Below are 144,179 nucleotides of genomic sequence, written 5' to 3'. Positions count from 1 at the left end.
ATTGGTTCCACACTGCAAAGGGAATTTACCACTGAATATTTAATGGCTGTAATCAATCTATATGTGAAGATGTAACGGATAATTATAAAGAGTCAAGAAGAAGTACAAATATTTGCACAAAATTGCTGAAAATAACAAGCAAAATTATTTCTGGTATAATTTCTTATGAAATGTATTAACATTATTATCTTGCACAAAAAATTAGTATACACGGATTGTGTACTTTATTATAACATTAACATGTGTGGTGCTTACTTATCTTTATAATATGCTATTGGAGGCATTTACAGAACAGTTCCAAGTTATTATTGACAAGGAGTGACTTTTGTGGTTGTTTTCTGATTATGTAGAGAAGGGCATGGGCTTCATTATTATTTCTCTGCTTCCTTCCTCAATTAAAGCAATCCTAAAACAACAAATGGTTGAGGAACAATACAATATCTACAAAAGTCACAAGGAAAAATATGATTTCAAGAAAATGGTTCTCAGAGGTGGCTATTACCATGTTGCACTAATCACGAGAGGAGTTGAAGTCAGTGACCTGCACCAATCCTCTCCTCTCTAATTTCATAAATAATTAAATTATCTTTTGTATCCCCGCAGTGCGTGCAGTTGTAGAAAGGCTCAGTGCAATAATTCAGTTGGCCGTGCCCATTTTTTGTATGTGTAACAATGCCCTTTAAGTCTTGAGACAGGATCAATACAATGCACACACGGTACACACAATACAACACATTGTGCCCGGAAGTGCAGCTGTGATTTAATGACACCTTTGTAAACCTTGGAGCTCTGGAAACTGGTAGTGTTTAACCATAATCATCATGAGGAAGGACCTCCAGAAGGGTTATTTACAAAATCTTTAACTCCCTTGCTGGATTACTTATCCTGGCTTTTCATTCATCAGCTATAAGGATAGGAGCTGTGCAGAAGGATAATGAGGATGAATAGCAGGTGTGGAGATAGTCTAGATAATCCTTTCCACATAGGCTACTGCCAATGAAGTCTGGATGTGGCACTGTAAACCTGCCTTCAATCCCTGACCACCATATTTTCTTCTATTTGCCATTGACTGGACATTGTCAAATAGGAAAACTAAAACGCGCCACAAATGTAATATTCTTGCGGTATGTCATAGAGTGATACAGTGTGGAAATAGGCGTTTCAGCCCAACTTGCCCACACCAGCCAACATGCCCCATGTACACTAGTCCCACCTGCCAGTGTTTGGTCCATATCCCTCCAAACCTGTCCTATCCATATACCTGTTCAACTACTTCTTAAATGTTGGGATAATTCCTGCCTCAACTACCTCCTCTGGCAGCTTGTCCCATACATTCACCACCCTTTATGTGAAAAAGTTACCCCTCAGATTCCTATTAAATCTTTTTCTCAAAACCTTAAACCTATGTCCTCTGGCTAGACAAAAATGCTGGAGAAATTCAGCCGGTGCGGCAGCATCTATGGAGCGAAGGAAATAGGGGAAACATGAAGAAAGAAGAAAGAAGAAGAAGAAAGAAGAAAAAAGACTATGTCCTCTGGTCTTAGATTCGCCTACTCTGGACAAGGGACTCCGTGCATCTACCCGATCTATTCCTGATCAGTCTGAAGGGGGCGCTGCACTGGCAGCAGCCTGTCGGCAGCGTGTCCGTCTTTTTTCAACTTTTTAAATTTTTTTAATATGTTTAAAAGTCTGTTTTTAATGTTTCTTTGTGTGTTATGTGTGGGGGGTGGTGTGGGGGGGGGGTAAGGGGGAAACCGTTTCGGCCGCCTCTTCCATGGAGAGGCGACTTTTTCAGGCGACTTTTTCAGGTCGCCTCCCCCGTGGCCTAACAGCAGGATCGGCGCCGACTTTCCCGGAGATGCGCCCGGAGCTTCAGCGGCGGGCACAGCGTCGACTCTCGGCGCGGAGCGGGTGAGACCTCGCTGGATGGGAGCGCTCCGTTACGCTGGCCCGCGGCAGCCGGCAGCCGGCAGCCTGAAGCAGCGGTCTGCAGAACTCCAGCTGGTGCGGCGTCCACAGCCCGGGATCTCACGTTGGGGACCCGGGTGGAAGAAGAAGCTTCCACCGCCGGCCCGCGGCCATCTTCTACCGCGGGCGCGGTATAGACTTACAATCTCCCCTGGAGGGGAGCTTCGACTGCCGGCCCTGCAGACTGCGGTGCTTCCGGCTGCGGCATGGCAGGTACTTTAAAACTTTGACCGCCGGCCTGCGGCCTACACCAGCCTGAAGCCGCGGTCTCTGGTTGGGAAGAGCCGATCCTGGACTCACCTTGACTTTGACTTTGTCCCTTACCATCTGGACGCCCGCAGCAACGGCTGTGGAGGGTGGAGGTCCCGACCACGGGGGAAAATGGAGGAGGACTGGCCAAGCTCTGTGCCTTCCACCACAGTGATGAATGCTGTGGTGGATGTTTGTGTAAAATTTTTATTGTGGTTGTGTTCTTTATTACTGTACCGCTGCTGGCAACCCAAATACCACCGACCTTGGTTGTGTGGCAATTAAATTATATCAATTATTATCAATGATCTTATACACCTCTATAAGATCACCCCTCATCCTCTGCCTATAGCTCAGACCCTCTAGTCCTGGCAACATCCTCGTAAATCTTCTCTGTACTCTTTCCAGCTTGACACCATCTTTCCTGTAACACGGTGCCCAGAACCTAACACAATACTCTAAATGTGGTCTCACCAACATCTTATACAACTGTAACATGACCTCCTAACTTCATAAATAATTAAATTTGTCTGGCAGATGTAGACCAAATGTGCCAAAAGCCTTTTTGGCCAAGCGGTCTACCTGCGACTCTTCCTTCAAGAAGCTATGCATCTGCACTCCTAGATCCATCTGTTCCACAACATTACCCAGAGCTCTAACATTCATTGTGTAGGTCCTGCCCATGTTAGAATTCCCAAAATGCAACACTTCACATTTTTCTGCATTCAATTCCATCAACCATTCCTCAACCCACTCGGCCAACTGATCAAGATCCTGCCGCAATTTTTCACAACCATATTCACTATCTGCAAAACCACCCACTCTTGTATCATCTGCAAACATGTTAATCTTGCCATGTATGTTCTCATCCAAATCATTGATATAGGTGACAAACAGCAACAGCACTGAACCCTGAGGCACACCACTAGTCACAGGCCTCCAGTCAGAGAAGCAAACTTCCACCATCACCCTCTGCTTCCTTCCATGAAGCCAATTTTCTATCCATCAATTTTCTTTGTCATCAATAAGATTGGGGCACATTCCCAGGAAGATCCTCATTGAGACTGAATAGTTGTTAGTCAATAGCGTGGTCACTTGTGGGAGGAAACATGCTATATTTCATTAATTCAATTGCAGGGTGGCCATTTTTATTCTTCATCCATATTGGCCTTTGAGATAGCAGTGCAACAACGACGGTGTGCTCTGGCATTTGGATGTCAGGTGGGAGTTAACCCAGGGGGGCCTGTAGGTCCAAACTTGCACATAAATTAGTAAAGTGTATGATAAGAATTACAACAAACTACTTTGTGTTTGGTTAGAGTCATAGAGTCATACCGCCCTTCGGCCCAACTTGCCCACGCCGACCAACATGCCGCATCTACACTAGTCCCACCTGCCTTGCACTTGGCCCATATCCTTGTCAAAACCTGTCCTATCCATGTACATGTCCAAGTGCTTTTTAGTTCCTGATTCAACTATCTCCTCCGGCAGCTTGTTCCATACACCCATCACCCTTTGTGTAAAAAAGTTATCCCTCAGTTTCCTATTAAATCTATCACCCCCCCCTCCCCCTTACCTTAAACCTATATCTTCAGGTTTTCAAATCTGGGCAAAAGACTCTGTGCATTTACGCGATCTATTCCTCTCATGATTTTGTACACCACTATAAGATCATCCCTCATCCTCCTGCACTCCAAGGAATAAAGTCCGAGCCTGCTCAACCTCTCCATATGTTATGGCACCTGTCTGTAGGGTGAGTTCCCTCAATTCAGTTTTACTGGGACTCTTGGGTTCCACACCTGGTCAAATACAAACCCTCCCATCTCAACTTTATAAATCCTCTCTACCTTTCATGTCTGAATTAATACTGAAATTAAATTTTGAGTTGAGTGATCCTGGCAGAACCTAATCTGAGCTGCAGTGAGTAGGATATCATCAAGTATGGTTTGATTGCTCACTTGGCACCTTCAGTTGATTGGGCAGTGAATGGTTTATTTTGCTTTTTGTGAACAGGATGCAGTTGAGACATTTTTCGTATTGTCATGTAGATGTGAGTATTGCAAGTGTTCTGGAACAAGCTGTCAGTCCCTTCTTTTAGTGGAAGGTAATGCCAGTTTCTGGGCTGGTTGCTGCAAAAGCTAAGTTGAGTGCTGGTGTGTATACTTAATATACACAGAGGGTAGTCGAGGCCAGTTCATTGGCTATATTTAAGAAGGAGTTAGATGTGGCCCTTGTGGCTAAGGGGATCAGAGGGTATGGAGAGAAGGCAGGTACGGGACACTGAGTTGGATGATCAGCCATGATCATATTGAATGGCGGTGCAGGCTCGAAGGGCCGAATGGCCTACTCCTGCACCTAATTTCTATGTTTCTATATGGAAGACAGGCGCTCCTGGAGGAAATTTGTGCAGGAAGGAGCTGCATGTCTTGAAACAGAGCTACGTCATGTCAGAGATAAAGTGGCAGCACTGTAAGGAGAGAGAGAAGGGGCTCGACGACTACCAACCACCGCCAGTCTCCACTGCCCAAGTTGCACCAAGGTGTGTGGATCGCAGATCGGCCTCTACAGACATCTGCAGACCCACAAGTAGACGACCCTATGTAGAGGAGAGGACAGTCATTCTTGTTTCAAGTGACGACCGATGACGATACTTATGGCCCTGTCCCACAGTACGAGTTCATCCAAGAGCTCTCCTGAGTTTGCCCTGATTCGAACTCGGAGTTTTACGGTAAAGGCCGCTCGTCGGTACTCGGGGCTCTCATGGACATTTTTCCCCCAATCTTCACTAGTCTTCCTGAGCTTACCTGCCGTTAGTGTGTCTTCCCGAGTACCTGTCGTTAGCGTTACGAGCCGCTAAGAGACGTCCCTGAGCTCCGACATACCCGCTATGTTCATTCTTCATGCTTACCATGAGTTTGATTTTTTTTTTAACTCGGGAGAGCTCTTGGAATGAACTCGTACTGTGGGACAGGGCTAGTAGTCATTATCTTTATCTGTTCCTCATTGCATGCTGGGTGCCTGAAATGAAAGAGGAACAATGGTAAATCTTTGGTAAAAGAAATGGAGGGAATGCAAGTGACTCACAGATGCCTTATAGTTGCACATTATGAAACGATGGTGGATTGTAGATGGAGTGGGATCTGAGAAGGACAATTAAAATATGAGATAAATCTCATCTTTGATCATTTGTACAGTGCCATGGGCCATAATCTCAGAAACAGCTGTCCTAATAATAACGAAAGCCATGTACTCCTTGAGAGAGAATTGTATTGCGTCTTTCTGTTTGGTTTTTAAGAGCATCCGGTTATGCACACCTTATCTTCAGGAGAGAAGGAAATGAGTCTTTGACTGATGTGAAAACAAATAAAACTGCAGATGCTGAAGTAATAAACAAAGCACTGGAAGAACTCAAAGGGTTAGGTAGCATCTATGGACATAGAAACATAGAAAATAGATGCAGGAGGAGGCCATTCAGCCCTTCGAGCCAGCACCGCCATTCATTGCGATCATGGCTGATCGTCCCGTGCCTGCCTTCTCCCCATATCCCTTGACTCCACTAGCCCCTAGAGCTCTATCTAACTCTCTCTTAAATCCATCCAGTGATTTGGCCTCCACTGCCCTCTGTGGCAGGGAATTCCACAAATTCACAACTCTCTGGGTGAAAAAATTTCTTCTCACCTCAGTCTTAAATGGCCTCCCCTTTATTCTAAGTCAGGCTAACTGGTGTGTAATTCCCCGTTTTCTCTCTCGCTCCTTTCTTGAAAAGTGGGATAACATTAGCTATCCTCCAATCCACAGGAACTGATCCTGAATCTATTGAACATTGGAAAATGATCACCAATGCGTCCACTATTTCTAGAGCCACATCCCTGCAGACCATCAGGCCCCGGGGATTTATCATCCTTCAGTCCCATTAGCCATTTCAATGTCCTTTTCAAGATGACATTTCAAGTCGGGACCCTTCTTCAGACGAGTTATAATTGCATTTCTAACACCCGTAGTGGCAGTGTGATGGTCAATGGCAAAGAGAAGGAAACGCTGTGGTTAGGGATTGGAGGTTGAAGACACGGTGTCACATTCATTCCTTCTTTATATTCAACTTCAAAACTAGTCTTAAAACCCTTTTCTATTCCTTGGCTTTCGCCCCTGCATGAGACTTTGCTCTTGTTTTAGTGTTTCTATTATTGTTTTTTATTGTTTTTACTTCTTTTAATGTTTTTATTGTTTTGTTTTGTGTTTATGATTAGTCATGTACAGCACTTTGTTGCAACAGTGGTTGGTTTTAAAGTGCTCTATAAATAGAGCACTTTACCAAATAGAGCTACTTGACCAAAGCATTGCCTGTTCATTTTCCTCCGCATATGCTGCCTGATCTGCTGAATGCCTCCAGCACGTAGTTTTTTCCTCATGATTCCAGCATCTTCAGTCTCTTGTGCCTGCTTGCAGATGCTGAAATTTGGAACAAAAACAAACATGCAAAAAGAACTTAGCCCGTCAAGCAACATCTGTGGAAAAAATAAATCAGTTAACATTTGTAATTGTTGATCCTTCCTCAGAACTGGGAGGAGAATAGATTATGGTTTTTAAAGCAGAGTTGGGCAAAAGGCCAAATGGAATTAGGTTATAACAGAGCAGGTGATAAGGAATATGGGTTCACAAATTATTTTATAGAAATGGGGTGTCAAAAGGACAAACATGGCAACGGTAAATTAAGAGAGAACAGTTTATTCAATGTTGTAAAATTCAGTTTTCATTCCAGAAGATCGTAAACTCTCTCAGTTGCAGATAAGATATTGTTCATTTAAGTTATATTCAGCCAAATAATGGCAGTGAAGGGGGCCACAGACAGATGGGTCAGAAGAGGAGTGAGATTGAGAACTGTGAAGTGCATGCAATTGGAAACTCTGGATTATCTCTGTGGACTGAATGCAGGTAGCCTGCAAAATGATCACCGATTTGGGGTTTGCTGCTCTGTTGTAGAGAAGGCCACGTTATGAATACTGAATGCAGTAGAATAGCTTGAAGGGAGGGCAAGCGAATAGCTGCTTCACCAGGTTTGGCTCACTGGATGGTAGCAAGGGAAGAGATGGATGGGTAGATATTGCACCTCCTCTGGTTGCATGGAAGGGTACTTTTGTTCAGGGGCGGTGGGTGGATCACAAAGTGAGCCAATCATTATGAAATGGGGAGAGGATAGGGGAAGCTGTGGCTGGTGGTGGGATCTTGTTGGAGCTGGTGAGAATTGTGTTGCATAATATGTTGATTGTAAATGCTGGTGATGGTGTGGAAGATGAGTGCTAGGAACACTACCTTCGTCCTGTCACAAAGGAGAGGGGAGTGAGAGTGAGTGCAGGAACGCAAGGGAATATTGTTGAGAGCTCCATTCATTACGGTATAGGGAAAATTGCATTTCAGGAAAAAGGACATTTCATAGGCACCTCATGATTAGAACAAATGAACCAGAGAGAGTGTGTTGTGCAGTTTTGGTGAGAAGACTATCATGGTTGATACTGTGCAAGTTGTATCTGAGATGGTGAAGTGGTGAAGAGTGGAGACATGAGGACCTGCAGATGCTGGAATATTGAGCAACTTGCGTAACTCAGTGGGTCAGGCAGAATCGGTGCAGGGGATGGATAGGTGATGTTTCGGGTCAGGACCCTTCTTCAGGCTAAACCAAGAGTCGGACTCAAAGTAGTGAAGAATGTTGGGTACAAACTCAACTGATTCAGATTTGGGGGAATGGGGAAGGGATGGCAAATGGAACAATATGTGCTGTTCATGGTACAGTTGCTGGTATCACTGAGATTGACTGAGGGAGGTCGCTGAATTCCTTAAGGCATTTAATGTCTGGCCTAGACCTCCAGGTGACCTGTACTCAGTACTCCTGAACCTCCTGTGGATATAGAACTAATCTGATATACATTTAATATGGTCATAAGTGCAGGCTCTAAATATTTAGAGACCATTCTCTCCAGTTTTGTACAGGGTTTTGATGATTATTCATGTCCCACCACCAGCTGCTCAGCCACATTTTAAAGGTACAGGTTCAATCTGAGTAGCGCCTGCACCTTTAATTGATTTCTGTTTCACACAATATTGCCCCCCAACCATCTACGAATGAAATAACCAGTCAAGAGGGTGTGATTACTTAGAATGGATGCTGGAATAATTTAAATAAGCGAGCAGCAAAATGCAGTTATAGCAGTTCAGAGGTGGGGGGTTAATGACTCCACACCCACACTCATGTTCAAGACTTACTGGATGCCGTTTAGTGTTCCCTAGACAATCTCTGTAAAATACAAGCAGTCATCCCATTTGCAATCTAATGTGCTTTTTTTTATTTTGCCTTCCTTCAATTTTCTGCCACTTTCCCTTAAAAACATTGCCTTTCGAGCAGCACATTTATTTTGGTTCACTCAGCATTAATGGCAATAAAATAAGAAATACGTTTTACCTGAATTGCAAAACGTATGATAAAAGAGGCTGCTTCAAAAGGAATGGACAAGATTCACACCCAAAAGTCTCATCATTGCTCATTAACGAGCACATTTGTTGATTGTTGAAGCATTAACGGTAAACTCTCCTCTGAGGCCCTTCCTGTTCAGTTTGAAAGTAAATGGAGATGGAGATTTTCCAAAAGTCTTTGCCCACCCCCCCCCCCCTTGGTTTTAAATTCATAATGTCCTCTTGCATTTGGAGAATGTTGAAACAAGTCTGCTCGCAATTTCTAGGTGGCTAATGCTGTGCAATGTTATTGCCTGAACATAATCAAAACCACAACCTAGTTCCCCTTTCAACTTGCACTGATTTCAAGTAAATTATCTTTCTTTCAGACACTAATTGCAATAATTGCAAATATTAAGCTATTGATTAACAATAATTTCCAAGCAACTAACGTATAGACTAAAAGTTTACTTCAAGAATAAGCAGGACACAAGGTATTTTTCATCAGGTTTACTCCCCATACAAACATCCTTTGTGTCCAGCATTATATTTCGTGTCCCCAGAGGGGATCCCACATGTCTGGATGACGAATAACATTGTATGCTGAAACTCCTTCAGTTTTTTTTATTATAGAATTCTCATGGAACTGTCACAATTTGGAGTCATGGTTCAATTCACTCTGTAATAGAAAATACTCCTTAACTATAACAGGGGAGATTTTCTCAGCTCCCTGCTTCCTATAGCAATCACACAATGGGTGCAGCACAGGAGAAAAAATGCTGCTAATCCTTAATTTCAAAGGCAGCCCCAAATAATAATGCCCACAAATTCCCTTAGTGATTTTTGTCAGTAGCACCATCTGAAGAGCTCGCAGCATACACCTAAATGAATTCCAAAAGGTTTTGGGCTCAGATTTATTTCCAATGCCGGAAACTGCAGTTTCTCCTTCAGTTCCAAAGTTGGGTTTTTTGGTACCTGTGACACTGAAGTGACAGGCTACTGAACTGCACGAGGCCCTTACATACCAACAAATGCTTTTCAAGTCAAGTCAAGTCAAGTTTTATTCGTCACTTGCACATAAAGTGCAGTGAAATGAATTTACCAGCAGTGGTACAATAAAAAAAGAACACACAATACACAATAAAAAATGTAACACAAACATCCACCATAGCATTCATCACTGTGGTGGAAGGCACAAAGTTTGGCCAGTCCTCCTCCATTTTCCCCCGTGATCGGGACCTCAACCCTCCACAGTCGCCGCTGCGGGCGGCCAGATGTGCAGACAAGGTAAGTCCAAGTAAGTCCTGAATCGGTGCCTCCCCACCGGAGACCGCGGCTTCAAGATGGTGTAGGCCGCAAGCCGTCGGTCGAAGATCTAAAGTCCCCGCCGCGCCGCAGCCAGAAGCACCGCAGACCGCAGGGCCGGCAGTCGGAGCTCCTCTCCAGGGATCCCCGGCGAGGGACCCCGCTCCAGATGGTAAGTCCCCGCCGCGCCCATGGTAGACGTAGACCGCGGGCCGGCGGTTGGAGCTCTGCTCCTCCCGGGTCCACAAAGAGGGATTATGCAGGGGTCTTGGTGGGACCACACCTGGAGTATTGCGTACAGTTTTGGTCTCCTAATCTGAGGAAAGACATTCTTGCCATAGAGGGAGTACAGAGAAGGTTCACCAGACTGATTCCTGGGATGTCAAGACTTTCATATGAAGAAAGACTGGATAGACTCGGCTTGTACTCGCTAGAATTTAGAAGATTGAAGGGGGATCTTATAGAAACTTACAAAATTCTTAAGGGGTTGGACAGGCTAGATGCAGGAAGATTGTTCCCGATGTTGGGGAAGTCCAGAACAAGGGGTCACAGTTTAAGGATAAGGGGGAAGTCTTTTAGGACCGAGATGAGAAAAACATTTTTTCACACAGAGAGTGGTGAATCTGTGGAATTCTCTGTCACAGAAGGTAGTTGAGGCCAGTTCATTGGCTATATTTAAGAGGGAGTTAGATGTGGCCCTTGTGGCTAAAGGGATCAGTGGGTATGGAGAGAAGGCAGGTACAGGATACTGAGTTGGATGATCAGCCATGATCATATTGAATGTCGGTGCAGGCTCAAAGGGCCGAATGGCCTACTCCTGCACCTATTTTCTATGTTTCTATGATCCCAGGCTCCAGGCGCCGTGCCAGCTGGAGCTCCGCAGACTGTGGCCTCAGGCTGCCGCGGGCCAGCGAACGGAGCGCTCCCCTCCGGCGACCGACGTTTCCAATGTATCTTTCTGCATTTAAAAACTATGAGAATAACTGTGAGAATAAGAAACAGTTGGGGAAAGAATGTGTAAATCATGTTGAAAGATCAAGTTACTTGGTATTTACCTGGATGTGTCTAGGCATAAATTGAAGAATATTTTAAACGCTGATAAAGAAGGAATTATGCAGCAGCAGACAGAACTGTAAATAAATGTGAAGATTTCCTCCTTCAGAACTATTCCTCTTTTAAATCACACTTCTTTCTTTTTTTATCCTGTCTTGGTTTCATTCTCTTTATTTTGCATTCTCTACCTGATTAAATCTAGGTTTTCTTGGTACCTGGTTTACATTCTACATATGTGTCGAATGGAACTGCAGATAACCATATAATATATAACCATATAACAATTACAGCACGGAAACAGGCCATCTCAACCCTTCTAGTCCGTGCCGAACACATAATCTCCCCTAGTCCCATATACCTGCGCTCAGACCATAACCCTCCATTCCTTTCCCATCCATATAACTATCCAATTTATTTTTAAATGATAAAAACGAACCTGCCTCCACCACCTTCACTGGAAGCTCATTCCACACAGCTACCACTCTCTGAGTAAAGAAGTTCCCCCTCATGTTACCCCTAAACTTCAGTCCCTTAATTCTCAAGTCATGTCCCCTTGTTTGAAACTTCCCTACTCTCAGTGGGAAAAGCTTTTCCACGTCAACTCTGTCTATCCCTCTCATCATTTAAAAAACCTCTATCAAGTCCCCCCTTAACCTTCTGCGCTCCAAAGAATAAAGCCCTAACTTGTTCAACCTTTCTCTGTAACTTAGTTGCTGAAACCCAGGCAACATTCTAGTAAATCTCCTCTGTACTCTCTCTATTTTGTTGACATCCTTCCTATAATTAGGCGACCAAAATTGTACACCATACTCCAGAATTGGCCTCACCAATGCCTTGTACAATTTTAACATTACATCCCAACTTCTATACTCAATGCTCTGATTTATAAAGGCCAGCACACCAAAAGCTTTCTTTACCACCCTATCTACATGAGATTCCACTTTCAGGGAACTGTGCACAGTTATTCCCAGATCCCTCTGTTCACCTACATTCTTCAATTCCCTACCATTTACCATGTACGTCCTATAATACGCTATAATAGATGCTAGTCTATACCGAAGATAGACACAAAGTGCTGGAGAAAATATGACCAGGTCAGGCAGCATCTCTGGAGATGCTGAAGAAGGGTCACAAGCTGAAATGCCACCTATTTTTTTTTTACTCCAAAGATGCTGCCTGGCCCACTGAGTTGCTGCCTGGTCCAGCACTTTGTCAATCTTAGGTTCTGTGCAGTTGTAATGAGGCTTCATCTTTCCAACTGAGCAACATATTGTAGAAACGTGTTGCAGGTTTCTCTCCAAATTGCCTTTTGAGTTTAGAGATAGCGCTTGGAAACGGGCCCTTCGGCCCACTGAGTCCATCCCAACCATTGATCACCCATTCAAACCAGTTCTATGTTATCCCACTTTCTCATCCACTCCCTATACACTAGGGCCAATTTTGCAGAGGCCAATTGGCCCACAAACCCGCACATCTTTGGAATGTGAAGCCCACTCAATCATGGGAAGATTGTGCAAACTCCACACAGATAGCGCCCAGGGTCAGGATTGAACCAGGGTCTCTGGCACTGAGGCAATAGCTTTACGAGGTGTGCACTCTGCAAGTCCCCACTCTCAAATATCTGGGATAAAAGTGAAGGTTTTGCAATCATTTTGACTTTCTTTTTTCACACGAGTGTGGGGCAGCACAGTGGTGCAGCTGGTGGAGCTGCAGCATCCCACATCCCAAAGACATGCAGATTTGTAGGTTAATTGTAGGCAGCATTGTGGCGCAGTGGTAGAATTACTGCCTTACAGACACAGAGACCCGGGTTTGATCCTGACTACGGGTGCTGTCTGTATGGAGTTTGTACATTCTCCCTGTGACCTGCTTGGGTTTTCTCCGGGTGCTCCAGTTTCCTCCCAAGGTCCAAAGACAGACAAGTTTGTAGGCTAATTGGCTTGGTAAAATTGTAAATTGTCCTTAGTGTGTGTAGGATAGTGTGGGGATCGCTGGTCGGTGCAGACTCGGTGGGATATAGGGCCTGTTTCCTTGCTATATCTATAAACTAAACTAGTTGGGTTCTGTAAATTGCCCCAAGTCCATAGGAAGTTCAAGTTCAAGTTCAAGTGAGTTTATTGTCATGTGTCCCTGTATAGGACAATGAAATTCTTGCTTTGCTTAAGCACACAGAAAATAGTAGGCATTTACTACAAAACAGATAAATGTGTCCATATACCATGATATAAATATATACACACATGAATAAATAAACTGGTAAAGTGCAAATAACAGAAAGTGGTTATTAATAATCAGAGTTTTGTCCGAGCCAGGTTTAATAGCCTGATGGCTGTGGGGAAGTAGCTATTCCTGAACCTGGTTGTTGCAGTCTTCAGGCTCCTGTACCTTCTACCTGAAGGTAGCAGGGAGATGAGTGTGTGGCCAGGATGGTGTGGGTCTTTGATGATACTGCCAGCTTTTTTGAGGCAGCGACTGTGATAAATCCCCTCGATGGAAGGAAGGTCAGAGCCGATGATGGACTGGGCAGTGTTTACTACTTTTTGTAGTCTTTTCCTCTCCAGGGCGCTCAAATTGCCGAACCAAGCCACGATGCAACCGGTCAGCATGCTCTCGACTGTGCACCTGTAGAAGTTAGAGAGAGTCTTCCTTGACAAACCGACTCTCCGTAATCTTCTCAGGAAGTAGAGGCGCTGATGAGCTTTTTTGATAATTGCGTTAGTGTTCTCGGAAGTGGATGGAAAAGTGGGATAACATAGAACTAGTTTGAATGGCTAATCGATGGTCATCATGGATTCAGTGGGAGAATGTATCTTTCAGGCATGTTACCATACAGTATCTCTCAACGACTTTATTCAGAGAATAGTTAATCTATGGAACTTATTGCCACAGAGGGCTGCGGAGGCCAAGTTGGTGGATATTTTTAAAGCAGAGACATGAGCCTGTCCCACTTACGCGACTTTTTAGGCGAGTGCAGGAGACACTGCGTCCACCACATGGTCGCCACATGTTCGCTGGTGGTCTCTGGTGAGTCTCCTTCATGGTCGCGAGGAGTTCATGCATTCTGGTAACTATTGGCGGCCTCAGTATGGTTGCCGCAAATTTTTTAAAATGTTGAAAGTTTTTCTGCGACCAAAAATTGGTCACCATGGAGATAATCGATAATCCTGTAGTCGTAGGTGCAGTTGTAGTGGGGTCGCCATGTAGTTATGGGTAGTCGAGGTAGTTGTAGGTAGTTTTAGTTAATCGTCTTTGCTGACCGGGCATTTTCATTGGCTCATTGGGGAATAAAATCGTAAGCACGAGTTTTCAGAACCAAGGATAACCGACCGGTAATGTTAAATGTCCGCTGAACTTCACAGCTGTGTATCTCTAGCTTATTAAAAAGTTGTCTGGCTTCTTAAAAGTTGTCTCCACTCCTTCTCCCCTCCCCCCCCACACTTTTAAAGGACTTACCGTACACTGTGCTAGCCGTGTTCATTACAGCGCCAACCTTCCTGTACATCACGGTGTGTGTCTGTATCACCTTGGCTTTGCACCGTGTGAATTTCAGACAGCGCTCCCCCCCGCTTGCCCTGGCCCCCGCCTTTGCGATGTGTGTGTGTGTGTGTGTGTGTGTGTGTGTGTGTGTGTGTGTGTGTGTGTGTGTGTGTGTGTGTGTGTGTGTGTGTGTGTGTGTGTGTGTGTGTGTGTGTGTGTGTGTTCCACTCTGACGGTCACCGTTCCAGTTGCCGGTTTTTCAGGCGAATGCCGGCAATCCGCTGAAAATTCGCCTACGTGGGAGAGGCCCAATAGACAAATTCTTGTTTAGAACGGGTCAAGGGTTATGGGGAGAAGGCAGAGTGGCGGAGTGGACTCGATGGGCCGAATGACCTAATTTTACTCGTATAACTTGTGAACTGCAAAGTCCATCTGCGTAAATCATTAAAAGCCAGTGTATGGTCACAAAAAACAACCATAATATCAAAACAAATGTAGGCATTTAACTTCTGAAGAAGTGTTCCAAAATATTATCTGGGAGTCTGAGGAAAGGTCCCAACCCGAAACGTTGTCTGTCCATTCCCTCCACAGATGCTGCCGAACCCACCGAGTTCCTCCACTGCGGTTCTTTTCTCAAGATTCCAGCATCTGCAGTTTCTTGTGTCTCCTTTGTCCCTTATCTTCATGGGTTGGAATACAAACAGGAGGAAGATGAATTATAGCTTTGGTTGAATTCCATCTGGAGTATTGTGTTAGTTTCACACAAATAATTTGTTGTCCTTGAGTTTGTGCAGGGATTATCTGCAGAATGATAAGGAGCTTTAGGGGCTATATTATGAAGGCAGATTGCATTGACTGAATTTTACTGAATAGAGAAGTATGCTCAATAAACTTTATCTGTGACAAAATTCTCTGTGACTTTAAGAATAAGGAGTAAGCCATTTAGAAGGATGAGAGTCTCAAAGAATAAAATTTCATTATACGCTGATGATATCCTTTTATATATTACTAATACACAAACGAGTATACCCACCTTATTAACACTAATTGAGGAATTCGGCTCTTTTTCAGGATATAGAATAAATTGGAATAAAAGCGAAATTATGTCTTTAAAACCACAGGATTCGAGACACTTACTAAAATTCCCCTTCAAAATTGCAACAGAAAAATTCAAGTATCCGGGTATTCAAATTACGAGAAGACACAAATCATTATTTAGTGCCAATTTTATGCCACTATTAAATAAACTGAATGATATGATTAAATTTTGGAAAACACTTCCCGCTCTCATTGATAGGTAGAATTAACGCTATAAAAATGACTTTCTTACCACAATTAATATATTTGTTTCAAGCGAATCCCAATATATATTCCAAAATACTTTTTTCAAAAAACTAGATTCTACTATCACTAATTTTATATGGGATTACAGAGCACACAGAATTCAACGAAAGCATTTGTGTAAACCTAAAGAAGTTGGGGGTTTATCATTACCTAACTTTATGTATTACTACTGGGCAGTGCATATTAAGAACATAATGTACTGGCTGGATAGTTCCACTCAACAGTTGGAGTAGATAAGAATGGAGAAAGAGGAGTGCTATCCGCACGATATAGGAACGATCTTGCTCTCACCGATAAAATTGAATAGTATAATATATAAGAAGAACCCAATTATTCACAATACAATAAGAATTTGGAAACAAATAAAAGTATCCTTGAAATTAAATAATCTATCAGTACTAACCCCACTATTGAACAACCCCACATTCAAACCATCTCTCATCGACAAAACATATCAACAATGGGATAGACTGGGGATTAGGAAAGTAGGGGATATGTATGAATTGGGTAAACTGTTATCATTTCAACATTTAAAATTAAAATTTAAACTGAAGGATAATCAATATTTTAAATATATACAGGTAAGTGACTTTATGAAGAAATATACACATAGATTTCAAACTATATTTTTTGACCCTTTAGAAGAAGCAATGAATATTAAGGCTGATTCACAAAAACTAATATCATACTTTTATAATAATACTAGACCAAGTGCAGACCCGTTGGGTCTGTTTCCCCAACGGCGTTTTGCAGGGGGGGGGGGGGGAGGGGGGGCTGCGGCATCAAACTCATATTAACCAACCCCCAAACACACAGGTGGGGGGAGGGAGGGGGGATGTGAAGAGGGGAGGGAGGGGAGAGGAGGTGGAGGAAATGGGACAGATTTGGGAGGGAAAGGAGAGCGGGGTAGGGGGTGAGAGAGGGGGATGGGGAGATAGATGTGGTGGAGGGGGAGGATGGGGAGGTAGGGAAGGAGGGAGGGAGGGGGAGAGGGGTGGGGGAGAGAGGGGAAAGAGTGGAGAGGGAGGTGGAGAGGGGTAGGGGGAGTGATGGAAGAGGGACAGAGGGGTAGGAGGAAGGGGGTGGCGTAGAGAGGGAAGGGGGGTGGGGGAGAGAGGGATGGGTGGGAGAGGGGTTTCGGAGAGGGAAACATAGAACCATTGAAATTAAGTGCAGGAGTAGGCCATTCGGCCCTTCGAGCCTGCACCACCATTCAATATGATCGTGGCTGATCATCCAACTCAGTATCCTGTACCTGCCTTCTCTCCATACCCCCTGATCCCTTTAGCCACAAGGACCACATCTAACTCCCTCTTAAATACAGCCAATGAACAGGCCTCAACTACCTTCTGTGCCAGTGAATTCCAGAGATTCACCACTCTCTGTGTTAAAAATGTTTTTCTCATCTCGGTCCTAAAAGATTTACCCCTTATCCTTAAACTGTGACCCCTTGTTCTGGACTTCCCCAACATCTGGAACAATCTTCCTGCATCTAGCCTGTCCAACCCCTTAAGAATTTTGTAAGTTTCTATAAGATACCCCCTCAATCTTTTAAATTCTAGCATGTACAAGCCGAGTCTATCCAGTCTTTCGTCATATGAAAGTCCTGACATCCCAGGAATCAGTCTGGTGAACCTTCTCTGTACTCCCTCTATGGCAACGATGTATTTGAACATTGGGCATTGTGACATCACACGATGGAACGTTCACCAGGGGCTGGGGCTGGTGCTGCTTCTATGGGTGAGAAGCCAGTTTAGTTGTGAAATATTGGGGGGGGGGGGGTGGGTTAGGATTTGATTAAAAACGTGCACTTAAACACGACGACCAATGGCAAACCCGTTGGGTCTGATCCCCCAACGCAGCCGTTCCCTACCCGTAGCCCCCACTGGGGGGGGGGGGTGGGGGGCGGGCGCCTCACACACACTAACCACCCCCACACACAGAGTTGGAAAAGTGCATAAAGACCGTTCCCTACCTGTAGCCCCCAGGGGAGATTTGGTCGTCGAAGTCGGGTCCCTGCCGTCTTAAAATATCGTATCTTGAAGTCGTCGAAGTCGGGTCCGTCTCGGCAACGCGTGGGGGGGGTGGTGGGGGGGTTAGCGGTGCGGCATCACACACACGAAGCTTCGACACACACAGAGCCTTAAAAGTGTAAATGCCCGACCTCTTTTCCGTTTTTCTCTAATTTAATTAAGATGTGCAGGTGGTGTTCTTATCGAGGTTCAGGGGTGAATGACGTAAATATTTTCACACAATATGGGAACATCTCATGTTGTCTTGAAGGCTCCTCGGCCCACATCTGACTCTCTGTACTGTCACTATGGCAACGATGTCTATGAGCACTGGGCATTGTGACATCACACGATGGAACGTTCACCATTGGCTGGGGCTCCTGCATAGGCATATGTAAATGAATCCATTCCGATTGGACATATGTGAAGATTGGGCATTGTGACATCACACGATGGAACGCTCAGCAGGGGCTGGTGCTGGTGAAGGTTCTGTGGGTGTGAAGCCAGTTTAGTTTTGAAATATTGGGGGGGGGGGGGGGGTTAGGATTTGATTAAAAACGTACACTTAAACACGTCGAAATGTAATGAGGAACGGATACTTAGAAAGAAAAGAGAAATCTCTACCAAAATGGAAAAGATGTCGGCGATTCAGCGTTCCCCCTTATCCTTAAACTTTGACCCCTTGTTCTGGTCTTCCCCAACATCCGGAACAATCTTCCTGCATCTAGCCTGTCCAACCCCTTAAGAATTTTAAACGTCTCTATAAGATACCCCCTCAATCTTCTAAAATCTAGCGATTACAAGGCGAGTCTATCCAGTCTTTCTTCATATGAAAGTTCTGACATAACAGGAATCAGCCTGGTGAACCTTCTCTGTACTCCCTCTCTATGGCAACGATGTCTTTGAGCATTGGGCATTGTGACATCACACGATGGAACGTTCACCATTGGCTTGGGCTCCTGCATAGGCATATGTAAATGGATCCATTCCGATTGGACATATGTGAAGATTGGGCATTGTGACATCACACGATGGAACGTTCAGCAGGGGCTGGGGCTGGTGAAGGTTCTGTGGGTGTGAAGCCAGTTTAGTTTTGAAATATTGGGGGGGGGGGGGGAAGGATTTGATTAAAAACGTGTACTTAAACACGACGGAATGTAATGAGGAGCGGATACTTAGAAAGAAAAGTGAAATCTCTACCGAAATGGAAAAGATGTCGGCGATTCTGCGTCCAGTTTCGGAGTTGCAGGGAATCAATGGAAGAAATGTGACAGCCGGACGGAGTTCCGTTTCGGAATTTTGGGCGAGAGTTTTATATATTAACTAGACCAAGTGCAGACCCGTTGGGTCTGTTTCCCCAACGGCGTTTTGCAGGGGGGGGGGGGGGAGGGGGGGCTGCGGCATCAAACTCATATTAACCAACCCCCAAACACACAGGTGGGGGGAGGGAGGGGGGATGTGAAGAGGGGAGGGAGGGGAGAGGAGGTGGAGGAAATGGGACAGATTTGGGAGGGAAAGGAGAGCGGGGTAGGGGGTGAGAGAGGGGGATGGGGAGATAGATGTGGTGGAGGGGGAGGATGGGGAGGTAGGGAAGGAGGGAGGGAGGGGGAGAGGGGTGGGGGAGAGAGGGGAAAGAGTGGAGAGGGAGGTGGAGAGGGGTAGGGGGAGTGATGGAAGAGGGACAGAGGGGTAGGAGGAAGGGGGTGGCGTAGAGAGGGAAGGGGGGTGGGGGAGAGAGGGATGGGTGGGAGAGGGGTTTCGGAGAGGGAAACATAGAACCATTGAAATTAAGTGCAGGAGTAGGCCATTCGGCCCTTCGAGCCTGCACCACCATTCAATATGATCGTGGCTGATCATCCAACTCAGTATCCTGTACCTGCCTTCTCTCCATACCCCCTGATCCCTTTAGCCACAAGGACCACATCTAACTCCCTCTTAAATACAGCCAATGAACAGGCCTCAACTACCTTCTGTGCCAGTGAATTCCAGAGATTCACCACTCTCTGTGTTAAAAATGTTTTTCTCATCTCGGTCCTAAAAGATTTACCCCTTATCCTTAAACTGTGACCCCTTGTTCTGGACTTCCCCAACATCTGGAACAATCTTCCTGCATCTAGCCTGTCCAACCCCTTAAGAATTTTGTAAGTTTCTATAAGATACCCCCTCAATCTTTTAAATTCTAGCATGTACAAGCCGAGTCTATCCAGTCTTTCGTCATATGAAAGTCCTGACATCCCAGGAATCAGTCTGGTGAACCTTCTCTGTACTCCCTCTATGGCAACGATGTATTTGAACATTGGGCATTGTGACATCACACGATGGAACGTTCACCAGGGGCTGGGGCTGGTGCTGCTTCTATGGGTGAGAAGCCAGTTTAGTTGTGAAATATTGGGGGGGGGGGGGTGGGTTAGGATTTGATTAAAAACGTGCACTTAAACACGACGACCAATGGCAAACCCGTTGGGTCTGATCCCCCAACGCAGCCGTTCCCTACCCGTAGCCCCCACTGGGGGGGGGGGGTGGGGGGCGGGCGCCTCACACACACTAACCACCCCCACACACAGAGTTGGAAAAGTGCATAAAGACCGTTCCCTACCTGTAGCCCCCAGGGGAGATTTGGTCGTCGAAGTCGGGTCCCTGCCGTCTTAAAATATCGTATCTTGAAGTCGTCGAAGTCGGGTCCGTCTCGGCAACGCGTGGGGGGGGTGGTGGGGGGGTTAGCGGTGCGGCATCACACACACGAAGCTTCGACACACACAGAGCCTTAAAAGTGTAAATGCCCGACCTCTTTTCCGTTTTTCTCTAATTTAATTAAGATGTGCAGGTGGTGTTCTTATCGAGGTTCAGGGGTGAATGACGTAAATATTTTCACACAATATGGGAACATCTCATGTTGTCTTGAAGGCTCCTCGGCCCACATCTGACTCTCTGTACTGTCACTATGGCAACGATGTCTATGAGCACTGGGCATTGTGACATCACACGATGGAACGTTCACCATTGGCTGGGGCTCCTGCATAGGCATATGTAAATGAATCCATTCCGATTGGACATATGTGAAGATTGGGCATTGTGACATCACACGATGGAACGCTCAGCAGGGGCTGGTGCTGGTGAAGGTTCTGTGGGTGTGAAGCCAGTTTAGTTTTGAAATATTGGGGGGGGGGGGGGGTTAGGATTTGATTAAAAACGTACACTTAAACACGTCGAAATGTAATGAGGAACGGATACTTAGAAAGAAAAGAGAAATCTCTACCAAAATGGAAAAGATGTCGGCGATTCAGCGTTCCCCCTTATCCTTAAACTTTGACCCCTTGTTCTGGTCTTCCCCAACATCCGGAACAATCTTCCTGCATCTAGCCTGTCCAACCCCTTAAGAATTTTAAACGTCTCTATAAGATACCCCCTCAATCTTCTAAAATCTAGCGATTACAAGGCGAGTCTATCCAGTCTTTCTTCATATGAAAGTTCTGACATAACAGGAATCAGCCTGGTGAACCTTCTCTGTACTCCCTCTCTATGGCAACGATGTCTTTGAGCATTGGGCATTGTGACATCACACGATGGAACGTTCACCATTGGCTTGGGCTCCTGCATAGGCATATGTAAATGGATCCATTCCGATTGGACATATGTGAAGATTGGGCATTGTGACATCACACGATGGAACGTTCAGCAGGGGCTGGGGCTGGTGAAGGTTCTGTGGGTGTGAAGCCAGTTTAGTTTTGAAATATTGGGGGGGGGGGGGGAAGGATTTGATTAAAAACGTGTACTTAAACACGACGGAATGTAATGAGGAGCGGATACTTAGAAAGAAAAGTGAAATCTCTACCGAAATGGAAAAGATGTCGGCGATTCTGCGTCCAGTTTCGGAGTTGCAGGGAATCAATGGAAGAAATGTGACAGCCGGACGGAGTTCCGTTTCGGAATCTTGGGCGAGAGTTTTATATATTAACTAGACCAAGTGCAGACCCGTTGGGTCTGTTTCCCCAACGGCGTTTTGCAGGGGGGGGGAGGGGGGGCTGCGGCATCAAACTCATATTAACCAACCCCCAAACACACAGGTGGGGGGAGGGGGGGGGATGTGAAGAGGGGAGGGAGGGGAGAGGAGGTGGAGGAAATGGGACAGATTTGGGAGGGAAAGGAGAGCAGGGTAGGGGGTGAGAGAGGGGGATGGGAAGAGAGATGTGGGGGAGGGGGAGGATGGGGAGGTAGGGGAGGAGGGAGGGAGGGGGAGAGGGGTGGGGAGAGAGGGGACAGAGTGGGGAGGGAGAGTGGAGGGGGGAGGGGGAGAGGTGGAAGAGTGGGGAGGGAGGTGGAGCGGGGTAGGGGGAGTGATGGAAGAGGGACAGAGGGGTAGGAGGAAGGGGGTGGCGTAGGGAGGGAAGGGGGGTGGGGGAGAGAGGGATGGGTGGGAGAGGGGTGCGTAGAGGGAAACATAGAACCATTGAAATTAAGTGCAGGAGTAGGCCATTCGGCCCTTCGAGCCTGCACCACCATTCAATATGATCGTGGCTGATCATCCAACTCAGTATCCTGTACCTGCCTTCTCTCCATACCCCCTGATCCCTTTAGCCACAAGGACCACATCTAACTCCCTCTTAAATACAGCCAATGAACAGGCCTCAACTACCTTCTGTGCCAGTGAATTCCAGAGATTCGCCACTCTCTGTGTGAAAAATGTTTTTCTCATCTCGGACCTAAAAGATTTACCTCTTATCCTTAAACTGTGACCCCTTGTTGTGGACTTCCCCAACATCTGGAACAATCTTCCTGCATCTAGCCTGTCCAACCCCTTAAGAATTTTGTAAGTTTCTATAAGATACCCCCTCAATCTTCTAAATTCTAGCATGTACAAGCCGAGTCTATCCAGTCTTTCGTCATATGAAAGTCCTGACATCCCTGGAATCAGTCTGGTGAACCTTCTCTGTACTCCCTCTATGGCAACAATGTATTTGAACATTGGGCATTGTGACATCACACAATGGAACGTTCACCAAGTGCTTGTGCTCCTGCAAAGGCATATGTAAATGGATCCATTCCGATTGGACATCTGTGAGCATCGGGCATTGTGACATCACACGATGGAACGTTCACCAGGGGCTGGGGCTGGTGATGCTTCTATGGGTGAGAAGTCAGTTTATTTTTGAAATATTGGGGGGGGGGGGTTGAAGGATTTGATTAAAAATGTGTACTTAAACACGACGACCAATGGCAAACCCGTTGGGTCTGATCCCCCAACGCAGCCGTACCCTACCCGTAGCCCCCACTGGGGGGGGGGGGGGCGGCATCACACACACTAACCACCCCCACACACAGAGTTGGAAAAGTGTATAAAGACCGTTCCCTACCTGTAGCCCCCAGGGGAGACGTGGTCGTCGAAGTCGGGTTCCGGCCGTCTTAAAATAGCGTATCTTGAAGTCGTCGAAGTCGGGTCCGTCTCGGCAACGCGGGGGGGGGGGGGGGTGGCGGGGCGGTATCACACACAGAGCCTTAAAAGTGTAATGCCCCAATGCAGCCGTTGCCTACCCGCAGCCCCCACGGGAGACGTGGTCCTCGAAGTAGAGCCGTTCCCGAAAGGCCGTTTTTAAATGAGTGAGGGGGGGGGGGGGGGTGGAGGAGAAGGATTTAATGAAAAAAATGGACATAAACATAACGAAATGTAATGAGGAGTGGACAGCTGGAAGGGAAAGTGAAATGTCTACCGAAATGGCTGCTTGTATGGGTGAGAAGCCAGTTTTTATTTGAAAAACTGTGGGGGGGGGGGGGGGGGGGGGGAGGAGGCATTACACTTTTGCGTTGGGGCATTACACTTTTAAGTGGTGAAAGTTCTGACATAACAGGAATCAGCCTGGTGAACCTTCTCTGTACTCCCTCTCTATGGCAACGATGTCTTTGAGCATTGGGCATTGTGACATCACACGATGGAACCTTCACCATTGGCTTGGGCTCCTGCATAGGCATATGTAAATGGATCCATTCCGATTGGACATATGTGAAGATTGGGCATTGTGACATCACACGATGGAACGTTCAGCAGGGGCTGGGGCTGGTGAAGGTTCTGTGGGTGTGAAGCCAGTTTAGTTTTGAAATATTGGGGGGGGGGGGGGAAGGATTTGATTAAAAACGTGTACTTAAACACGACGGAATGTAATGAGGAGCGGATACTTAGAAAGAAAAGTGAAATCTCTACCGAAATGGAAAAGATGTCGGCGATTCTGCGTCCAGTTTCGGAGTTGCAGGGAATCAATGGAAGAAATGTGGCAGCCGGACGGAGTTCCGTTTCGGAATCTTGGGCGAGAGTTTTATATATTAACTAGACCAAGTGCAGACCCGTTGGGTCTGTTTCCCCAACGGCGTTTTGCAGGGGGGGGGGGGGGAGGGGGGGCTGCGGCATCAAACTCATATTAACCAACCCCCAAACACACAGGTGGGGGGAGGGAGGGGGGATGTGAAGAGGGGAGGGAGGGGAGAGGAGGTGGAGGAAATGGGACAGATTTGGGAGGGAAAGGAGAGCGGGGTAGGGGGTGAGAGAGGGGGATGGGGAGATAGATGTGGTGGAGGGGGAGGATGGGGAGGTAGGGAAGGAGGGAGGGAGGGGGAGAGGGGTGGGGGAGAGAGGGGAAAGAGTGGAGAGGGAGGTGGAGAGGGGTAGGGGGAGTGATGGAAGAGGGACAGAGGGGTAGGAGGAAGGGGGTGGCGTAGAGAGGGAAGGGGGGTGGGGGAGAGAGGGATGGGTGGGAGAGGGGTTTCGGAGAGGGAAACATAGAACCATTGAAATTAAGTGCAGGAGTAGGCCATTCGGCCCTTCGAGCCTGCACCACCATTCAATATGATCGTGGCTGATCATCCAACTCAGTATCCTGTACCTGCCTTCTCTCCATACCCCCTGATCCCTTTAGCCACAAGGACCACATCTAACTCCCTCTTAAATACAGCCAATGAACAGGCCTCAACTACCTTCTGTGCCAGTGAATTCCAGAGATTCACCACTCTCTGTGTTAAAAATGTTTTTCTCATCTCGGTCCTAAAAGATTTACCCCTTATCCTTAAACTGTGACCCCTTGTTCTGGACTTCCCCAACATCTGGAACAATCTTCCTGCATCTAGCCTGTCCAACCCCTTAAGAATTTTGTAAGTTTCTATAAGATACCCCCTCAATCTTTTAAATTCTAGCATGTACAAGCCGAGTCTATCCAGTCTTTCGTCATATGAAAGTCCTGACATCCCAGGAATCAGTCTGGTGAACCTTCTCTGTACTCCCTCTATGGCAACGATGTATTTGAACATTGGGCATTGTGACATCACACGATGGAACGTTCACCAGGGGCTGGGGCTGGTGCTGCTTCTATGGGTGAGAAGCCAGTTTAGTTGTGAAATATTGGGGGGGGGGGGGTGGGTTAGGATTTGATTAAAAACGTGCACTTAAACACGACGACCAATGGCAAACCCGTTGGGTCTGATCCCCCAACGCAGCCGTTCCCTACCCGTAGCCCCCACTGGGGGGGGGGGTGGGGGGCGGGCGCCTCACACACACTAACCACCCCCACACACAGAGTTGGAAAAGTGCATAAAGACCGTTCCCTACCTGTAGCCCCCAGGGGAGATTTGGTCGTCGAAGTCGGGTCCCTGCCGTCTTAAAATATCGTATCTTGAAGTCGTCGAAGTCGGGTCCGTCTCGGCAACGCGTGGGGGGGGTGGTGGGGGGGTTAGCGGTGCGGCATCACACACACGAAGCTTCGACACACACAGAGCCTTAAAAGTGTAAATGCCCGACCTCTTTTCCGTTTTTCTCTAATTTAATTAAGATGTGCAGGTGGTGTTCTTATCGAGGTTCAGGGGTGAATGACGTAAATATTTTCACACAATATGGGAACATCTCATGTTGTCTTGAAGGCTCCTCGGCCCACATCTGACTCTCTGTACTGTCACTATGGCAACGATGTCTATGAGCACTGGGCATTGTGACATCACACGATGGAACGTTCACCATTGGCTGGGGCTCCTGCATAGGCATATGTAAATGAATCCATTCCGATTGGACATATGTGAAGATTGGGCATTGTGACATCACACGATGGAACGCTCAGCAGGGGCTGGTGCTGGTGAAGGTTCTGTGGGTGTGAAGCCAGTTTAGTTTTGAAATATTGGGGGGGGGGGGGGGTTAGGATTTGATTAAAAACGTACACTTAAACACGTCGAAATGTAATGAGGAACGGATACTTAGAAAGAAAAGAGAAATCTCTACCAAAATGGAAAAGATGTCGGCGATTCAGCGTTCCCCCTTATCCTTAAACTTTGACCCCTTGTTCTGGTCTTCCCCAACATCCGGAACAATCTTCCTGCATCTAGCCTGTCCAACCCCTTAAGAATTTTAAACGTCTCTATAAGATACCCCCTCAATCTTCTAAAATCTAGCGATTACAAGGCGAGTCTATCCAGTCTTTCTTCATATGAAAGTTCTGACATAACAGGAATCAGCCTGGTGAACCTTCTCTGTACTCCCTCTCTATGGCAACGATGTCTTTGAGCATTGGGCATTGTGACATCACACGATGGAACGTTCACCATTGGCTTGGGCTCCTGCATAGGCATATGTAAATGGATCCATTCCGATTGGACATATGTGAAGATTGGGCATTGTGACATCACACGATGGAACGTTCAGCAGGGGCTGGGGCTGGTGAAGGTTCTGTGGGTGTGAAGCCAGTTTAGTTTTGAAATATTGGGGGGGGGGGGGGAAGGATTTGATTAAAAACGTGTACTTAAACACGACGGAATGTAATGAGGAGCGGATACTTAGAAAGAAAAGTGAAATCTCTACCGAAATGGAAAAGATGTCGGCGATTCTGCGTCCAGTTTCGGAGTTGCAGGGAATCAATGGAAGAAATGTGACAGCCGGACGGAGTTCCGTTTCGGAATTTTGGGCGAGAGTTTTATATATTAACTAGACCAAGTGCAGACCCGTTGGGTCTGTTTCCCCAACGGCGTTTTGCAGGGGGGGGGGGGGAGGGGGGGCTGCGGCATCAAACTCATATTAACCAACCCCCAAACACACAGGTGGGGGGAGGGAGGGGGGATGTGAAGAGGGGAGGGAGGGGAGAGGAGGTGGAGGAAATGGGACAGATTTGGGAGGGAAAGGAGAGCGGGGTAGGGGGTGAGAGAGGGGGATGGGGAGATAGATGTGGTGGAGGGGGAGGATGGGGAGGTAGGGAAGGAGGGAGGGAGGGGGAGAGGGGTGGGGGAGAGAGGGGAAAGAGTGGAGAGGGAGGTGGAGAGGGGTAGGGGGAGTGATGGAAGAGGGACAGAGGGGTAGGAGGAAGGGGGTGGCGTAGAGAGGGAAGGGGGGTGGGGGAGAGAGGGATGGGTGGGAGAGGGGTTTCGGAGAGGGAAACATAGAACCATTGAAATTAAGTGCAGGAGTAGGCCATTCGGCCCTTCGAGCCTGCACCACCATTCAATATGATCGTGGCTGATCATCCAACTCAGTATCCTGTACCTGCCTTCTCTCCATACCCCCTGATCCCTTTAGCCACAAGGACCACATCTAACTCCCTCTTAAATACAGCCAATGAACAGGCCTCAACTACCTTCTGTGCCAGTGAATTCCAGAGATTCACCACTCTCTGTGTTAAAAATGTTTTTCTCATCTCGGTCCTAAAAGATTTACCCCTTATCCTTAAACTGTGACCCCTTGTTCTGGACTTCCCCAACATCTGGAACAATCTTCCTGCATCTAGCCTGTCCAACCCCTTAAGAATTTTGTAAGTTTCTATAAGATACCCCCTCAATCTTTTAAATTCTAGCATGTACAAGCCGAGTCTATCCAGTCTTTCGTCATATGAAAGTCCTGACATCCCAGGAATCAGTCTGGTGAACCTTCTCTGTACTCCCTCTATGGCAACGATGTATTTGAACATTGGGCATTGTGACATCACACGATGGAACGTTCACCAGGGGCTGGGGCTGGTGCTGCTTCTATGGGTGAGAAGCCCGTTTAGTTGTGAAATATTGGGGGGGGGGGGGGGGGGTAGGATTTGATTAAAAACGTGCACTTAAACACGACGACCAATGGCAAACCCGTTGGGTGTGTTCCCCCAACGCAGCCGTTCCCTCCCCGTAGCCCCCACTGGGGGGGGGGGGTGGGGGGCGGGCGCCTCACACACACTAACCACCCCCACACACAGAGTTGGAAAAGTGCATAAAGACCGTTCCCTACCTGTAGCCCCCAGGGGAGATTTGGTCGTCGAAGTCGGGTCCCTGCCGTCTTAAAATATCGTATCTTGAAGTCGTCGAAGTCGGGTCCGTCTCGGCAACGCGTGGGGGGGGTGGTGGGGGGGTTAGCGGTGCGGCATCACACACACGAAGCTTCGACACACACAGAGCCTTAAAAGTGTAAATGCCCGACCTCTTTTCCGTTTTTCTCTAATTTAATTAAGATGTGCAGGTGGTGTTCTTATCGAGGTTCAGGGGTGAATGACGTAAATATTTTCACACAATATGGGAACATCTCATGTTGTCTTGAAGGCTCCTCGGCCCACATCTGACTCTCTGTACTGTCACTATGGCAACGATGTCTATGAGCACTTGGCATTGTGACATCACACGATGGAACGTTCACCATTGGCTGGGGCTCCTGCATAGGCATATGTAAATGGATCCATTCCGATTGGACATATGTGAAGATTGGGCATTGTGACATCACACGATGGAACGCTCAGCAGGGGCTGGTGCTGGTGAAGGTTCTGTGGGTGTGAAGCCAGTTTAGTTTTGAAATATTGGGGGGGGGGGGGGGTTAGGATTTGATTAAAAACGTACACTTAAACACGTCGAAATGTAATGAGGAACGGATACTTAGAAAGAAAAGAGAAATCTCTACCAAAATGGAAAAGATGTCGGCGATTCAGCGTTCCCCCTTATCCTTAAACTTTGACCCCTTGTTCTGGTCTTCCCCAACATCCGGAACAATCTTCCTGCATCTAGCCTGTCCAACCCCTTATGAATTTTAAACGTCTCTATAAGATACCCCCTCAATCTTCTAAAATCTAGCGATTACAAGGCGAGTCTATCCAGTCTTTCTTCATATGAAAGTTCTGACATAACAGGAATCAGCCTGGTGAACCTTCTCTGTACTGCCTCTCTATGGCAACGATGTCTTTGAGCATTGGGCATTGTGACATCACACGATGGAACGTTCACCATTGGCTTGGGCTCCTGCATAGGCATATGTAAATGGATCCATTCCGATTGGACATATGTGAAGATTGGGCATTGTGACATCACACGATGGAACGTTCAGCAGGGGCTGGGGCTGGTGAAGGTTCTGTGGGTGTGAAGCCAGTTTAGTTTTGAAATATTGGGGGGGGGGGGGGAAGGATTTGATTAAAAACGTGTACTTAAACACGACGGAATGTAATGAGGAGCGGATACTTAGAAAGAAAAGTGAAATCTCTACCGAAATGGAAAAGATGTCGGCGATTCTGCGTCCAGTTTCGGAGTTGCAGGGAATCAATGGAAGAAATGTGACAGCCGGACGGAGTTCCGTTTCGGAATTTTGGGCGAGAGTTTTATATATTAATAGATAGATAGATAGATAGATAGATAGATAGATATTAAATAGAGAATTACCCTCAACAGAAGCACTAAGGGAAGATTGGGAACATGAGCTAATGATAAAGATCTCGAAGGATAGATGGGAAAAGTATCTGATGAACACACATAATTGTTCTATTAATGCAAGACATAAATTAATTCAATTCAAATTATTACATAGACTATATTATTCAAAAACGAGGTTGAATAAATTTTATCCAAACGTCTCTCCCAGATGCGATAAATGTTTGTTTCAAAACGCTAATATAACACATTCATTTGTAGGATGTACAAAGTTGAATAAATTTTGGAGTGATATATTTGATATATTTACAAAGCTCTTCAAGTCAAGAATAGAACCTAAAACGGAATGGATTATATTTGGAATAATAGTAGAAGATACCAATTTAAATAAAGACCAAAACTTTTTTTTAATTATGGGTTAATAATTGGAAAGAAATTGATACTTAAATTTTGGAAAAATACAACCATACCAACTGTTAAAATGTGGATTAGGAATATGATGGACATAGCACGCCTTGAAGAAATGAGACTCCGACTAATAGATAAATATGACCAATTCTTAAGGAGTTGGTCTCCTTCATCGACTTTTTGGAATCATGTGATGCAGCGGTGCCGTAAAGATTGCTGATTTCAGTTCATGACGTGGATAGATCTACATCTCCGAATATAGATTTGAAAATCTCTCTTTTAAGGGGCCTTCTCTTCTATTTCTACTTTCCACCTTTTCTTTTTTTTACATACACACTTCACGTTTTTCTATTCTCTACCATCTATTTTTCCTCTTTTTCCCCTTTCTATTGTTTTCTTTTTCTTGTCTTGCTTACTTCCTTCTCAAAACATAAAATTAGAGGTTGTACATAGAATGGATTACGGTATGACATAGTTGGCACCTAAAATTAGGTTCCACTGTACTGTTTTGTACTGTATTAACTTCTAATAAAATAAACTAAACAAAAAGGGATGAGAGGCTATCTCATTGAAACATATAAGATTGTTAAGGGTTTGTACATGCTAGAGGCAGGAAACATGTTCCTGATGTTGGGGAGTCCAGAACCAGGGGCCACAGTTTAAGAATAAGGAGTAAGCCATTTAGAACGGAGACGAGGAAACACTTTTTCTCACAGAGAGTTGTGAGTCTGTGGAATTCTCTGCCTCAGAGGGCAGTGGAGACAGGTTCTCTGGATGCTTTCAAGAGAGAGCTAGATAGGGCTCTTAAAAATAGTGGAGTCAGGGGATATGGGGAGAAGGCAGGAACGGGGTACTGATTGGAGATGGTCAGCCATGATCACGTTGAATGGCGGTGCAGGCTCGAAGGGCCGAATGGCCTACTCCTGCACCTATTGGCTATTGTCTATTGTCTAAAATGTTAAAAAAAAAACAAAAAACTTTAGAGTAAACATCATCAAACATTTTTTCTTTCGAAGGGCTTCATTTCATTTATGAGAGGAAAAAGGAAGTGTATTTGGTACTCAGTGGATTTCTTCTGCAGGCATATCACTGACAAAACCAAGGGGCCACTTATCCTTTTCAGATGTCCTTGAGACCTATTTAATGATTATACAAAATTGCTGGCTCAGAAACATGTTTTGTCTGCTTCCACCCACTTTCCTTCATAAACTGATTTCTGTATCATTAACTGGTGGGGGTGAGTGGTGGGTGAGACCATGAGGGCTGCAAGGGGTGATTTGGGTTACACCATGAGGGTTGCAGGAAGGTTGTCGAAACCATGAGTCAAGGGCCAATGTGCTTGCTTGCACCATCAGTAGCAAAGAACAACTAATTGGAATCCTTACAGCTAGGAACATATCTCAAAGGGGTTTGCATCATTACAGATGGCAGATTATTTAGCAATAGACGCTTTTAAATGGTCATAATTATTTGACGGTTTACTCCAAGATTCCACAGTGAGGGTAATGCATAAATATCACCACTCAGAAGGGAGAATAACTTATTTTGTTAGTCATAGTTAGTCAGTAACATTCGTCTGAGGGAGGTATTTATGGCTGATATATCTGGCCAATATTTTAAGAAAGATTATCTGAAAAGTTAAAAATTAAATTTATTGGTCTATTCACCGGCAGAGATATGCATCATGGTGACCCTTTTACTTGCTAATGGCATCATTCTATCTCTTACCCAGATCAATGTGAATTTAAAAAAAACATCAGTCATTGCTATTGAAAGTTTCACAATTGTTTCTTGTCAGTAAAATTATATTTTTAAACAAACAAAAAACAGGTTAGACAGCATCTGTGGAGGTAAAGGGATGATCAACATTTTGGGATGAAACCGTGCATCAAGAAATCTTTTATCATTTCAACAATTACAATTAAAATACAACCTGAAGAGTAATCAATATTTTAAATACCTTCAAATCTGAGATTACTTGAAAAAATACACACAAAAATATCAAACCTTAACCTCAGATCTATTAGATGAAGGAATGAACAGAAAGGCGGAATCAATTAATTTAATATTATATTTGTATAACATCATTCTAAATATAGAAATACCATCATCAGAGGCAATTAGAATGGACTGGGAACAAGAATTATCTATAAAAATTTCGAAAGACAGATGGGAAAAATACTTGCTATATGGACATAAATGTTCGATTAATGTAAGACATAACATAATTCAATTTAAAATTTTACATAGATTATATTACTCGAAAACTAAACTGAATAAAATGTTTCCAAATGTTTCTTTCATCTGCGATAAATGCTTATCTCAAGATGCTACTATAGTACACTCTTTTGTCACTTGCATAAATCTTCATAAATTTTGGAATGAAATTTTTGGAATCTTCACAAAATTATTTAAAATAAAATTGAACCCCAATACAGAACTGATTATTTTCGAATCAGTGGAAGACTGCTGTAAGCTGACTTCGTTCCAAAAGTGTCTCCTTAATTATGGCTTAATAACGGCAAAAAAACATACTTAAATTCTGGAAAAATGCATCCACACCGACGCTCAAAATGTGGATCTCAAATATGTCTGAAATGTTACATCTTGCGATATGAGATTCGTCCTATCAGGCAAATCAGACCAATTCTTAAAGATTTGGTCTCCCTTAATCGACTTATTACAAGCATATGGTGCAACACAACCTTAGAAATTAACTGTTTCAGAACCGGGTGAGGGGTGTGTAAAGATACGAAGCTTTTAATTTTTCTTTTTTATCTCTTCTCTATCCTTTTTTTTCTCTTTTTTTTTTTCGTCTCTCCCTTTTGTTTTCTCCTCTCCCTTTTGTTTTCTCTCTCGGGCTTTATAGCTTTATGGGCTCTTTCTCTCTATCTTTTCATGACATCAATATCACTACATTATTTAATATTCTCTTCCTCTCTTTTTCTTGCTTTTGTTACTTTTTTTTACTACTAAATTTAAACCAAGAAGTTGTACATGAAATATATTATGCTATTTAATGTTTTATATTATTGTAAATTGCTTCTAATAAAAATATTAAAAATTTAAAAAAAGAAACCATGCATCAGGACTGAGCAGGTAGAGGGAAGGTGGCCAGTATAGAGAGTTGAGGGAGGGTGAGACAGGGTTATAGGTAAAAGCAGGTGAGGTGGAGAGGTTAAACAGGTGGGGGAAGGAAGAAGTAACTTTTGATACAAAGGTTGGTGGAACCAGAATAGGAACAATTGGGCAAATAAAGCCGTGGGCTGGTGGGGGCAGGGGGTAGTGGTGGGGAATGGGGGGTGTGGGGGAATAAAGGAAAGGTATAGACAGGCTGGAAGGTGAGAAATTGAACTAAATAAGGGGTGGGTGATGGCGGATGGAACCAGATAGGAAGGTTAGACAAAGATGGGCAAAGGGAGAAGAAACACAGATGGATAGGTGTGTGGGTGATGGACAGGTGGAAACACATGGAAGAAGTGAGAGAGTCTAGGTGGGGTGGGTAGTGGAAACGGTGAACAAAGAGGGAGAGAATGGTCTGGTAACAATGGATAGGAGCACAGGAGGTGTGAGTCACCTGAAATTGGACTCTACTATGTTCATACCATTAGGTTGCAGGCTACCCAAGTGGAATACAAGTTGTTCTTTTGGTTTTCATTTGGCCTCACCGTGGCAGTGGAGAAGACTGAGGTACAATCAGGGCCGGTGCTAGGAATTGCGGGGCCCAATTAGAAAACTGATGGCGGGGCCCCTACTCTAGAAAAGTAAAAATTTATGTATGTTTATATTTCATGTAGTTTCGGGAATTTTAAGGCAAGCTGGTTGGTGATTGGATGCACCCCCCTTATAGACAGCGTTTGATTGGCCGCCAAATAAATTTGTCAAATCTGTAACAAAAATCGCTGGTCGGTGCGAACTCAGTGGACTATCTGGTTGTATCTCCAAACTAATCTGGTTGTATCTCCAAACTAATCTGGTTGTATCAACCAGACTATCTGGTTGTATCTCCAAACTAAACAGTATAACATGCAGGTACATTCATTTAAAATTAAATTCAGTGATTATTTCACATGATTTCTCACTGTGTAAAGCTCAATATCTGACCAATTTCTGTTTAACACGTTTGGTCTGCCGTGAGCATTTTTCGTTGCATCTCCCCTTTTCCTAATCGGCGACAATTCAGATAATAGTCTACTTTCCTGTTTTTGCCACCAAAGTGGATAACCTCACATTTATCCACTTTATACTGCATCTCCCATGCATTTGCCCACTCACCCAGCCTATCCAAGTCACCTTGCAGCCTCCTAGTTTAGAGGGGTTTAAACGGTTTAGAGATGTTTAGAGGGCTTCAGATGGGTTCAGGTGTGTTTACAATTGTTTAGAGGGGAATAGAGGGAAATAGGGGGGCTAGAGGGGGTTTAGAGGTGTTCAGAGGGTCCCAGAGGGGTTTAGAGACGTTATAAGCCCCCCGTGAGAAATTGTATTTCTCTGAAATTGAAGATAGACATAAAGCTGGAGTAACTCCGCAGGACAGGCAGCGCAGCGACTCTGGAGAGAAGACCCTTCTTCAGACCGGACTGAACTCGCGTCGATGAGAGTACTTGCGATTGTCTGAAGAAGGGTCTCGACCAGAAACACAACCCTCTCCCCAGAGCCGCTGCCCGTCCCGCTGAGCCAACTTCAACTTCAGAGCCAAACAAAAAACACAGAGTGCTGGAGGAACTCAGCGGGCCAGGCGAATGCCTCACCAGCTGAGTTTCTCCAGCATTTTTGTCTACTGCAAAACGTCAATGATTCCGGGAATGCTGAGGGGACAGGGTGATAGAGAGGGAGTGGGAGAGCTAGAGAGAGACAATATGGGGAGCGGGAGAGAGAGCGCGAGAGAAAGAGGGAGGGAGGGAGGGAGTGAGCAAAAGACAGAGAGACACAACCAAAGATCCGCTATAAGATCTTTGGACACAACGTGGGTCGGTAGGTGAATGACTAACCTGCCCACCAGGAAGAAGCCCCTTCTCGTGGTCCGGGGCCCTCACTCATGATGGTGAGTTAAATGAAATTCTCAACGTGTCATCGATCTACATTCCTCAGTAAATGTAATTGTGTTTTAAACAAGTATTAATGACGCTGCGTGAATTTTATTCAAAGGAACACGGCGTCATTAATACTTGTTCAAAACACTATAACATTTACTGAGGAATGCGGATAGATGCAGATTCATGACATCGCATAACAAGGTGTTAAGTACTTACCGTTAAGATGTGCTAACAGCACTAGTTAACAAATCGTTTGTGTATGATGGCCGTGCAGCGGTTGTTATACATGTTCGTTTAAAAAAATCCGGATGGCGAATTTAAAAAAATCTTTATTTAACAAAGAGAATTCGTATTTCCGTACGAAATACTGAACATTAGTGCGGGGCCCCGCTTAGGCGCGGGGCCCAATTGGGAGCAATCGGTCAAATCGGCTTAACGCCGGCCCTGGGTACAATGTGTCAGTGTGGGAATGGGAAGGAGTTGAAATGAAATGCATCCCTGCGGTCAAGCTAGCCGTGAAAGATAGAGTGCGAGTGTTGCAGAAAAGGATCACCTGGTTAACGCTTGGTCTCGTCGATGTAGGAGAGAACAGATCTCTGGAAATCAGCTTGATGGAAATTAAATCTTGCATATTTGCATGGAAGTCTGCTCTTGCACGCAAACAGGGAGCTAAATGCGAGGGTTGAGTGGGTGGGGGGTGGGGTTGGTGAATATTCCTCATGGTGGTAATTTAATCTTTTGCTCCTGTCAGCCTTATTCTTTAGGTGCAATGTCTAGAAAGTTCTACAACATGGAATAAGCACCAAGAATACAAAAGGTCTCATGATTATGGGTGGTCCCAGTTGTTTAGCAGTAGTTTGTCTCAGGGAAAAGGAAAAACGGAATTAGATTTAAGGGCCTGTCCCACTGCGGTGACATAATTTGCGAGTTTGGAAGAGTTTGCCCTCGACTCATACGCGCAGCATGGTCGACACGCGGTCCTATGAGGTCTTTGTAACTCTCCTTCATGCTCGAGAGTGGTCCCCGCATACTCGAGGCCTCAGCTAGGTCGTGGCGGTTTTTTCAAAATGCTGAAAAATGCCCGCGAGTAAAAAAAGGTCGCCATAGAAAAAATCGATATTTTTTTACTCATAGGTTTCGTCGAGGTAGGTCGTAGTTGGTCGTAATGCTATTGTAGGTAGTCAAAGGCAGTCGAAGGTAGTCGAAGGTAAAGCTCGTTGAGAAAAAAAAGGTAAGTAAACTGACCGGTAATGTTAAATGTCTGCTAAACTTTATTAAAAGTGGTCTGGCTTCTTAAAAGTGTCTCCACTCCTTCTCCCCCCTTCTCTCACCACCCCCCCCCCCCCTCTCCGCGCTCTCTAAAGGACTTACCGTAACTGTGGCAGCCGCCATTTACCTTCCTGTTAATCGCGGGTGTGAATTTCAGACAACGCTCCCCCACTGTGTGTGTGTGTGTGTGTGTGTGTGTGTGTGTGTGTGTGTGTGTGTGTGTGTGTGTGTGTGTGTGTGTGTGTGTGTGTGTGTGTGTGTGTGTGTGTGTGTGTGTAGATGGTCGATCCGGCTCGCGGTTTCATCGCTGAAGGTCGACCCAGCTCGAGGTTTTTCAGACGAGTGCCTGAAAAACCTCGAGCTTAAAGGTCGAAGACACTCGCTGGAAAGTCGCGTAAGTGGGACAGGCCCTTTACATGTCCTGGCTCAGTACATCACATTCTACTTTTAAAATGTTTCAATTAATCAGCTTAATCCTTACTTTTAGCTGTAAACATTTCAGTGTTTTCTGCCAAAATAGATGAAAATGGAATAGAAGAAAGATGATTTAGAATGTTTTCCTCTGCATTAATTTGTTTGAATTTCCCCCAAATTAAAGGACCAAAAGAATGGAATGTCAAGAACAAATTATGTTCAATAGGGTTAATGGATTGTTTTTCCCTCCAGAGTGAGTGAGCAATATGCTATTTTTTTTAATGTTGCGATAATTTAAAAAATGTTCTTAGGTTCTATTTGAAGGAGTGCTATAAACCATTCAAATGTTTTCACATATGTTGATTTAATAAAATAGTGATTGCTATTCACTAACACAATAACCCTGTGATGTATAAAGTGATTTTCAGTTATTGAACTACAAATTGCGATACAACGGTTGAATTAATCTCCATCGCAGGGGACAGACTTCTGACCGACATACACTACAAACCAACTGACTCACATGGCTATCTGGACCAGGGCCGGCTTTAAGCCGATTTGACCGATTGCCCCCAATTGGGCCCCGCGCCTAATGGGGGCCCCGCACTAATGTTCCGTATTTCGTACGGAAATACGAATTCTCTTTGTTAAATAAAGATTTTTTTTTTAAATTCGCCATGCGGATTTTTTTTTAAAACGACCATGTATAACAACCGCTGCACGGCCATCAGACACAAACGATTTGTTAACTAGTACTGTTAGCACTTCTTAACATGAAGTAGTTAACAAGTTGTTATATCAATCTGCATCCATCCACATTCCTCAGTAAATGTTATTGTGTTTTGAATGAGTATTAATGACGCCAGGTTCCTTTGTATAAAATTCACGCGGCGTCAATAATACTTGTTTAAAACACAATTACATTTACTGAGGAATGTAGATCGATGACACGTTGAGAATTTCTTTAAACTCACCATCATGAGTGAGGGCCCCGGACCGCGAGAAGGGGCTTCTTCCTGGTGGGCAGGTTGGTCATTCACCTACCGACCCACGTTGTGTCTCTCTGTGTTTTGCTCTCTCTCTCCCTCCTTCTCTCCCGCTCCCCATCTCGTCTCTCTCTAGCTCTCCCACTCCCTCTCTATCACCCTGTCTCCTCAGCATTCCCGGAATCATTGACGTTTAGCGGTAGACAAAAATGCTGGAGAAACCCAGCGGGTGAGGCAGCCGCCTTGACCGCTGAGTTCCTCCAGCACTCTGTGTTTTTTGTTTGGCTCTGAAGTTGAAGGTGGCTCAGCGGGACGGGCAGCGGCTCTGGGGAGGGGGTTGCGTTTCTGGTCGAGACCCTTCTTCAGACAATCACACGTACTCTCACCGACGCGAGTTCAATTCAGTCTGAAGAAGGGTCTTCTCTCCAGAGTTGCTGCGCTGCCTGTCCTGCTGAGTTACTCCAGCTTTATGTCTACCTTCAATTTCAGAGAAATACAATTTCTCACGGGGGGCTTATAACGTCTCTAAACCCCTCTGGGACCCTCTGAACACCTCTAAACCCTGTCTAGTCCCCCCCCCCCCCCTATTTCCCTCTACAACACTTCTGAACACTTCTAAACCTATCTGAAGCCCTCTAAACATCTCTAAACCGTTTAAACCCCTCTAAACTAGGAGGCTACAAGGTGACTTGTATAGGCTGGGTGAGTGGGCAAATGCATGGCAGATGCAGTATAATGTGGATAAATGTGAGGTTACCCACTTTGGTGGCAAAAACAGGAAAGTAGACTATTATCTGAATGGTGACATTTTTTATGTGTCGTACTTTAAGTTCCTTGTATATTGTGTAAAGACTGTTTTCTTCAAGTGAGTATCATTGCTCTTTGGATATATCGTGTTTTGTCACGTATTTAAGGATATATTGTGTTGTAACAACATAATTTTACAAAACATTAGTGTATAGAAAAAAACGAAACAGAAAGAGTGGGCTAATTAGCCATATAAATGACATATGACAGTGTGAATATTGTGCGTCTCCGAAGACGAAATAATGGTTGGTGAGTGATCAGCTGGTTCAGAATATACCGATTATTTATCGTGTTCCATGGATATTTATATATATTTAGTGCATGATAATGATATGACAGTGTTAGAGAGTGTTTGGGATATCATAGAGAAAGACTACATAAGAACAGTACGAAATTAGCCATGGAAATGGAAATATGACTAGCCTACGATCAGCTGTCATGAATGTAAACAATGCATCACAAATGGCTTGTGGGTGGAATAGCTGATTCTGAATATAATGATTATTTTTCGTGTTCCATGGATACTTATATAGGGTAGTTTTTACTTTTGGTGAACGCACCGCATTACCGTCGGCAAATCCTTCAGCCCGGCGCCGCCAAATCATTCCGCCCGGGTAAGTAGATCCGCGACATGTGGCCTAAATTAATGTTATATTATGAAAAGTGCAATCGCAGGATAGGTTTGGTTTGGTTTGGTTTTGTTAGATGACTCAAAATTTATCTAGCGGTAGGTTTGGCTAGGAATCACCTGTTTGTAATGAATGTTTGTAATGAATGTAAACATAGCCTATTGGCTGAAGAACTTGAAGCTCTGAAACCTTTTCTTCCCTCCAGTATCATTAAGCCTCATGCTCTGTTTGAATACCTGGTAGTAAACAATCGATGTACAGCATTTCCTAATGTTTTTATTGCTTTGAGGATTTACTTAACAATGCCTGTAACAGTCGCATCAGGTGAAAGAGGTTTTTCAAAACTAAAATTGATTAAAACATACTTACGGTCAACAATTTCACAAGAGTGACTAAACAATTTGGCAATGATATCTATAGAAAATGACATTGCTAAAACCATTGACCTTGAAAATATTTTGAGAGACTTTGCAAATAAAAAAGCCAGAAAAGTCTTTTTCTAAAAGACCTGTGTATAATCAGTATGTCTGTAATTGCCTTAATTTATATTTAAAAAAATAAAACTTTCATATAGTTTTTCAAAATTTTAGTATATCAAGCATTTAATGTTTTTTTTGGTTAAAGACGAGCATTTTACTTTTGTAGAGTAGGGGCCCCGCCATCAGTTTTCTAATTGGGCCCTGCAATTTCTAGCACCGGCCCTGATCTGGACAACACGTCTTCCCACCCTGCCCCCTGTAAAGACTCCATCCCCTACTCCCAATTCCTCCGCCTACGCCACATCTGTTCCCAGGATGAGACGTTCCACACCAGGGCATCGGAAATGTCCTCGTTCTTCAGGGAACGGGGATTCCCCTCCGCCACCATAGATGAGGCTCGCACCAGGGTCTCATCCATACCCCGCAACACTGCTCTCTCTCCCCATCCCCGCACTCGCAACAAGGGCAGAGTCCCCCTAGTCCTCACCTTTCACCCCACCAGCCGGCAAATACAACACATAATCCTCCGCCATTTCCGCCACCTCCAACGTGACCCCACCACTCGCCACATCTTCCCATCTCCCCCTATGTCTTTCCGCAAAGATCGCTCCCTCCGCAACTCCCTTGTCAATTCTTCCCTTCCCTCCCGTACCACCCCCTCCCCGGGCACTTTGCGTTGCAACCGCAAGAAATGCAACACCTGTCCCTTCACCTCCCCCCTCGACTCCATTCAAGGACCCAAGCAGTCGTTCCAGGTGCGACAAAGGTTCACCTGTATCTCCTCCAACCTCATCTACTGCATCCGCTGCTCTAGATGTCAGCTGATTTACATCGGGGAGACTAAGCGGAGGTTGGGCGATCGTTTCGCCGAACACCTCCGCTCAGTCCGCAATAACCTACCTGAACTCCCGGTGGCTCAGCACTTCAACTCCCCCTCCCATTCCCAATCCGACCTCTCTGTCCTGGGTCTCCTCCATTGCCAGAGTGAGCAACACCGGAAATTGGAGGAACTGCACCTCATATTCCGCCTGGGTTGCTTGCGTGCGGATGGCATGAACGTTGAATTCTCCCAATTTTGCCCTTGCTGTCTCCTCCCCTTCCTTAACCCTTGAGCTGTCTCCTCCCATCCCCCCGCCCTCGGGCTCCTCCTCCTCCCTTTTTCCTTCCTTCTCCCCCCCACCCCCCATCAGCCTGAAGAAGGGTTTCGGCCCGAAATGTCGCCTATTTCCTTCGCTCCATAGATGCTGCTGCACCCGCTGAGTTTCTCCAGCATTTTTGTGTACCTTTGAATTAATAAGGTCACCATGTTCAAATATATCAAGAATTATCTTGAATATAAACATAGACCTTTTCCATAAGTTTCATGGTCCTATTTATGTTAATCTTTACTTTTAATAATGTAGAAGCAAATCTACTCAACAATTTGAACAATAAATCTCAAAGCAAATGTGATTGCAAAACAACTGGGATAGGTTATTCTGTCCAATTTGGAAATTCTACCCCAATCCAAACAGTTAACTGGAAGACAGGATAAAAATGCAACTAAAAATTGTTCAAGATTTTTAAAATCGGTTTTTAAATTGATTATGAGGCCTTTCTTCTACAGGTGAATGAGAAAATGAATTAACTCCCAAAATCTTAGTATTTTTAATTCTTTGGTACTTATTTCTCAGTTTGTGTCTATATGAATGTTCAGAAATAGTCTCCCTGGCGAGACTGGTACATTCCCCTCTACTGACTGTGGGCATAAATACTAAATTTCATAAGCAATTTAAAAGAAAATGGACTTTACTGTATTGTCTTTTCTCCCTCAACCATTCACTTTTGACGTGCTAAAATATGCTGAGATTAGTAATATGCTGTTTTAAAAGTTGGAAAATAATACCCACAAAAACAAAATGGTCTTTAAAAGAGACAATGGCACAAGAATAATTGTCAAGTACCTTAAGGAAAGCAAGGTTTATAATTTGAGAATATGCTAATGAAAACTATGACTGCACTTAAGAAGTAGTTTGTTGCCATAAGCAGGTATGGATATTATCAGGTTATGAGAATAAAGTTGTCTCAAATCTCACAAAATAGTCCACTCAAAATTTGGCACCAAATGAGCAGAAATTACCTCACTCATTGTTACACCTTCGTGACCACTGACAAAACTTACAGTGCTAAATCCAAGTATGCAAACTGCCTCCTGGAATAAAGGATCCAGGTAACTTCTTCCTTCCCTGATGTATCACAATGTCCATACCACGGGCACCAGTTTCTTCAGAATGTGCCAAAATTAATCGAGCTGGAGGCACTTCATAAGAGATACCTACAATGGATTACAGTGGTCTCCATGCCGTCCCACGTGCTACAACTACAACAAATCATTTGTCCTGGTATTTTGGTCAGAATTTACCTTACCTTACCCCCCCCCCCCCCCCCCCCCCCCTCTTCCCCCTCTCCTCTTCCCCCTCTTCTCTTCCCCCTCTCCTCTTCCCCCTCTCCTCTTCCCCCTCTCCCTCCCCCCCACCCACTCTCTCTCTTTCTCTGCCCCAGGGAGGGGGTAGAGGCAGCACCTACCCAGGTCGTAGAGCATGGATGATCAGCCATGATCATATTGAATGGTGGTGCAGGCTCGAAGTGCCGAATGGCCTACTCCTGCACCTATTTTCTATGTTTCTATGCCTCCCCACCAGGCACCGGGCCCGAGCTAGGTTGCGGTAGACATGGTCCAGAGCAAGGCCCGGAGCGATCTGAGGATGATGGAAAGCAGCAGAGGGCCGGCCGATCATGGCTTCCGCATGACAGACGGTCGAGCGGGGGAGACAGAAAGGAGGTCGTCCCCTGTGATGGCCGCCACAGCCTCTTTTTCACTGCGCATGTCCGTGGCCGTGCTGCAATAACGACCGCCGCCACCATGTTGCAGAACTTGAAGGAGCCCAGCGGAGCATGCAGCACGACTTGATCACCTGTTCAACGGCTTCAATCCATAGCCCGGGGGGGTCTGGGCCACGTAACTCGCAGCTCATGGCTGTGCATTGAAAACTGCACAGCTTGCCGCGAGAAGCAAAGGCATTGTGACGTCATCAGCTCGCTTCAGCACGTTAGATCTTAAAAATGTCAGATTGGTGAACAATTTTAGTAAAAAAACTCAGGAAATAATGAATCAAATTTTCAGATGAGGGGATTTTAAAAATCATGAGGTAAATCTCTACCGGAATATGTAAAAGTTTCACCGTTACCTCAACGGGTTTTCGAGGTGATGTGAATCACATATGAAAAGACACACATGCACACACACACACACGCACGCACGCACACACGCACGCACACAGACACAATCAGAATTTTAATAGTTATATGATTGTACTAATTAGTATTATTAATTCAGAACCCATGTTCCCTGCCTGAAACTCTAGACATCGGCCGCACCACTCCCCCTCCCTCCTCCCACCCCATCTACATTCTTTCCCATGTACCTGATCAAATAAAGGGGTCAAGTTCAGTCCTTCATAAGCACCCTCCATCCATACTCCTCAGCCTTTCCAAAGGCTAAATGAACAATTACAGCCCGATGGGTTCAGATGCAGAGAAAAATAACTTGTATTGCCAATCTCGGGACATCCCAAAATACTTTGCAGGCAATGAAATACTTTGAAAACTAGAAACTGTTCTCCTCTAATATTATTAATCCAATAGAAAATGTATGCATGCTTTATAGCACCCCCTACAACTAAAAAATAAGAGCATTTTTTAAACAATCACACATTTAAAAAATAGCATAATAGATAAAGGGTTAATGCTTTCTAATGTCATCGGGGTGATCCCTTTGCTCTTCATTGGATAGTGCCATAGGATGATCTCCAGTCACCAAACCTCCCAGCAGATGTGGCTTTGTATTGTATCTCAGCCAAAGGGCAACACCATCAAATGTTTTTTGATTTATTCCTCATGATGTTTCAACATGATATCCAGCCTCCAACTGCCCTGACCCCATTTAGCAAATAGGTCATTTATCTTCAATTTGTTTAAGATTTCAAAAAAAAAACATTAATGGCCAGTGTATGCTTCAATACTACACATGCACATTATCTTTACTCTGTTTCCTATCACCCAAACAATTTCCTAATAAAGCTGATAAATTGCCTCCAATTCCATAAAACATTGTTATTGTTAAGCGCCTTCTGTGAATTTTTCCCCCTTAACCACTCTATAACCACTCGTGGAAAAATAAACTCAGCTAAGTTCATTGGAGATAGACACAAAATGTTGAAGTAACTCATCAGGTCGGGCAGCATCTCTGGAGAAAAGGAATAGGCGACGTTTCGGGTCAATACCCTTCTTCATTGGATGCAGTTTAAGCTGCATGAATCCAAATAACTTTTTCTTTTCAGCTTGTATTTGTTCAAATGCTCAACATTCCCATCATAAATATTATATTCCAGTAACTGCCACACAACAATATTCGATTTATAGGTCCTTAATTTGTTTCCTCCATCCGTTTTAAATAATGGAAGTTTCCAAGCATTGGAAGTTTCTTCAATCCAAGTGGACAATTCCTGCATGGAACTTTGGAAGATCACTTTGGAAAATTTAATGGGCGGCATGGTGGCACAGCACCAGAGTTGCTGCCTTACAGTGCCAGAGACCCGGGTTCGATCCCGACTATGGGTACTGTCCGTACTGAGTTTGTACGTTCTCCCCGTGACTGCATGGGTTTTCTCTGAGATCTTCGATTTCCTCTCACACTCCAAAGATGTACAGGTACTGTAGGTTAATTGGTTTGGTATAAATGTAAATTGTTCCTGGTGTGTGTAGGTTGGTGTTAATGTGTGGGGATTGCTGGTCGGTGAGGACTCGGTGGGTTGAAGGGCTTATTTCCATGCTGTACCTCTAAACTAAACTAAACTAAACTATCATGACCAGCACAACAGTTCCAAAACTGGTTCTCCAAACTTCTCCAGAGATGCTGCTTGATCTGCTGAGTTACTCCAGCACTTGGTGTCCATTTGTGTAAACCAGCATCTGAAGTTCCTTGTTTCTACTCTAATTCCTTACGTAATATCCGTGTGGGAAAAAATTGATCATGGATATCCCATAAATCTTACTTGATTTTATTAATTTTTCTTTTACCTTTGGTTTTGGTTCACTTGCATTATATCTAATTATTTCACCATGATTTATGTTTAGTTCACCTTCTACCTCCAATGCTTTATCCTCAGGCTCTGATCTGAAGTTAATATAAAGAGGTTGTTCCCCAAGCTTGTAATTTTCTGCTTTCCAATTATGATATCTAGGTCTATTATTGAAGACATTAACCAGCCATTTTAACTTTATCTACTTCTAAACACTCTTGACAGACATTGCAAGCTTTTTCTTATACCATTTTTATGTCTCTTGGACAAAGGACAAAGGACATTTATTGTCACGTACACCAATGTGTAGTGAAATTTGTCTTGCCATGCAGCACACAGATAAAGTTAAGACACAAAATTAAAGAATTGAACAATAAACATAAAAACATCCCCCCACAATGGTTCCCATTATGAGAGAAAGCACAAAGTCCAGTCCCCATCCCCGTGTTAATCCATAGTCGGGCCTATTGAGGCCTCCGCAGTCGCCGCTGCGACGGCCCAATGTTCCAGGCCGTTCTCGCCGGGTGATGGTGCTCCGGCATCGGGAGAACCTTCTCAGCGGCTTGGGATACCTGGAGTGGCCGCTTCCTAACTGGAGACCGTGGCTTCCGAAGCCGACAGGCCAAGATTTAATATCTTGTAAATCACTCTCATTAGAACATAGAATTGTATAGCACAGGAACAGGCCCTTCGGCCCATAATGTCCTTACCGAACATGATGCCAAGTTAAATTAATCTCATCTGCCTACACATCATCCATATCCCTCCATTCCCTGTATATCCATTGCCTATTCAAAAAACCTCTTAAATGCCACTCTTAAGCCTGCCTCCACCACCACCGCTGGCAGCACGTTCTTTGCATTTTATAAGCACTTTCTTTTGGCTTTATTCAACCTCTTGTTGATCTAGGTTGTCTGAACACCTATGTCTACATCTTTAGGGGAATGCACAGTTTTTTGCCTATCTGACTGTGATTTATTTCTGAATCATCTTTCTAAAGTCAGTTTTGCCTAAATATAGAAACTACCAGTGTGGGCAAATCTTAGAGTCAGCAGAAAAGTATTTCAGTACATGCCAGATATTCCCTGTAGATATTGGAAATGACTTCTAAAAAATTTATAGAAAGCACTAGATGTAGAAGCACAGCAATAACTGGGAGAAATAAACCAGCTAACCTGAAGTAACACATGATCTTTGTAACTATCTCTGGTAGGAGGTCCTACTCTTGTTTAATCTACTAATCAGCTGTTATTAGCTATGAGAGATCAACAATTAATAAATCCAAAAGAGGTATGTAATCCTGAAATAAATCCTAAAATTAAGCACAGAACAGCAGCAATTCTGGTCTAGTTTTTAGATTGTGTAAAAAAAGGTTGCATACGCACATCACTAGGTTGCACCCTGTTCCCAATCATTCCTCAGATATATTCCTTTCTCTTGTTCACAATGGATTTATTTCTATAACAAATGGCAAGGGCAATATAAATTAATACGGGAATCAGTTAGGTTGCACCACATTCATCCTGACCAATTTTAACAAGACTTTTCACTTAATTTAGGAAAAATGGAAGCAGCTGACTCTTTAAAGTCGGCAATCTCCTGTTCATTCACCCATGCATTACAGAAAGCAGTATACTGAACAATTATCCCTTTCTAAAAGCACAATGCTGTCAATGAACAATGCCACCCCCATGCCTTTCCCACAAATATTTGGAAAGCAAATATGCCATGACAACTAGGTCTTGAATTTTAACAACAACAAACTATTGATATCCAGGAATTACAATTACTGCTTGAGAAAGCACTTTGCAGATAAGAGGCAGGGAAATATTCTGGGGAAAAGATTAAAATGACATAATCCTTGTATTTGCCGAAAGGTTTATACTCTTCTTTCTTTGCTGGAAAAATTGTGTAATAAAATTCTTCAGAGATTTTTACCTCCAAACTTTTTGCTAATCTCAGTCCTCATCTGTTTTCATTATCAGGTCACAGTATTTCAATGCCATTATTCCTTCCTGTTAACACAAAACTAGATGGCAAATGATTTGCAAATGTCTGTTTATATTTCTGCCCACAAAATTGTCACTGACAAACCTTTGAAAATTAACACATTGAAATAAATGGGGGTGATTTCTTTGCTTGCAAATAATCGTATTGCTCATCTAAAACTATCCACACATTTCAGTATTGTGTATTAATGATACAGATGCCTCTCCGTACTAACTGGCAAACATCAAACAATAAAAACTCAGTTGGTTGAATACATCCTGTGAAAATTACACATAACAACGCATGCAAATACATTCAAGAGCAGAATTCTAATTCCCAATTCAAAATTCTAGTAAAATGTCAAATCAAGCATGAAGTTGGCTCTCTTATCACAGTGTAGTTTGCCCTGTCTGACAGCCTTGGTGCAAATGATAGATTATTGATAATTGGTAACTTATTTCATTTTGGACAATCTCCCACATGTAGATGGTGCTCACAACGATGTGACACCATTCTGTCCCAAAACGACTTACTTTGATAACATAGCAGCCCTTCCATAAAATATTAATGTACCAATGTAGCTTATTTGCGCAAGTTCAGGAATGGATTTGAACTTAAATGTATTACTTGCATTCATAAGCTTAGAGAACTGTGTCAACATGCCTAATTAATTTGCCTATTGACTCGTAGAGTCATACAGCGTGGAAACAGGCTCTTCGGCCCAAATTGCCCCATTGACCAATATGTCCCATCTACACTGGCCCTCAAGTTGACTTTGCGATAATTCAGATTCAGATTCAATTTTATTGTCATTGCACTCTTTTCAGCGCAACAAAATGGTTCAGCCTGCAGTCTTAGAAACATAGAAACGTAGAAAATAGGTGCAGGAGTAGGCCATTCGGCCCTTCGAGCCTGCACCGCCATTTAATATGATCATGGCTGATCATCCAACTCAGTATCCTGTACCTGCCTTCTCTCCATGCCCCCTGATCCCTTTAGCCACAAGGGCCACATCTAACTCCCTCTTAAATATAGCCAATGAACTGGTCTCAACTACCTTCTGTGGCAGAGAATTCCACAGATTCACCACTCTCTGTGTAAAAAATGATTTTCTCATCTCGGACCTAAAAGACTTCCCTCTTATCCTTAAACTGTGACCCCTTGTTCAAAGTAAAAGAAGTACTGACACTTTTGAAAAATATAAAAGTGGATAAGTCTCCAGGTCCTGACAGGATATTCCCTAGGACATTGAGAGAAGTTAGTGTAGAAATAGCAGGGGCTATGACAGAAATGTTTCAAATGTCATTAGAAACGGGAATAGTCCCCGAGGATTGGCGTACTGCGCATGTTGTTCCATTGTTTAAAAAGGGTTCTAAAAGTAATCCAACATCGGGAATAATCTTCCTGCATCTAGCCTGTCCAACCCCTTAAGAATTTTGTAAGTTTCTATAAGATCCCCCCTCAATCTTCTAAATTCACATAGAATAAATAACAAAACACACACTCAACACAGTTTAACATCCACCACAGTGAGTCCACCAGGACCCAATATTAACGACAATCAAAAAAATAGTCATTAAGTTTAATTTACTATCATCATTTAATATGTTTTATTTCTACCGACACTTCCTGGTTTCTCCCCATTAATATCTTACCCCCTTAATCATTGCTTTCTCTTCTGGAAGAACCTCCACATCCAATTTGATGCAACGATCAATAGCTCTCATACAGGTATTCAAGATAGAATACCACTTGGAATGAGTGAATATGTATTGACGGTACAGATGCCTCTTCCTATTCTCTGGCAAATAACAAACAATAATAAACACACATTCAGTCATTCAGTTGGTTGAAGCCATCCTGTGAAACTGTTGATTCAACGGACATACAGCAGTAACTTGAAGATGAAATTGATTGTAAATAAGAGGTGAGATATATGCGATGATGAAGGGATGATCATGGATTTAGTAGATTAATTAGGGAATAAGATGGTAGTTACAGCGCAAAATAGGAAGACTCAGTGATAGAGAATGCTCAATTCAAGAAAAGCAGAATGATATCAGTTTATGTAAGAAAGAACTTCAGATGCTGGTTTAAATTGAAGGTTGATACAAAATGCTGAAGTAACTTGAATATCAGTGCCTTGGACCATCTGGTTTAGTCTGAGATGTAGCCGAAACAGCTGGCCAAAGGAATTAAATTTACTAAGCCCTCTTTTTTTTTTAAGTCAATGAAAGTCATAATTTAACAAAGATTGGATCTGCTAGGTGATCTATAGGCAATGAAGGTATTGAATTATTTTTGGGTGACACAGTGGTGCAGCTGGTGGTGCCGTTGCCTCACAGCACCAGAGACACAGGTTCAATCCTGATGTCTGTCTGTATTTAATGTCTGTATTGAGGTTGCACATTCTCCCTATGACCACATGGGTTTCTTGCTGTTGCTCCAGGTTCCTCCCACATCCTAATGTCCCTGTCCCACTTAGGAAACCTGAACGGAAACCTCTGGAGACTTTGCGCCCCACCCAAGGTTTCCGTGTGGTTCCCGGAGGTTTTTGTCAGTCTCCCTAATGGTCGAAAGTGGCTTCCACTTCTTCTAGGTTCTGCCGATTATTTCAAAAATTTCAAAACTGGCCGTGACTAAAAATAGGTTGCCGTTTTAAAAATTGGTAATTTTTTAGTCGAAGCCGGTTGCGATGCTAGTTGAAGGTGGTTGCCGGAGGTTGCAGGTAGTGGAAGGTAAGACCTTCCACTACCTCCGGCAACCTCCTTCAACAAGCATCGCAACCGGCTTCGGTCTAAAAAATCACCGATTTTTAAAATGGCAACCTATGTTCCTAAGTGGGACAGGGGCATAAAGACGTGCACGTTTGTAGGTTAATTGACCTCTGTAAATTGACACCCTAGTGTGAAAGGAGTGATTGAGAAAGTGGGATAACATAAAAATAGTCTTCTTCCTCGTGTCCAGCCATCTTCTATATCACGTCGGTCAGTGGTGGTTGCAGAATTGGCTACTTCAGTCAGTCACTGTGGTACAGTTTTTGCATCCCATAAAAATAGTGTGAACGGGTGATTGATGGTCAGCATGGACTTGGTGGGCTGTATTTTTTTTCATGCTGTATCTCTAAACTAAACCAAACATTAATACATATATCAAAGTTGAATTTCTGTCCATATGGAGACTTAGTAAATTACATTTTGCCCCGTGTTTTCACTTGTGCTAAATTACACTAATTAAGGCTGATAAATGTGCGTGACTTTAACTGGTAAAAAATCCTCGTGACTGATATCTACAAAAGAGCAAATAATAATACCCAAATGTACACTGTACTTGCTGGAAACTTTTGCATAAAGTCTAATAGGCATTATATAGATTATTTTATATACCAAATAAGCTATTTTATGCAACGTACAGAGATTTCAATGGTTTGTGCTCGGTGAACATGGTTTTCCCTCCTGCTCTTGTGGATGGATCCATGAGTCTTGTCGCCTCGCTGTCCTGGAGTTTGTGCTCCTGCTCCCCAATCCCTTCATATGGATGGTGTTCCCCAGGTCCCCACCTTTCACCCCACCAGTCACTCCATCCAACACACCATTCTCCAACATTTCCACACCTGTTTCCCCCACTATCCCCCCCACCCATTTTTCCCACACGGATATTAAGTTAGGAATTTTTTTGACAGCAGAATTATGTGGTGTCCTACTTCATAAATAATATGGACATTTCACAATCATCGGCATTCATTTGCAACAGCACCTTAGAGATTCAACATGCAAATAGTAAATGCGCTGTCTTGTAAATAAACTTCAAACTCTTTAGATCTGTTTTTACAATGTCCCAATAGATTCTGAAGTCTTATTTATGATGTGGACACTTTATTTTCATTAGATTCATTGAAGCATCTGTTGATTGTGGCCTGATAGCTATAAAGAATCAATAAATATTTTTTTAAGTGTTTTTCTCCATTAATACAGAATTAATCATTAATACGGAATCCCATTGCTCTTAAGTCCCACTTTTCCGAGTCATTCACGAACTCTCCCGAGTTTTCCCCTTGATTCAAACTCGGAGAATTACGGTAATAGCCGTTCGTAGGTACTCGGGGCTATTTTTGTAACTCGTGGACATTTTTCAACATGTTGAAAACATGTCCCGACTTACCTGATGCCCAAGTTCCTACGGCTGGCATTATGAGCTGCTACGAAACATCTACGGACTCCATCGGGCTACTACAAACTCGCTACCGACATTACCCGACATTTCCCGAGTTCGAATCAAGGGGAAAACTCGGAAGAGTTCGTGAGTAACTCGGGAAAGTGGGACAGGGCCTTTAGGTTTCTATGTGCACCGACGAGTGCTCAAGGTAAGGGAACGTTGGAAAAATAGGGAGTTTGTAAATTTGGTCAAAAATTTAAAAAATGCATATGTTAAGTTTAGGAAGATGCAATCAGACAGGGCCATTGAGGAATATAAAACAAGCAGCAATTGGACATGTACATTAAAAGCAAAAGGTTAACACGGGAGAAGATAGTACCAATCTAGGAAAAAGGACGGAACATGCTTGGAGTCAGTTAGTATGTAAGGTACTAAATTAATACATTGCATCCATATTAACCAAGGATAAGGGCATGTGGGGGATAGTGAGAACATTGTGGGGGAGACATATACTGGGGCACTAAGAGATCAAGAAGCTGGTGGGGTTGGGGTTCTTGAAGAGCATGAAGCTGGAAAAACCTCCAAGGGGTCCAGAACTATCCCAAATTATTTAAAGAGGCAAGAGAGGCTTTGACGAGTATCTTTGTATCTTCTGTAGCCGCAGATGAGATACGGTAGGTCTGGAGAGTAGTCACTGCTGTTCTTTTATTTAAGGAAATGTAGAGATAACTCAGGAAATTGTAGGCCAGTGAGCCTCATGTCAGTGGGAGGGAAGCTATTAGACCCCATTCTTAGGAATCGGATTTACTTACATTGAGAAGAGAATGAGATAATTAGGTACAGTCAGCGTGGCTTTGACCATAGCAGGTCATGTCTTATGGGAAAGTGACAAAGGTGATTAATAGGGGTATGGCAGTTTTAATTTTAGTAAGGTATTTGATTATGTCTTCTGATAGGATCATCCAAAAGATTAAGGTTCTTGGTTTATTCTTAGAATAAAATGGTTTATTCTAATAGGCCTTTCTCACGGGGCGACTTGACGCAAGAGTTAACCAGAGTTTAACATCGTGGGAACCTCGTGCGATAACAGTACGGCATTCGTGGACCATCCTGGACCACCGTGGCGCTAACGGCAGGTAATCGTGTAACTTGGTGACTCGGGAGAAAATTCAAGCAAACTTGAATTTCTCCAAGAGTGACTTGTACACTTGTGGTTGAGCATTGCAACATTATATGAACGTAGTGGCCAGTGCGATATCCGTGCGATATCCGTAATAACTCTTGCGGTTACCGTGGGAACTCCTGCGAACGGTAAACCCGGAAGCTGGACAGAGGGGACAGAAGGTGAGTAAAAAAGGTCTCAATATCCTTTATAAATGTCTGTATTTTAATATGTGTGTCTTTTCCTCTTGGGCATTACTTTGTTTCTGTTGGTGGCTCCACATTTTATGATAGCCTGAAGTGTGATAAAGCTTTTACCTCAGCAGTTTGATTGTCAGTGCTTGTTTACCTCATTGTTAAATAAATATATTTTTTACTATCAGCTTGATGTCTGCAATTCTTCATTAACACATCACTACAAGATGAATGTCTCTAATGTTATAATCCCTCTCATGCTGAAACACAAAATAGTTGAAGGGAGGTGATATAATCACATTTTCATTAAGTTTCATTTTTGAGTGTTCAGGTCCATCAATTGTTGAGCTATTTAAACGTTTGAAAGTTTCACCTCTCGGTAGAAAATAAAATAAGCCAATCAGCACGGTAAATGTGAGACAGTCTTTATTCCTATTTGACAATATAAAAAGACGACTTCTTGCACATGTTGAGAGAAGGTGCATCACACCAAACATTTGTCTATAAAAGGGCCTCGCAAACACGAAAATCAACAAATGAGGCACGCTAGATTATTTTAAACACATTATATTCATTAACCTCCGCAACAAGCCTAAACTCAGGCATTAAAAGGGACAATGCAATGTGCTAAATGGCAGGTTTTGTGGACGAACATCTTATAGGAAGCACTTTTCAGAGGACAACACTAGAAAGTCAGCTTATTTGCTATGCATTTCTGTAAACATGCAGTAGTGTTCCTGTGGTCGGCTACCCATCAATATAGCTGTCCTGCCACGGCACACTCCCCAATTGTGAATTGTAGTAAGCGCAGAGATGGCCTCTTTGCTCTTTCACATCCAGTGAGACTTCCTCTTAATTCTCTTTTTAATTAATCTCTCCCTTCTGCCTTCACGCAAGCGTCCTCGATGCACATAGTGGGCTGCTGCATACAGCGCGTCAATGAAAAAAACCACCATCCTGTACTCGAAACTACTTAGTATAGGCATGTCTCCAAATGAGCCAATTCAACCAAGGGAGGATATTTATAGTGTGTGAAAAAAAAAGTGACATCATTTGTGCCACGTGTAGTTCACAATGTTCATTCAAGATTTAACGGGAAAGCTCGGGAGACGGACAAGTCACTCGCACAAATAACAGAAATGCCGAGTACCGTGGGAACTCTTTATCTACCCCCCGTTATATCGTGTGATATCGTGCTAGACCACGACCACTTCACTCTGGTTACATCTTGCGTCAAGTCGCCCCGTGAGAAAGCGCTTTTAGAATAAAGGGGAGGTAATTTAAGACTGAGGTGAGAAAAAACTTTTTCACCCAGAGAGTTGTGAATTTATGGAATTCCCTGCCACAGAGGGCAGTGGAGGCCAAGTCACTGGATGGATTTAAGAGAGAGTTAGATAGAGCTCTAGGGGCTAGTGGAGTCAAGAGATATGGGGAGAAGGCAGGCGCGGGTTATTGATAGGGGACGATCAGCCATGATCACAATGAATGGCGGTGCTGGCTCGAAGGGGTGAATGGCCTCCTCCTGCACCTATTTTCCATGTTTCTATGTAAGATGAATGAGATCCACATTTATTAGGTTTTTTGGATTTACCCATTGGAGACCGAGTGTTGTGGTGGAAGGGTGTTATTCTGTCTGAAGGTCTGTGGCCAGTGGAGGTCCACAGTGATCTGTGTTGAACCTCAATTGTTTGTGATATATTTAAATGACTTGGACATAAATGGAGATGGGTTGTTAGTAAATTGGCAGATGGTACCACAATCGCTGAAAGTGTGAACAGTGAGAAAGGCTGTTAAAAGATACAGTGGAATATAGATCAACTACAGATATGAGTGGAGAAATGGCAGATAGAGTTTAATCTATGTAGGTATGTAATGTTGCACTCTGAGAGGTTGAATGTCTGGGGAAATTACACAGCTCATGGCAAGACCCTTGGCATTGATTTACAGAATGGATTCAGGGTCCAAGTTCATATTATTAAACACGACAACAAATAAGCTCTGAACTACAACAGATTATTATTATTATTGCACTATATTTGTTTATTTATTGAGTATGTGTGAGTGTGTATATATACACACTGAACTTTTTACTCCCATTATGTACAATGTTTACCTATTCTGTTGTGCTTCAGCAAGCAATAATTCCATTGTCCTATCTGGGAAATATAACAATAAAACACTCTTGACTCTTGAAGTGGCAACATAACTAGATAGGGTGGTAAAAAGGCATATCATTGGTCTTCATTGGTCGTGGCATTGTATAAGAATCAAGAGGTCAAGTTGCAGCTTTTGGAGTATTGTTTGCAAGTCCAGTTCTCTCTATTACAGGAAGGATGTGGTGGCTCTGAACAGTGTGTGCATACGATGTTTACCATAATGGTGTCTATATCAGAGGGTATTAGTTATAAGGCGAAGTTGGACAGCCTTGATTGTTTTCTCTGGAAGTTAAGGGCAGACCTGAGAAAATGTTATTAAATTATGAGAGTCATGATGGGACAGATAATCAGAACCTTTCTCTCAAGTTGGAAATATCAAAGACTCGAGGGCATAGCTTTAAGGCAGAGGGGAAAGGTTTAAAGGAGGTGTGCAGGGCAGGGTTTTTACACAGAGGGTAATAGATTCCTGGAACTAGTAGTGGGTGATGGTGGAAGCAAATATCATAGTAGCATTTAAGAGGCTTTTAGATAGGCACATAGTTATGCAGGGAATGGAAGAATATGGATCACACACAGACAGAAGAGATTAGTTTAATTTGGCTTGATGTTCAGCACAGACATTATGGGCCAAACTACCTGTTTAGGTGCTGTACTGTACTATATTCTATATAGGATCATAAAAAAAGCAACAACTCAACTGCAGACTGAGCAAGAAGTAAATTACATACAAATCATCTTGGGACCATAGAAAGATAAAAAATATATCTTGTTTTAAGATGTGCAGAATTAGGAGAATACTTTAATCCTAAATATGGGTCAGGGAGCAAATGACAATTAATAAGTAGATTGTTTCATGAAGGAATATATCTTTGATTTGAAATTTCGATCATGCCTTAAAGTTGTGGAAAGTTTATGTCATGTTTATGTTAAACTCTATCGTGTATTATGGTTTTTTTATTCGTATGGCTGTACGGTAACTCAAATCGCACTGTACCAATTGGCGCATGTGACAATAAATGTAACTTGAACTTGCGTGGTCCAGTGGAAGGATGAATTTAGTCAAAGTTTGTTGATGGAAAGGGCAGAAAGCGTTAGAGAATTGCATCCACCATCAGCAACTACAAAGCAGCTCACACTAATGTTAAAGTGCTGTTGCAAAGTCTAGGGCTGAAAAGCCAAGCTCAGAATGCACTGGTGAAACAATTTCAGTTTGGCGCTATCGTCGCAATGTCCATCATTCACCAAATTATTGGTGTGAAAGATCCGATTGTTTCAGTTGCCAAAAGAAAGGCCACGTTTTGACGATCAGCAAATCCAAGGCTGAGATAAGCAACAGAATCAAAATCAGTAGCAATGTGAAACAGTAAAAACAAAAGGATTTTCATAGTTTGGCAACTCATTCACATAATGAGCAACTGGGATTTTGCAATAGCTGTACTGAAAGCAGCAACAGGGTACATTGCACAAACTTGCAAACTTCAACACCTTTTGAGTAAAAGTGTTGATTAACAATTAGTGCCTTGACGGGTAACTTGAAACTGCCACAAACTATCTGGTAATGTGTCACAACATTTTAGCTAGTTCTGTTTTATACTATCAATGGAAAACAACATCAAACTGATGAGGTTTTAAAGAAATTAGGGCAAATGGGGTGCAATAAGCAATGAATAAAGTCACCCATTATTGTAGAAAACTGCAAAAATCGGGCCAATTTTGATAGAAAAAGACTAGCAGAGCCAACTCAAGCCCCAAGATAGGAAGCATTCTATTAGCTGATCTCTGTTTGCAGAGATGTGCAGTCTTGAAGAAAATAAAGGGCCTGTCCCACTTGGGCGTCATTATCGCGTCATTTACGCGACGTCATTTACGGGTCACGACGCAAGACGCGCGAGTCGTGACGCGCATGTGAAGCGTGCATGGTGCGCATTACACGCGCATGGTGACATAGGCAGTGACACGCGGTCGCACGCGGCGCCCCAGGATTTTGGGATTCACAAAATCTTCGCGCACCACCTGCGTGACGCGGAAATAACGCCCAAATGGGACAGGCCCTTAAATGAGCTTCCTAAAGAATGAACTTTGCGGCAAAAGACACGTCCCCAAAGCATGGTGAGACTTGTTGACTAGGAGAGCAGCCATTAACTGGACACATTCAATTTTACATAAGTTATTTACATTACTAGACCAAGTGCAGACCCGTTGAGAACATAAAGGCAAGAAACTGATGGAATGCAATGTCCTGTCATAGAATCATTGAGTGATACAGTGTGGAAACAGGCATTTTGGCCCAACTTTCCCACACCAGCCAACATGTCCCAGCTACACTCGTCCAGTCTGTCTGCGTTTGGCCCATATCCCTCCTGTCCTAACCTGTCTTATCCATGCACCTGTCCAACAGTTTCTTAAACATTGGGATACTTCCTGCCTCAACTACCTCCTCTGGTAACTTGTTCCATACACTCATCACCCTCTGGGTGAAAAAGTTACCCCTCAGATTTCAATTAAATCTTTTCCCCTTCACCTTAAACCTATGTCCTCTGGTCCTCGATTCACCTACTCTGGACAAGAGACTCTGAAGATCCTGTCTTCAGATATCTCCATAAGAACATAGGTGAGATGAGGTACAGAAGAATGCCCAGGGAATTGCAAGAGTAATTGAGCCTGTGTAGGAACTTTTTGTTGGAAATGCTTTGCTACAACTAAAGGCACATAATAACATTCAAAGAAAAACAATAGCTTTTAATAATTAATAATAGAAGGTGCTGGAAAATCTCAGCAGGTCAGGCAGGTAGTAGAAAGTGAAACCGTCAATGCTTCATGTTCCTTTTAGTTTATTTTCTCTCTCCTTATCTGATCAATGTATTTCTTTCTCTGTACCTTGTAAGATATGGTCTAAATCCACCCGAATGCAAAGATCCAGACCCAGCTAAAGCCCCAGGATTATTATATGATTGTGGCAAGGTATGTATGGTATCACAGGGTAGCAAGTGAAGTTGGGCAGCATCTCCAGCTCACTCATCACTGGAACATCTGGATAACAAGGAAAATTACATCGTAATCCCATTTATTGACTGTAGCTGGGGTCAAGGAAAGAGCGTTCACGTCGCGGCCCTGTTTCCACCAATCTTTCCACCACCACGCACAAGAAGCACAAGAAGCGCAAGACAGACACCATTGTGCAGATGTCGAGAAGTGTGTTCAGCTCTGGCTGAACAACTTCTAATCTTGTGTGTGGACTCGATAAGAAGAAGAGACTGTAGCTGTGCTTTTAACATTATATTTTCAACCAAACTCATGCAAACTGCTGGAACTATGAGTCAGCACCCCCTCTGCAAATGGATCTTTGACCCTGACTACACACTATACATCTCGATGGTGTGGGTACCATCGAGAGACTTGGACAGTGCTCGAGTGAGCGTCCATGCCTCACAGCCGTACAAGAATATGGTCTCTACATTTGCATGGAAGAATCTCAGTTTGAGACCCTTGGACATCCGAGACGTCCAGATTTTCCCCATGTTATTGAGGGCTTTCAATGCATCCGCTTTCCGGGCCTTGATGTCCAAGAGTTCAAGTTCAAGAGTTTATTGTCATAGTCGTGAGTGTATAGGGTGTAGTCTATGGGTCATGGAGTCAAAGATCATTCTCTGAGCTCTGCATCCTTGCTCCCAGGTACTTGAAGTCTTCCACTTTGAGAGATGCACCTCCACTGGTCTTGAGAGGCTCATGGTCACCAACGTTGAACGCCATGTACTCCGTCTTCTTGGCATTGAGGTGGAGGCCCACTTTCTCGCACTCCGTCTCAACCCTGCCGAGCAGCTCTTGTGCCTCCCTAACCTGGTCTGACTCTATTTACAGGTTGGCAGATGACAGCACTACTATGAGCTGGATCTCAAACAATGACAAGATGGAGTGCAGTAAGAAAATAGAGAACTTAGTAATATGGTGTCAAGCCACCAACCTCTCCCTCAAAGTCAACAAGATGAAGGATTTAATTATTGACTTCAGGAAACAAGGTGGTCTGCACACCCCAATCAAATTCTAAGGTGTAAATATCATCAAAAAATTGTCCTGGTGCAACCACATTGAAGCTATAGCCAAGAAAGTGCACCAATGCTTCTACCTCCTCAGAAGACTAAAGGGCCTGTCCCACTTGGGCAACATTTTTGGCGACAGCCTGAAAAGAGGTTGTCACGGCGTTGTCGCGGGGTGACGCATGTAATAACGTGCGGTGTCTCTTTGCAGCCACTGGATTTTGGAATGTTCAAAATATTTCCGCGACACCTGTGTGTCTTATCATGTCGTGCATCCTGTCGCATGCTGACGTAGGCTGTATACAAGTGATGCCCGGTGACGCATGGTGACGCAAGGTCATGACCTCGGCTAATTCATTTTGCGACAGCTTGCATCATCATGCGCCATCATGCATCAACCTGTTGTCCTCAGATGTTGTAGGCAGTGACACAGCCTGTTGTATCCTGCCGTATCGTGTTGTGGATGGACGTCTGTTGACTTGGGCTGTCGCTGTTTGACGTCTGTGCAGTTGCAGGATGTCGTAGGCATTGTCGTAGGTTGTCGTTTGCTTTCGCTGTTGAGGTCCTGGAAATTGTGACGTCGGCTGACATAGATTGTCGCAGCTTGACGTCAACTGTGTCGTAGCCTGTCGTAGATTGTCGTCACTGACGCCCGCAGTTGCCGAAATAATCGCAAAGTGGGACAGGTCCTTAAGGAAGTTTGTTATGTCTCCGACAACTCTTACCAATTTCTATAGATAAACATTCTATCGGGATGCAGCACAGCTTAGTTTGGCATCAGCTCTGTCCAAGACTACAATACATTACAAAGAGTTGTGGATGTCCTCAATTCCATCATACAAACCAGCCTTCCCTGTTCTCCATAGATTAATCTACACTCCATGCAAGCTCGGGAAAGCAGCACAAATAACATGAACCATTTGCACACAGGCCATCCTCTTATGATGGGCAGAAGATACAAAGGATTGAAAGCATGTACCACCAAATTCAGAAACAGGTTCTTCCACACTGCTATCAGACTACTTAACAGTCCACTCATAAGCTAACATGGACTTTAGCAGTATGGATCTCCCAACTTACCTCATTGTGACCCTTGTACTTGTTTTATCTACACTTTCTCTGTAACTGTAGAGCTATAAAGTTGTAACACTACTTTCTGCACTTTGACATGTTTCTCTGTATCTTGGTAAACATGACAATTAAAATCGATATTAAACCAATACCAATGAATGTGTCAGAAAGAACTGCAGATGTTGGTTTATGCCAAAGATAGACACAAAAAGCTGGAGTAACTCAGCAGGTCAGGCAGCGTCTCTGGAGAAAAGTAATAGGTGACATTTCGGGTCAAGACCCTTCTTCAGACTGAGAGTCGGGGAGAGGGAAATGAGAGATACGAAAAGGTACATAGAACAAACAAATGTAAGATATGCAAAAAGTCAAATCAAAGCCAGCAACGATGATCAAGGAAAGGTGGAGCCCACAATGGTCCATTGTTGGCTGTGGGGAAGGTAACAATGAGTGATACGAACAGTGAAACTCAGCAGGACTCAGTGAAACTGGTAGGGTGACTAGGGTGGGGGAGGGATGAAGAGAGGGGAGATGCAAGGGTTATTTGAAGTTAGAGAAATCCTAAGTACTTCCTTTTTAGTCTATGTAATGTTCATTTCATGCACTTTAATTTGGTCTAACAATTTTAGCTCCTACCTTTAGTCACTGGCAAAGACAAATATTTGAAACTTAAAACTTCTTGGATAAGTCAATAGACAATAGACAATAGACAATAGGTGCAGGAGTAGGCCATTTGGCCCTTCGAGCCAGCACCGCCATTCAATGTGATCATGGCTGATCATCCCCAATCAGTACCCCATTCCTGCCTTCTCCCCATATCCCCTGACTCCGCTATTTTTAAGAGCCCTATCCAGCTCTCACTTGAAAGCATCCAGAGAACCTGCCTCCACCGCCCTCTGAGGCAGAGAATTCCACAGACTCACCACTCTCTGTAAGAAAAAGTGTTTCCTCTAATTGGCTTACTCCTTATTCTTAAACTGTGGCCCCTTGTTCTGGAGTCCTCCAACATCGGGAACATGTTTCCTGCCTCTAGCGTGTCCAAGCCCTTAACAATCATATACAGTGGCTTGCAAAAGTATTCATACCCCTTGAACTTTTCCACATTTTATCACGTTACAACCACAAACGTAAATGTATTTTATTGAGATTTTATGCGATAGACCAACACAAAGTGGCGCATAATTGTGAAGTGGAAGGAAAATTATACATGGTTTTCAAATTTTTTTACAAATAAAAAACTGAAAAGTGTGGCGTGCAAAAGTATTCAGCCCCCTTTACTCTGATACCCCTAAATAAAATCCAGTGCAACCAATTGCCTTCAGAAGTCACCTAATTAGTAAATAGAGTCCACGTGTATAATCTAATCTCAGTATAAATACAGCTGTTCTGTGAAGGCCTCAGAGGTTTAGTGAACAAACAGCATCATGAAGCCCAAGGAACACACCAGACAGGTCAGGGATAAAGTTGTGGAGAAGTTTAAAGCAGGGTTAGGTTATAAAAAAATATCCCAAGCTTTGAACATCTCACGGAGCACTGTTCAATCCATAATCCGAAAATGGAAAGAGTATGGCACAACTGCAAACCTACCAAGACATGGCCGTCCACCTAAACTGACAGGCCGGGCAAGGAGAGCATTGATCAGAGAAGCAGCCAAGAGGCCCATGGTAACTCTGGAGGAGCTGCAGAGATCCACAGCTCAGGTGGGAGAATCTGTCCACAGGACAACTATTAGTCGTGCAATCCACAAATCGGGCCTTTATGGAAGAGTGGCAAGAAGAAAGCCATTGTTGAAAAAAAGCCATAAGAAGTCCCGTTTGCAGTTTGCCACAAGCCATGTGGGGGACACAGCAAACATGTGGAGGAAGGTGCTCTGGTCAGATGAGACCAAAATTGAAGTTTTTGGCCTAAATGCAAAACGCTATTTGTGGCGGAAAACTAACACTGCACATCACCCTGAACACACCATCCCCACTGTGAAACATGGTGGTGGCAGCATCATGCTGTGGGGATGCTTTTCTTCAGCAGGGACAGGGAAGCTGGTCAGAGTTGATGGGAAGATGGATGGAGCCAAATACAGGGCAATCTTGGAAAAAAACCTGTTAGAGTCTGAAAAAGACTTGAGACTGGGGTGGAGGTTCACCTTCCAGCAGGACAACGACCCTAAACATACAGCCAGAGCTACAATGGAATGGTTTAGATCAAAGCATATTCATGTGTTAGAATGGCCCAGTCAAAGTCCAGACCTAAATCCAATTGAGAATCTCTGGCAAGACTTGAAAATTGCTGTTCACAGACGCTCTCCATCCAATCTGACTGAGTTTGAGCTATTTTGCAAAGAAGAATGGGCAAAAATTTCAGTCTCTAGATGTGAAAAGCTGGTAGAGAGGCAGAGTTTTGGGGTACCCCAAAAGACTTGCAGCTGTAATTGCAGCGAAAGGTGGTTCTACAAAGTATTGACACAGGGGGGCTGAATACTTTTGCACGCCACACTTTTCAGTTTTTTATTTGTAAAAAAATTTGAAAACCATGTATCATTTTCTTTCCACTTCACAATTATGCGCCACTTTGTGTTGGTCTATCACATAAAATCCCAATAAAACACATTTACGTTTGTGGTTGTAACGTGACAAAATGTGGAAAAGTTCAAGGGGTATGAAAACTTTTGCAAGCCACTGTATGTTTCAATGAGATACCCTCTCATCCTTCTAAGCTCCAGAGTGTACAAGCCCAGCTGCTCCATTCTCTCAGCATACGACAGTTCCGCCATGCCGGGAATTAACCTTGTAAACCTACACTGCACTCCCTCAATAGCAAGAATGTCCTTCCTCAAATTAGGGGACCAAAACTGCACACAATACTCCAGGTGTGGTCTCGCTAGGGCTCTGTACAACTGCAGAAGGACCTCTTTGCTCCTATATTCGATTCCTCTTGTTATAAAGTCCAACATCCCATTCGCTTTCTTCACTGCCTGCTGTACCTGCATGCTTACTTACATAGACTGATGTACAAGAACACCCAGATCCCGTTGTACTTCCCCTTTTCCCAACTTGACGCCATTTAGATAGTGATCTGCCTTCCTGTTTTTGCTACCAAAATGGATAACCTCACATTTATCCGCATTAAACTTCATCTGCCATGCATCTGCCCACTCCCCCAACCTGTCCAAGTCACCCTGCATTCTCATAGCATCCTCCTCACAGTTCACACAGCCACCCAGCTTTGTGTGATCTGCAAATTTGCTAATGTTACTTTGAATCCCTTCATCTAAATCATTGATGTATATTGTAAATGGCTGCGGTCCCAGAACCGAGCTCCAAGTCTACTTAATAATTGATACAATCAGATAACGTGCCTTGACAAATGCTAGCCCACTATATTGAATCACCAATAGTGGCAGCGTGTGCTTTTCCAGAGCATTCTCGCAATATAAAATTCTGGACAAGTCTAGTTTATTGATCCCAGAGCCCATAATAAAACCCAATAATAGTCAGTTTAATATCTGGTGTTCAACCAGAAGATGTTAGCAAACTGTAAACAAACCAAGCTGTTTGATTTAACAAGAGAATTGTACCATAGTCATAAGATATAAGAATGGGATTGGGAGGGATTAATTGCATGACAGCAATAGTAATGGTAAAAGTTAAAACTTTTGAGTAGCTGATCCCTCAAAGCCACATATGAGATTATATTTATGAAACATAAGAATCAAAGGGTAAGGTTTTGCATAATGCATGGACCTATTAAAGTAACCTACGGAGGAAATTTTTTAAGGAGGCTGAGGTCATTTAACATCTGCCAACCCCTACTGTGCAGTGTCTACCATTCAGTGGTGGCCAGTGCTCTGTTTTTTGCTGTGGCCTGTTGGGGAGATGGCGCCCGCATAGCGGACAAAAACAGACTGGACAAGCTGATCAGGAAGGCCGGCTCAGTGGTCGGGGCTGAGCAACGAACGGTCCAGCAGGTGGCAGAGGCCAGAACTCTGAACAAACTGGGTTCAATAATGACCAACCCCACTCACCCACTCCATGCCCTGAAGGTGATCAAGAGCAGCATCTTCAGTCAGAGACTGATTGCACCAATGTGCAAAACTGAGAGACATAGGAAGTCCTGTTTACCAGCTGCTATAAGGTTATATAATGCGCATAAATAACTGCACTTTTTTTAATTAATTGTATTTTAACTTGTATTTTGACTTGTATTTTAACTTGTTAAGTATGGAAGCCATTTGAGGAAATGTGTGGTGTTATGTCTGTCTTGAAGCTGTCGTGGCACTGTAATTTCCTGTAAAGGATTATTAAAGGTATAATCAATCAATCAAATTTGAAAAACTAAGGCACCTCCAATGGATGGACACAAAATGCTGGAGCAACTCAGTGGGTCAGACATCATCGCTGGAAAAAATGGACAGGTGATGTTTTGGGTTGGGATCCTTCTTCAGCCACCTCCACTGGAACTTGTTTGAAAAAAGTACATGAGAAGATAAGGTAAATAAAGTTAGTAGGATATCGCAAGAAGCTGAAAATGGTTTATATCTTATGGTGTTGGGAAGGAAGGGAGAAATAAATCAAAAGAGAAGGCAGTGCACTGAAACTATTGCCTAGATAGAATTATTACAGCAAGCTGAGATGGGTCGTGATGATACCAAGAAACGATAGAAAGTTATAAGAAGATAAACCTATTATACCATCTGAAGGGTTGGTATTATAGAGAATGATAATATAACAGGTACTCAAAAGGAAGGAGTATTGTCTGAAAATGAGACAGCAAAAGCAATTTGGCTCAAAATTATTAATGATTCAGTGAAATAATAAAATCATTAGACCCAGTTAACTGGCAGCACAAGATGAACAGATCAAACAGTAAGCTGTCCAGGCATGTATGAAACTACAACAGAACATAATTTGATAGTCATGTAGGATTTCAATCTGCCACAGGCAATGTGCAGAGATCTGGTAGGGAAAGAAAGGATTGCAAATATTTTCTTGAAAGAAGTGAATAATATAACACATAAATGAGAAAGTCAAGCCACATGTTAGGTTTAATATATAATGGCCAACTCAGAATCACCAGTGAGTAAATAGTGGCCTTGAGAAGAAACAGGCTGAAGTTATGAAGGTGACATTACAAATTAAAATGACTGGGGAGAAACTTGATTATGGAATTAGTCTCGGCTAAAACACCAGGGCCAAAAACCTATTGGCAGCCTCCCACCATCAATCCAGCCAGAAAAAGTGACAAATGTTACTCGTGGGATGATCAAAGAACCGTGGATTTTCAGTATTGTTGCATTATTTGGAAAATGAAAGAAAAGATATGCACTACAAAGACCAAACTACAAAGTCAAAAAGCAATGATTTTGAAAAATTAAATCATAAACTAAATAGCGAGGGAGAGGAGATGACAAATTGGAAGTATAAGGATGGAGTTAAAGGGGTAGAGAGTACAGGAAAAGTTATGAAAGACACCTGAATTAATGGAACGGAAAGTACAACAAGGGATAAGAGAGTAAGGTTAGGTGAAATAGGAACCGGTGTGAGATGGGGTGTGAATACCGAACTAAAAGTGTTATATATGAATGCGCAAAGGATAAGAAATAAAGTGGATGAGCTTGAGGCTCAGTTAGAAATTGGTAAGTATGATATTGTGGGAATTACAGATTCATGACTGCAAGAGGATCAGAGCTGGGGACTGAATATTCAGGGATATACGTCTATCGAAAAGACAGACAGGTGGACAGAGAGGGTGAGGTGATTCTGTTGGTGAGGAATGAAATCCAGAGGGGTGACATAGAATCAGAAGATGTAGAGTAATTGTAGATAGAACCGAGAAATTGTAAGGGTAAAAAGACCCTACGGGGAGTTATCTACAGGCCCCCAATCAGTAGCCTGGAGATAGGGTGCAAGTTGTATCGGATGTAAAAATTAACATGTAACAAAGGTGATGCTACGGTAGTTATGGGAGATTTCAACATGCGGGTAGACTGAGAAAATCAAGTAGGACCCCAAGAAAGGGAGTTTGTGGAGTGCCTCCGAGATGGATTCTTAGAGCAGCTTGTATTGGAGCCAACCAGGGAGTAGGCAATTCTGGATTTAGTGTTGTGTAATGAACCAGATTTGATAAGGGAACTCAAGGTAAAGGAACCATTAGGAGGTTGTGTCCATATAATAAGTTTTAATCTGCAATTTGAGAGGGAGAAGGTAAAATCGGAAGTGTCAGTATTGCAGTTGAACAAAGGGGACTATGGAGGCATGAAGGAGGGACTGGCCAAAATTGACTGGAAAGGGACCCTAGCGAGGATGATGGTGGAACATTTGCAGGTATTTCTGGGGATATTCCAGAAGATGCTGGATCATAGAAACATAGAAAATAGCTGCAGAAGGAGGCCATTCGGCCCTTCAAGCTAGCACCACCATTCATTGTGATCATGGCTGATCATCCGCAATCAATAACCCATGCCTGCCTTCTCCCCTTATCCCTTGATTCCACTAGCCCCTAGAGCTCTATCTAACTCTCTCTTAAATCCATCCAGTGATTTGGCCTCCACTGCCCTCTGTGGCCCCTGGTTCTGGACTCGCCCAACATTGGGAACATTTTTCCTGCATCTAGCTTGTCCAGTCCTTTTATAATTTTATGTCTCCATAAGATAACCCCTCGTCCTTCTAAACTCCAGTGAATACAAGCCTAGTCTTTTCAATCTTTCCTCATATGATAGTCCCGCCATCCCAGGGGAGAGAAAGCGGGGAATTATAGACCAGTTAGCCTGACATCAGCGGTGGGGAAAATGCTGGAGTTGATTATTAAAGATGAAATAGCAGCACATTTAGATGGCAATAACAGGATCGGTCCAAGTCAGCATAGCTTTAGGAAGGGGAACTCATGCTTGAAAAACCTTCTGGAATTTTTTGAGGAAGTAACAAGTAAAATGGATAAGGGAGAGCCAGTGGATGCATTGTACCTTGACTTTCAGAAAGCCTTTGATAAGGTCACACATGGGAGATTAGTGGGCAATATTAGAGCACATGTTATTGGGAGTAGGGTATTTACATGGATAGAAAATTGCTTAACAGACAGGAAACAAAGAGTAGGGATTAATTGGTCCCTTTCAAAATGGCAGGCAGTGACTAGTGTGGTGCTGCAAGGCTCAGTGCTGAGACTGCAGCTATTTACAATATACATCAATGATTTAGTTAAAGGAATTTAAAGTAACATTAGCAAATTTGCAGATGACACAAAGCTGTGTGGCAGTGTGAACTGTGAAAAGAATGCTATGAGTATGCGGGGTGACTTCGATGGGTTGGGTGAGTGGACAGATGCATGGCAGATGCAGTATAATGTGGATAAATGTGAGATTATCAACTTTGGTGGCAAGAACGGGAAGACAGATTATTATCTGAATGGTGTCAGGTCAGGGAAAGGGGAAGTACAGCGAGACCTGGTTGTCCTTGTACATCAGTCACTGAAAGTAAGCATGCAGGTACAGTAGGCAGTGAACAAAGCTAATGGCATGTTGGTCTTCATGATGAGAGGTGTTGAGTATAGAAGCAAAGAGGTTATTCTGCAGTTGTACAGGGCCCTGGTGAGACCACACCTGGAATAATGTGTGCAGTTGTGGTCTCCTAATTTGAGGAAGGACATCCTTGCTATTGAAGGAGTGCAGCGTAGGTTCACGAAGTTAATTCCTGGGATGGCAGGCCTGTCATCTGATGAAAGAATGGACCTACTGGGCTTGTATTCACTGGAATTTAGAAGGATGAGATGGGATGTTATGGAAACATCTATACTATTACTATGTCTCATTTTTACCACTTCCTGTCTAAATTTTAAATACATTTTAGAAAAAACGCTATCCTATATCGCTATTATTTTTTTGCCATCTTACTCATCGTCCTCCTCCGCTCCAACCCCGCAAGGTTTTTTCTGATCAGTGAAATAATAAAAAAGTTATGAATGTTTAAAAAATCATGAGATCAGCAGATTGGTCTTCTCGCCTGTCAATCACCATGATAAAGGTAATGCCCCTTCTGGGGGGCCAGGAGAATATAGCCCTGGAGGCCGGACATGAGTCAGTCACCCCGGAAAATCGTGAGACTTGAGTCCAGAACTGTGAGTCTACGCCGTGAGTGAACTGAACTGTGAGTCTGCACTGTGCTTGAAATGAATTGTTATGGCCCTGTCCCACGGTACGAGTTCATTCCAAGAGCTTTCCCGAGTTTAAAAAAAAATCAAACTCGTGGTAAGCACAGAGAATGAACGTAGCGGGTACGTCGGAGCTCGGGGACATCTCTTAGCGGCTCGTAACGCTAACGGCAGGTACTCGAGAAGACTCGCTAACGACAGGTAAGCACGGGAAGACTCGTGAAGATTTTTCAACATGTTGAAAAATGTCCACGAGAGCCCCGAGTACCGACGAGTGGCCATTACCGTAAATCTCCGAGTTCGAATCAGGGCAAACTCGGGAGAGCTCTTGGAATGAACTCCTACCGTGGGACAGGGCTTTTAGTCTGCACTGTGCTTGAAATATTGGAATTGGTGGAGAGGGGGAATATTGCTTTGGGGGACCAGCCCTCCCATGTGAAGATGGGACCCAATGGGTCCCACTTGGTCTAGTATACAATTATTACGGGATTGAGTATGCTAGATGCAAGAAACATGTTCCCGATGTTGGGGGAGTCCAGAAGCAGGTGCCACAGTTTAAAAATAAGGGGTAGGCCATTTAGAATTGAGATGAGAAAAAACATTTTCACATCGTTGTGAATTTGTGGAATTCTCTGCCGCAGAAGGCAGTGGAGGCCGATTCACGGGATGTGTTTAAAAGAGTTAGATAGAGCTCTTAGGGCTAGCGGAATCAAGGGGTAAGGGGAGAAGGCAGGAACGGGATACTGATTGTGGATGATCAGCCATGATCACATTGAATGGCAGTGCAGGCTCAAAGAGCCGAATGGCCTGCTCCTGCACTTATTGTCTATGTATCTATGTATAAAGGTAACAGGATTGAAAGAAACACAATTGGCAATTAACGATATGAAGATGAAATAAGAAAAAAGTAATTTGAAAACAGCAACAAGGATCAAAGTAATGCCCCTGTCCCACTTAGGAAACCTGAACGGAAACCTCTGGAGACTTTGCGCCCCACCCAAGGTTTCCGTGCGGTTCCCGGAGGTTTTTGTCAGTCTCCCTAATGGTCGAAAGTGGTTTCCGCTTCTTCTATGTTCCGGCGATTATTTCAAAAAATTCAAAACCGTCTGCGACTAAAAATAGGTTGCCGTTTTAAAAATCTGTAATTTTTTAGTCGAAGCCGGTTGCAATGCTAGTTGAAGGTGGTTGCCGGAGGTTGCAGGTAGTGGAAGGTCTTACCTCCGGCTTACAACTGGCTTTGACTAAAAAATTACCAATTTTTAAAACGGCAACCTATTTTTAGTCGTGGCAAGTTTAGAATTTTTTGAAATAATCGCCAGAACATAGAAGAAGCGGAAACTACTTTCGACCATTAGGGAGACTGACAAAAACCTCCGGGAACCACACGGAAACCTTGGGTGGGGCGCAAAGTCTCCAGAGGTTTCCGTTCAGGTTTCCTAAGTGGGACAGGGACATAAGTCTTAGGCATATACGATGCTCATGGAATACTGATATTTTCAGCATCAGCAACTCCTTGAAATTTGACGTTTCACGGATAAACGTGATTATGTTTTCAGTGCATTGTAAGGTGCTGAAGCAAATACCGCGTTAATTAAGAATCCAACACCAACACCATTTAAATTGCAATATTATTCTTATATTACTAAGTTGAACACATGAACAATTGTGGACACAACATGATGGAGTGATGCAGTAGAACAGACAGCATTGCTGGAGAACAGGGATAGGTGATGTTTCGGCTCGGGACCCTTCTTCAGACTTATTGCAGGGGTGCGTGAATGGGATTTTGGATGCATCCCATGTCTAATATTGAAAAAGGAACAGACACATACCATGTGGTCCAATTGGCTTTGAGCTCCCTCAAGCGTGTGTTCCTCTAATCTTAACACCATAAGCTTCTACTACTTTCTATCATATCAAACTTTCCTTTGGAAGCTGTAGGAGTACTAAATGCAAAGCATGCTACGGTGTGCAGACCCTGACCAGGTACAAGAAAGAGATCCTCTGTATCCGTCGCAATGTTGTCAATAAACAATAGACAATAGGTGCAGGAGTAGGCCATTTGGCCCTTCAAGCCAGCACCTCCATTCAATGTGATCATGGCTGATCATCCCCAATCAGTACCCTATTCCTGCCTTCTCCCCATATCCCCTGCTATTTTTAAGAGCCCTATCTAGCTCTCTCTTGAAAGTATACAGAGAACCGGCCTCCACCGCCCTCTGAGGCAGAGAATTCCACAGACTCACAAATCTCTGTGAAAAAAAGTGTTTCCTCATCTCTGTTCTAAATGGCTTAGTCCTTATTCTTAAACTGTGTGGCCCCTGGTTCTGGACACCCCCAACATCGGGAACATGCTTCCTGCCTCTAGCGTGTCCAACCCTTAACAATCTTATATGTTTCAATAAGATGCCCTCTCATCCATCTAAACTCCAGAATGTACAAGCCCAGCTGCTCCATTCTCTCAGCATTTGACAGTCCCACCATCCCGGGAATTAACCTTGCAAACCTACGCTGCACTCCCTCAATAGCAAGAATGCCCTTCCTCAAATTAGGGGACCAGAACTGCACACAATACTCCAGTGTGGTCTCACTAGGGCTCTGTACAACTGCAGAAGGACCTCTTTGCTCCTATACTCGACTCTTCTTGTTATAAAGGCCAACATGCCATTTGCTTTCTTCACTGCCTGCTGTACCTGCATGCTTACTTTCATAGACTGATGAACAAGGACCCCCAGATCCCAATTTACTTCCCCTTTTCCCAACTTGACGCCATTTAGATAGTAATCTGCCTTCCTGTTTTTGCTACCAAAGTGGATAACCTCACATTTATCCACATTAAACTTCATCTGCCATGCATCTGCCCACTCCCCCAACCCACATTTGTCATGGGAGTCAAATGCAGAACTTCATATTTTGGGATATTTCAACAATACCATCGATATAGGTTTGGAAACCCCATTGATTTGATATAATTTACTTTTCTTAAGTTTAATGTTTTTATCAATTTTAAATTATATGCATCTTTAACTGTTTTTCTATTGACATTATTACTAAGCAAACAAATGTGCCAGTTTTACTAAATGTCTTTGAATATCAGGGAGATTTAAAAACTGTTAAATTACAGTTCTATAGCTTTAACAAGAGGGAAAGCTTCGTTTCTTTTTGTTTTCAGTCAAAGCCTGTCAGAGGTGTCAACAAACTGCACTGCACTAAAATAAACGTCTTTCATTATCCAACACTTTTTGTCTCCTTATCATCGCTAGCTTATGTCACTTACTTCATCCATCCGCCAATCAAGCTCTCCTCACCTGTAAGCCATCTATCACTTTTCAGGATTTCCAACCAGACCCAACCCGATCCACCCAAAGACATCCAACCTGAAATGCCACCTATCAATTTCCTTCACAGATGCTGCCTGATCTGCTGAGTTACTTCAGCAATTTGTGCTTTACTCCTTGTATCTCCAAATGACACTAACTGATTCATTCCCAAAATGTAGTTTCCATACACATTTCTTGCAGGAATCGGTATTACGTTATGTGTAATATTGGTTACAAACAATAAATGTGTCTTCAAGCTCTTGTTTCCATGTGTCTGAGTTAATACATTGAACAATAGGTTCCTTGGAAATTAAGAACGCACCGAGGACACATATCTCTTGTTGAAAAAAATGATTCCAGAAGTATCTGTTAACAATGCACCAATACCTGCTTAAGAAAGAACTGCAGATGCTGTTTTAAATCGAAGACACAAAATGCTGGAGTAACTCAGCGGGATAGGCAGCATCTCTGGAGAGAAGGAATGGGTGACGTTTCGAGTCGAGACTGAAGAAGTCTGAAGAAGGGTCTCGACCCGAAATGTCACCCATTCCTTCACTCCAGAGATGCTGCCTATCCCACTGAGTTACTCCAGCATTTTGTGTCTACCAGTACTTGCTGCTTTAAAAAGCCTTCACTTTTCATAAGAGAAAACAAAAGCAGACTGAGTTGGGGCCAGGGGGTACTTTTGTTTTAATATAATGAAAGCAACGTGAAATATCAAGTTTTAAACTAGAATTCTTTATTCGATGAAAAGTAGCCACTCCAGCTGCCCTTCATTCTAGCTGACAGAGAATGAGAGCAAAAAAATCAGAAAAGGGATAGAAAAAAAACCTAGTAAGAATGAGTCAGTGGGTTAGAGAAAATATATATGTAAAACTGAGTATAGGGCCTGTCCCACTTTCACGACCTAATTCACGACCTCTGCCGAGTTTGCCCTTGACTCATACTCGCAGCATGGTCGTCACGAGGTCGTAGGTAGGTTATAGGAGGTCGTAGGTAGGTCGTAGCAGGTCGTGATGCTAGTCGTAAGCACTCGTGGCATCAAGTAGGTTGTTTCAATATGATGAAAAATGTCCACGAGTAAAAAAGGTCGTGAATTAGGTCGTGAAAGTTGGACAGGCCCTTTAGCGAGAGAGGTGGCTCAAATGTATTTTGGGTATATCGTGTTAATAATATGCCCGTTATCATGCAATATTGCTATAGAAGCAAGCAAGGATTCCGTTCTTTAATAGGTCTTGAATTCCAGTGGCTGACCTAATTTCCCAAGAGATACAACAGCACTAAATTCTTATTAATAAAAAGGATCCAGCTATGTAGATATCGGGACTGTACTCCATGGGGTTCCAGACTCTATGTGTTTTCACAGATCAGGAAATGGTTATCGGCTACATAAGTGTCATTTCTCATATGGAGATCTTAGTCACAAAGTTCCTATAATAATCAGGATTGGATCAAGATAAAGAGATTGTGAGGCTCTTTGAAATTAACTTTTCCATATATCTCTGCAACAATCACACTGGGTTCCCATTCACAGGAGCTGTTTCATGTGGATTGTGCTGCAGTAAACAAACAGCATTTTATGGCTGAATTTGAAATGGCTGAAAGTCCTTCCCACACAACTGACTACTGCTGAGTAGGCTGTCGATCTCCCATCTCTTTTAATCTTACTGTTTACTAAAAGAGCTGTCAAACAACAGTTAGCAGCACATGAAATAAAACTCTTCCTCAAATAAAGTAGGGTCTACCATATTTTGTCCTTAGCATATCAAGGTACAAATATCAGTACAGCTGTACAAACTTTCAAGAATGCTTAGATGATTCTCAGTCCGTTCTTTCTTCCCAAAGGTTTTCTTAAGTTCTTACGTGCACAAGGAAAAGCATATCCGCCGAGTTGTTTTTAAACATGAACTTCTCACTTTCTTGGCCTTGATTAAACCTGATTTGTGTTTTTCTATTTCCAAAATCAACTATATGCTTATGACAAGGTGACTTAACCTGTCCTTGCGTTCTGCTCTGAGGTGAGGATGGTTACAGACACCTGGCTGGAGGGCCTGTTTTCCCTGTTGTATGACTTGGACTCTGACTCTGACTCAAAGCACATGTGGATTTCTGGAGTCATCAAGCACATAGTATATTTGACTGCACAGTACATTGGAAACTAGACAATGACAAATTATTTATGTGGACCACCTTTTACCTTCACAAACTCCAACAGAGCTGGGAATTGATCTTCCAGATCAAGGCAGAGACCCGGAAGATCTGTTTCACGTGGTAATGATGTCCTGGACTCATCAATGACAACAACTCCCTCACACAGATACTCCACAGGGCAATGGTAAGCACAAGAGAGACTGGAGTTTTAAATTGGACAGATATGATTATGTTTTGTTCTTGAGCAGAATAACCCTACAAATCTTTTTTCTGGGGTTAAAATTCAGTCTAGTGGTAACTGTCACTTTAAATGTTAATGAGCAAACATAAGATAAATCCTCTTGTTTCGGAAAGTTACATTTAAGGGGAAAGAGTGTGGTCTCCTTGCAGTTATGCTGTACGTGAATGTAGTGCTGGCTGACAACCAGTTAGCCAGGAGGAGAAAAATATTGTTACATGCAGATGCACAATACGTGCCTTCCTTTGTATGATTATAAAGTTATTATAAGAACAGAGCAATAAGAGTGAGAAAGAGAGGGAGAGCAATAAATTTAGGGCCGATAGGTGAGATAGTGAGTTGTAAATATTTAGATAGGGAGGGTGAAGACACAAAAACAGGAAAAATAAAGAAACAGAGTTGGTAAAAGGATAGATTGAGAAAATCAGAAATGGAGAAAGAGAAATAATCAGCCGCGAAGAGAGAGAAATAAACAATAGCAGGGAGATGGAGAAATTAGGGAGAGAGTCAGTAACAAAGAGAAACAGGTAACATGTTGAAATTGGTAACAGAGAGGACAGAGGAAATCAGTAACAGAGAGACAAACAGGGGGAATGGTAATAGTGAGGACAGAGGGAGTGCTACCAGGAAGAGGGACACAGGGATTGGTAAAAGGGAGAGAGACAGAGGGGTTTGCAAGGTGAGGGACAGATGAATTTGTAATTGAGAGAGCAACATGGGTTTGTAACAGGACAAATAATAGATGGCATCTGTAACGGAATGGGATGGAGAGAACCGGTAACAGGGAGGGACAAAGAATCAGTAACTGGGAGAGGGAAGGAGGGAATCGGTAACAGTGTGACAAATAAAAGGAATTAGTACAAGAAAGAGGGATAGAAGGAATTGTAACTGGGAGAGGGACAGCAATCATAACAGGGTCAAGGATAGAGGAGTTTGCAAGAGGGAGAGAGGCAGAGGGGTTAACCTGAGAGAGAGGGGTAGAGAGTCATATGAGGGATGGAGGGAATCTATTAAAGGGAGAGGGACAGAAGGAATCGGTTTAAAAAAAAAGAGGGACAGAGGGAGTCATAAGAGGCAGATGGACAGAGGGGTTGGTAAGTAGGAAAAACACAGTGTTTGTAATGCGGAGATGTACAGCCATTCATAAGAGGGAGAGGGGCAGAGGGGGTGATAAGAGGCCAGGAAATGGACAGAATTTGTAACTGGGAGCAGAATAGAAGCATAGGAACTGATGGAATATGTAACTGGGAGCGGGATTGAGGGAAAGTAACAGGAAGAAGGACAGAGGGAATAGGTAACGGAGAGGTATAGAGGGAATCTGCAACAGGGAGAGATACCGACGGAATTGATAACAGGGAGAGGGACGAAGGGGAGTTGGTAACGGGAAAGGAATGGAGGGAGGGAATTAGTAATGAAGAAGGAACAGGGGAATTACTAATGGGGATTGGAGGGAATTCGTAACGGAGAGAAAAGAACAAGTAATAAGGGTAGAGAAAGTGATAAATATGAACAGAGGGAGTGAGGCAGAGTTGCAGGGAAGGAATAAATAAATCAGCAACAACCAGGTGGTGAGGGGGATTAGCATTTTATGGGAGAGTAAAACAGAATTACGAACATGGAGAGGGGACAAAATAAAGGGAGAAAGAATCAGTAAAAACAGGGAAGAGGATAGAGAGAACATCAGCCAGAGGGAGATCAAGAGGGAATCAGTAACTGGCGTTGAGAAAGTGATAGTCGGAGGGGAGAGAGAGAGAGAGAGAGGGAGGGAGGGAGAGTGGGAGTGTCAGTAACAGGGGGGTGGGGAAGAGAGTGAGTCGATCAGTAACAGCCGTAGAGAGAGCGTGGGGGAGAAAGCTGATCATATTCTGTTGGCAAAAGGCAGTGAATCACGAACAGGGAGAGGAAATCAGTTGGAGAGCGAGCAAAAGAAAATCAGTGACGAGGTTAGAGAAAGTGATGGTCATGTTCGAGGGGGTGGGGGAGTCAGTAAGTAAGTAACAGGGGGGTGGGTTGGGGGAGAGTGTGAGTGGATCAGTTACAGCCGTGGAGAGAGCGAGGGAGAGAATCACTTTTTGGGAGAGTAGCAAGGCAAAGAATTAGTTACAAGGAGAGGGAGCGACAGACAGGGAGGAGGTTGTGAAAAACATAATCTTTGGTTGTGAATGCCTGTCCGGCGGCTCTAACTGAGCTGGGCTGGGCTGAACTGGGCCGGGTTGTGCCCCAGTGTCCCGGGCCTGTCTCCGCCGCCCCCGGACCGAACAGATGGCGCAGCCGAGCTGGGGTTGCGGATACTCCGAGGTAAGAGGGGAGGTGGACGTGGGTGGGAGGGGGGGGGGGGGACAGGAGAGGCCGAGGCCTCCGCCGGGCCTGCGCTCAAAGCCGCCTGGCGCTGAGTTAGTTGCTGGTTTGTTCGGCGGCCTTGGGCTGAGCGGCTCCGGCTCACGGGGCCCGGCCGGGGTTTGTAAAGGCAGCGAGAGAAGGGGACAGAGGCTGGAGAGGGGGGAGGGGAATGGGGGAGGGAGTGAGAGCAAGTGGAGGGAGGGGGGATGGGACAACAAGTGGAGGGAGGGGGATGGGACAACAAGTGGAGGGAGGAGGGGGGAGGGAAGAGCAATGGGAGGAGAGGGAGACTGGCTTTAGGAGGACTGGTCTGGGGCTGAGCCTGGGGAAGCCAGCATTGGATGAGGATAACCCGTGGCTAGATATTAGATCTATCCCCTCCCCCCTCTCCTGCTGGACACGGTATCGGTTCACCACTTGGCCAGCAGTTCTGCGGGTGAGTAGGAGCAGTCTGGCCCCTGCTTATTATTTACTGGGTGTTCAAAAGGGAACTGCAGATGCTGGAATATCGAAGGTACACAAAATTGCTGGGGAAACTCAGCGGGTGCAGCAGCATCTAGTGAAACGACTGCACTCTCAACTTCATTCCCGTCACTGGGGAAAAGGCCACTCACTCCTGTGCTGTGTGGAGTGTGGAATCCCTTAAAATATATCCATCGTGTTGCTGTTGTGGGCCTGTGTATTCATCCAACAATCCACCCTTGCTTTGAGCACAATTTTAATATTTGACCTCTTCATTGTGAGAGTTTGTATGTATGCTATTATTGGTGTTTTTTATTTTTCTGTGAAGTTTATTCTGGATCCAAATGACAAACATTTACGTGTGTGTGTGTGTGTGAGGCCCTCAAAGGAATGTTTGACCTGAGGGGGAAATACTGTGCACTGAATAACATTTCTTGTCATAGTCTTTGTCAAAGGAACTTGCCGAGTCTTGAGGAAAATAAACTTTGATCTCATGGACTGTGATAGCAGGCTGAATCTCAGTATGTCTTTGTAGTTGACTGCCTGTTCTTAAACTAAGTTTTGAAGTACTTTGCAGAGTACTGTTCACAGAAAATTAAATACTTTTCATACTAATTTCAAAACCTCTTTATCATCTTTCCTCCACCCTGTTTCCAGCCCTGGTTAAATGACTCAGATCATAAAATTGTGTCCCTGCTAAACTGAGTCAGATAAAGCTGCAGGAATACAGTCAGACCTCTTGTTGTTGCTGCCCTGGGCAAAGAGCAAAAGCTTCAGTTTTATTATGTTTAATGTTCCTTTGCACATTTGTGTATCTTGCTTAAAAAAATGTGGCAGCAATTTTCTGCGTCATATTTATTTAGAATTAGAACAGAGCATGTTGGCTTTGATTTGTCCTGTACGTTTAATATCTCTTAATTTCCCTCTCCCCTGAATCTCAGGATGAAGAAGGGTCTTGACCCAAAATGTCACCTATTCCTTTTTACCAGCCTAAGTTATTCCTCATTTTGTATCTATCTTTGGTGTAAACCAGCACCTGCAGTTCCTTCTTACAGATTTTGGACCATTTCTGGTTACAAGTTGGTAACCCAGTTGTCGGTTGCGTCTTGCATAAGGTTGGAGCAAAAGAAAATCTTGAATTGACTGGCTGGTACTTGGGTTGTCGGCCTAATTACGGCAGAAAACAACTTGCTTGTCTGATTCAAAACAAAGTGCTGGAGTAACTCAGAGGATCAGGCAGCATCTATGAAAAGAATGGAGAAGTGGCATTTCATGCCATGATCTTTCTTCAGTCAGAAGAAAATTCCCTAACTGAAATGTTGCCTATTCATTCCCTCTACAGATGTCACCTGACCTACTGAGTTCCTCTAGGACTTTGTTTTGTTCAAGATTTCAGCATTGCAGTTACTTATGTTTTGGTTGTTTGGTTGGCAGTCAAGTTTTCTTGGCTTAAGATTAGATGTCCAGTAACTTAAAATTCTTCCAGGTAAAGCAATTGGAAAGATCATGTGGCGTCCAGAATGCACCAAATTTATTTCAATCTATGTATTTTTGCTAGTGGATAACTAAGTGTGTGATCAAATTGTATTCCTAATGACCTGAACAGATTCAGTCTTAAGTTGAAAGTGCATGGTATTAGACCAGTGCAGGCGGAATATAATGCTGGAAACACTCGGCAGGTCAGGCAGAATCTGCAGAAGGAAAACCCGAGTTAACAATTCATGTCAAAGACCTTTCGCCAGAACCATTTCAGATCTCCGACGTCTGTAGTTTTATTGTTTTATTTTCACTGTAGGAGGAATTCTGATTATGTTTTCTTTTGATGGATAATAGTAGAAGACTCTCATAATGTCAGAAAATATATTGTACAGATGTTAAAATGAAAACTTCAAAATCTTTTTCTCTCTGAACTAATTGAACTAATAGCTTTGATAGATGAACATCAATGACGTTGTTTTGTTGTTAAAAGGAGCCTGTTATAATGATATAAATGTTACACGGTAGTTTACGGATGGTTTGAAAATCTGGCATAAAACAGCAGAGGTAAATAAATGCAATTTCTCTCATATATTGGGCACAGTATTAAGTGGCGTTTGTTGGATTTTAAGCAAGAAATCAAATGTTGGAAATTGGCATTTTGTTGATCTTTCCATGATTCCAAGTGCCGCAGAAGGATGGAATGAAGGAAGATTGTTGTTTACTTGAGTGCATGATCGACTCCAATCATTCTGCATCGTGTGTTCTGTCAGTCAGCATCTCTCACATACTTTCCTCGCATTGACAAAAGAAAGTATTGGCGTGTGACCAAATATTTATTTATCTAATCTCCTGCTTGCGCCAAGTTTCTTGTCTTGGTGGTAGTGCTTTAACCTTTGGATTGGAGTATGGTAAGGCTGCGCTTGCAACTCTCCATAAACTTTGTCCGAAGTTTAACAGTAAAGGGCCCATCCCACTTTCCCGAGTTATTCACAAATTCTCGTAACGAGTCCCTAGGAGGCCGCCTACGGCCTCATACGGACTTGTTACGAACATTCTGCGAGTTTGAAAACTCGGGAAAATGTTGTGAATAACTCGGGAGAATTTAACTGTCCCTTAACTGTGCCACAATGTGTATGTTGACTTTACCTTGACATTGAATAAATTGTTTTTGGAGGTTATAATGGAGTGGGATATACATCAGCTAGGATTATGGCTCAAAATGATTCTGCGGGGAATTGAGGTTGTAATATATAACTGCTGAGCTCCATTGTAGAGGATTGTTGATACTATAATTTATACACTGGCATTGTGGCAAACAGTATCGTCCCTGAAGGTTCTGGATGAACTGTCGCAATGGGACGAGTTTCTGTTGAATTTGGGGCAAAATTGCCTTTTTCTTGAAGGGAATGTTGTATCTATAGATTTTTTTTGTTAACAAATTGTTGGAAGTGCTTTGGATGTCTTTGCCTATGCTGTGTGTATTGAAGTCTCCAAGAAACGGCAGGTTTAATGTATTTTGTCTTCCAGTGGAGGTAATGGGAGAAAATCATCACCAGTCCATCTCTGGAGTAAGATAATTACATTTCAGTCCTCGATGGTACGTTTTACAGTGCCCTCCATAATGTTTGGAACAAAGACCCGCCATTTATTGATTTATTTGCCGATGTACACAATTTGAGATTTGTAATAGAATAAAAAATAATAGCTTATGCTTGTTTTGAGGGCTAGTCCCCCTCAGTTTTCTCTTCAACATATAAAAGGCATGCTCAATTGGGTTCAGATCGGGAAATTGACTTGGCCACTCAAGAATTGACCATTTTTTAGCTTTGAAAAACTCCTTTGTTGCTTTAGCAGTATGTTTGCAGCCATGATCTTATTGAATGGCCTACTCCTGCACCTATTTTCTTTGTTTGTATGTTTCTATGTTTGGGATCATTGTCTTACTGTAGAATGAACCGCCGGCCAATTAGTTTTGAGGCATTTGTTTGAACGTGAGCAGATAGGATGTGTCTACACACTTCAGAATTCGTTATGCTACCCTCATTATTATGCTATTACCATTAGCAGTTGTATCATCAATGAAGATAAGCGAGCCTGTTCCTTCAGCAGCCACACATGCCCAGGCCATAACACCCCCACCACTGTGTTTCACAGATGAGGTGGTATGCTTTGGATCTTGGGCAGTTCCTTCTCTTGCCATCACTCTGATATGTTAATCTTTGTCTCATCTGTCCACAAGCCCAACTTTGGTTGCTCTTTTAAGTACTTCTTGGCAAACTGTAACCTGACCATCCCATTTTTGCGGCTATCCCGTGGTCTGCATCTTGCAGTGTTAGTCTCTATTTCTGTTCATGAAGTCTTCTGCAGACCGTGGTCATTGATAAATCCACACCTCAAGTTCAAGTGAGTTTATTGTCACGTGTCCCTGTATAGAACAATGAAGTTCTTGCTTTGCTTCAGCACACAGAACATAGTAGGCATTTACTACAAAACAGATAAGTGTGTCCATATACCATGATATAAATATATACACACATGAATAAATAAACTGATAAAGTGCAAATAACAGAAAATGGGTTATTAATAATCAGAGTTTTGTCTGAGCCAGGTTTAATAGCCTGATGGCTGTGGGGAAGTAGCTATTCCTGAACCTAGTTGTTGCAGTCTTCAGGCTCCTGTACCTTCTACCTGAAGGCAGCAGGGAGATGAGTGTGTGGCCAGGATGGTGTGGGTCTTTGATGATACTGCCAGCCTTTTTGAGGCAGCGACTGCGATAGATCCCCTCGATGGAAGGAAGGTCAGAGCCGATGATGGACTGGGCAGTGTTTACTACTTTTTGTAGTCTTTTCCGCTCCAGGGCGCTCAAATTGCTGAACCAAGCCACGATGCAACCGGTCAGCATGCTCTCTACTGTGCACCTGTAGAAGTTAGAGAGAGTCTTCCTTGACAAACCGACTCTCCGTAATCTTCTCGGGAAGTAGAGGCGCTGATGAGCTTTCTTGATAATTGCATTAGTGTTCTCGGACCAGGAAAGATCTTCAGAGATGTGCACGCCCAGGAATTTGAAGCTCTTGACCCTTTCAACCATCGACCCGTTGATATAAATGAGGCTGTGGGTCCCCCTCCTACTCCTTCCAAAGTCCACAATCAGTTCCTTGGTTTTGCTGGTGTTGAGGGCCAGGTTATTGCGCTGGCTCCATATGGACAGTTGCTCGATCTCTCTTCTGTACTCTGACTCATCCCCATCAGTGATACGCCCCACAACAGTGGTGTCGTCAGCGAACTTGATGATGGAGTTCGCAATGTGATTGGCTACGCAGTCATGGGTATAGAGTGAGTACAGCAGGGGGCTGAGCACGCAGCCTTGAGGTGCTCCCGTGCTGATTGTTATCGAGGCTGACACATTTCCACCAATACGAACAGACTGTGGTCTGTGAATGAGGAAGTCGAGGGATACAATTGCAGAGGGATGCGCAGAGACCCAGTTCTGCGAGTTTGGTAACCAGCTTGGAGGGGATGATTGTGTTAAATGCCGAGCTGTAGTCGATGAATAACAGCCTGACATATGAGTTTTTGTTGTCCAAGTGGTCCAGAGCGTAGTGGAGGGCCAGCGAGGTTGCATCCACCGTTGATCTGTTGTGGCGGTAAGCGAACTGCAGGGGGTCCAGGTTTTTGTCGAGGTAGGAGTTGATTTGCTCCATGATCAACCTCTCAAAGCACTTCATCACCACCGGCGTTAGTGCCACTGGGGGATAGTCATTGAGGCATGTCACCTTACTCTTCTTGGGCACTGGTATAATTGATGCCCTTTTAAAGCAGGTGGGGACCTCAGACCTCAGAAGTGAGAGGTTGAAAATGTCCGTAAAAACTCCAGCCAGTTGGTCCGCACAGCCAGTTGGTCCGCACCTGACTCACAAAGAGTGTTTCTGATCTGTAGGACAGGTGTTTGGGGAATTTTTTTTAAGAAAGAGAGAATTCTTCTGTCATCAGCTGTCGAGGTCTTCCTTGGCCTGCCAGTCCCTTTGCGATTAGTAAGCTCACCAGTGCTTTTTCGTCTTAATGATGTTCCAAACAGTTGAGTTTGGTAAGCATAAGGTTTGGCTGATGTCTCTCCAACAGTTTTATTCTTGTTTCCAGTCTCATTATGGCTTCTTTGACTCATTGGCACAGCTTTGGTCCTCATGTTGATAAAGAGCAATAAAAGTTTCCAAATGTGATGAAGGAAAGACTAGGTGCTGAGAGCTCTCTTATACCTGCATTAAGGAGGCAATTCAACCCACCTGAGCAATCAGTCGGAAGAAGGGTTTCGGCCGGAAACGTTGCCTATTTCCTTTGCTCCATAGATGCTGCCGCACCCGCTAAGTTTCTCCAGTACTTTTGTCTACCTGAGCAATTACAAATACCAGTGAAGCCATATGTCCCAAACATTATCTTGCTCTGAAATAGGGGACTATGTATGAACACAGCTGTAATTTCTACATGGTGAAACCAAAATGTATAAAAATGGCCTTTATTAAAATCTGACAATGTGCACTTTAACCACATTATTTTTTTTTTCTATTATAAATCTCAAATTGTGGAGTACAGACGTAAATAAATAAATGATGGGTCTTTGTCCCAAACATTAAGGAGGGCACTGTGTTCCTCCACGCCGATCCAGAATTGATCCAGTAGAGCCTGTTTCATTTCCAAGAGAGCTTATGTGCCCCATATAACTCAAGAATACTTGGTCAGGTTTTGCTTTTGGGATAATTACACAAGAAACTCTGCCATCTCTGACTGAAAAGTTTCTTCCAGATATTCAGCATCTAGTTTTTAATAAATAGTGAGCAATTAAAAAAAAAAGTGAAAAACAAAACAGCAGATTAAAAAGCAGTGAAAAATAAACCTCGACCAAAGAGATAGCAGTTCGAAGCTAAGACACTTAATGAGAAAAGACTCTTGAAGTTGACTGCTCTCTTCAATTGCATACTTGCTGCCACACCCAAACAGACAATAATAGATGCTTTTGAGGTGAACGCATTTGGAAGATGTGCTTTAAAAAAAAAAAGAGTACAGTGTATGTTTATATAGTTGGCCAAATATTGCTACTTGTCATTGAGGAAGTGCCACACTTAAAAAGTGCTGTCTCTCATGAGTCAAATGTGTTTATTTGTTATTTACATCGGATATGAATCGGAGCAGTGAGATTTTATCTTGCTGCAATGTTATCGGCAATTAGATACAACACAACAATATACAATGACATCAGTTATAATAAGTAAACTAGACCATGATAGTGAAAAAACAGGAAGTGATGCAACTATTGTAATGTTTAAGAAGGAACTGCAGATGCTGGAAAATCGAAAGTGGACAAAAATGGTGGAGAAACTCAACGGGCGAGGCAGCATCTATGGAGCGAAGGAAATAGGTAACGTTTCGGGTTGAGACCCTTCTTCAGACTGATGTGGGGGTAGGGGGTGCCTCGCCCGCTGAGTTTCTCCAGCATTTTTGTCTACCAACTATTGTAATGGATGGTTTGTAGTGGTTTTGTACTTCTAGTCCAGTCAAAGTACAGGTGCACAACCTTTTATCCGAAATTCCAAATAACGAAAAGCTCCGAATAGCGGACATTTTTAAGGTCCTTGAAGACGTTCACCGAGGGTGGCCCGCAGAGGTGACAGCGGAACCTCCGGTCGGTCCTCGAAGAAAGGGGAACTAAATCCCCATTCATAAAAGAGAAGGTGAGGGTATATTGCGCGGGAGGGTTAATAATTGACAATCTGCTGCTGCCTGCCCGCTGAGTTAAAAAGTTCCCACGGTAGACTCACGATACACAGTGTATCGTGAGTCTTGCGTGGGAACTTTTTAACTCAGCGGGCAGGCAGCAGCAGATTGTCGCTCCCTTCAGTTTCACCCCACCTACACCCCTCTGCTTCCCGGCCATGTGTGTGACCCCTTCCCTCCCCTCTCCAGCTCCCCGCCCATTGCACCGGCGCGGGGGCTTTACACTGTCTTCACGTCGGCGATGCCAGCAGGTCAGTGCCAGTCACCGGAGACGTCAGGACCAACGGGACACCGACCCCCAGGCCCACTGCAAGCACGGAGATCCCAGAGACCCACAGCCAGCAGCAGCCCAGCCCCGTTCCAACTCCAGAGGAACACGCTCCCCGTAGGGACAGAAGCTGATGGTGTGCAAGGTACGTCTTGTTCTTGGGGTTGCGGATGAGGGGGCGCAGCTCGGGCTGTGACGTCTCCGGCCACCCCCCTGTACAGGAGCTGAGACTACACTGTACCGCCCTTGCAGGTGAGCAGGAGAGTGGGGTTGTTTGCAGTTGCAGAGGGAGGGGGCAAGGGCGGTACAGTTCCCAGTCTCAGCTCCTGTCCAGGGGGGTGGCCGGAGACGTCAGGACCAACGGGACACCGACTGCAAGCACGGAGATCCCAGAGACTCACAGCCAGCAGCAACTCTAGCCCAGCCCCGTTCCAACTCCAGAGAACCCGCAATTAATAATACTAAAACAGCGGGTCATTTTTTGTTGCTGTTGGTGAAAGTTTGTTTTGTGCAAATTAGCTGCTTCATTTCCTAAATTATAGCAATAATACCATCTAAAGATATTGGCTGAAAAGTAAATGTATAATGCTATATAAATGAAAATCTATTTTAAACATTGTTTGGTGAATCGGATTTAGCTACAATCAATTCTTCTGATATATACTGTTGCTATTAGCAGCAGTGGTGTTGTCTGCAAACATCCTACATTTTATTATCTAGTGACTCAGTTGGAATTATGAGTACTCTGCTTAGCTAAGGACTATGCCTAATAATCTATCCAAAGAGTTATGTAAACATATTTTCATTTTGATTCTCAGTAAGTGATAAAGGAGTGGCTCACCCTGATGTATGGGAAATCTTAGTTTGATTTATGACGTGAATGTGGGCAATAAATGTGCTTGTAGACATGAACTCGTACACGAATGGGACAAGAATTGCTAATGAGCATGAGTCTGCTGTGGTGACTCGATATATTGAGATACGACATCACTGAAAAAAACATTTGGGGAAAACTCTTAACGTGCAAAATGTTTCAAATTCTTGTACATTACATGGCAGTGTATTAAATTTCAAATAAGTGGGTAAGTTATGAATATAATAGAGGTACGACCATATGTATTATTTTAGTGGTTGATTATGGTATTTAGCTAAATGTGCTGCTAATGGTGTTTATTTGTGGTTGAGTGCTTGTGTCTGTTGGTTTTGCTCAAATAAAAACTATTTCAGACCAGTGCTCAACTAATGGAGAAATAAGATAGACACAAAATGCTGGAGTAACTCAGCGGGTCAGTCAGCATCTCTGGATAAAATGGATAAGCAACGTTTCTGGTCAGGACCCTTTTTCAGTTTGTTGTTCAAAAGATTTAGCAAGAAATACTGGATTAGTGATTTCTATTTCACCTTGCTGCTAGTTAAATGATTATTTTCTATATATTCCGATTTAAATTTGTTTGGTTTTCCAGATAAAAATGTGAGCCAAGTAACTACAACATTTCCAATAGCAAGGGTGTGACCCTGGAAGTATGATGTGGGTGAATAAATGCAATTTGTAACCTGGTCCAAAAATTCCTGGAAGGTTCTCCTGCTGTGACACTGACAGAATTAGTGAAATAATGCAGAACTCACCATTCGCCTGAGTTTGTTGAGGTTTCCAGCTAAAGGATCAAACTTTATGGACTTGTGGTATTTAAATGTCACTAATTGTAATGTACAGTTATGGTAAACACTCCTCAATGCTAATAACAAGTTTGTAGTAATTTTTTTAATTGCATTTGGTCACAGATGCTTGGCTAAAAAATCTAATATTTCTTTAAATTTAGTTAGGGGATGGGAGTGGCGGCGCCTAACGGCAGCGGCTCGACTACAGTCGTCTGTCTTTTTTTTATTTTTTGTCTTGTTAAATGTATGTCTTTGAGTCAGTTTTTATTTTTTTTTAAATTAGCTGTGTATATGTGGGGGGTTGGTGGGGGGGGCTGTGGGGGAAACCGTTAATCTCTTCCCTGTGCAGGGACCCGACTATTCCCTGTCGGGTCTCGGATGTCGTTGGGCCTAACATCGTGGAGCCGGCGGCGACCTCCGGCCGGGACTAACCTGAGGGCTCCAGTTGCAGAGCCTGCGGAACTGACATCGCGGAGCTGGCAACTTCGGAGCGGGAAGAGCTGTGTTGGCGCGCGGCTGCGACCCGACTTTTGGAGTTCGGAGGCACCGGCCGCAGACCCGGTGGACGGGAACATCGGGAGCTCGCAGGTCCCTGGTGGGAGACCGCTTTTCCGAGCTCCACAACGGCGACTTCTCCCGCTGGAATCGCGGGTTTGAAGGACATGGAGCTGGGGCCTAACATCGCCCGGCGTGGCTTAAACGGCCTCAGGACTTACCATCGCCCGCCGGGGGCTTTAACATCGGAGCCCCAGTTCGCCTCGACACTGCAGTTGGACTGCTGGACCACGGGAGAAGGAACAAAGGGAAGAGATAAAGACTTTGCCTTCCATCACAGTGAGGAGATGTTGGAGACTCACTGTGATGGATGTTTATGTAAACTATGTTAAGTGTGGGTCTTGGATTGTGTTTGTAATGTAAAAAAACTGTAGAAATGGAATTTCGTTCAAACCCAGGTTTGAATGACAATAAATAGCATTCTATTCTATTCTATTCTAAATTTAGTTACAGAATATTTGTCTTTCAAAGTTATTTCTGTTTTCATTTTATCTCTGAGGGAGAAGTTTGAAGCATTCTTGAGTCCAGACCAGCAGCTGGGAATTAGAACACCTTAAACTGCCTGCTGTTTTACAATCAAAGCATCAACTCAACAGTTAGGGTTGTATTATGATTACTTTGACGGTGGTGCAGATGAAATATGTTTTCATAGTCCAATGAGTAACTCTCATTGCTCTTTCTTTGGGGATGTTTAGTTTTTTACTTTGGAGATACAGTGCGAAATCAGGACCCGAAGGGCCTACACCGACCAGCGATCCCCGCACGTTCACACTATCTTACAAACACTAGGGACAGTTTTACATTTACACCAAGCCAATTGACCTACAAACCTATTCGTCTTTGGAGTGTGGGGGAAAACCAATGATCTCGGAGAAAACCCACACAGGTCACGGGGAGAACGTACAAACTCCATAAAGACAAAATACGTAGTTCGGATCAAACCTGGGTGTCTGACATTAATAGACAATAGACGCACGAGGAGGCCATTCGGCCCTTCGAGCCAGCATTGCCATTCAATGTGATCATGGCTGATCATCCCCAATCAGTACCCCGTTCCTGCCTTCTACCCACATCCCCTGACTCCGCTATTTTTAAGAGCCCTATCTAGCTCTCTCTTGAAAGTATCCAGAGAACCGGCCTCCACCGCCCTCTGAGGTAGAGAATTCCACAGACTCACAACTCTCTGTGAGGAAAAAGTGTTTCCTTGTCTCCGTTCTAAATGGCTTGCCCCTTATTCTTAAACTATGGCCCCTGGTTCTGGACTCCCCTAACATCGGGAACATGTTTCCTGCCTCTAACGTGTCCAAACCCTTAACAATCTTATATGTTTCAATAAGATCCCGTCTCATCCTTCCAAACTCCAGAGTGTATGCGCGCAGCCGCTCCATTCTCTCAGCATATGACAGTCCCGCCATCCCGGGAATTAACCTTGTAAACCCACGCTGCACTCCCTCAATAGCAAGAATGTCCTTCCTCAAATTAAGGGACCAAAACTGCATGCAATACTCCAGCTACGACTCTGTACAACTACACTCCACTACAGCTCTGTACAACTGCAGAAGGATCTCTTTGCTCCTATACTCAACTCCTCTTATTATAAAGGCCAACATGCCATTCGCTTTCTTCACTGCCTGCTGTACCTGCATGTTTACTTTCGTAGACTGATGTATAAGGGCTCCCAGATCCCGTTTTACTTCCCCTTTTCTCAACTTGACGCCATTTAGATAGTAATTTGCCTTCCTGTTTTTGCTACCAATGTGGATAACCTCACATTTATCCACATTAAACTGCTTCTGCCCACTCCCCAACCTGTCCAAGTCACCCTGCATTCTCATAGCATCCTCCTCAGTTCACACTGCCACCCAGCTTTGTGTCATCTGCAAATTTATTAATGTTACTTTGAATCCCTTCATCCAAATCATTGATGTATATTGTAAATAGCTGCGGACTCAGCACAGTGCCTTGCTGTACCCCACTAGTCACTGCCTGCCATTCTGAAAGGGACCCGTTAATCCCCACTCTTTGTTTCCTGTATGCCAACCAATTTTTTTTCCTTGTCAGCACTCTACGCCCAATACCATGTGCCCTAATTTTGCCCACTAATCTCCTATGTGGGACCTTATCTAATGCTTTCTGAAAGTCTAGGTACACTACATCCACTGACTCTCCCTTGTTCATTTTCCTAGTTACATCCTCAAAAAAGTCCAGAAGATTAGTCAAGCATGATTTCCCCTTCGTAAATCCATGCTGACTCGACCGATCCTGTTACTGCTATCCAAATGTGCGGCTATTTCATCTTTTATTATTGACTCCAGCATCTTCCCCACCACCGATGTCAGGCTAACTCATGTTGGAGTAAGGGTGGGGGAGACAGCCTACCTGGGGGCACGACAGCGGCCGGGCCTCTGGCACAAAGACCAGTCCTGTTGCTCAGAAGGGTAAGGAAAAGAAGAGGAGGGCAATTGTAATAGGGGCCTCTATAGTCAGGGGGTCGGATAGGCGATTCTGTGGACGCAGACAGGAGACCCGGATGGTAGTTTGCCTCCCTGGTGCCAGGGTCAGGGATGTGTCTGAACGTGTCCAAGAAATCCTGAAATGGGAGGGAGAGGAGCCTGAGGTTGTGGTACATATAGGTACCAACGACATAGGTAAAAAAAGAGAAGAGGTCCTGAAAGAAGATTTTAGGGAGTTAGGTAGAGAGTTAAGGAGAAGGACTGCAAAGGTAACAATCTCAGGATTACTGCCTGTTCCACGCGACAGTGAGAGTAGGAATGGAGCGAGGTGGAGGATAAATGAGTGGATGAGGGACTGGTGCAGTGGGTATGGATTCAAGTTTCTGGATCATTGGGACCTCTTTTGGGGAAGGTGCGACCTGTACAGAAAGGACGGGTTGCACTTGAACTCGAGGGGGACCAATATCCTGGCGGGGAGATTTGCAACGGCTACTGGGGAGACTTTAAACTAGTATGGTTGTGGGGAGGAACACAAATTGGGAAAGCTAGCAGTCAGTGTGTGGGACAGGAGGCAGAGAATGGTAGCAATCTGACCCAAAATGTAGGGGAGAGAAGAAAAAGACAATAAACAGAGAATAAGAGAGGGTGGGTTTCTTAAATGTGTATATTTTATTGCTAGGAGCATTGTAAGAAAGATGGATGAACTTAGAGCCTGGATTGACACCTGGAAGTATGATGTTGTGGCCATCAGTGAAACATGGTTGCAGGAGGGCTGTGTTTGGAAACTAAATATTCCAGGATTTCATTGCTTCAGGTGTGATAGAATTGGAGGGGCAAGAGGTGGAGGTGTTGCATTGCTTATCAGGGAAGATATTACAGCAGTGCTTTGGCAGGATAGATTAGCGGGCTCGTCTAGGGAGGCTACTTGGGTGGAACTGAGAAATAGGAAAGGGGTAGCAACACTTATAGGGGTGTATTATAGACCGCCAAATGGGGAGTGAGAATTGGAAGAGCAAATATGTAAGGAGATTGCAGATATTAGTAGTAAGCACAAGGTAGTGATTGTGGGAGATTTCAGTTTTCCACACATAGACTGGGAAACACATTCTGTAAATGGGCTGGATCGGTTGGAGTTTGTAAAATGTGTGCAGGACCTCCTGTTAGGAAATGAGACGGGTCAGGTGGCAGAGGTATGCGTTGGGGAACAGTTCGGGACCAGTGATCACAATACCATTAGTTTCAATATAATTATGGAGAGGGTCAGAACTGGACCTAGGGTTGAGATTTTTGATTGGAGAAAGGCTAACTTTGAGGAGATGCGAAAGGATTTAAAAGGAGTAAATTGGGACAGTTTGTTTTATGGGAAAGATGTGGAAGAGAAATGGAGGACATTTAAAGGCGACATTTTAAGAGTACAGAATTTTTATGTCCCTGTTCGGGTGAAAGGAAATAGTAAAAATTGGAAAGAGCCATGGTTTTCAAGGGAAATTGGACACTTGGTTCGGAAAAAGAGAGAGATCTACAATGATTATAGGCAGCATGGAGTAAATGAGGTGCTTGAGGAGTATAAAGAATGTAAAAAGAATCTTAAGAAAGAAATTAGAAAAGCTAAAAGAAGATATGAGGTTGCTTTGGCAAGTAAGGTGAAAGTAAATCCAAAGGGTTTCTACAGCTGTATTAATAGCAAAAGGATAACGAGAGATAAAGTTGGTCCATTAGAGAGTCAGAGTGGACAGCTATCTGCAGAGCCAAAAGAGATGGGGGAGATATTGAACAATTTCTTTTCTTCGGTATTCACCAAGGAGAAGGATATTGAATTATGTGAGGTAAGGGAAACAAGTAGAGTAGCTATGGAAACTATGAGGATCAAAGAAGAGGAAGTACTGACACTTTTGAGAAATATAAAAGTGGATAAGTCTCCAGGTCCGGACAGGATATTCCCTAGGACATTGAGGGAAGTTAGTGTAGAAATAGCAGGGGCTATGACAGAAATATTTCAAATGTCATTAGAAACGGGAATAGTGCCGGAGGATTGGCGTACTGCGCATGTTGTTCCATTGTTTAAAAAGGGGTCTAAGAGTAAACCTAGCAATTATAGACCTGTTAGTTTGACGTCAGTGGTGGGCAAATTAATGGAAAGGATACTTAGAGATAATATATATAAGCATCTGGATAAACAGGGTCTGATTAGGAACAGTCAACATGGATTTGTGCCTGGAAGGTCATGTTTGACTAATCTTCTTGAATTTTTTGAAGAGGTTACTCGGGAAATTGATGAGGGTAAAGCAGGGGATGTTGTATATATGGACTTCAGTAAGGCCTTTGACAAGGTTCCTCACGGAAGGTTGGTTAAGAAGGTTCAATTGTTGGGTATTAATGGTGGAGTAGCAAGATGGATTCAACAGTGGCTGAATGGGAGATGCCAGAGAGTAATGGTGGATGGTTGTTTGTCAGGTTGGAGGCCAGTGACTAGTGGGGTGCCACAGGGATCTGTGTTGGGTCCACTGTTGTTTGTCATGTACATCAATGATCTGGATGATGGTGTGGTAAATTGGATTAGTAAGTATGCAGATGATACTAAGATAGGTGGGGTTGTGGATAATGAAGTAGATTTTCAAAGTCTACAGAGAGATTTATGCCAGTTGGAAGAGTGGGCTGAAAGATGGCAGATGGAGTTTAATGCTGATAAGTGTGAGGTGCTACATCTTGGCAGGACAAATCAAAATAGGACGTACATGGTAAATGGTAGGGAATTGAAGAATGCAGGTGAACAGAGGGATCTGGGAATAACTGTGCACAGTTCCCTGAAAGTGGAATCTCATGTAGATAGGGTGGTAAAGAAAGCTTTTGGTGTGCTGGCCTTTATAAATCAGAGCATTGAGTATAGAAGTTGGGATGTAATGTTAAAATTGTACAAGGCATTGGTGAGGCCAATTCTGGAGTATGGTGTACAATTTTGGTCGCCTAATTATAGGAAGGATGTAAACAAAATAGAGAGAGTACAGAGGAGATTTACGAGAATGTTGCCTGGGTTTCAGCAACTAAGTTACAGAGAAAGGTTGAACAAGTTAGGGCTTTATTCTTTTGAGCACAGAAGGTTAAGGGGGGACTTGATAGAGGTTTTTAAAATGATGAGAGGGATAGACAGAGTTGACGTGGATAAGCTTTTCCCACTAGGGAAGATTCAAACAAGGGGACATGACTTGAGAATTAAGGGACAGAAGTTTAGGGGTAACATGAGGGGGAACTTCTTTATTCAGAGATTGGTGGCTGTGTGGAATGAGCTTCCAGTGAAGGTGGTGGAGGCAGGTTCGTTTTTATCATTTAAAAATAAATTAGATAGTTGTATGGACGGGAAAGGAATGGAGGGTTATGGTCTGAGCGCAGGTATATGGGACTAGGGGAGAATACGTGTTCGGCACGGACTAGAAGGGTCGAGATGGCCTGTTTCCGTGCTGTAATTGTTATATGGTTATATGGTTAACTGGTCTATCATTCCCTGTATTCTCTCTCCCACCTTTCTTGAAAAGTGGGATAACATTAGCTGCCCTCCAATCCACAGGAACTGATCCTGAGTTTATAGAACATTGTAAAATTATCACCAATGCTTCCACGATTTCTAAAGCCACTTCCTTAAGTACCCTGGGATGCAGACCATCAGGCCTTGGGGATTCATCAGCCTTCAGTCCCATCAGTCTATCCAACACAATTTCCTGCCTAGTGTGATTTCCTTCAGATCCTCTGGCCACTACTATATCAGGAAGATTGTTTGTGTCCTCCTTCGTGAAGACAGATACAAAGTACCTGTTCAACTCATCTGCCATTTCCTTGTTCCCCATAACAAATCCACCTTTTTCGGTCTTCAAGGGTCCAACTTTGGTCTTAACTAATTTTTTCCTATTCACATACCTAAAGAAGCTTTTAATATCCTCCTTTATATTCTTGGCTAGCTTACCTTCATACCTCATCTTTTCAGAGTATTGTCTTTTTTAGTTATCTTCTGTTGCTCTTTAAACATTACCCAATCCTCTTGCTTCCCACTCATCTTTTCCTGTACTCACTTCCCCTTCAACTCCATCCTTATACTCACAATTTGTCAATCTCTCCCCCCCCCCCCCCCCCCCCCCCCCCCACTATTTAGTTTAAACCCACACGTGTAGCCCTAGCAGACCTGCCTGCCAGAATGTAGGTCCCCCTCCAGTTAAGGTGTAACCCATTCCTTTAGTACAGGTCACCCCTACCCCAGAAGAGATCCCAGTGGTCTATAGATCTAAATCCTGGCTCCCTGTTCCAGCCCCTCAGCCACACATTCAGACCCCCTATCTCTCTGTTCCTGTCCTCAGTAGCACGAGGTACTGGAAGCAATCCAGAGATAACCACCCTAGAAGTCCGGCATTTCAGTCTTCTTCCCAACTCTCTGAACTCATGTTGGAGAACCTCCTTCCTCTTCTTCCCGATGTCCCAATTAAGGCAGTAGCTCTACTGCTATGCACTGTGTAATGAGAGAACTGTTACATGTTCACAATTTTCTATTCACAATGTGTTGGGATGCAATGATTGTTTTAAACATTTTGATTTAGAAGCGTAATTTTCTTTTAACATTACATGAAACATGACTTTTCAAGCATAATGAACACTTTTTATAAAGCATAACAAAATCCCTCAATTTGAAGCAATTTTGAATCATCCTTTTGTGTGAGCCAAATAAATTGACATTTTGTTCAAATCTGTACCACATGTTCCTTCAGGAGAAAGGTTGTGACAAGTAATGAGCAAGGATGTTAATGGTAGTTTGTCTGATCATATGTATTAAAAATGTTGGTAAAACTGAAATGCTTCCCCAGTTAATATTTAACATTTCAGATTTCTGCTACTAAAAGGCTATTTTGATAGTTATAGTTTTATTTTGATTTTAAATGAATTTGACATGTGTTACTGACAGAGTTGCTAATAGTAGCCACAAATCAAGTTTTTTTTTAATAGGCAAGAAATATCATCTGAGGAAGGAACTGTATTGATATTATACCTTTAAAGTCCTTGGTATGTACCATAGTGAGAATTAAATCACTTAAGGGCCTGTCTCACTAACGCAAATTTTCAGCGACTGTCTTCGACCTTCAAGCTCGAGGGCAGTCGCCTGAAAAACCTCGAGCTGGATCGAACGCCACCGATAAAATCGCGAACACGCACGCACGCATTCCCCAGCTTGCTTTTATAAAATTACTGTCTTGAGGTTCTATAATGATTCATCACCATTCATGTAATTAGATATTTAGCAATTTGACCATACCATTCTGTTCAGATTAAAATGACTCCAATTAAAATATCAGCATACAGAAAGCTTTAAAAGCTTCTTAAACGCCACTCTGGTAGCTGTTTCACAATCTCTGCTTGACAGCGCTTTGGGACACCCACCACCCTCTGTATAATAAAATGTTCCCCAGGACATCACCTTTAAACCTTCCCTCTCTGAACTTAAACCTATGCCATCTAGTCTTTGAGATTTCTATCCTGGGAGAAAGGTTCTGAGTGTCTACCTTCTCTATGCCCTCATAATTTTTAAAAAATACTTGAATTGGTCTCCACTCAACCACCTGATGCTCCAGAGAAATCAATCTAAGTTTGTCCAACCTCTTCTTGAAACTAATCCAGGCAGTATTCTGGTAAACCTCTTCTGCATCTTCTCAAATGCCTCTGCATCATTCCTATAGTGGGGCAACCAGAATGGCACACATTAGTCCAAAAACATTGTAACTAAAGTTTTATAAAGCTGCAACATAACTTCCTGATTTTTAAGCTCAATGGCCTGACTGATGAAGGCAAGCATACCACACTATTTTTTTTTACCACTCGATCTACTCTTGTTATCTCTTCCTTGTGATAATTCCAACTGACTGACAAAACTCCACCAGTGAATGTAGATGCAAGGAACTGCAGATGCTGGTTTACTAAAAAACTCACAAAGTGCTGCAGTAACTCAGCGGGTCAGGCTGCATCTCTGGAAAACAGTCTGAAGTTTTAGAGATACAACATGGAAACGGGTATTTCCACCAAGTCCACCCCCACCTTTGTTCACCCATTCACACTAGTTCTGTTATCCCACTTTCGGATCCATTTACAGAGGCCAATTAATTTATAATCCCGCACGTATTTGGGATGTGGGAGGAAACTGGAGCAGTCAGGAGTCAGCAACCAAGGTTGGGATTTAATCCAGGTCTCTGGCGCTGTGAGGCAGCAACTTTACGAGCTGTACCACTGTGTTACTGAAGAAGCCTCCCAACATCTAACGTCACCCATCCTTGTTCTCCACAGATGCTGCCTAACCTATTGAGTTACTCCAGTATTTGGTGTCTTTTCTCCACCAGTGGATACTTGGTATGACTTTGGGCAGTTTCCCAGTAGTAATGGTGGCACGTTGACCTGGTCAGTTAGCTGACCTGATCAAACTTGTCTCAGGAATACTAAGTCCATTCATTTGAATGATGACGAATAAGGATACATTTAAAGAAAACTACATTAAAAAAAAAATATTTTCCTAGTCTTTTTACTTGTTTGAATATGAAAGTAAACGTGCAGGTACAGCACGGATACAACCTGCCATCCGCTCAGTGAAGAAAGCGAATGGCAGGTTGGCCCCTACCCCCCCCCCCCCCCTCTCTACCCCTCCCTCTCTACTCCCCCTCCCCCCCCCCCCCCTCTCTACCCCTCCCTCTCTACTCCCCCTCCCCCCCCCCCCCCACTCCCCCCCCCCCACTCCCTCCCTCTCTACCCCCCCCCCTTCCTCTCTACCCCCCCCCCCCTTTCTCTCTGGGGATTGAAGAGGAGGGAGTGCTGGGGGTTGAGGAGAAATGAGCCATGCCTGCGCAGTTGGGGGCTATGCTTGAGTGGTGCAATATTGCGTTGGGGGAATGGCTTGCGTTTGGGGAACGGGTGAGTGGTGGAATCTTGTGTTGGGGGGGAAGACTCTACGGGTCTGCACTTGGTCTGGTTAATATTAAATCTGTTCCCAGCTGCTGTAGTAAGTGATACCCAGAATCTGAGAGCAAGAATGGGCCCAACATATTCACTGTCAAAATCCTTCATAATTTTGTCCATGAAATCTGCCCTTAATCTTCTCTAGTGAGAAGAATCCCAAATTTCCATTTTTTGAGGCAGAAGGAGCATAGTATTTTACATCTGCTTGCTCCCATCAGGATCCTTTTATCCCAATTTGTAGAAGTCCGATTCCTCCAATGCCCTCATCTGCCATTTCAGAACTAGAATGCAAGGAAGTTATCCTCTATCCCAAGAGAATGCTCAAGAAGAAGAACCCAAAATGAGAACCAACACTCTATTTAAAGTCTTTAATAGTCATACGTAGTGACCTGTAACAATGTAGTTGAGGTCAGTTCATTGGCTATATTTAAGAGGGAGTTAGATGTGGCCCTTGGGGCTAAAGGGATCAGGGGGTATAGAGAGAAAGAAGGTACAGGATACTGAGTTGGATGATCAGCCATGATCATATTCGGTGCAGGCTCGAAGGGCCGAATGGCCTACTCCTGCACCTATTTTCTATGTTTCTAATAGAATTCTTACTTGCAGCAGCTGAAAAGGCTTGTAAATCTAGACATAAATAAAATAATCATAAAAGCTCAATAAATTAATGATTGTAATACCAGTGCCAAAAACAAAATATGTGGTGCATCTAGAGAAACGATCCATGGAAGTTTGTCTCTGCTGAGTTTAGTGTTTTGTAGTGTTCAAGAGCCTGATGGTTCCTGGAAGAAGCTATTCTTGAATCTGATGGTCATGGTTTTCGGACTCCTGTAACTTTTTTCCTGACGGCAGGTACCCTTCTGCAGACAAAAGTGCAAGACTTAATCTCTGTTTAATGTTGCCTTGTCAATGTTTGTGAGGTGGTTGACTAGTTAATGTAATGAGAATATATTTGTTCTTGAGTGTGACTCTCAGCAATGCAATGCACATTTTAAACAAATTAAGGCTGGTATTTATATGGCACTTTCTATGACCTCTGATTATCCTACTGCACTTTACTACCAATGAAGAACATTTAAAATGTTAGTGTAATTTAGGATATGCAATGTTTCTCTGCTTGTATCTTAATTTAATGGGAGGTGGTGGAGGCAAATATGATTGTGGCCTTGCAGAGGCCACTATCACTAGTGGCCTTGCATAATTATTATTGAAACATATAAGATTATTAAGGGTTTGGACACGCTCGAGGCAGGAAACATGTTCCCGATGTTGGGTGAGTCCATGAACCCAATTCTCCATGCAGCTCTGTATGTACCTCGCTCTCCACAAATCCCATACAAACTAATCTTCCAGAGCAGGAACTTTCTCAAAGGGCTTGCTGAAGTCCATATAGATCCCATACTCTTATCAACCTTTGATTACTTCAAAAGACTTAATCAGTTTTGTGAGACACGTACAAAACCATGCTGACTAACCCAAAACAACCCCTGAGTATCCAAATGCATATATATCTTGCCCCTCAGAATTATATCCAGTAACTTTTCTACAACAGATGTTAAGCTTATTGGTTCAAACAGGTCAAAGGCATTCTTGGAACTGATTCCCTGTTAGTTGAAAAAAAAAACGTGGCGTAATCATCACATTTGCAATCAGCTGTTGCTTTGTTTCTGAATGTGAGAAAAAACTGCCACACGGATCTAACTAAATCTGTGGTACGAACTTCAGACACCAGTTCAACAGCTGTGATATCATCAGGCTCGCTGATCAGCTGGTCAGTCTCAGAGTCTGAATAAAACAAAGCGGTTTTTCATTCGCTTTCTGAACATTCTACAACACACTGAATGAAAGTTGAAAAATACATTTTATTTGCGTAAAAGTTGAAAACCTATTACAAATAATTTTTTAAAGCATTTTATTTTGGAATGCTTGTGTTCTGAACTTACAATACTTATTACTTTTTGTTTCTAGGCATAAGTAGTTTACAGTAATTATGAATCATTTAAACCCCCAGCAACTAAACTAAAGATTTGCTGGATATTTTATCATGGAACAATATTGTTAATATCATAAATTGGCATCTGTGCTGGTGACCTTTTCTGATTGCAGTGGAGAATGACCGGAAACTCTGATCAGTAGAAGTTTGCTGAATTGTAGGCAAAAATCAATGGTCTGATATTAAATGTTGCATATGTGAAAATATGGACATGGTGGTCATTATCATAAAGTAATGCCAACCAACAGCGGTTGTTTCACTCATTTCGGCCAAATGGAGACTCAAGGAACAGCAGACGCTAGAATCTAACGTAAGGCACAAAGTGCTGGAGTAACATAACTGGGTCTGGACCCTTCTTCAGGCTCAATGCTGCACTTCAGGGCCCTTCTTCAGATTGAATCACAACACAAAACATTGCCTATCCATTCCCTTCAAAGATGCTGCCTGCTGAGTTACGTAAGCACTTTGTGTTTTAATTATTTTGGCCAATAATTGCATTAAACTTTCAGAAAACAAAGTGCAAGCGTCAATCTTGGATGTGACGATGTTGATGATTTTTGGATAATTGTTCTAAAAGCCTCCATAATTTGGGATTCTTTTGTCATAACCTCTTATGGATTTGTGTAAATTTACTAGTAAAAATTGAGATGTTAATATTTCAAGCTTCTGTAAGCTCAGAAAATTGCAATGATGAATTTAATCAGTTTTTAAGTAATAATTAAACAAAGTTTAGAGATGCGGGTCCTTACAAATGTAACTTTGAAACTGGGCAAAGTTGGGAATTGGAGAGATTGATTGCAGCTGCATGCTAGGTCATTTTCCTATGGAAGTTTTGTTTTAAGATTTGTACTTAAAGGAGTTTCAAGAACCCCCGTCTCAGCTGGTGTTTCAGGAAAGTGTATTGGATTATTTTTTTTCTGTTACTATTTTCTTTCTGACTACCGAAAGTGTGCTGCAAGTGTGTTTGAAAACGCAAGAATTATTTTAATCAGGCCTACAACTGACTTCATTCAAAAAGATAGGGTGGATGTTAAAATGTCTGCTCCCAGACACCGTATCATAATTAACACAGAATTTAAGTGTTAAATTGTAAAAGATGTTTGAATATTTCTCCAATCTCCAGCCCTCATTTTTATTTCTCAAATGTCATCTTGTGGTCAGGAGGCTGAGTATTTTACACAAATATAATAGATCCCTTTGTGTAAAATTTTAATTGAGAATATTTATTTAAAAAAAAATCGTGGTCAGAAAATATTGTTAGGATGTAAATTACACTTAAATATATATATATGAATAGGTTCTGGACTACCTCATAACCGCAGTGTGAGCTATTTCTTTTGCGGAACTGAAACCAGTGTCGCAGATTGCAATTGTTTGCTTTTAGATGTATGTGGTGGAAGTTTAACCCAAGTGGAAAAGTAGATTGTCAAGAACAATTGTGAAGTTAACATTACTTAACTGCTTATCTGTTTCTTTGGAAGTGATGCAGCTGCACACTTGATGGGTCTACTCTTTTAAAAGGAAGTTTGGCTTGTAAAATGTTCAAGATTGGAGCAGACTGTTTATGAAGAAAAGGCCTCAAATAACTTGCCAGCCATTTAGGCAAAATAATTGATGCAAGTCAGAGGTTGTCTGACACTTTTATTTAATTATCGTCAAGAGTTTCACAAAAATGTTATATTAAGAAGTAAATCAATCAAGTATCTTTCATGACTTCCTTCATTAATCTTTTGTTTAAGTGTTCCCGCATATATGGTAGCAGATTTTGTTAGGGTTTTACTTGTATTACAAAATGCTTGTAAGTTTTGTTTTTTTTCTGAATCATTGCAATTTTTATTCGGCAGTTAAATCGTATGAACGTTTCGTTTGAAAGTGTTGACAGTAACATGGCTGACAGATTGTACGTTGGGAAGTGAAGACTAGAAACTGAAATATTGTAAATGCTATATTTCAGTATTTGTATGACAGGATTTAGCTTTCAGTCTGTCATGGCAGCCAATTTATCTTGCAAGTTTCAATCTGAGATAGATTTGCTATGTTTCTGTTTATAGTACTCGCATGCATTACTTAAAGGAAGGCTAAATGGAAGTTTTATAGAGCCCAGTGGGATGATCTTGTCCTGAAGTAATAGTGGTTGTAAAAACCTATTATATTATCGTGAATTCTTTCAAGTAATTACTTTGTAGTTATAGAACTAAATAAAATATATAAGCCCATATTAAGGGTAATCGGACATCAATTAGGTCATTTGTTCACATATCAGAACAATATTTTCTTCCTGCTTTCTAATGAATTTGATTTTGCTAATCAGCAAAAAGTTAATATTTTTGATGCTTCGAGTGGTAAGGAATAGTCATTTAACAATGAAGTAGATGGAAATTTATTTTCTTCGGTGTCAATTCTCTGGAATTATGAGCCCTGGAGGTTAGTTGAGGCTAAATCATTGGAGGTGTTTAAAGAGTAAGTGGGTAACATTTTGAAAGGAATTGAGGGCTATGGGTAACTGGCACAGAAGAGATCTCGAGTGGATTAGCCATCATCAAGTTTACATTTATTGTCACTGTACCAATTGGTACAGTGAGATTTGGGTTGCCATACAGCCATACAAATAAAAAGAACACAACACACGATAGAATTTAACATGAACATCCCCACTATCAGCGTTTCCCCACTAAGAGGAAAGGCAATAAAAGTTCAGTCCTGTTCCTTCCTCTTGTTCACCCACGGTCGGGGCCTATTGAGGCCTTCGCAGTGGCCGCAACGGCGGCCCGATGTTTCAGGCCCTCTCGCCGAGATGATGGAGCTCCGGCGCCGGAAGAACACTCTCAGCGGCTTGGCGTTCCGAATCAGCCGCTTCCTACCGGAGACTGCAGCTCCCGAAGGTCACAAGCCGAGCTGGGCTGAGCTGCAACACGGAAATCCCAGGCACGGCGATGTTAAAGTCAGCGCCGCCCGTGGCTGGAAGCTCCACAGACCGCAACTCCACGATGTTAGAGTCGGCAGTCCCAGCATTCCGGAGCTTTCAACACACCGATCCTCGGTAAGGCATTGCCTGCTCCGCGATGGTACTTCAGTGCTGCGCCGCCGCGGAAGCCGAACCTCTGGCAGGAAAGGCCGCGCCAATCCCCACGTAGGCCGCGAGGAGGGGGCGAAGATGCTGCTCCAAGAATAGTCGCATCTTTGGCCAGCTAGGGACTGTGGAAAAGAGTTTCCCCCTTCCCCCCACCCCATCCCCCCACATAAAAAAACTAAAAGACCTCCAAAACAAAACTTTTTAATGGACTAAAAAAAAAAAAAAAGGCTGAAACTACAAACAGCTGCAGGCGGGATAGCCATACTCAACGGCGCCACCCACCACCCTCACATTGAAAGGCAGGGCATCCTTGAGGTACCAGGTCTTATTTTATTGTGTTCCACTAGAGTCGATTTATCCCACTGAAAGTTGAACTAAAATCTTGCTTTGTTTCTGAAATAGTTTTTGGCCTTTTCAATTTTGGAATTTGTTTTGGGGTTGGAAGATTTTGTTAATGTAGCATGTCTGTGTTTTATGTGTCTCAGTTTATCACCGGACTAAAATTCAGTGCATTTTGAACAGCTAACTTTGCTGCTGGGAAGATAGTGTAAGCAACTATAGAATGACATTCTTGTCAATGTTGAGTATCTGTGCGTGTCTTGTTATGGTTGTAGTTGAACTGATCATTATTCACCTGTTGGGAGAGTGACCGATAGAGATGCTTCCCACCACATCCCAGCCACTTATTTGATCAGTATGGTGCTGATTATTTCTATGTAAATACAATAAGGTGAGTATATGAGCAGATTATTCCTTCTCTCCAGAGATGCTGCCAGTCCTGCTGAGTTACTCCAGCATTTTGTGTCTACCTTTGATTTAAACCAGTATCTGCAGTTCTTTCCTACACATATTATCAGATCTGTTAGGAGTTGTTAGTCTGCAAAAAAACACATCCTTTTTCTGGAACTGCTGATATCCTCAGATTATTATGCACCACTGCCAGACAAATTGGCTCATAGTGTATCTAGAGAGGGTCTAAGTGACAATCATATTGTGTAGGAAGGAACTGCAGATGCTGGTCTAGTAACTATTAAAACTGATCTTGGATGTGGGTGTGTCTGTGTGTGTTCACATGTGATTTACATCTCCTCGAAAACCCGATTCGGTAACGGTGAAATGTTTACATATTCCGGTAGAGATTTACCTCATGATCACAAAAATTGCCTCATCTGAAAAATTTGATTCATTGTTTCCCGAGTTTTTTTACTAAAATTGTTCACCAATCAGATCTTTTTAAAATCTAATGTGCTGAAGCGAGCTGCAGAGAGGGAGGTCTCCCCTTTAGAGACAGCGGTTGATTGGCCGTTTTTTTCCCTCATTTCAAAATCGTACTGTTCCGATTTTTCAAACTTTTTTAGCTTAAAAATAGGAACAAATACGATATAATCAGACTAGTTGGCAGGTATGTGTATGGTAAGATTTACCTGGATAGCATGCAAAAAAAATATCATCACTGTATCTCGCTATATGTGACAATAATTAGCCAATACCGATACAAAATAAATATTACACTATCTAAATAGTGAAGAGGTACGCTAACAATAACAACTTTTTTCAGTAGCATTGCTTTCATAAAGCCTTATCCTGAGAATAGAAGTACAGCACAGGAACAAGTCTTGGCGCACATTGTTTGTACGGAACATAATAAAGATAAACTAATCTCATCTGCCTATATATCAGGAACGTGTCGTGAGTAATTACTCAGGGTAGGCACTAGGCAGTCAGTCGACCTTTAAAAATCTGCGCATGTGCAGAAAATCGGGAAAACCGCGCATGCGCAGAAAATCGGCAAAAATCACGCATGTGCAAATCGGTGCTGTTGGCAGTCAGTCCACTTTTTTAAAAATCTTAAAACCGCGCATGCGCAGATTGGTCCCCTTTCCTGTGGGCATGCACAGCAACTTGCGCGCAGTCCACAGTGCAACGGCAGAATTTCAGCTGCCTTTATTGCCCGTTGTATGTGATGGCTTGAAGCATCGTCCACGGCATGTGAGTTGAACATAGTTACATGTATTACACGTACTGCGGATGAAAGGCACGGGAGAATTATGCCTACCCAAGATCGATTTTTGAAAATAATAACCATTTAATGATAAATACTGAATTTAGTAAATTAATTGGAAATCTTTACTATGTATATTTAATAATTACCTTTTTATAATTTTAGACAGCGTAGGCACTGCCTACCTTGCCTACCCTGACGGCACGTAGGAGACGGGACCCAACGGGTCCCACTTAGTCTAGTATGTGTTTTAAAACAACCTGCCCCGCACAACTCCTTTAAACTTTGCCCTTCTCACCTTAGAGCTATGCCCTCTCGTCTTCAACATTTTCATCGTGGTAAAAAAAGTTCTGACTGTCTACCCTATCTTTGCCTCTCATCTTTTTATATAGATTTTTCCTGTTTGTTTTGTTTGTTCGTAGCTTTCTATTTATTATTTATACTCGCTATTATATCTCAATTATGTTATCTGAAAAAAGATGGTCAATTTGAGGTCTTGCTTTTCGAGCTGCAGATCCTGCTGTGTATTTTTCCAAATAACCTTTTAGTGCCTGAAAACGTGTGATTAGTGGAAAAGTGTTGTTCGAGAGGGATTAAATACTATCATGTAAGTGGAACCATATTGGATGTTGGCCAGAAGATTCAATTGCAGACCTCCATGTGATTCATTATGCTGTAGGTTTTTCGTTGTCACCGACCGAGCTGCCAAGTACACTGCACCGAATGTCATTAATATTAATTTATGCAATCGTTCCATGTCTGTGTAATAGGGGTTTTATTGTTGGCTGGAAGTTGGTTGATTGCTGTTGTGTTGATCACTGGATGCAGTTTGTACCAGTGTTCAAAATCTCTTACAGGAGCAAGACTTGACTACAACCAAAAACCCTTGCCAAGTACACATAAAAGTATACCCATGTAAGGTTTCTGAAAGTAAAACCTTCATTCCGTGCCTTCAGTTTTAAATTGTTTAGTGTTGTATATGGTAATGCTTTCACAACTTTAAACCATATTTGGAAGCATGATTTAGTGAGAATGCAGAACTGATTACTGCAGATTCCAATTGCTTTTTGTCCATCCATTCGAGCAACACCAATTAACCGTTCACAATTGTATTGAGTTAGTTGAGGATAATATTTTATGAATCTCATTTCATAAACAGATAGAATAGAATAGAATGTTATTTATTGTCATTCAAACCTAGGTTTGAACGAAATATAATTTCTACAGTTTTTTACATTACAAAACAATCCAAGACCCACACTTAACACAGTTTACATAAACATCCATCACAGTGAGTCTCCAACATCTCCTCACTGTGATGGAAGACAAAGTCTTTATCTCTTCCCTTTGTTCCTTCTCCCGTGGTCCAGCAGTCCAACTGCAGTGTCGAGGCGAACTGGGGCTCCGATGTTAAAACCCCCGATGGGCGATGGTAAGTCCTGAGGCTGTTTAAGCCACGCTGGGCGATGTTAGGCCCCGGCTCCATGTCCTTTAAACCCGCGATTCCAGCTGGAGAAGTCGCCGTTGCGGAGCTCGGAAAAGCGGTCTCCCACCAGGGACCTGCGAGCTCCCGATGTTCCCGTCCACCGGGTCTGCGGCCGGTGCCTCCGAACTCCAAATTCGGGTCGCAGCCGCACGTCACCACAGCTCTTCCCGCTCCGAAGTTGGCCAGCTCCGCGATGTCAGTTCCGGCCACTGGCTCCACGATGTTAGGCCCAACGACATCTGAGACCCGACAGGGAATAGTCGGGTCCCCGCACAGGGAAGAGATTTAAACGGTTTCCCCCACAGCCCCCCCCACCACCCCCCACATATACACAGCTAAAAAAAATAATAAAAACTAACTCAAGACATACATTTAACAAGACAAAAATAAAAAATAGACAGACGACTGTAGTCAAGCCGCTGCCGTTAGGCGCCGCCACTCCCACCTTGAAAATCAATTTTTGATGTTTTAGTTTCCTCGGGTGCAAGGAACACGCAATCATTTTAGCTTTCGACCTGAGAATATTGATGCTTGTGTCATCCTTAATTAATTATAGATATCCTTAGTTTCTGAACTTTCAGAAATTCTAAGAAAAATCTGCAGGGAATTTGATGTGGAAAAAGTCAGACGAGCAGAACCTATTTTGGGAACTGGATGGAGAGCATCAGGGAAATATTAATAAACTATCATTAGGTTGATAGTAGCAACTGAAAATAAATGGGATAGTCAGAGTGAGGCTATTCATGGAAGAGACTGGATAAAGTTAAAACGACTGTGGCCCATGTGGGTTATAATCAACGTCCATCAGATAACACTGAAGAGGCCTTCATGGAAGAGATAGTTCCTTCACGTATTAGACACATTATCGTGAGGGAAGGTTGGGGAAAAAGAGTAAGGCAGGCACTCAAATGTTGGAAGTACCTGTATGACGTTATAAAATGTGGATAAAATTGGGCAAGGCCAAATGTAAAGTTACAAAAAAATGGGAACATCTAGAAAGTGCTGAGGCAAAGTGAAAAAGGAATTGAAAGCAAAAGAAGATATACAGCTCCAGTGACAATAAAGCATTCATAGGCACACAAATGGTGAAAGGAAGGGTGGAGCCCTTAGCAACCACAAATGAAATAGTGTTGCAGAAGAAGGGTACATGGCTGAGATATTAAATTAATATTTCGGCAAAAGTAGATGAAAAGTCTCAATACAGAAAGAAATTCTATAAACCAAATTGAGTGCCCCAATAAACCAAATTGCTCAATAATTGAGAAGTTACTGGATCAATATGAAATGCGGTTTGGGCCTCTCTGTGAATTTAGGAAAAAGAAAATGCCCTGGTCTCATTATTCTTGGGCAACTCGCAGCAGCAGCAGCGCAAATTGAGGCACCACATCTGGATAATTTGAACAGTAGTGTTGGACTAAGCATACGCGAGTAGTAGGGTTAGGGGCTCTATAATCATGATAGAGACTGGTGTTGCTTTGGTTGCAGCTGAGAGTCCGTAAAAACAATAGAATGTGGACCATCATCCTCGACTTTGAGGGATAGTCACGACAACGACAATTTGAGGACCATGATAAGGATAAATTTGGATCTTGGGAAAGGTACTGAATTAGGGAGGTGAAATTGGAGGCGAAACATCATTAGGCAAGAACTAGGGAGAGTGAATAGATAGTGATTATTATTGGGTAAATCCACATCTGCACATTGCAGTCAGTTAAGAAACAGCTGATCAGAGTCTGCTCCAGTGAGAAGGAGGGAATAGGGATGCCAAGGTAAGAGAACTTTGGATGACAAAGGAGATTGCAAATTTGGTCAAAGGAAAAGGGAACATATATAAGGTTTAGGAAGATGAAATCAGGTGGGTCCTTGAGAAATATAAACAATCTGGGAAATAATTCAAGCAGGGATTGAGGAGGACGAAAAGGTGCCACAAAATGTAATTGGCAAGTCAGATTAAAGAGAATCCCGTGCCTTTTTATTCATACATTAAAAACAAGAGGGTGAGCAGGGACAGCATAGAACCAGTCAAGGATGAAGGAGGATTTTTTTTGCTCTGTGTCAGAATATGTAGGCGAGGTCCTAAAGAAGTGCATTGTTTAAGAAGGGTGGTGGGGATAATCTGGGAAATTATAGGATTGCTCGCCTCGTGAGTGGTAGGGAAGCTAGTGGAAAGGATTCGGAGGGAACCGAATATTCATATTTGAAAGGGAATGAGGACATAATTGGGTCCATTCAGCATGGCTTAGTGCAGGGACTGCGCAGTGCAACTTGATGGCGTTTTTTGAGGTGGTGACAAACATGATTAATGCATGTTGTCTACATTCACTTTAGTGAGGCATCCGACAAGGTTCCTCTTGATAGGCTGACTTTAAAATTAAAGTTGCATGGGAGCCACAGTGGCGTGGTAGCTTGGATTTAGTACGGACCTGCCCATAGAAGATTCAGTAGCAGTGAAGAGCTGCTGACTGAATATTTCTGACTGGAAATCTCTGACCACTGATTTTCTGTGGGGTTGGTTAGCAACTTTACAGATAACACAAAAATTGATAAGAGCTACCGACAGTGATGAAGGCTGTCAAATGGTATAGCAATATATAACAGTTGCAGATATGGGTGGAGAAATGGCAGATGGAGTCTAATCTGGGCATGTGTGAGGTGTTGCACTTTGAGTGATTAAATGTAAGGAATCGTGTACAGTCCGTGGTAGGACCGTTAACTATATTGATGTATAGAGGGATCTTTTGGTCCTTCTGTTTCCACACTGTATCATCCTATTACTCTGACTCCTTAGATCCCTAAAAGTAGCAACACAAGTAGATAGACTGGTAAAGAAGGCATGTTGTATGCTGGCCTTCACTGATCAGGGCATTGAGTATAAGAGTCAGGAAGTCATGTTGTTGTTTTCTAAAGATTTGGTTGGGCCTCCGTTTAGGTCGGAGGGAAAAGGGTTAAATGAGTTTATTTTACATTGGGAATGGTAGTTGCTTGAAACCAGCTGCCAAGGGTTGTGGTGGAAGCAAATATGATAATGGAATTCAAGTGGCTTTCAGATAGGCTCACAAATAAATCGTTAATGGAGGTATATGAATCATGCACAGGCAGAAGGGATTAGAAGGGTCTCAACCCGAAACATCATCCATTCCTTCTCTCCAGAGATGCTGTCTGTCCTGCTGAGTTACTCCAGCCTTTTGTGTCTATCTTAGTTTAATTTGGCATTGTGTTCGGCACAGACATTGTGGGCCGTGGGGCCTGTTCCTGTGCTGTACTGTTCTCGTCGATATGTTCATTTCTCAATCTTTCAAGAATAAAGGGAGTTTCCAGAAGATTAGAAGTTGAAGCTTTTTATGGTTTTTTTTACTGTTGCTTAAGAGATTAAAGTTCAGAAGAACATGGTTTAATAAGTAACAGCAAACAGACTTGTGAATGGCAAATTAAGCAAACTCAATTTAAACAAACTCGATTCCTTCAAATCAATAAGGTTTTAATCAATATAACTAACAAAAGATGGTTGATAAAGTTGTTAGGAAATTGAAACCAATGAGAGTAAAAGGACATTGGCAGTTTGATTATAAAAGTTGGTTCGAGACAAAAAATGTATGATTGTGTTTTACAGCTGTTTCAAACTGAGGGAGGTATTCGGTGCTGATCTTCCCATGGGGTGCAGGCAGGCTATTCCTATCGTCTGTTTTTACAGCAGTTTTAACATGTACCTTCTTTGTTTAAATTATCTATTTTCACTTGTACAAACTTCTGAATCAGGCTAGGAGTACAAGAGGAAGCTTTTATAAATCATTGGTGAATGTGACCTAGACATTTGGGTATGCTCCTGCATACTTCACAGTCTGAAGGGTACCAAGGCCGAAGAGAATGCAGAGGGAAGATTTAATAGAATGCAGTCAAGGGCAAGGGAAAAATTGAGTTATGTGGAGTGATCAGACAGCTTTGGAATATTACAGCTGAGAAGTTTAAGTTGGGGGTTTAATGGAGGCATTTGTAATTATGTAGTATTTTGATTGAACGGAGAGGGGAAAAATATTTTATGCTGGTAAATGACAGGAATATAATTCATAATCGGTGGATTAGTTCTCCATTCTGAACGTCTAACTGAGTTCACAAATTAGCTCACTCTTCGCAAGTGGTGCTGGCTCGAAGGGCTAAATGGCCTCCTTCTGCACCTATTTTCTATGTTTCTGCCTGTGATAGTTTTGTTTCAATAAAATGAATGGTCTGCTGGATATCTGGGGAGAATAGATTTCTCTTGATTGGTGATCATCCAAGTAAAAAGCTTGAGCTCAGGAATTTGTGAAAATGCCCCCCCACGGGTTATTGACCCCCCCCCACGGGTTATTTACTCCCCCTCACCCCCCCCCCCCCCCCCCCCCCCCCTATTCAAACTCCCTCACCCTCCCCGCCTCAAAAAGGCAGCCAACATCATCAAAGACCCACACCATCCTGGCCACACATTCATTTCACCATTGCCACCGGGAAGAAGGTACAGGAGCCTGAAAACTGTTAACATCCAGTTTGAGGAACAGCTTCTTCCCTACAGCCAAGCAAGCAAGAATTTCAGATGTCAATAAAACACCCTTGACTTGACCTGTGCCCCCACCCGCCGCCCCCCTCACCTGCCCCCACACCCCCCTCCATAAATTCCATAATTTTCCTTGTGGGGGTGATGGGGGTGATTGGCACTGGGGGAGCACCTGTCTCCAGGGTGAGCGCTGACGCTACACCGCACCCCCCTATATTGGGGGACGGGGCCCAATGGGTCCCACTTGGTCTAGTATATCTATCTATCATATCATATGCTTATAACTATAAAACTCTGATCTTGAATGTAGAGGAGTGTGTGTGTGTGTGTGTATTTATTTGTTTGTGTGCGATCATATCTACTCGAAGAAACGACGTGCTAACGAGAATTTTTTTTACATATTCCGGTAGAGATTTATCCCATTAAATCAAAAATTGCCTTATCTGAAAAATTTGTGCATTATTTCTCGAGTTATTTATGAAAATGTTCACAAATCTCAAATAACTAAGGTAATAAACGAGATTACGTCACAATGGATCTGACTGCCTGCCTCTGAGAGTGATGTGACCTCTTTTATGTCTTCTGTGCTTCTTGGAGAGGTGGATAGGTGGAGAGGAGGGCAGTGGTGGAGAGGAGGGAGGGTGGGGGAGTGAGATAGGGGGGAGGTGAGAATGCAGGGTGACCAAGTCACCCTGCATTCTCATAGCATCCTCCTCATAGTTCACAGGTCCCAGCACCGAGCCTTGCGGTACCCCACTATTCACTGCCTGCCATTTTGAAAGGGACCCGTTAATCCCTACTCTTTTTTTTCCTGTCTGCCAACCAATTTTTTATCCATGTCATCACTCTACCCCCAATACCATGTGCCCTAATTTTTCCTACTAATCTCCTATATGGGACCTTATCAAATTCTTTGTCCAGGTACACTATATCCACTGGCTCTCCCTTGCCATTTTCCTAATTACATCCTCAAAAAAATCCTGAAGATTAGTCAAGCATGATTTCCCCTTCGTAAATCCATGCTAACTTGGACGATCCTGTTACCGCTATTCAAATGTGCGGCTATTTCATCTTTTATAATTGACTCCAGCATCTTCCCCACCACCGATGTCAGGCTAACTGGTCTATAACTCCCTGTTTTCTCTCTCCCGTCTTTCTTAAAAAGTGGGATAACATCAGCTATCCTCCAATCCACAGGAACTGATCCTGAATCTATAGTACATTGGAAAATAATCACCAATGCATCCACGATTTCTAGAGCCCTTCCTTAAGTACCCTGGGATACAGACCATCAGGCCCTGGGAACTTATCAGCCTACAGTCCCATCAGTCTACCCAACACCAATTCCTGCCTAATGTGGATTTCCTTCAGTTCCTCCGTCACCCCAGATCCTCTGGGCACCAGTATATCAGGAAGATTGTTTGTGCCCTCCTTCGTGAAGACGGATCCAAAATACCTGTTCAACTCATCTGCCATTTCCTTGTTCCCCATAATAAATTCACCTTTTTCAGTCTTCAAGGGTCCAATTTTGGTCTTAACTAATTTTTTCCTCTTCACATACCTAAAGAAGCTTTTACTATCCTCCTTTATATTCTTGGCTAGCTTACCTTCGTACCTCATCTTTTCTCCCCGTATTGCCTTTTTAGTTATCTTCTGTTGCACTTTATACATTACCCAATCCTCTTGCTTCCCTCTCATCTTTGCTACATTGTACTTCTCTTTTATTTTTATACTGTCCCTGATGTCCCTTGTCAGCCACGGTCCCCCCCCTTACTCCCCTTGGAATCTATCTTCCTCTTTGGAATGAACTGATCCTGCACCTTCTGTATTATTCCCAGAAATACCTGCTATTGTTGTTCCACTGTCATCCCTGCTCGTGTATCTTTCCGGTCAACTTTGGCCAGCTCCTCCCTCATTGCTCCATAGTCCACTTTATTCAACTTCTTCTTCTTATCGAGTCCACACACAAGATTAGAAGTTGTTCAGCCAGAGCTGAACACACGTCTCGGCATCTGCACAATGGTGTCTGTCTTGCACTTCTTGTGCTTCTTGTGCGTGGTGGAGGAAAGATTGGTTGAAACAGGGCCGCGACGTGAACGCTCTTTCCTTGGCCCCTTTATTCAACTGTAACACTGACACCTCTGATTTACCCTTTTCCCTATCCAATTGTAGATTAAACATGACCATATTATGGTCACTACCTCCTAATGGCTCCTTAACCTCAAGTTCCTTTATCAAATCCAGTTCATTACATAGTATAGTATATAGTATAGTATAGTATATCTTTATTGTCATTTTCCTGAGTACTCGCATACCCAGAGGAAACAAAAAAACGTTGCTCAACCAGTGTCCATTCAGTGTGCAGTAAAAAATAAATAGAATAAAAATACATATATCATGAACAAATTAAACACTCTACTCTCTACTAAACATCAACAGGCGTTCCGATCAGCAGCGGCACGACAGTGGCTCTGCTGCAGTGTGTCCAGGTTGGTGGTTGGTGCGCGATACTTTGGCAGGGGGCAAAGTCCGTTTATCAGTCTTATAGCCTGCGGGAAGAAGCTGAGGAGCATCCTGCTGGTTTTGCAGCTAATGCTCCTGTACCTCTTCCCAGATGGCAGGATGGAGAATATGTGATGCGATGGGTGGTAGGGGGCTTTGATGATGGAGATGGCTCTGCTGATACATCTCTTCCTGTACATGTCCAGCAGGAAAGGGAGTGGAGCACCAATAATCCTGCTGGCGGTCTTCACAATCCTGTCTAGTTGGTGCCGTTCGTACGCCTTGCAGCTCCCGAACCAGGAAGTGATGCCGTAGGTTAATGTGCTCTCGATTGTCCCCCTATTAAAGGTTCGTAGGTGTGTAGTGGGGAGACCTGCTTTCCGTAGTCTTCGGAGAGGGTGTAGTCGCTGCTGGGCTCTCTTGACCAGTGCTGTGGTGTTGGTCGTGGACGTCAGGTCATCTGACGGGTGGAGTCCTAGGAACTTCACGCTGCTGACCCTTTCCACATCAGCTCCATCGATGTGCAGAGGTGTATGGTGTTGTTTTCCCGCCCTCCTGAAGTCAACCACCATCTCCTTATTTTTTCCCACGCTGAGAATGAGGTTGTGGGATTTGCACCATCCTGTGAGCAGCTCCACCTCCATCCTGTATGCCGACTCATCATTGTCACTGATGAGACCCACCACTGTTGTGTCATCAGCGAACTTGTTGATGAAGTTGTTGTTGAGTCTAGCAGTACAGTCGTATGTAAGCAGACTAAACACTAAATCCAGAATTGCTTTCTCCCTGGTAGGCTCCAATACAAGCTGCTCTAAGAATCCATCACGGAGGCACTCCACAAACTCCCTTTCTTGAGGTCCAGTACCAAGTTGATTTTCACAGTCTGCCTGCATATTTAAATCTTCCATAACAACGTAGCATTACTTTTACTACATTACAATTTTAACTCCTGATTCAACTTGTACCCTATATCTAGGTTACTGTTTGGGGTCCTGTAGATAAGTTCCATTCGAGTCTTTTTACCTTTACAATTCCTTAGTTCTATCCATACTGACTCGACATCTCCTGTTTCAATGTCACCCCTTGCAAGGGTCTGAATTTCATTCCTCACCAACAGAGCTACCCCACCCCCTCTGCCCACATGTCTGTCTTTTCGATAGGAGGTATACCCTTGAATATTCAGTTCCCAGCCCTGGCCCTCTTGCAGCCATGTCTCTGTAATTCCCACAACATCATACTTGCCAATTTCTAACTGAGCCTCAAGCTCGTCCACTTTATTTCTTATACTTAGCACATTCATATACAACACTTTGACCTCCGTATTTACCTCCCCTCTCGCACCGCTCGCAATTGGTCCTGACCTTACTCTCTTATCCCTTCTCGAACTTTCCTTCCCATTAATTTGAGAGTCTTTTGTAACTTTGCCTGTGAAGATTGATATTGACTCAATCGCTGTTCAAGTTAATGACAGTATTTTTTGCATGCAGTGGAGAGGTTTCTTTAACGAGTTGTCAGAAAGATGAAGATAAAGTCACCTCTAGGAATAACCTTGGTGTGGCAGTCTAAATTTGGTGCTCAAATCTTTGAATGTCGCTTGAACTGACAGCCTTATGACTCCAGAGAATGCGAACTGTAGTCCAAAATGCTTCGGCAGTTATGGTTCATTTCAATAATTTAAAAGTTGAGCGTTCCGCTTCGTAATAAAATGGACAACGTAGTCCAAGAATATATATTTTTAAACATATAATTTTATGTTAAAAATTCTTCTTTGTGGATCAACTTAGCTCTTAATTATTCTAGAATGTACATTATATTATAATTTTAAAAATTTTGTGAGTTAAAATTTGTGTGTTTATGGACAGATGTCGTTTCGGATTGGGATCTTTTTTTTTTCAGACTAATCAGTCAAGACCTTCCATCAGTTGGAATTTGTCTGAAGAATGCTCCCAACATGACTCAACCTTTTCCCTGTCCATTCTCTCCACAGATGCATCTGATCTGCTGTGTTCCTCCAGCATTTTGTGTTTTGCTCAAAATTCCAGCATTTAGTTTATTGTGTCTCCGTTTGTTTTCTTTAAACCCACATGTAAATGCAAAGTGTATGCAGAAAATAGGAATAAAAAATGTTTTTTTTTAATTTAAGTTCTGACCTGATCTTGAGAAGATGGGTTGGAAGAAGTCCTTGTTCAGTAAAACATGGTGGTGACAGAGAAGAACCACTGAATAAGCATTAATTAGAACTGTTTCTATTCATTCGTATACAAAAACATTATTGCTCATATAACAATATATCATCTCACACATAACACTTGTTAGAAGGTGTCTTTACCACCACTAATTCAACTATTATTACATCTCTGGCTGAATGAATTTTCTTCATGACGTTTTTTAGTCATGAGATCTGACCTAGTTCTGAAGATTCTCTTGGCACACATGAAATAACAAATTTCTATCTCATCAGTTGGCGTGAAACAGTCCAACCAACCAATATTTTTGCATGCCTTTTATTAAAAATGTGTATGTTGATCCTGAAAATGGGGTTCTTTTTAAAAAATGGACATGCATGAAAAGATGATCTTGCAATCGCCCCACAACCACACAATCCATGTAACCACTGAACATTCACCTTCTTCACTGTTTACTTATGCACATTGCATTTTCAGCGCAATGATCCAAGGCTTTTGCATCAGGCTGAAGTACAATAAATATTTGGAATCGGGAGTTAACAAGTTATGTTGAATTAAAAAGTTGGAAGGAAAGTTATGCTAAATTGTATTGCAATCTGGTTTGATCACACGTGTAACTTTTATTGCTGAGTTTTCTATAAAGTAAAGGTTTCAAAAAGTACAAAAAATGTGATTGCAATGGATGACATCAGATATTTGAGATTATATCCATCATGAAAGCTTAATTAGTTTTGGATTCATTTATCTTACTGAGATGTCAGAGCTGTGACCCAGTAAAGTCTTTAAAATGATGAAATGTATATTTGATGGCGCTGACTAGAAAAAATGTTCACTATTCTGGGAAAGAATAAAGTTAGATCAATGTAAAATGACCACCAGATAATCGCATAACAAAATCCCCTGAGAGTACTAAAAATGGATCATGCTACCAGCTGAGGCAGATAGCATATATTAAATCGGGTAAATTGGAAAACCAAATAAATGCCAGCATAGGTGCGATGGGCTAAGTTACTTTGTGCATGCTTTATATGCTTTCGTAGTATCTTTTTCTTTGATTACCTGACAGGATGTATTGAATTTCTCAAGGAAAGGAAAGAAAGACCCAACTTGGTTTCTTTGTGGTTTTCTTGGATCTGGTTAAGGGCAGTGGATGTCCCCTTTACCCTACCCCTCTTCTTCTTCACCCGCAATGATCGCTGTCTGCCATCTGCCTCTCCCTTCTGGTGCCTAAATTTTTACCCATGTTTGACACATTACATTTATTTGCTGGTTGGGGCCTGTCCCACTTTCACGAGTTATTCACAAATTCTCCTGAGTTTTCCCCTTGATTCAAACTCACAGAATGTTCGTAACGAGTCCGTAGGAGGTTGTAGGAGTTTGTAGATATATTGGTAGCGGCTCGTTATGTCAGGCGAAGGTACTTGTGGCATCAGGTAAGTCGGGACGTTATTTCCAGCCCGATTAAAAAATGTCCACGAGTAAACAAAATGGTCGGGATCAAAGAAATCGCAACTTTTTACTCGTAAGGAGGGCATCGAAATAGTCGTGGGAATTCGTAGACATACTCGTAGGAGTTCGTGAACATAGTCGTAGGAGTTCGTAGATTACCATGATCTTGATTTATTTTAGGACCTTTAAACTCGGCAGAGGTTTTGAATTAAGTCGTGAAAGTGGGACAGACCCTTTAGGATTTGGGTATTGCATTATGAGAAATGGTTGAGGAGATGTAATAGACTGCTGGTTTTAGGCCATCCCTGTAAAATACATGTTAAAATAAGGGCAATGATATCAGCTCTAAGTCCCTCTGCTTGAGTGACATGTTTGCTTTATTGGACTTATTAATACATCATAATACTCTCAAGAACACGGTTATGATGGAAATAAAAACATAAGAAGCTGTAGAAGCTGAGGGCAGATGGCTTCGGTGGGGAGACAAAACGAGGTCACTTGCTAGTTTAAAAAAAAGGATCCCTCATTACAACACACCCAACGTAACCTTGCCTGCGCTTCAGAATGCATGCCCCCCTTTTGGAGATGCGGATTCCACCGATATTTGCCTGGGTACCTTACAGGCAAAAGGTTTCTATCTGAGCAAGACACTGGGCAGGAACAAGGAGACTGACTCCGTCAGGGATGTGAAATGTTGCGAGGCGGCAGGTGGGATTCCAATGCTTGGGGGGGGGGGGCGAGGAGTCTGCAATGTGACTGTCGGTGGTGGGGATGTTGGAGGAGGCAGTTTATGATAGGGAATTCAGATTTGGGGGCGAGTCATGAGGCATTGAAGAGAGTAGGGGCACTGTTTCATGTCAGGTGGGCATTGTCAAGAGATAAAACAGGGTTCATTTCTTTTCAGGGTTCAGAACCAGGGGCCACTGTTTAAGAATAAGGAGTAAGCCATTTAGAACTGAGACGAGGAAACACTTTTTCTTACAGAGAGTGGTGAGTCTGTGGAATTCTCTGCCTCAAGAGGGCGGTGGAGGCAGGTTCTCTGGATGTTTGCAAGAGAGAGCTAGATAGGGCTCTCAAAAATAGTTGAGTCAGGGCATATGGGGAGGAGGCAGGAACGGGGTACTGATTGGGGATGATCAGTCATGATCACGATGAATAGCGGTGCTGCCTTGATGGGCCGAATGGCCTACTCCTGCACCTATTGTCTATTGTCTATTCATTTTAAGATGTTTTTCCTATCACGTGATTGATATTGAAGCCCTTGATGACATTTCTCATCATTGTCCTTATTTGGGGCTGGGAGGTGGGTATCCGTCCCCATGAGTGCAACTGAGATTTCTTCAAGGTTTTCCCTGTCAATCACCTGTGAGTATCCAGTAACAAACCTTATACACCAATTCCCTGTGCACCAATGATTATTTTAAAAAATTGCTTATTTATGGGATCTGGGCATTGCAGGCATGGACAAGTATTTGCTGTCCATTCTTAATTGCCTTTGAGAAGGTGGTAATGAGCTGCCACCTTTAATCACTTAAGTCTACCTGGTGGCAGTGCTTCCACAGTGCTGATGGGCAGGAAGTTCGAGAATTTAGACTTGACAACAATGAAGGAACGACTATTTCCAAACTAGGATGGCATGTGACTTGCACAGGAGCCTCCTGGTCATAAGGTTCTCTTGCTCCTGCTGCTGTTCGTTCTGGTATTAATATTCACTGGTGTGGGAGTTGCTTTTGGTGTGACATAAGTGAACAAATGCTGTGCTTTTTGTGGATGATACACCACTGTTATTGTATTCCACTGGTGGAACGAATAAACGTTTGGGGTGTTTGAGGGAGTGCCTCTTGTAGAAGTCCCAGAAGCTATTGAAGGTGTACAATTATCTATCTATCTTCTATACTATTACTATTACTATAGTATTACTAAAACTCTCACCTTGACCACTTCCGGTCTGTGTTGTAATTATATTTGCGCAAAAACGATCCCCCATGGCGCTACGATTTTTCGCCACCTTACCATTCGGTGGCGCTGTCTTGCAGCTGCGGCTCACCTGCAGTCCGTTTGTCTTTTCTGTTTTTTGTTTTCTTTTGTCCCGTTGTTGCAGTTTATTTCGGTTTATTTAGTTGTGTATGTGTGGGGGATGAGTGTGGTATGTTTTTTGACTCTTCCTTCGGGGGGGGGGGGGGATGCGACCTTTCCTGCCGTATCCCCCGTCTCCGTGTCCGTCTGCGCTGAGGCCTATCGCGGAGCTGGCGGCCTCCAACTGCGATCGACCTCGAGGCGGCGGAGGCAGAACCAGGATTTACCAACGCGAGGCTGGCCAACTTCGGGGCTGTGGTTGCGGTGCGACCCAACTTCCGACCCGACTTTGGAGCCTCGAAGGCTCGGCCGCGGGCCAGTGGACGACATAATCGGGAGCTCGCAGGTCACAGGTTGGTGACCTGTTTTCCGGAGCTCCCGCAACTACAGCTGCGTCCGCTGGACTGGAGGGCGACAGCTTCGACAGCATCGACCGCCCCGGGCCGCGGAGTTTGAACCGGCCCGTTTGCGGAGCACGGATTCAGCCGTGGGACTTACTTACCATCACCCGGCGGGGTCACAACATCGGAGGCTTGGATTGCCTCAGCGCAGAGGGAGAGCAAGGAGGGAAGAGACAATGACTTTGGGACTTTAAACTGTGTTGAGTGTTTGTTATTTATTCTATGTTATGACTGCAGGCTAAACCATTTCGTTGCACTGAAAAGTGCAATGACAATAAATTAAATGTAATCCGATCCAATCCTCTGCTGCAAGTCAAATAACTTGTTCCGATCGGGGAAAATTTAGAAAAGTTATTGGTCTGTTATTCACCAGGACGACCGGCACCAGCTATCAATCACCGGCCGCGAGAATAAAGCTGAAGGAGCGTAGTGAGCAAAGTGCGAGCGGGGTCTGTGTTCTGTGAGCGGGGGCTGTGCTCTGTTCTTCAGAGCTGCTAAGTAGTACGGATTTTCTGTATTTTGTACGGAAATGCGATAAGAATATGGATGTACGGATTCGCTTTATAAAATACCGATTTTTAAAGTTTCATCTTGCTGCTTAAAAAATGCAAGGGTATAAAAAGTCATACTGTAACTCTAAAAGTTATAGCCGATTAAATCTATTAGTATTTTAAATATTATACTGCAGATGTGTGGCAGATGCAGTATAATATAGATAAATGTGAGGTTATCCACTTTGGTGGCAAAAACAAGGGGGCAGATTATTATCTCAATGGAGTTAGGTAAGGGGGAGGTACAGCGAGACCTGGATGTCATTGTACACTGGTCACTGAAAGTTGGCGTGCAGGTACAGCAGGCAGTGAAGAAAGCTAATGCAATGTTGGCCTTTATAACAAGAGGATTTCAGCATAGGAGTAGAGATTCTTCTGTAGTTGTATAGGGCTCTGGTAAGACCACATCTGGAGTATTGTGTACAGTTTTGGTCTCCTAATTTGAGGAAGGATATCCTTGTGATTGAGGCAGTGCAGCGTAGGTTCGCGAGATTGATCCCTGGGATGGCGGGACTGTCATATGAGGAAAGATTGAAAAGACTAGGCTTGTATTCACTGGAGTTTAGAAGGGTGAGGGGGCATCTTATAGAAACTTAAAGGACTGGACAAGCTAGATGCAGGAAAAATGTTCCCAATGTTGGGCGAGTCCAGAACCAGGGGCCACAGTCTTAGAATAAAGGGGAGGCCATTTAAGACTGAGGTGAGAAAAAACTTTTTCACCCAGAGAGTTGTGAATTTGTGGAATTCCCTGCCACAGAGGGCAGTGGAGGCCAAATCACTGGATGGATTTAAGAGAGAGTTAGATAGAGCTCTAGGGGCTTGTGGAATCAAGGGATATGGGGAGAAGGCAGGCACGGGTTATTGATTGGGGACTATCAGCCATGATCACAATGAATGGCGTTGATGGCTCGAGGGGTCGAATTGCCTCCTCCTGCACCTATTTTCTATGTTTCTAAGATCTGGATGATTATTTTTGTAAACTTTGATCTGCCTGTCCCGCTACAGGTTTAAACTGCGCTGTCAGTTTAGCGCGTGGGAATTTAAACGAACAGCGCTTTGGGTCCCACTTTGACGACCTAATTCACAACCTCAGTTGAGTTTGCCCTTGACTCGTACTCGTAGCATGGTCGTCACAAGGTCGTAGGTAGGTCGTAGCAGGCCGTGATGCTAGTCGTAGGTACTCGTGTCATCAAGTAGGTCAGGCCGTTTTTCTAGCCTGATGAAAAATGTCCACAAGTAAAAAAGGTTGTGAATTAGGTCGTGAAAGTGGGACAGGCCCTTAATGCTCAGTCACATAATCTCCAGTGTGTGCGGATTAAATGCTGGAAAGTCATGCCCTGTCACTTTGAGGAGAAATAAATGAAGGGTATGACTCACAAGAAGCCTTTTCCCATGATCTGGCTACTGACTGCTTCCCAGAGGCAGATCTAGAATGACTGCCTGTGGTTCACAGGTGTATTAGATGTTGCAGTGGGAGGTGACAGTGCTCTTGAAGTTGAAACTCCGCAATAGGTGAACAACCATCAGGCTGAAGAAGGGTCTCGACCTGAAATGTCACCTATTCCTTTTCTCCAGCGATGCTGTCTGACCCATTGAGTTACTCCAGCTTTTTATGTCTATCCTTGGTATAAACCAGCATCTGCAGCTCCGTACACATCAGGCTATTAAACACTAAGAACTCCAATCTATGAACTGCCTGGGCTGCACAAGGGGTTTTGGGCTTTGTTTTTGCACTATATTGGAATTTTAAATTATTGAACTTTTCTTTGTTGCATTATCGAGGAATGTTACTAAATTTTGAGATTTTAAAAATCAAGCCTGTAATTTATCCCATCAGAAAAAGAATTAAAAAAGCATTTAATATTTACCTAATTCATTTTCATATCTTCAGTATTAAAAAAGTTATGGTCATTTTCATACTAGTAAATTAGCATCTCGTTCCCTATTGTTTTTCTATTGACAACTGAAAAGCTGTGATCGAGGAGGACAAGGGCCATTTTACACAGACATACATACAGATCAGTCATGGCTACCAACATGACCGATCTGTATGTACTGTGGATGTTTTTAGTCAGATATATAGCATGAATATTGTGATCATGGAAAGACAATTACACAATATGGATAAATGATCATGTTGCCGATATCGGGGCCTAATTACCTTATTTCGCATTATCAGATTTTGCAATTCGTGAAACACCCAAAGTATGTACACCACTCACTTTGTTGTCGTCCCTTGAGAGGCTTGGCCTCTGCGTCTGGTTGTAGGACTGAAATGTTGTTGGTGGGCTGAGGGTGGGGATTGTTGTCATAGGTACAAAAACAATTGTGTATGTGTGTGAGAGATCTTTTTGAATGAAAGGAACGCTTGTCTTTGTCTAAGAACCTGGTGCAAAATTTTGAAATGTCTTCCATCGTGGCTTTAAGGTGCAGCTATTCTTACTGCTGGATGACTGTAATTTCCATCTATTACATTCTTGATGGGTTTCCTTACCCATGGTGGACAGGATCACCCTTGTAGCCTCCACCTCATTCTCTCTCCCTTCCTGTTTGCTCTTCCTTGTCCATTGCAACTGTAGTGTGTTTTACTGGTGTCCGGTAGACAAGAGGATCGTGCTTTTAAAGAGCCAAGTTGGTTCTCTCATTTGGTGTGTAGCAAACTGTTCACTGGTGAATTTAATGGTGCCTCAGCTAGTCAGGAACTGCACAGATCCCATTTTATCATATATTTTTCACCACTTTTACAATTTTATGTGGTGAAATCAATTGTGCTGTAGTGTGAAATGAAATTCACAATTAGTGCATTGTAAAAGGGTGAAATTATTTCTCTAGTCAACAGAGTTTTGATGAATGATCGACTTGAGGTGTTACTCTGTTAGTTGTTTAGGCTTGCTGTGTCTTTTCAAAATAAAATTCATCACACTTTCAATTTTGCACAATCCTAGCCTGATCAGTTCTAGTCTCTATACCCTAGTCACAGCTTCCTCCCATTAACTTTCAGGTTCACGAACCACCCCAACCACAACCCAGCGTTTCCTCTTTGAAGGAAATTACCCGAAATTCGGGAAATCCTGGTTGTCTTCGGGTAATTTTATGGAAATGAAATAATTTCGGGAAATTTCCCAGCCTTCCCCAACTGCCCATGTGCGACTGGCCCCCCCAACTGCGCATGCACGGGGAGATGCCAAAAGGTCCAATCAGGCCCGCCGGATGATTTGCGGAAGAAAAGTATGTACAGGTGCACAACCTTTTATCCGAAGATCCAAATAACGAAAACCTCAGAATAGCGGACATTTTTTCGGTCCTTGAAGAAAGGTCCTTGAAAACGTTCACCGAGAGCGGAACCTCCGGTCGGTCCTCGAAGAAAGGGGAACTAAATCCCCATTCATAAAAGAGAAGGTGAGGGTATATGGCGCGGGAGGGTTAATAATTGACAATATGCTGCTGCCTGCCCGCTGAGTTAAAAAGTTCCCACGGTAGACTCACGATACACAGTGTATCGTGAGTCTTGCGTGGGAACTTTTTAACTCAGCGGGCAGGCAGCAGCAGATTGTCGCTCCCTTAAGTTTCACCTCACCTACATCCCTCTGCTTCCCGGCCATGTGTGTGACCCCTTCCCTCCCCTCTCCAGCTCCCCGCTCATTGCACCGGCGCGGGGGCTTTGCACTGTCTTCACGTCGGCGATACCAGCAGGTCAGTGCCAGTCACCGGAGACGTCAGGACCAACGGGACACCGACCCCCAGGCCCACTGCAAGCACGGAGATCCCAGAGACCCACAGCCAGCAGCAGCCCAGCCCCGTTCCAACTCCAGAGGAAAACTGCAAACTGGCCGGAGACGTCAGGACCACCAGAAGCCGTTCCCCGAGCTGCGCCCCCTCATCGGGACACCGACCCCCAGGCCCACTGCAAGCACGGAGATCCCAGAGACCCACAGCCAACAGCAGCCCAGCCCAGCCCCGCTCCAACTACAGAGGAACCTGGGTTGCGGATGACGGGGCACAGCTCGGGGCGTCATAGGGGCCCATCGGGGAGCGGGTTCCTGTTGGTCCTGACGTCTCCGGCCACCAGCCATCCTCAGGGAACTGTGCCGCCCTTGCAGGAGAGTGGGGTTGTTTGCAGTTGCAGAGGGAGGGGGCAAGGGCGGTACAGTTCCCAGTCTCAGCTCCAGTCCAGGGGGGTGGCCGGAGACGTCAGGATCAACGGGACACCAACCCCCAGGCCCACTGCAAGCACGGAGATCCCAGAGACCCACAGCCAGCAGCAACTCCAGCCCCACTCCAACTCCAGAGGAACACGTAGGGGCAGAAGCTGATGGTGTGCAAGGTACGTCTTGTTCTTGGGGTGGCGGATGAGGGGGCGCAGCTCGGGCTGTGGGCGAACTGCCACTTGTCGCCGTAGCGGCCCATCGGGGAGCGGATTCCTCTGGAGTTGGAGGGGAAGGGTGGTATTGTGCTGTTTGATCGCCCCCTGCTATCCCAGGGACAGGGAGACACAGCGGCTTTTTAGACTGGTGGGCAATCACTTCCAAAGTTCTGCCCACACAGTCAGTACACATCTCCTACACTGCATTTCATACAAATATTTATTCTGCAAGAAAAAACTACATTGAAGACTCAAACTCGCGACCAAGTAACTGCCAGGATCGAGGCGCAAACTCGCGACCTTGCGGATATGAGCCGAGCACTCTACCACTGAGCCAGCCATTAAAATCTACGCTAAAAAATTTCCATTCCGAAGGCCGACAAATTCTGAATTACGAAAAGTGTCTGGTCCCAAGGCTTTCGGATAAAAGGTTGTGCACCTGTACCTGGATATTTATGACCAATTGTGACATCAGCCGCGTCACAATTAAAAATGGCGCCGGTGACACGGAAGGGATGCCATCTCCCCACGCATGTGCAGTGGGCCCTGGTAATCGCGCGTGCGCAATTGGGGGCAGCAGTCACACATGCGCAGTTGAAGGTTTACTGAGCTGGAAAATACCAGGTAATTTTGAATCCTATTTCAGGATTTTTTTTTTTGAAGTGTGGAAGCAGTGCCACAACCCTATCTCAGTGTGCAAGTCAAATCTGTCCAGTTATGCCTCTGTCCCACTTAGGAAACCTGAACGGAAACCTCTGGAGACTTTGCGCCCCACCCAAGGTTTCCGTGCGGTTCCCGGAGGTTGCAGGTAGTGGAAGCAGGTAGGGAGACTGACAAAAACCTCCGGGAACCGCACGGAAACCTTGGGTGGGGCGCAAAGTCTCCAGAGGTTTCCGTTCAGGTTTCCTAAGTGGGACAGGTTACTCCTCAATAATACCCTTAATATAGGGAGGTTTCACGGCAGTCGGGTCACGACCCATGATCCGTACTGTTGCTACGCAACTCCAAATGGATTACACGCGATGAACTGCAGGTAGGCACTTACCATTGTTTCCAGCGTAGCGGGCCCGTTATATTATGGAAATCGGGATAAGCGTGTTTGACATTTAGCCTACTTCAGAATTCCAAAAGTGAGGAGAAATGACGGCAGATAGAAGCGAGAGCTGAAGGGACAACAACAGACAGAGTGCTTGGCGAACACTGGCCGTTTGCTCACTGCATTTCATCAACTAAGGCATTATTTGTGTTTTTTCTTGATTCCTTTGGCATCTAAAAAGTTTCAGAAGTGATAAATCTGGCTGTAATTTTTTTAAATCGCCCATAGTTCCCGTGGGTTTTTACATACAAAATTAAAACGCATCTGAAAAAAAAATTTACAGACAGATTTATCACTTCTGAGATTTTTTAGATACCAAAGGAATCAAGAAAAGATACAAATAATGCCTTACTGTTGATGAAATGCAGTGAGTAAACGCGATAATTCCCAATATTTTCAATTCCAATATCTGCACGGCAAATGTTTACCAAGCACTTTAGCTGCTGTTGTCCTTTCAGTTCTCGCTTCTCTTTACCTTCATTTCGCTTCACTTTTGGAATTCTAAAGTTGGGTACATGTCTCTCACACTTACCCCGACTCCCACAGTTTTTTTCAGCGCAAAAATTCAACATTTTGGCGGTTTTTAACAGGTAGGAAAGTACGCGTTTTTAGCATTAATAACATATACTGGAAGTGACGGATGTCCTCCAGATGGATTTAGCGGCTCCGTGCGTCAAGCCCTATGACCCAGTGACCTTACGTGCAACCCCCCTATATTGCACTTTATAGTGTTCTCACAATGAACTCAGATGCAAATTGAATGAGCTATGTGTTTCTAATCTAGGTAACTTTGGCAACCTTTTGTTTGACAAGAGTTGATCCACATATATCCTCATGGTAATCATTCGGCCCACCATGTCCATGGATGAGTGAGCACTCATCTTTATTAATCCTATTTTCCAGCATTTGCTTGGTAACCTTGCAAGAGCTGGCCAAGGCACTTCTTTAATGCTGTGCATTGATGTTGATTTGGAATCATCAATATACCAGAGCCAGATCCACTTATCCTGCTCTTACTGTGCCAGGATAAAGAGATCTGATTTCTGTATTAGCAAGGTTGTGCATTCTCTGCTGCTATTAGATTTTTTTCTGTACGCTAAGTACTTTTTGTTGCATCTGCAGGGAAAGTATTGTGTTTCAGCCACCACAAAAATGACTATAGTCTACGTCAATTAACATTTTGCAGTAATTGGAAACTTAATTTGGACGTAACATGCCCTAATTACACCTTGCCATTTATCGAGCTGCTCCACTGTTCATGTGTCCGACCTTCAACGGAATCCTTGCACGGTTCATGAATGCAACAAAAATGCATCTTTGTGAGCGCATCCATGGCAGCCTGTCTCCCAACACGTAGCAGTTCCAGTCACAGCTCTGCTGCCCATTCATTTCGCCAAAACAAATAACGGGGAGGTGGGAAGAAGGAGGCAGGCAAATAAATGTCAGATTCACTCTAAGCAGTATGTGGCTGGTTGATGAAACCCAAAGGATTTTTTTTAGAATTTCTGTAAATATACAACTTGTTAGCTGCAAAGGTTCAATAGTTTGTTGGCTTTATTACTTGCAGAACCATTTGCAAATCATTGTTGAGACAAGTTTGGTAAGGGTTCCAGACAGTTAACTTAATTTCAGTCACAGTTGACATAATTACTACTTTTAATCCACAAACAGCATTTGTTTTGTGTTTGCAAATGTTACTTTTTGACTGCACTGAACACATTGCATTTATTTCAGAACAGACATCTTTTATTGCTGCAGGCAAGTTGAGGTTTCTCATGCTAGCAACCCATTCATTCTCTTCCTCTCGGCTGATTTGTCTTGTGGCATTTCTGTTGTTTGAGCAACTGAGGACTCGGGCCTGAACAGTTCTACCCTTATTTCAGTTAAGAAAAATTCTCCCACCCGATGTTTTGCAGCTGTGTTTGTTGAGTTTTGCTCTTGCATGTTACATTGAGTGATTCATAATGGATCATAATAGATTTTTGGGAGCACTTATATCAAAACTCTATATTAATTTTAACAATTGTCCAAAGCAAAGTCAAAGCAGACACAACCATGTCAGTAATTTAAATTGTTAGGCACAATGCTTTTTCACAAGGGAAAGTTGAAGTTGTTGCTGCAGGGTTTTGTAAATTATAGCCAGTCTACATCAATCAGAAGAGATTTGGGTAAAGGTTGTGCCTTGTTAATAGCAATAAGCTTGAAATTTTAACATGATCTAAACCTGCTCATTATGTCCATTTAAAAACAAAATTAATTATGAAATGTTTGTGTACCTTTGCAGGAGATGGGAACTACGGCGTTTACCAATGATGTAGATGAAAACCAGTACGCTGGCTAGATTGATCCAAAGAGCATCATTGGAGCCACTGCAGTGCAAAAGGATTTGCACGCTCTTGCCAAGATGAAGAAAATAAGCCTTAAAACAATCAAAAAATCCTTCAACTTGAACAAAGGCAAAGAAGAAAATGAATTTGTGGTAATGCAGCAGCCATCGCTTGTTAATGATTTTGGGAAGGACGACTCTCTGTTTAGCTGTTATGGGAAGGATTTGGCTGGTAACGATCTAAACAAAACAGAGGAGGACGATAAAGGGCCAAAAAATAAAGCAAAAGGCGAAGGTTTGATGGGCACACTGAAAAGGAGGCTTTCTGCAAAGCAGAAACAGAAGTCGAAAGGGAGTTCACCATCTGTCAGCTTTGTGGAGGATGATCGATTTTCCTCTTCAACCCCAGCGAGCATTAATGATTTGAGAGCACAAAGACCCTTAAGGTCCACGTCACTTCGTGGCCACCATTACAGCCCTACCCCTTGGCCTTTGCGATCAACGAGTTCTGAAGAGACTTGCATTAAGATGGAGGGCAAGGTCAAAGCATTGGTCCATAATAATAGCCCAAACCAAGCGATAAGTGGAGTTCGTAAGGAGTTCCATGACATGCAAACAGATCACGTGTTTCACGAACAGAACAACACAATGAAAGAAATTAACTCCCAAAATGGCAACTCCCATCTGGATATTGATGAATCGTGCCATCTTCCTGTTGTAATTGGATTAATGCCTCAGAACTATATTCAGTACACAATGCCTTTAGATGAGGGAATGTATCCTATGGAAGGGTCATGTAGCTATTGTTTTGACAATCCATTGCCAATGGAAGTTGCTTCAGTGCCATCCCACGTATGCAGTAGCACACTACAGATAGATGATGGGCATATGGTTTCCGATTTAGTGGTTTCATCTGATATATTCTTGGACCCGCCTGTTAATGGTCTTTTGATTGGTACAACAGGCGTTATCTTGCAGAATTCAAGATCTAATCACGTTGATATTCCTCCACTGTCTCCACTCCTACCTCCAGGTTCCAATCAAATGCAGTTAACGTTTCCTGGGTTTGTCGGCACAGCAGCTCATGTAGCAGAAAGAGTTCGCCTTCATTTAAACTTTGATCCAAATTCTGCTCCTGGAGTGGGAAGAATTTATGACTCTGTACAAAGTAATGGCCCAATGGTGGTCACAAGTCTCACTGAAGAGCTGAAAAAACTTGCAAGACAAGGATGGTACTGGGGCCCCATAACACGGTGGGAGGCAGAAGAGAAGCTTACCAATGTGCCTGATGGATCTTTTCTTGTGCGTGACAGTTCTGATGACCGATATCTTTTAAGCCTGAGTTTTCGTTCACAAGGCAAAACTCTTCACACTAGAATAGAACACTCGAATGGCAGGTTTAGTTTCTATGAACAGCCGGATGTGGAAGGACACACATCCATTGTAGAGCTGATTGAGCATTCAATTAAAGACTCTGAAAATGGAGCATTTTGCTATTCTAGGTCTCGCCTACCAGGCTCTGCAACCTATCCTGTAAGACTAACAAACCCAGTTTCTCGGTTCATGCAAGTCCGTTCACTACAGTATCTGTGCCGTTTTGTTATTCGCCAATACACTCGAATAGACTTAATTCAAAAATTGCCTCTGCCAAACAAAATGAAGGATTATTTGCAGGAGAAGCACTACTGAAAAGTTTTGAAGTCTTGCAGATTGCACTTTTGGAACTGGAATGCATTGGAATATTTAAAAAATATATAATTTATCGAAAATTAGCCGAAAAAGTTTCCTTGTTTATTTGGAGGTGTTCCTTTACTTTGTAATCACAGGCCTCTGTTCTTTAATCAATTCCACCAGTACCCCTTCCGCAGTCTGTTCTCCATGCACTCAGCCTATTTGTAAAGTAAAGAATTCACACAATATTTCATGTTGAGGTCTAACAATAGATTCTTAACCTATGAAAAAATTCTGAGGCTTGTTCATGCCCATTCTTTGTCCATTTTACACTATTAACTACAGGTTTCTATCCTTACCATCTGGATCTATAGCAGAGTCAGTGGAATAAACTCCCAGAAGCTGCTAGATAAACCAATGCTATGGTCAGTTCTAAGCATTTTGGCTTACAAGCACTATTTTTCATTGAATTCCCAATAATTGGTAATGATATCGAAGATGTTGAAGGTTTGGCCAATAATTGTTTATACATTGAAATTAAATTAATACCACGGCATATTCTCGATATATTTCATTTAAAAAAATCTGGTTCTGCCATAAAATCAGTGCTTCTATTCAGAGTTAACAGTGCTCAAATTGACGTCCCAGGACAAATAATACCTGGGCAATTTATGTGCTTTTAGAATCAAGCAATGATTTGTTTTTCTTTAAAAACAAAAATGCTTAATGGAGACAACAACACAATGTGTTTAACGCAGCAAATAGATAGAGGGCTCATAGATCTGTGTACAATTTGCTGTTTATTTGTGTTGGCATATTTAGCCAAACAGCAGCTGGCAGGCAGCCTGAAAGTTCACACCTTGTGCCACTCTCCCTGCACATACAATATACTCTGTTTCTCTTTCTTACAAACTTTCTCTGTGCAGACCTGTGCATAAGTCCAAAAATATTTTAAAACAATTCTTTTGATTGGACTTTTTGTTCTTCCTTAAAAATCTGTTGTTCTAAAGATACAATTTTATAAACTGTGTCTTTTTTACATTTGTTCACATTTTGTGTTTGATTTGAAAGGTTGTCATCAAATGCCTTTTTACCGTAGAGCACAATATAGAATTATCTTTGCACGCCCTGTTTTGCACATAAGATTCTTGTGCCAGTTTGTGCTTGTTATTCCAGGACCAATTTTGTAAAGGGCCGTCATGCCAGTATTTTGATTTGTAGCCGAAAATCCAGTGGGACACCATATTGAAATCAGTAAATATTGATGTATTGTTCCTGGTTTTAAAGGAAACCTTCAGCTTTATGTGCATCCTTCCGATTTTGTGCATTTTTTTTTTTTTTGTTTTAAGTTGCAGGGCACCATTATTCATTTCTATGCAGTAATACAGAATAATTTTTAAATTCCTTTGTTTTCAGTTATATGAGTTGTTATTTTGAAATCATGCTTGAGGACATTGCAATTGTTCAATGTCTCTGTGCCCTTGTTACTGTCAGGCAAAGATTGATTAATCATGCCATGAGATAAATGGGATGTTTTTTGTGTTTTTTAATGGGTTGGTATATTATTCCTGTAGTTCATCTGTATTTCAATAGACCGACTGACTGAAATTTGTTAATAATTTCTTTCCTTTATTTTCCTCCAATTGTTCAAGTACTTTGTGCACTTTTAGGTTGTGTTCAGTTTTGCATTTACCTGTATTGCCATATAGAAAACCTGTGTAGTGCACAGGCAAAATCGTCCCTATAAAATGATTTGTAATATGCCAGTTCTTAGTGTGCATTGTCATTCATCACTCAATGTAGCATATTGTTCCCATTTGTTCTTTCACTCAATGCTGTGAGTCACGCGAATGATAAACCATTTGTATATTCGGGGTTCACCAAATCTGAAACCACAAAGTTAAAGCCAATCAGTTGAAAATGATTATTTTATTTGCTTTCATTGGCTTATGGAATTAATTATACGAAACCTTCAATGCTCAATACGTTCAGCTTTAAATGATGAATTTGGCAAAACAAATTCCCTGCGGCTTCCCTATTCAGCCTTAAGGTAGGAAACCTTTAATTTGATCAGTCTCTCAGGCAGTCCCACAGTGTAGTGTAGTGGCAAGTGTGCTAGAGTGCTCATTTGATGAGTTTGATTAGAAATCAGAAAAAAACATGGTGCTGTTCCCCCACCCTCACGTGACACAAAAGCTATGATTCTGACTGAACCATAAATTCATCAGTTGTCCAATTTTCCAAAAATGTTGATGCTCTGGTGACTAATCGTGTACTCAGAACCACCCTATTAGATAGACAGATTGAAACATAGAAAATAGGTGCAGGAGTAGGCCATTCGGCCCTTCGAGCCTGCACCGCCATTCAATATGATCATGGCTGATCATCCAACTCAGTATCCTGTACCTGCCTTCTCTCCATACCCCCTGATCCCTTTAGCCACAAGGGCCACATCTAACTCCCTCTTTAAATATAGCCAATGAACTGGCCTCAACTCCTTTCTGTGGCAGAGAATTCCAGAGATTCAAAATGTTTTTCTCATCCAGGTCCTAAAAGATTTCCCCCTTATCCTTAAACTGTGACCCCTTGTTCTGGACTTCCCCAACATCGGGAACAATCTTCCTGCATCTAGCCTGTCCAACCCCTTAAGAATTTTAAGAATCCCCTTAAGGGATTGCTATTCATAATCTGAGAAATGTTTCTTTGTCAGACTGCCTCTCAGTCTCTGGCATTGAATCTGCAATTGGTGAATATTAGTGATCTGAGGAAAAACAGGAAGAGATGTCATCATCCCTGAAAGATGAGACTTGTTCTACATAAAGTGGGCTTATTGCAGATTTAGGAGAAATGTCATGGTAAAATAGTAGGATATAATCCTATTTTAATATTCTTCCCCCTCTCCTTTTTCTTTGCATCGATACGATAGAACTTTATTTATCCCTGGAGGGAATGATCAAAAGGATTTTCACTTAGGCACAGAGAGGGAAGAATATTAAAATAGGATTACATCCTATTAATTTGCCATGACAATTCTCCTAAATCTGCAAAAAGCCACTGAAATAAATGAACAACTGATTAATATTTTATAAAGTGACCCAAGGATATAATTGCCCATCCACCTGTTTTTGGATAGCAAGAAAAAGTATCCACAGTAGATCATTTTTTCCACTCGCAGCCCAATGTGTTTCAACTATTTCACAATCTTCTCTCTATTTAGCTTGGTGACATGGAAAAGAAAAAAAATATTCTGTTACCTGTAGTATCAGAGCAAAACAAAAGCGTACTGACACAGTAGCTGTGGGCAAGCCGGAAACCCCTCGTATGGCACAATCATATCCTCTGCACTCAGCTGTTGCAGTTCAGGGAGCAAAGATACTGATCAAAAACATTTACATAAGTTCCTGCACTGAAGATTCCTTCCAAATCATCTGCAAGTCAGTTTGTTATATACGATGACACCAAAAAGCTTTCAAAATCAGAAATATCTGATCCTCACGTGTTCAAGAATGGATTTTAGATTGCTAATTGTACTTTGGCACTGAATGTGTTATGTAATAGGGAGCCAGTGATTATAAAATCTGCACACTCCCTCTGCACCCTTTTTTTCTTTGCTGCTTGCCTCCCATGGACCAATAATTGAGGTGGAATAATTAAGACATGTTGGTACACAAAAATGGAGCGAAAATGGAGCACCATAGATGCTGCTGCACCCGCAGAGTTTCTCCAGCTTTTTTGAGTACCTTCGATTTTCCAGCATCTGCAGTTCCTTCTTAAACAATTAAGACATGGTCATGTTTTCTGTAATCATAGCCCATTGATGTTTACAACTTGTAGCAGGAACAGAGCAGTTTGAGAGGACAGTTCATCACGAGTTTTTTTTACTGCTCAGCTGGCTGTATTGACTCTGTAACTGCAAATGCTGCCAATACATTTACCATATATTTCTGGCAAATTCATTTCAATAAACAATTTGAACTGAACTGTTTCATTATAAAGAATACATTTATTTACATTTCCCATCTTGGATTCATTGTTGGGCCAATTTCTTACAAAATGAGATTCAATTATTTCATATTTACGATAAGGACGATGTGATTATTTTGTTCCTTTGTTGTGTGGGGGTCAGAAGGGCTTTTGACTTCAACTTGTGTTGCAGGTTTGTACATCGTTCAAAATTCAGTGCAATACATGGTAAATCTGATGACCTCTGCAAGGCACAAGATTTAAATTGGTGCAGTAATCAGAAGATGAGAAGAGACCAAGGTGTGGCAATCTCTCACATCAACAATAAATAATAATTTCACTGCAACAAGAACCAGATGTGGAGATGGTCGAGTATTATTATATTTCAGCTTGAAGTGATGCTTTTCATCACTCATATTAACGGAATTCATTATCCAGATTTAAATAACGACAAAAAAAGTATATAATGTTGATTGTGACAGGCTGCTTAGTTGGCAAGTGATCTAAACCCATCTGTAAGCAGTTGGAGGGACGAAGTAGCTAAGTTTCCTGTACAAGTTTGACATAAAACATAGGATTCTCAGTTATTGGATTATATTAGTTCTTGGATAAACTATTTGTGTAGTTTAAGTTAGATTTGAGATACAACTTGAAAATAGACCCACTGAGTCCATGCCGACCATTGATCACCTGTTCACATAGTTATGTGTTATACCACTTTCTCATTCACTCCACAAACACTAGGGCCAGCTGCCCTGTAGTATTTGTGTTGCTTTTGAATGTTAGTTTTAAAAATGCCTCGGTCTTGATTTTTAAAACAAAAGTACTGGAACTACTCATCAGGTTGGGTAGCATCGGGGGAGGCAGTAACTGCTAACTTTTAATTTATGAAAGCATTTAGAATTGTTTAAAATTAGTCCTCAAGCAAGTTAATATGTTACTGGATTTAACGCATGGCTATAATGACTTAATCACACTGCCAAGTGTATGTCACTATGCACTAAATCCAACCAATCAACCCCTCCCTGCCGGTCCCCTCACTTCCCTCCAATTAACCCTGACATGGTTACTGCCTCCACAGATGCTACCCAACCTGGCACTATTTGTCTTGGGTTATCATAGGTGCAGGAGTAGGCCATTTGGCCCTTCGAGCCAGCACTGCCATTCAATGTGATCATGGCTGATCATCCCCAATCAGTACCCCGTTCCTGCCTTCTCCCCATATCCCCTCACCGCTATTTTTAAGAACCCTATCTAGCTCTCTCTTGAAAGCAACCAGAGAACCTGCCTCCACTGCCCTCTGAGGCAGAGAATTCCACAGACTCACAACTCTCTGTGAGAAAAAGTGTTTCCTCGTCTCTGTTCTAAATGACTTACTCCTTATTCTTAAATTGTAGCCCCTGGTTCTGGACTCCCCCAACATCGGGAACATGTTTCCAGCCTCTAGCATGTCCAAACCCTTAACAATCTTATATGTTTCAATGAGATATCCTCTCATCCTTCTAAACTCCAGAGTGTAAAAGCCCAGCTGCTCCATTCTCTCAGCATATGACAGTCCCGCCATCCCGGGAATTAACCTTGTAAACCTACGCTGCACTCTCTCAATAGCAAGAATGGCCTACCTCAAATTAGGGGACCAAAACTGCACACAATACTCCAGGTGTGGTCTCACTAGGGCTCTGTACAACTGCAGAAGGACCTCTTTGCTCCTATATTCAATTTCTCATGTTATATAGGCCAACATGCCATTTGTTTTCTTCACTGCCTGCTGTACCTGCATGCTTACTTTCAAGGACCCCCAGATCCTGTTGTACTTTCCCTTTTCCCAACTTGACGCCATTTAGATAGTATTCTGCTTTCCTGTTTTTGCTCCCAAAGTGGATAACCTCACATTTATCCGCATTAAACTTCATCTGCCATGCATCTGCCCACTCCCCCAACCTGTCCAAGTCACCCTACATTCTCATAGCATCCTCACAGTTCACACTGCCACCCAGCTTTATGTCATCTGCAAATTTGCTAATGTCACTTTGAATCCCTTCATCCAAATGACTGATGTATGTTGTAAATAGCTGCAGTCTCAGCACCGAGCCTTGCGGTACTCCACTAGTCACTGCTTGCTATTCTGAAAGGGACCCGTTAATCCCTACTCTTTGTTTCCTGTCTGCCAACCACTTCTTTATCCTTGTCAGCACTCTACCCCCAATACCATGTGCCCTAATTTTGCCCACTAATCTCCTATGTGGGACATTATCAAATGCTTTCTGAAAGTCCAGTTACACTACATCCACTGATCTCCCTAGTCCATTTTCCTAGTTACATCTTCAAAAAATTCCAGAAGATTAGTCAAGCATGATTTCCCCTTCATAAATCCATGCTGACTCGGACCAATCCTGTTACTGCTATCCAAATGTTCCGCTATTTCATCTTTTATAATTGACTCCAGCATCATTAAAACACTGGTTTGATGTCAACAAATTGTCTCTAGTATAGTATATGAGTGTTTTTTCTTTTCTTTTTCTTTTTTTCTTTTTGTATGGCTTTGTAAATACTTGATTAGTGTATAAATGTAAATAATTTGGTGTACATATAGCTGCTGGTGTACATATAGCACCCCCCCCCCCCCCCCCCAGACAACGCCTCCCTTCCTGACGAACTAAACCACTTCTATGCTCGATTTGACCGGGACAACAAAACTCCAGCCATCAAAGCTGCCCCACCCCCGATTGAACAACCCCTCAGTCTCTCCACCTCTGCTGTACAAGGTGCACTGAGCAAGGTGAATGAGCACAGAGCTGCCGGCCCCGATGGCATCCCCGGGCGTGTGCTCAGGGCATGTGCTGGACAACTATCCCCGGTCCTCACTGACATTTTCAATCTGTCACTGGCCCAGGGTGTTGTCCCCACTTGCCTCAAGACATCAACCATTGTGCCAGTGCCCAAACAATCAGCTTCAGGGAGTCTCAACGGCTTCCGCCCAGTGGCACTCACCCCTGTCATCGCAAAGTGCTTTGAGCGGCTGATCTTGGCTCACCTCAAAGCCAGCCTACCCCCCACACTGGACCCCCATCAGTTTGCCTACCGGACCAACAGGTCTACAGAGGACGCCATATCGGCGGCCCTACACTCTGCCCTGAACCACCTGGACAGCAATAACACCTACATCAGGTTGCTGTTCATTGTAGTAAATGCCTACTATTTTCTGTGTGCTTAAGCAAAGCAAGAATTTCATTATCCTATACAGGGACACATGACAATAAACTCACTTGAACTTGAACTTGATTTCAGCTCCGTCTTTAACACTGTCATCCCCGCTAGCTTGATCACCAAACTCAGCGGACTTGGCATCTCCACCTCCCTCTGCAACTGGACACTGGATTTCCTCACCAACAGACCACAGTCTGTTAGGGTCAACAACCTCACCTCCTCCACTATAACACAGTGTGTCGTCCCCATTTGCCTCAAGACCCACGTGCCACAGGGCTGTGTGCTCAGCCCTCTCCTCTACTCCCTCTTCACCCATGACTGCATCCCTAAGTATGGTTCCAACGCCATCATTAAATTTGCCGACGACACCACGGTGGTAGGGCTGATCAGTGACAACGACGAGTCAGCCTACAGGGAGGAGGTCCAGCACCTGGCAGCCTGGTGTGCCAACAATAACCTCGTCCTCAACTCCAAGAAGACGAAGGAAATTATTGTTGACTTCAGGAAGAACAGAGGGGGCAGACATACCCCCATCCATATAAACGGGACTGAGGTGGAGCGCGTCTCCAACTACAAATTCCTCGGGGTACACATATCGGAGGATCTGTCCTGGTCCCTCAATACCACCAAACTGATCAAAAAGGCGCAGCAGCGCCTTTACTTCCTGAGGAGGCTCAAGAAAGCTCACCTGTCCCCCCAGATCCTGACCCAACTTTTACCGCTGTTCCATCGAAAGCATCCTGACCACCTGCTTCACGGTATGGTACAGCAGTTGCACCGCAGCGGATAGGAAGGCACTACAACGGGTGTTGAAAACCGCTCAGCACATCATCGGTGCCCCGCTCCCTGCCATGGATGCCCTCCACCGAAAACGGTGTCTGAGACGGGCCGGGAAAATCATCAAGGACCCCTCTCACCCTAACCATGGACTGTTTGCCCTCCTCCCATCAGGGAGGCCGTACAGGAGCCTCAGGTCTCGAACTAGCAGGATGAGGAACAGCTTTTTCAACAACACACTTACATTGCTGAACTCGGAGTCCCGTCGCTAGATATCTTTGGTCTCTCCATCCACATTGTTAACCAGTACTCTTCTTACTCTAATGTATGCTTGTTCTGTACTTTTTTTAAAAATTCCTATCTTGCACTATGACTATGACCAGATGCTAAACTGCATTTTGTTGTACCTATACTTGTATCTGTGCAATGACAATAAAGTTGAATTGAATTGAATAAGGGGTGGGAATTAATAAGCTTTGGCTTCTTCCTGCTCCTTTTCGGACACATACGATTTCATTTATTTATAGATATTGTTTATGACACTTTATAAATATTCTTGTTTTGTTTTTTGTATGCTGTTTCACACTTGCTTTTTATTCTTTTATTCTGTTCGAAATAAATAATAAAATAAATAAATAAATAAGTAAACCTTCCCCACCACCGATGTCAGGCTAACTGGTCTATAATTCCCTGTTTTCTCTCTCCCACCTTTCTTAAAAAGTGGGATAACATTAGCTACTCTCCAATCCACATGAACTGATTCTGAGTCTATAGAACATCGGAAAATTATCACCAATGCATCCACGATTTCTCGAGCCACTTCCTTAAGTACCCTGGGATGCAGACCATCAGGCCCTGGAGATTTATCAGCCTTCAGTCCCATCAGTCTATCCAACACCATTTCCTGCCATCCCAGGAATTAACCTTGTGAACCTACACTACTCCCTCAATAGCAATAATGTCCTTCCTCAAAATTGCACACAATACTACAGGTGCGGTCTCACCAGGCCTTGTACAACTGTAGTAGGACCTCCTTACTCCAAATCTCAAATACTCTCGCAATGAAGGCCAACATGCCATTAGCTTTCTTCACTGCCTGCGACTACCTGCATGCTTACTTTCAGTGAGTGATGTACAAGGACACCCAGGTCTCGTTGCACCTCCCATTTTCCTAATCTGACACCATTCAGATAATAATCTGCCTTCCTGTTCTTGCCACCAAAGTGGATAACCTCACATTTATCCACATTATACTGCATCTGCGCACTCACCCAACCTATCCACCCTGCAGCCTCATAGCATCCACGTCCTAGCTCACACTGCCACCCAGCTTTGCATCATCTGCAAACTTGGAGATGTCACATTTAATTCCCTCGTTTAAATCGTTAATATATATTGGAAATAACTGGGGTTCCAGTACCAAGCACTGCCTGCCATTCTGAAAAGGACCCATTAATCCTACTCTTTGCTTCCTATCTGCCAACCAGTTCTTTATCCATGTCAATACCCTACCCCCAATACCATGTACTCTAATTTTGCATACTAATCTCTTGTGTGGGACCTTGTCAAAGGCTTTTCCTTCTTCAGACTGAGACCTTTCGTCAGACTGAGTCAGGGGAATGAAGGGAGAAGAGATATAGACGGTACTAAGGACAAATGAATGGAAGATATGCCTATATCTCCCGTTTCCCTTTCCCTTGACTGTCAGTCTGAAGAATGGTCTCATTTAACTGTTCTGCCATTTCCTTGTTTCCATTATTAATTCACCTGTCTCTAATTGTAAAGGACATACATTTGTCTTCACTAATCTTTTCCTTTTTATATATCAAAATAAGCTTTTACGGTCAGTTTTTATATTCCCTGCAAGCTTTCTTTCGTGTTCAACCCCCCTCTCTCTCTCTCTCTCTCTCTCTCTCTCTCTCTCTCTCTCTCTCTCTCTCTCTCTCTCTCTCTCTCTCTCTCTCTCTCTCTTAATTAACCCCTTTGTCCTCTGTTGAGTTCTAAATTTCTCCCAGTCCTCCGATTTACTGCTTCCTCTGGCCAATTTATATGCCTCTTCCTTGGCTTTAACACTATCCTTGATTTCCCTCATTAGCCACGGTTGCGTTTATGTAATGATAATATGCTGGTCTAAGCAGATGCAAATACCATCCCTTGTCCTGATGTTATTCTCATCATCAAAATCACTTCAAGACACAACCCCAACCTAGGGAGAGGAAGATTGGAGGGCATATTTTCACTGCACTAGATACACTAGGCCAATAACCAGATCTTTGGGGCATCTTCTATCCACCAATAGCTGCACTGAAACTGCCAGGCATTATTCTCCCATCTCTATGCTGAATAAATTTAATGCATTCTGTTGCAATTAATGGCGCCTATTGAAATTTGTGTCCTGACTTTATTTCCATTATGGGTGGGATGGGCAATTATTGGTGCCTAGACTGCTGAGCAGAGATGACAAGTCTGTGACAAAAAGAGAGATCGGAAGTGTGTTTTTTCATGAACTGTTTCTATCTTGTAATTAAAAGATCCATTAGATTAAGTCATCAGAACAAGATAAAACAGCAACGTTATGCAGGTGAAGTGAATAGATATTCTTTAACAATGCTTGCAAACCTCAAACCTTTTACTCCATTCTTAAGATATGTTATTTTGGCTTCCAATATCTGGCTGGTTTCCCAGAACTGAATTGCTGAGTGATCCTAATAAGGGGCCATGTGCACTAACATAGTCCACATAAATAATTTAACATTTCTTCAGATCCAATCTGGCTTGTTACATATTTTTTAATGTATACTATTTGACAGAAGACATTAGTGTGAATAACTAATAATTCCTCATTTATTCTCGTGCCAAATCTTATTTACTTCAAATCCTCAGTGGAATGACCAAGTACCACTTGAACTTGCTTTCTCCAGTGGAACTGTGTCTGGGGATCATGTTCACAAAATGAGGTAGGAGCCGATTCTGCCTAGATGGGTAGGTTTCTGTGGAGGGAAGCACAAAAGCACCTCAGTATAAGAATGTGAAAGGACTACAGGGTGATCTGGATTTCTTGTTACAGATATATTACTAACAGGAATAGATTGACACAATGCAGTATACTTATGGGCTTGTCCCACTTAGGTGATCTTTCAGCGGACTATCGCCGACTATCAAATTGCCTGCAGTCGCCTGAAAAACTGGCAGCATGGAACACACACACCCACACCCACACACACCCACACCCACACACACACACACACACACCCACATACCCACACACACACACACCCACACACACACACACACACACACACACACACACACACACACACACACACACACACCAAAAAAAATTACTGGCCGGTTATCCTTGGTTCTGAAAACTGCTGCTTACCTTTTTTCCCCCCAATGAGCCAATGAAATTCACCGGTCAACACCGGCTACAACCTACAAGAACCTCCGAGAACATTCGACCTCCTGGCAACCCATTAGGACCTCCTGGCGACCCACCTACTACTTGAGAATTATTTTGCTACTCTCCATGGCGGCTTCATTCTAGTCGTCGCTAATTTTTCAACATGTTGAAAAATTCACGCCGACCATAATGAGGCCGCGACTAGTTCCCAGAATGCGGGAACGCCTCACAACCATGATGGAGACTCCCCGGCAACCACCCGCGAACATGTGGCGACCATGTGTCGTCTGCATAGTCTCCTGCAGTCGCCTAAAAAGTGGCCTAAGTGGCTCAGGTACATTAAAGGTTTAGCAGCTGGTAAATCTCTTGAAAAATAATTTGCAAGTGCAGAGCAGAAAAATGGGTCCACTAATGTTAAATTTCCACACGAGTGTGCCACTTTACTTCTTCCCTTCTGTGCAACCCTGATCGATCTTCCAGGCGATTGTTGAGCCCTTCAGTTATCTTGTCAAGTATTGATTGTCCTGGAGATTTCTACATTGTCCCTGGATTAATTTACGTAAGGTTTTTCCTATTGGCCTCTTATTTTTGTGCAGTGTTAGAGATGCACAAAGGTTGCATCATGTCTGAATTTGCATGCTGGATTGGCCAATCGGGTTTTCTTTATTTTAAGAACATAAAGTAGAAATATGAGTCATATGGTCACTCGGGTCATCTCTGCTCTTCATTGAAATCAGAGCTGAACCCAGTGTCCTGCCTCCTGAATATTTCTTCTGATTCTCCCCATTTCCAAAATTGCCTCTATCGCAGCCTTGAATATTCATAGGTACACAAAAAAGCTGGAGAAACTCAGCGGGTGCAGCAGCATCTATGGAGTGAAGGAAATAGGCAAAGTTTCGGGCCCAAACCCTTCTTCAGACTGATCGGGGGTGGGGGGGGCGGGGAGAAGAAAGGAAAAAGGAGGAGGAGCCCAAAGGCTGGGGGATGGGAGGAGACAGCAGGATGGCTAAGGAAGGGGAGGAGACAGCAAGGACTAACAAAATTGGGAGAATTCGATGTTCATGCCCCCAGGATGCAGACTCCCCAAGCGGAATATGAGGTGCTGTTCCTCCAATTTCCGGTGTTGCTCGCTCTGGCCATAGAGGAGACCCAGGACAGAGAGGTCGGATTGGGAATGGGAGGGGGAGTTGAAGTGCTGAGCCACCGGGAAGTTAGGTTGGTTATTGCGGACCGAGCGGAGGTGTTCGGCGAAACGATCGCCCAACCTCCGCTTGCTCTCACCGATGTAAATCAGCTGACATCTAGAGCAGCGGATGCAGTAGATGAGGTTGGAGGAGATGCAGGTAAACCTCTATCGCACCTGGAACGACTGCTTGGGTCCTTGAATGGAGTCGAGGGGGGAGGTAAAGGGACAAGTGTTGCATCTCTTGCGGCTGCAAGGGAAAGTGCCCAGGGAGGGGGTGGTACGGGAGGGAAGGGAAGAATTGACAAGGGAGTTATGGAGGGAGCGGTCTTTGCGGAAGGCAGATATGGGGGGAGATGGGAAGATGTGGCGAGTAGTGGGGTCACGTTGGAGGTGGCGAAACTGACGGAGGACTACTTGTTGTATGTGACGGCTGGTGGGGTGGAAGGTGAGGACTAGGGGGACTCTGCCCTTGTTGCGAGTGGGGGGATGGGGAGAGAGAGCAGTGTTGCGGGGTATGGAAGAGACCCTGGTGCGAGCCTCATCTGGAGAGCTGGTCCTCTCCCATATTAAATCCAGCATCCCTGCCTCACTGGACTCCCATCAATTTGCATACAGGGCAAATAGATCGACAGAGGATGCCATCTCTCTGGCCCTTCACACTGTCCTGACTCACCTGGACAGACAGGGCACATATGTGAGGATGCTCTTCATTGACTATAGCTCTGCATTCAATACGGTCATCCCCACCAAGCTCACCACCAAACTCCACCAGCTAGGCCTCAGCTCACCGATATGCGCTTGGATCCTGAACTTTCTCACGGAGCGACCGCAGGCAGTGAGACTGGGCCCGCACCTGTCCTCCACCATCACCCTGAGCACCGGCACACCACAGGGTTGTGTACTAAGCCCCATGCTCTACTCCCTCTTCACTCACGACTGTGTCCCTGCATTCGACACCAACACCATCGTGAAGTTTGCAGACGACACAACAGTGATTGGGCTGATCACCAACGGTGATGAAACAAAATACAGAGCGGAGGTGCAGAACCTGGCGGACTGGTGCGCCAATAACAACTTGGCACTAAACACCTCCAAGACCAAGGAGCTGATTATTGACTTCAGGAGGTCCCATTCTGGAGAATACGCCCCAATCTCCATTTATGGGGAAAGTGTGGAGAGAGTGTCCAGCTTTAAGTTTCTGGGCACTCACATTTCAGAAGACCTCACATGGTCCACAAACACCGCCGCGCTGGTCAAGAAGGCACAGCAACGACTGTTCTTCCTGAGGACATTAAAAAAGACTGGTCTGCCCCAACAGCTGCTGACAACGTTCTACCGCTGCACCACAGAGAGCATACTAACGTATGGCATCTCTGTGTGGTATCTCAGCTGCACGGAGGCGGAGAGGAGAGCTCTTCAGCGCGTCGTCAACAGAGCGCAGAGGATCATCGGGACAGAGCTACCAGCCTTGGAGGGCATCTACCACACGCGGTGCCTCAGGTAGGCCCTCAGCATCCATTAGGACTCATCACACCCCTGCCACGGTCTGTTCCAACTACTTCCCTCCGGCAGACGTTACAAGGCCTTCTACGCCCGAACCTCCAGACTCAGGAACAGTTTCATCCCAAGAGCTATAGCGGCTCTGAACCGGCCCTAATGAGTGCCCCCCCACCCACCCCCTTTGGACAGTCTCCCTCAGATGGTCACGTCAATCAATTCAGCTTGTTTATTTATGTATTGTATTTATTTACCTTTCTTGTACATCAGTGGAGCTGCACACTAAATCTCGTTGCACTGACGTGCAATGACAATAAAAGATATATTATTATATTATTATTATCTATGGTGGAGGAGGGGAACCCCCGTTCCCTGAAGAATGAGGACATTTCAGATGCCCTGGTGTGGAACGCCTCATCCGTGGAGCAGATGCGGCGTAGACGGAGGAATTGGGAGTTGGGGATAGAGTCCTTACAGGAAGCAGGGTGGGAAGAAGTGTAGTCCAGATAGCCATGGGAGTCAGTGGGTTTATAGTGTATGTCGGTCAGAAGTCTATCATCTGCAATGGAGATAGTGACGTCAAGGAATGGTAGCCCTCGGGCTCTTCCTCGACCAGAGAAGCAACCTATACCCGCGACTGACACTCTCCTCCGCTTAGCTGAGCTGGTCCTTACCCTCAATAACTTCACGTTTGACTCCTCCCATTTCCTCCAAATACAAGTCGTAGCTATGGGCACACGCATGGGCACCAGCTATGCCTGCCACTTTGTCGGTTACGTCGAGCAATCCTTGTTCAATACGTACCAGAGCCCCATCCCCGACTGGTTCTGCAGAGAGTAGTGCGTTCGGCCGAACGCACTTTGGGAACTTCACTCGCCCCCCTGCAGGAACTATACATCAGGAGGTGCAACTCCATATAGCCATATAACCATATAACAATTACAGCACGGAAACAGGCCATCTCGACCCTCCTAGTCCGTGCCGAACACGTATTCTCCCCTAGTCCCATCTACCTGCGCTCAGACCATAACCCTCCATTCCTTTCCCGTCCATATAACTATCCAATTTATTTTTAAATGATAAAAACGAACCTGCCTCCACCACCTTCACTGGAAGCTCATTCCACACAGCCACCACTCTCTGAGTAAAGAAGTTCCACCTCATGTTACCCCTAAACTTCTGTCCCTTAATTCTCAAGTCATGTCCCCTTGTTTGAATCTTCCCTACTCTCAGTGGGAAAAGCTTATCCACGTCAACTCTGTCTATCCCTCTCATCAATTTAAAGACCTCTATCAAGTCCCCCTTAACCTTCTGTGCTCCAAAGAATAAAGCCCTAACTTGTTCAACCTTTCTCTGTAACTTAGTTGCTGAAACCCAGGCAACATTCTAGTAAATCTCCTCTGTACTCTCTCTATTTTGTTGACATCCTTCCTATAATTAGGCGACCAAAATTGTACACCATACTCCAGAATTGGCCTCACCAATGCCTTGTACAATTTTAACATTACATCCCAACTTCTATACTCAATGCTCTGATTTATAAAGGCCAGCACACCAAAAGCTTTCTTTACCACCCTATCTACATGAGATTCCACTTTCAGGGAACTGTGCACAGTTATTCCCAGATCCCTCTGTTCACCTGCATTCTTCAATTCCCTACCATTTGGTTGACTTCAGGAGGGCGGGAAAACAACACCAGACACCTCTGCACACCGATGGAGCTGATGTGGAAAGGGTCAGCAGCGTGAAGTTCCTAGGACTCCACCTGTCGGATGACCTGACGTCCACGACCAACACCACAGCACTGGTCAAGAGAGCCCAGCAGCGACTACACCCTATCCGAAGACTACGGAAAGCAGGTCTCCCCACTACACACCTACGAACCTTTTATAGGGGGACAATCGAGAGCACATTAACCTACGGCATCACTTCCTGGTTCGGGAGCTGCAAGGCGTACGAACGGCACCAACTAGACAGGATTGTGAAGACCGCCAGCAGGATTATTGGTGCTCCACTCCCTTTCCTACTGAACATATACAGGAAGAGATGTGCCAGCAGAGCCTTCTCCATCATCAAAGCCCCCTACCACCCATCGCATCACATATTCTCCATCCTGCCATCTGGGAAGAGGTACAGGAGCATTAGCTGCAAAACCAGCAGGATGCTCCTCAGCTTCTTCCCGCAGGCTATAAGACTGATAAATGGACTTTGCCCCCTGCCAAAGTATCGCGCACCAACCACCAACCTGGACACACTGCAGCAGAGCCACTGTCGTGCCGCTGCCGATCGGAACGCCTGTTGATGTTTAGTAGAGAGTAGAGCGTTTAATTTGTTCATGATATATGTATTTTTATTTCTATTTATTTTTACTGCACACTGAATGGACACTGGTTGAGCAACGTTTTTTCGTTTCCTCTGGGTATGTGAGTACTCAGGAAAATGACAATAAAGATATACTTGATACTTGATACTTGATATACCATGTACGTCCTATTTTGATTTGTCCTGCCAAGATGTAGCACCTCACACTTATCAGCATTAAACTCCATCTGCCATCTTTAAGCCCACTCTTCCAATTGGCATAAATCTCTCTGTAGACTTTGAAAATCTACTTCATTATCCACAACCCCACCTATCTTAGTATCATCTGCATACTTACTAATCCAATTTACCACACCATCATCCAGATCATTGATGCACATGACAAACAACAGTGGACCCAACACAGATCCCTGTGGCACCCCACTAGTCACTGGCCTCCAACCTGAAAAACAACCATCCACCATTACTCTCTGGCATCTCCCATTCAGCCACTGTTGAATCCATCTTGCTACTCCACCATTAATACCCAAGAATTGAACCTTCTTAACCAACCTTCCGTGAGGAACCTTGTCAAAGGCCTTACTGAAGTCCATATATACAACATCCACTGCTTTACCCTCATCAATTTCCCGAGTAACCTCTTCAAAAAATTCAAGAAGATTAGTCAAACATGACCTTCCAGGCACAAATCCATGTTGACTGTTCCTAATCAGACCCTGTTTATCCAGATGCTTATATATATTATCTCTAAGTATCCTTTCCATTAATTTGCCCACCACTGACGTCAAACTAACAGGTCTATAATTGCTAGGTTTACTCTTAGACCCCTTTTAAAACAATGGAACAACATGCGCAGTATGCCAATCCACCGGCACTATTCCGTTTCTAAAGACATTTGAAATATTTCTGTCATAGCCCCTGCTATTTCTACACTAACTTCCCTCAATG

The 144,179-nt window shown here is 43.5% G+C and overlaps 1 protein-coding gene and 1 long non-coding RNA gene across 3 annotated transcripts; one reads left to right on the top strand and one right to left on the bottom strand.

Moving 5' to 3' along the window:
- Positions 1-51,576: 51,576 nt before the first annotated feature.
- LOC116971806 lies at positions 51,577-106,039 on the bottom strand. The gene is made up of 3 exons (XR_004411628.1): positions 105,993-106,039; positions 70,005-70,013; positions 51,577-51,631 (listed from the first exon to the last, which is right to left on the bottom strand). It is a non-coding gene; the product is annotated as an uncharacterized LOC116971806 (long non-coding RNA).
- Positions 74,995-128,642, top strand: socs6 (suppressor of cytokine signaling 6). 2 transcript variants are annotated; one of them, XM_033018927.1, is made up of 2 exons: positions 74,995-75,159; positions 125,164-128,642. In XM_033018927.1, exon 2 carries the CDS (start codon positions 125,284-125,286, stop codon positions 126,892-126,894), a length of 1,611 nt encoding a protein of 536 aa, XP_032874818.1. In that variant the 5' UTR covers positions 74,995-75,159; positions 125,164-125,283; the 3' UTR covers positions 126,895-128,642. The 2 variants fall into 2 exon arrangements, with proteins under 2 accessions (XP_032874818.1, XP_032874817.1); XM_033018926.1 differs by having other exon boundaries at positions 74,995-75,514.
- Positions 128,643-144,179: the final 15,537 nt, after the last annotated feature.

This window comes from Amblyraja radiata, chromosome 4 (genome assembly GCF_010909765.2).
Source record: "Amblyraja radiata isolate CabotCenter1 chromosome 4, sAmbRad1.1.pri, whole genome shotgun sequence".
NCBI classification, from domain to species: domain Eukaryota; kingdom Metazoa; phylum Chordata; class Chondrichthyes; order Rajiformes; family Rajidae; genus Amblyraja; species Amblyraja radiata.
This window is presented reverse-complemented; position numbering and strand designations above follow the sequence as displayed.

Bases quoted from the DNA above. Each gene is read 5' to 3' on its own strand.
- socs6 (XM_033018927.1), top strand. From the start codon at position 125,284: ATGAAGAAAATAAGCCTTAAAACAATCAAAAAATCCTTCAACTTGAAC.